The 144179-nt window shown below is 38.8% G+C and overlaps 3 protein-coding genes and 1 long non-coding RNA gene across 10 annotated transcripts; 2 read left to right on the forward strand and 2 right to left on the reverse strand.

Annotated features, from left to right (window-relative positions):
- The first annotated feature begins 6562 nt into the window (after positions 1-6562).
- On the forward strand, positions 6563-54190 carry LOC131230337 (ubiquitin-conjugating enzyme E2-23 kDa-like). The gene is made up of 6 exons (XM_058226207.1): positions 6563-6762; positions 6848-6927; positions 23730-23844; positions 24022-24074; positions 24218-24346; positions 53900-54190. Exons 1-6 carry the CDS (start codon positions 6719-6721, stop codon positions 54028-54030), a joined length of 552 nt encoding a protein of 183 aa, XP_058082190.1. The 5' UTR covers positions 6563-6718; the 3' UTR covers positions 54031-54190.
- Positions 12732-17383, forward strand: LOC131230338 (uncharacterized). Its single transcript, XR_009163986.1, has 2 exons — positions 12732-15603; positions 15686-17383. It is a non-coding gene; the product is annotated as an uncharacterized LOC131230338 (long non-coding RNA).
- Positions 54191-56214: 2024 nt separating the features above from the next.
- LOC131230672 (uncharacterized) lies at positions 56215-63639 on the reverse strand. 6 transcript variants are annotated; one of them, XM_058226573.1, is made up of 3 exons: positions 63474-63639; positions 57825-60910; positions 56215-56410 (listed from the first exon to the last, which is right to left on the reverse strand). In XM_058226573.1, exons 2-3 carry the CDS (start codon positions 60835-60837, stop codon positions 56364-56366), a joined length of 3060 nt encoding a protein of 1019 aa, XP_058082556.1. In that variant the 5' UTR covers positions 60838-60910; positions 63474-63639; the 3' UTR covers positions 56215-56363. The 6 variants fall into 6 exon arrangements, with proteins under 6 accessions (XP_058082556.1, XP_058082558.1, XP_058082559.1 ...); XM_058226575.1 differs by lacking the exon at positions 56215-56410 and adding an exon at positions 56479-56721; XM_058226576.1 differs by lacking the exon at positions 56215-56410 and adding an exon at positions 56926-56954.
- Positions 63640-93743: 30104 nt separating this feature from the next.
- On the reverse strand, positions 93744-128240 carry LOC131230206 (ATP-dependent helicase BRM). 2 transcript variants are annotated; one of them, XM_058226022.1, is made up of 14 exons: positions 127691-128238; positions 123157-124497; positions 121688-123010; positions 121471-121583; positions 121084-121171; positions 120896-120982; positions 110317-110409; positions 110156-110239; positions 109153-109356; positions 99301-99543; positions 97638-99221; positions 96570-97115; positions 95415-95657; positions 93744-94610 (listed from the first exon to the last, which is right to left on the reverse strand). In XM_058226022.1, the coding sequence occupies exons 1-14, from the start codon at positions 127838-127840 to the stop codon at positions 93972-93974; spliced, it is 6738 nt and encodes a 2245-aa protein (XP_058082005.1). In that variant the 5' UTR covers positions 127841-128238; the 3' UTR covers positions 93744-93971. The 2 variants fall into 2 exon arrangements, with proteins under 2 accessions (XP_058082005.1, XP_058082006.1); XM_058226023.1 differs by lacking the exon at positions 93744-94610 and having other exon boundaries at positions 95611-95748; positions 127691-128240.
- Positions 128241-144179: the final 15939 nt, after the last annotated feature.

A 144179-nucleotide genomic window follows, 5' to 3' on the forward strand; every position in this document is an offset into this window, starting at 1 on the left:
CCCAATAGTATGATTGTATATAGTGGCACACATATTACACCCACAACTATTCAAATGATTTTAGATGTAATCTAAGCTCTCACCATAGATTTCAAACCCTCTCAAGGAGGGGATTTGAAACCCCCTAGATTTGAAACCCCCAATTATATTATGCTGCCAAATAACCAGGGGATTTGAACCCTCTAGATTTGAAACCCCCAATTACATTATGCTGCCAAATAATTAGGAGATTTAAAACCCCTATATTTGAAACCCCCAATTATATTATGCTGCCAAACAACTAGGGGATTTGAAACCCTCTAGATTTGAAACCCCCAATTACATTATGCTGCCAAACAACTAGGGGATTTGAAACCCTCTCAAATCCCCTCCAATCCACGGTGCCAAATGACTCCTAAAAATAAGCCCTGGTCAATATCTTAGGTGGGCCAAGTCATAAGGATAATTGGAGAGTGGACACCAACCGTAGGCATGCATGTGCACCCCACCATGATGTTTATATTTTATTCATCATGGTCATTGGATTTCGATGCAAATTAGCTACTTATAGGTTGGGTAGACAAACTCACTACTTAAGTGACATCACTGAGTTCTGTATGCCCCATCGCGATGTATGTATTGTATCCACATTGTTCATTCAACTGGAGATATCATTTTAAGGTATGAGCTAAAGAACGAGATAGATCCAAAGCTGAAGTGGACCCACAACAGTAAACTGTGGGGCGAGTGACACCCACAGTTGAAACCTCACAAAGGTCCACCGTGATGTTTATTTTAGATCAAACCTTTTCATAAGTTAATATAAACATAAAAGAAATGAAAACACAAATATTAGCCCAGCTTTAGATTGACTTCATTCTTTGGCTTATATTCTAAAATGATCTTTCAATGGATGAAAGATACCGATATAAAATATAAATTATGGTAAAGCACACAGAACTGGTGAGGTAACTCCAATAGCTCGTGTGCTATTCAATCTGTCATTAGCTAATCCTTGATCCATCATATTCCGCGCCATGTGGAACAATTGAAAATTGTGCTTTATTTTATTTTATTTTTTTTACACACGCACACACACCCCCGCACACTCATGCTGTAATGGAATTTCACCACCTATGGATACTCGAACCCTTGACCCTACCACCGGTGCAAGAGTAGGGATCTGGCTGAATTTTAAACGTGCGGTGAAAAATGAAACTTCAAAACTGATTAACGGAGCTGATGGCACAGTCACAACACGATGGGTCCCACAGAACTTGGGTGTTTTATCACACAACAGATGCTGTTGTGGATTCCAATCCAACGTAGTCAGGTCTTACACGGAATTATATTCAATGTATCTTAAGATTCCGAATTTCGTGCCATTTGGCCAGCACACATGTGATAATTAGCGTTAAAAAAAGAACTTTAGTACTCTGGCAGAGTGTGATGGGTGATACACAGGCGATTCAGTATTTCATACGTAACATATAATTAAGTGAAATCAAATGTCCAATTTGCAGTTGCAGAAAATTAATATTATTTAATTATCTGATTATTAGATTGTAAGCATTTATTGGACCATGAAATTTTAAAAAATCTAATGGTTCTGTTTCAAGCAACATGTGTCCATTTATCAGGGATTATAACTTCTCAACCAATGTTGTTTTGAGATAGTAACTTAGAGACCGTTATTTCTAGGATTTTAGTCGATTAATTAAGTTAATATATGCTACCTATAAATTTTCTAAGTGCCTGTGTATCAAGAGTTAGACGATGCCGGAGTATCTTATTACTCTCTAGATTGGACCTGTCGTCACGTGAGCATGCGTGGTCATGTCAATGGGCCCGGCACGGGCCTGATAAATCTGAAATTTTCAATAAGACCGGTCAAAAGGCCCGGCCCGAAACAGTTCAAATCGGGCCGAGACCTACCTAGGCCCGTCCCTTTGACAGCTGGCTCTTTGTGAACCAGAGTCCACTGCAACAGCACCTAAGCTCTATGGGCCCACGGTGTTCTATAGGTTAAATCTACTCCGTTCATCATATGATATCTTTGATGTATGGTCATGGGGTAAAATATTTTCCAGAGCAGAAACTCATGTAAGCCACACGATGGAGAGTAATGGAGATGAGATGCTAACCATAGGTTGTGTGTGGGGCTAACGTGATGTGGGTATTTCATCAGATCCGTTCATCAGGGGTAATTCATTGGGCCCACATGGCGTGAGCTTAACTTGACAAAACTATCTCATCTTGCAATCGGACAAATCTCAAACATGCTTTGTGTTATCTATGTTAATAATACCTACTTTTAAATGCACCGAAAGTAATTGATACCGATTTGTTGTCCACTTAAATCTCATCCGTCCCTTTTTCATGTACCTTGAAAATAAGGGCCTTTGATTGCCCAACGAGCTTGGGTGTTTTGCGTGTTCTTAAAGCAGGTGTCGTGGGTGATTCTCGTCCATCCATCATACACCTCTAGTAATGAATAGGACAGACTGTTGTTTGTCATCCAAACCGTTGATCTAATGGGCTTGATGATGATGTCGGGCCCCTAAAATTAAAGAATGGGATAGCCTGTTCATCATCCAAACCGTTGATTTAATGGGCTTGACGATGATGTCTGAGCCCCTGAAATCTCTCAGTCCAGATAAGCAATGGCAAGAAACGTTAGCTGGGACTTTGTGGGACCCATCCATAGAAGGGGCCATCAGATCAAACGGTCCAGATAAGCAAACCATAGGCCGATCCGGGACGAGTCTATAACAATACTTTAGCAGACGATGAAAGAAAGTCTACTCGCATGCAAGATGGATGGGGACTGGGGAGGTCCAGGCACACGTGTCAATATCAAACTCGTGTGAGAAATGTGGGCCGTTCTTGGAAAAGGAGCATGCCGAGGAAAATAAACGGTTCGCGGAGATAGGCAATGCTCCACAACAAGCGCACGCGTGATTGTTAGAGTACTCACCTCACACGAGGAAAAGGAAGCACACGTGTGACATTTTGAGAGGCGATCCCAGCCATGTAGCTGCCATGTCTGAAAAACAAGGCCCACGCAATCATCAGTATGCTGCGCCAGTACAAGAAAAAGCCAACGGTTGAGATAAATGACCAGTAAACCTTACGAACGGTCGAAATCACACGCAGTTTGACACGTGTGCGATTCATCTCGGACGCGGATTAGCTATTGAACCAGACAGCAGCAAGACTCGCTACTGAAGTGACGTCACCAAATTATGTAGGCCCCACCATGATGTATGTGTTGTATCCACACCGTCCATCCATTTGCAGAGAGAATTTTAGGGCATGAACGAACGAAAGATCCAAATATCAAGTGGACCCCACCACAGAAAACAGTGGGGACAGTGACACCTACCGTTGAAACCTTCCAGGGCCCGCCATGATTCTTATTTGAGATCCAACCTTTTCATGAGCTAACACACACATGGAAGTAGGGAAAACACAAATTTCAGATTGATTGAAAATTTCTGTGGCCCTTTAGGAAGTTTTTAACGGTAGGCGTTTAATCCCCACTATTTTCTGTGGTGGGTCCACTTGAGCTTTGTATCTGCCTATTTTTTGTTTCATGCCCTATAATGATATCTCCAAATGGATGGACAGTGTGGATACAACATCATACATCATAGTGGGGCCCACAGAACCTAGTGACGTCACTTCAGTAGCCAGTCCAGGTACTGTCGGGTTCAGTCGCTAATCCGCGTCCATTCATCTCGTTTGAGCAATTAGCATTCCTATTTGCGGACGGCGCGACAAACCACAGGTGTGCATCGCCCACTATAAATGCATAGATAAACTTCAATCCGAACCGTCCAAACAGTAGGCCTTGTTGTAGATTGATTACTACCCAACAATCACACTGGCAGCACGATCCTGATTCTCTGATCAGTGGCCATTAAATGGACAATCACAAAGTAAGATAGCGAACGGTCCAGATTCAACTAACGGTTGTTGGCTATGATCTTCTAGTCAACCTGGTTTTGGGACTCAGGATAGAAAGTAGGGCCCACATTCAGAACGAAGGTTTCTCTTGCCCCGTCGTCACTCACGTCAGCACCCTTATCCTTACCCCTACACGCGGATAGGCGTCAGCACGGCATGCGTGTAGGACATCCGTCCCGTGTATCATGTGGGTCGGTTTTGATTTTCATGTGGTTCACACGTGTATGGAAGCAAGGGATCATCATTCTTGTTTCCGCACGTGTGTGTCCACCTGATATTAGAGCAGCTTAAATTTTTGAGAGAGTCATCTAAAATGTGGGTCCTACCTGATTCACGGCTCTGATGCCTTAAAACGTCTCACTTTGGCACACGTGACTGCATGTAGATGGTTAATACATAGTAATGTATTTCGATATGATGCATCGGGACTTTATTCTTCGAATCTGATCAATTCCTATGATCCGAGCCGTTCATATGATGAATCTCACTCAAATAGAAAGCTTTCTTTTGGATTATTTCAAGATCCAATCCCTGATAATTTAGCTCCTTTGCTTGAAACATGAACGGTTAGCATAACTTTCTCATGATCAAAGGGTTGAAATTGGAGACTTGTTTTCTGGGCTTCTCTATCAAGAGAAACCGTATCAATTAAACGGTTGGAATCATTTAATAAAACCCCAATCCAACGGCTTGAGTCCCGAGATGTATTCGAGCAAACCTACTGACAGATCACAAAAATGGAATTACTTGCGCAATTCAATTCCCATTTTCAAACCATATCTTTCAAAAGAGAAATGAAATAAACAAAAGTGGGAGGTTTGCTCGAGTGCATCCCAGAGTATAAAAATAAGAAACGTCGGGACCCTAACCGTTGGATCTAGGTGTTTTCCAATGATACAGACCGTCTATTTGGTAGGGATCTAGTTGGATGGGGGACCCCGATAATAATCCTGACAATAAATATTTTAATCCTTTGATTATATAAAAAATACGATGACCGTTCATGTTCAAAGCAAAAGATCCCGATTTTAAAACGGTGGAAATAATCTATTCGAGATCTTTTTCTGAGTCTTTCCACCATAAAAATGGAGAGTTTCCATATAAACGGTTTGGATCATTGGAAGATGGCTCAGATTGAAAGGCTAAAGTCCGAACGTATAGTAATGTAATCCGTCGCGATGTATTCGAGAAAACCTCAGAAAAAATGATTTCAGATGAAGAACTCCACACGTATCCATCTCTTTCCTACACGCACCATACGTGCCAACTGTCTAGTACACAAGAATTCCGAGCAGTGCATAATGTAGGGCCCACCATTGGAATGAAGAAACAAAAAGATCAGGACGGTAGAATCATCAGACAGGCAAACCATGCACGTTGGTGTGGTCTACTTGAGCGTTGGATCTGCCTCATTTTTGTGCTCCTACCTTAAAATGATATGAGAAAAGGGATGGACGGCTCGGATAAAAAGATACATCACGGTGGGGCCGCCCACAGAACTGCCCGTTGGTGGCTAGAGACAGGCGGGGGTAGGACGCAATCCGCGTCCATCCGTACACACTTGAAAGTATCGCACGTGTCGTGCGTGTACGAGTGCCGGTTGAAAATTGCGTGTGGGAGAGCAAACCTCATTTCGGAGGAGGAATCTGGAAAACGTACACGTAGCTACTTCTGACAGCACAGGGGCAAAGTAGTATTTTGCGAGCAGCCCTGGTGGAGCCACTTGGTGGAGCTTTCATATGATCCACACCGTTCATCAGGTATCCTTCCTCATTTTATTTTACATTGACAAATCTGGACCGTCAAGAACTCATGCGGGCCACAATCTAGAAAAAGGTTGGGATGGAACACCCACCATTAGTTTTATGTAGGGCTCACCGTAGTTTATACATGCTATCCAATCCGTTCATACGATTTTTCTCATCATAATGAAATGAATAACGAAAAATCACAGTATTCCAAAACCCAAGTGGACCTTACCAGCCAAATTTAGAGGTTTCTAGGTATAATTTCGAGTTATAGAACACATGACTGTTGGATCGTTCTGATTTTTGATATATACGACATAAAGTGATTGATTTATCTGATGGACGGTGTGGATTTATTCATTGTAAGTCATGTTCCCCAATCTAGATAAAGTGGCAGTACCTACGGTGGTACGCAAGCGTCTACGTATTTTAGAGTTTAGACAGCGTAGGGGCAGAACTGTCAATAAATGCTTTCTTCAAGGAAACCTAAAGATATTCTCGCGAGTAGAGATCGAAAAGATGAACCGCGGTACAATCACGACCTAGATCTTTTGTGATAGATCTGATCCATTCAACCGGTGAGATTTTACGTGAATGTACCAAAACCTAGTTAATTCACTTATAAGATGGGCCAGACGTTGGAAATTGTCTTACTAACTATCCAATACGGTAGACCATCTGATTAGTGTGTTATCCTAATCAATGAGTCAGCAATCGATATAGTATTATATTCGGCCCTACCATTGTATTGTTCTACACACGTATATGGAGATGGCACGTGTGCTGCGATCGATCTTTTCAACGACTATTCGCGCGAATCTCGGCATTATTACCAATCTCCCTCTTGTCTTTTTTCTCTCCTTCTTTCTCTCATTCCTGTCTGCACAAAGAACTCATCTTTTTCTAACTCTCTTTCTTTCCTCAGAATCTCTCATTGAAAAATCTTCCCTGTTTTTACTGTTTCTATCTCAAGAAACCCATACAAAAATCCAACAAAAAATTAAAAGAAAAATCCAAGAATCATGTCTTCTCCAAGCAAACGCCGAGAAATGGATTTGATGAAGCTGTAATTCTCTCTCTTCTCGAAATTCCATTTTTTTTTTTTTTCCGTTTTTTGATTTTTTTTTTTTTTTTTTTGTATTTTTTAATAGGATGATGAGTGATTACAAGGTGGAGATGATTAATGACGGCATGCAAGAGTTCTATGTTGAATTCCATGGGCCCAAAGACAGTAAATCTTCAATACCCGAATCCCTACTTATTTATTTAAATTTTCTTGGCGTTGTATTTTTTCCCCTGGTGTTTATTTGATTTAGATGCTTCTGAAGCTGCAGAATCTATATTGGCTTTGATGAGAAGATGACAATGATCAATACCCAGAAATTTATTTTCTTGATTTTCATGTTTTGGTCTGTAATTTTGCTTGTTGTTTTTCTAGGAAAAAAATCATTTGGGCCTTTTATTTTCAGCAAAAGATTGATTTTCTTCTTGATTTTGTGTCTGATAGAAGAATGAAAAGAAAAGAATGATTTTCTTGATTTTGTATGTCTGATAAAAGAATGAGAAGAAAATAATTGATTTTCTTGATTTTTTTTTTGTCTGATAAAAGAATGATTTGTGTTAATCGTTGGATGGTGCCGGTCTGAATTAATGTTTGGGATGATTGGAACTGTACATCTATGGGGCATTGCCATGGGTGGGCCGCTGTTGAAAGGTTGAGACAATCGGATGGTCGTTAGTAAATGGACTTTTTACTGTTGACAGTGGATCATTGACTATTTACTTTCAACTGCCCGTTTGAGTGATTGCAGCTGACAGTCAGGATCATCCAGTTGTTCTCGTTTTTTTTTTTTCTGGACTATAGGCCATGCATGATTGTGTCCGCCAGATATATACTGAGGACAGGCTATTGGTTTTGGTTGAAATCGTGGTTCTTCCAAAGAAAAATCATGTGGGTCTGGCCAAAGTGCATTGGAGCTGTCCATCTGTTACAATTCCATGAGTGGGCTACTGTTGAAAACTCGAGCCCACTGTATACTGTTGACTGCTGGTGGACGGCCTTTTTCCCTGTTGCCTGTGGACCATTGACTATTTTGTTTCCAAATGCCCGTTCGAATGATGGCAATTGGCGGTTAGGATTATCTACTCGTTGTGTTTTTTTTTTGGACTATGTCCCATCCACGGTAGTGCCGTCAGATGGATTGCTACAAGCATTTGGCAATGGCTTTAGGTGGGCCTGTCCATTGTCGAGTGGTTGATGCTGGGGAACTCTGCACTATGGTGGGTGCAAATTGCAAGCAAAATACTCTTTTCTTATCGCTACCTGCATCCCTATTTTCTTCATCTTTGTATCTTCTTGTAATTTTATACAAAATTGGAGTTTCTTTTGTAAAATAATTCATGCGGATCTTTGACTTTTCAGTATATAGAACTTAGATTTGATCATCGCTAGCTGCTGAATTTTTTTTTACCCCTTTCGTCAGCTGACATGCTTCTAAAGCTACATGTTTGGTATGTATGAAAAGAGAATAATCAGTACCCATGTATCCGTTTCTTCATCTTCATACCTTCCTGCAATTTAACATGAAATTCCGGTTTCTTCTTTAGAAAATTTCTTGGTAGTTTTTGATTCTTTACCATCTCGATCATCATTTTCCACTCAAAGCTTGTTTTTCTCTGTTTCTTTATGAGAATTCGATGCAATCTAGATACCCCTTTTATAATCTAACGATTTCTGCCCTAGATAACAAGGGCATAGCACTTTTTTGGAGCTGTGCTGTGGCATGGTTGACACTCTTGGACACTACTCGCGTAAAATTCCTCTTTTTTTTTTTTTTTTTTTTCCATATTCAATTATTATTTTGTTTTCAGAAACAATTGTTTTTTAGTTTTATTATTGGTAGACAATTGCAGTTTAGAATTGAAATATGTTATTCATTATCACATCCTGATGACCTTGTTCTAGCCATTTGGGGTCAGTTTTATGAACTTGTTTCTCCGATGTATCCTATTTAGGGTGCTATCCTTGGCAGTGTTTTAAATAGCGAATAGTGTGTACCATAGCATTCATTGTTAGCAACATCTTTAAGTGGGCACTCGAGGCACTCTTGTCCAGGTAATGATTTTGATAGTTCAAATCATCAAGATGAGCATATGGCGGGCCCCATTCTAAAGTGGTCATACACATGAATTATAGGGCCTTGGTGTACCTTATTTCTCAAGTCATGTGGAGAGAGAATGATGTTGGATGGACTTCTTGCCCAAAACACAAGTGTGTGGACATAGGGCTTTAAGAGTCCTGTGATGAGAAGGATCCAGTAGGGCAATTCTATAAGCAGCTCTCAACTTACATTTTAGGGCATCAAAGGTCCCATTGAATAGTACTCATAAGGGTGAGAAGGAGGCAGAACTATCGAGTATATATTAGTGTTGTATTTGAGCTCTGTCTATGACAGGAATACCAGGTATATATATATATTTTTTCGTGCATCTTCATGGTCAGTGTACGGTGGTTCTGGCACAAGAAACAGTAACATATAGTATCAAAGCTGGCACCACACGCAGTTCATGGAGAGATATTTCTTTACGATGGATTTTGGAAATGGTGACCCTCATGGAGAGTTGGGTTCAGCTCTTTGTGCTGTCGTGATTGCAACATTGGTTTTTTTTTTTTTTTTCATCATAAAGTTTCTTTAATGGATGAAAACAATATCTTTTCACATAGTTTAGAAGTTGTTGTCTGATGTTCAATCACACAGTTCATTGCTGAGATTCATTGTGTCAGTTTGAATCCATTAGCATTCATGACCTTGAGTCGAGTGGTTGACATTATGCCTAATCTCGATGTGCCATTGGTCATTGCTATTTATCGATTCAACCTTATTTAGGATTCCGTTAATTCTTGAATGCGTCAGTCGTGAAGCCTTTCTTGGGCATCATGTCCAGGCCTACCTTTGGGCTTTACATGACACTCACATTGATTTATTTGCATAGACCATATCATGCGGCTAACACTGTATTGGGTCTTATCTTGTTTAACAATGTATGATGCCACATTAGCATGGCCTTTGAAAAAATACAATTATTGTGCCCAATTACATAATTCCAAAGTTAATCACGAGTGGGCAGAATTTTGTGGATTGGGTTTAGATGTTGTCCACGTTAATGTCGTCATTGCCTGGTGTGTCCTTAGCCCCACCTTGGACAATGGATCAAGTTTAGTTCCGCTGCATAGTTTGAACCATGGATTTTGAGTAACTGTTTTGAGCTTCTTTTCCCTTGTGGTGACGGTTGATCTTAGTTGTGTATTGATCACCCAGGCAAACTTAAGACAATGATTGATTTGTTAAATGCTGTTTGGTATGAAAACCTTGATGATGACATTCAATTGTGTTATTATGTTTTGATTAGAAGGTGTGCATGGTACATGTGATTACAATTCATGAATGGAATAAAAACAAGATTGTCATTGGTTGACTAGTCAACACTAGAGTATGGATCAATTGGTGGTATTGATTACTTCGGCTAAATTAACCCATCCTAGTCTAGGCCTTGGAATTTCCTGGGCATCATGCTCGTTCAGATTATGAGGGTCCATGGTCCGCCAAAGTGACTAGATAGATTAAAGTGTAGTGACTAAGGTGATCCGATTTACCCATGTCTTTGTCTACAGACATTTAGAGCATCCATTCGGGGCAATGGATTGGATAGGATCTTAGTTTTCAGGGATTGGAGGGTTGAATCAGTTATATGTTCCACCAAAGTGTCAGTAACTGAGGACACTTTCCTATTATTAGATTCAAAGAGCACAACATCTTGTGATGGCATTATGCTTTAAGGATAAATAAGGTGGCATTTGTCTCCAAATGGGTGGTATTCAACCTAAAGGAATTTGCTGTAGTGAGAGCCAAATGAGATGGTGTGGATAGTGTTGACAATATGAGATCGAAGGGCCTTTCTTGCTGCAAAGGCGTTGGCTCTTTTGGGCTTGCGTTGTTGGCATTCAACTAGCCTCTTGTTGTGAGAATCACTCTTAAGTTGTGATCTTGGCTCAAAGGAAGGGATTTTAACGATGCACTAGGTTTGATGTTTAGGCCTGCCATCCTGGGCAATCTAATTGATTGCTCCATCGTTTAGACAAGAATTAGCATGCATTTTTAATGTAAGGTCTTTTATTCATGCTTAAGATAGTGAGATACTTTCCTAATGTGAGCTTTTAACCTTTTACACAAATATGCTTGTTGCGTCCATAATCTCCGATATTAAACACATAATATATATATATATATATATATATATATATATATATATATATATATATATATATATATATATATATATATATATTACTTCCAAAAGTGGAAGGAGACCATTGTGATTATGGTGCATTCCATTCCTAAAGGTAAGTGTAGACTAGGATGGGTTAGTTTATTCGAAGTAACCTATACCATGCACATCCATCTATAGGGTCCCCCCCTTTTTTTAAGGGTAAGTATCTATGTCCATGAAAGGGAACCAGTAGCGAATATAAGGATAATGCTGCACATCCATCTATAGGATCCCCCTTTTTTTTTTGAAAGGTGGGTATCTATAGGGTGATATCCATGAAAGGGAACCACTAATGAAGTATAAGGATAACGCGCTTGCCTGTTTTAAATTGAATCTAATTGATGCCCTTGAAAATTCAGGGTGGATCAATTCAAGAGCCACCATTCATGTTTCAAGTTCCATTTAACAGTTTGTAAGGAGCCGACAGTCCACTGATACAGAGTGCTGCGTCATGATGAGCAATGGCACTCAGATAAATATTAAGGCTAAAGGGGTTTATAGGTCAAAGTTACAGTCAGAATTTTATTCGGACCTTGATAACACCCTTTATGTACCTTTCATCAGCTGTATTTTGGTTTCTATATTGCGTTTGTATGCTAAAGGGTATTTATTTTCCTTTGGAAATGGAAAGTTTGTGTTTTCACGTGGTTTGGATATAATCGATTTTGGCTTGTTAGTAGATACCTTATATCAATTGGACCTTGATGGGCCAGGGGGTAAATCTAAGCCTAAGTGGAGGGTTGCTATGTCGGTGGTCATTTGGTCACTTAGGAGCAAGAGGAACAACCGCTGCTTCTAGAGTAGGCATCGTTAGGCTTCAAAGGTTGTTAGTTAAGTCCACCAATTCCTTTTGGATTGGGTGCCTTTTTTTGGCTTGGTTGTATCTTTTTCTTTTTTTCTTTTTGTTTGCTTTTTGGCTCGAATAAAATCAGTACCTTCAAAAAACATCAATTGGACCTTGATAACTCAAATATCTCTAATCAATTAACTCTACGCATGTACATGAGAATAAGAACGTTGGTGTTAAGAGAGATGCTTAGTTAAGGAAAATTTCTCTATGTTATGGCACAGGTGTCTTGGTCACATCTCTTGTGAGAGGGTGAGGATGGGAAGACTTGTGAAAGAAGGAATTCTAAGCCCATCAGACTTTACAAACTTCATGAATTCACATATGAGACAGGGTGGATAGTGTTAACAATATGAGATCAATGGGTCCTCGCTACAAAGGTGTTGGCTCTTTTGGGCGTGTGTTGTTGGCATTCAACTAGTCATTTGTTGTGAGAACCATTTGCAAGTTGTGCTCCTGGCCCAAAGGAAGGGAGTTTAATGATGCACTAGGTTTCACAGTAAGTTTGACGTTTAGGCTTCTCATCATGGGCAATCTAATTGATTGCCCCATCGATTAGATAAGAAGTAGCATGCCTTTATAACATAAAGTCTTTTATATTTCCTAATGTGAGCATTTAACCTATTTATCGCAAATTCATAGTTATACTTGTCTCGTCCGTAATCTCCGATACTAAACACATTCTACTTTTTTATTTTGGTTCTACTTCCAAAAGTGGAAGGAGACCATTGAGATTATGGTACATTCCATTCGTAAAGGTAAGTATACTATAGACCAGGATGGGTTAATTTATCCGAAGTAACTAATACCATGCAAATCCATCTATAAGGTCTCTCTCTCTCTCTCTCTCTCTATAATTATTTAAAAGGTCAGTATCTATAGGGTCATATCCATGAAAGGGAACCATTAGTGAAATATTAGGATAATGTGCTTGCCTATTTTAAATCAAATCTAATTGATGTACTTGAAAATTCAGGGTGGATCAATTCAAGAGCCACCATTCACGTTTCAAGTTTCATTCAAGGGTTTATCAAGAGCTGGTAGCCCATTGATCCGGAGCTTTGCGTCATGATGAGCATTGTTTGAAGTATCCCGGATATTATCAAAATATCCCTGTTATTATTCGTATCTCTAGCTCGACGATACCAATAACATCGGTAGCGATACTAATAATACTGGTAGTATTAGAAATTTAGGTGTATCACTCTCTAATGTCTCGATATTGCCAATATTTTCGACCGTGTAAATTCCAAGTGTTGCTTGTATTGCCAATTTATTGATATCATCACCAATATTTTCAATAGTGTACATTTCAGTTGTCGTTGGTATTGCTAGTGTAACGACAATATTTCGATAACATGTCACGGGTTTGGGTAAATGGCGTTGGTCGTGGGTTTGCTCCCTACAAAAACGAGTTCGATTCCCCTCCCCGTGGATTACCCGATGTACGTGGTTGGCGGGTGATTGCGTGCATTTGCAGGGAATAGTCTTGCCTTAAAGAGGCAGAGACACCATGTCGTCATAAAAAAGAAGGAAAAAACGACAATATTTCGATAATATCATCAAAAGATTGTTTATTTAAAAAATTTCATTTCAATTTTTTATGGGCGCACAATTGTATGCAATGTTCAATTTTGTCGACAATAATATCACGATATTATCATTATCATAACACGGGCTATATCGAGACCACAATCTTTTGCCTCCTTTCCAATTGTCGACGATTTCTCGATGAAATGTCGTGTGTTGTCGATATTCTGAAATATCAATGGATGTTTGGATGGAAGGTTGGATGGATAGATGGGATAGTTGGATGGATAGATGGGATGGTTAGACTGATTTCTTACGAGTGCCAATGTTTTTAGGACTCCATTAAATGAAAACTTGTTATGTATGCATTCTTTTTACAATTTTTTGATACCTAATATGAAAATTTGTATATTTTGGCTTCTCCTGGAGTTTTAGTGAAAACTTCCATTGTTTTCCCAATGTTTTCCCACATTTCCAGTTATCAGCGATATCGATATTGTTTCTGTATTCCCAACCAGCGAAACTTGTAGTGATACAGATATTTCGAACACTGATGATGAACAATGACACTTAGATAAAGATTAAGGCTATAGGGGTTATAGGTCAAAGTTACAATTAGAAGTTTATTTGGACCTTGATAACGTTCTTTATGTACCTTCCATTAGGTGCATTTCCATTTCCAAAGGAATCAAGGTTATTTATTTTCCTTTGGAAATGGAAAGTTTGTGTTGTCATGTGGTTTAGATATAATCAGTCTTGTGGCTCGTTAGTAGATACCTTATATTAATTGGACCTTGATGGGTCAAGGGGTAAGGCTAAGCCTAAATGGAGGGTTGCTCTGTTGGCGGTTAGTTGGTCACTTTGGAGTGAGAGGAATGCCGCTGCTTTTGGAATTGGCGTTGTTTGGCTTTGGAGGTTGTTAGTCAAGTCTATTAGTTCCTTTTGGATTGGGTGCCTTTGTTGGCTTGGTTGCATCTTTTCCAAGGTATTTTGTAACGGTAACGGTGGCCATAACGGCGACCACCGTTACCTTTATGATACGCGGTGTAACGGCTGTTATGGGCTGTTACGACCTTTTAAAAATAAATAAATCCAAAAAACCTGTATTGGCCCCGTAACGGTCCATTACGGGGCGGTATGACCTTTACAGAATGCATAACGGGCTACGAGTTATTTTTTTCGTAACGATTGTTACAGCCTTTACGACCTCGTAACGTTAATGGTTACTGTTACCTTTACATAATGGCCTTTATGGCCCCGTAACGGCCTTTATGACACACCATGGTCTTTTCATTGATGGGTAGGGGAGTTGTTTTATGAATGGTACAAAGCATACGATTACAACTTCATCCACAAAGGAAGTGGAGTTTATTGCCAGCTACATGGCCACATTTCAGGTATTGTGGGTGTAGAATTTCATCTTAGGGCTTTAGATTATGGATTTAGTTCCATCACCGCCGATGATCTATTGTGATAATACTGCTGCAATGTTCTTTCTAACAACAACAAAAGTTCATCTAGGTCGTTTCTGGTCGTGAAGGAGGAGATTCAGGATGGTTAAGTATCTTTGGAACACATTAGCATGAAGCTGATGGTTGTGGACCCACTAATAAAGGGCTTACCTCCTAAGTCTTTTAAAGAGTCCGTGAGCTGTATGGGAGTGATTAGCACTCATGATGTATTTCATTAGTGGGAGTTTACGGGATACAAACATTTCAATTTTGATCACACTCTAATTCATTCAATTCGATTGACGATTCTAGTTTATGGCATCATATTTTTTATGCTTATTATCATAATATCGTTTCATGGGCTTGTTTAAATCGAATGAACAAAATAGTTTGGCACTTTGAGGCATAAGGCATCTCTTAGTAGAGATGGTAGGACTACCTTGCAATTTCTATACCACATGTTCATTTTAAGGTGATTTGTGTTGCTAAGAGTGCTTATATCTATGATCATGCCTAATCCCACTTCGATAAATGTATTGACAAATGCCTTGGTCCCTTATCATTAGTTTTAATGGACTAGATTATTTAGGGTAGTACTTGGGATATGTAATAAGTATATGTTAAAGGTTTGAGCTCATAAAGTATGTTCTAGATATATCTTATCCATTGTATATCACCGTCTTGCAAGTGTCACAAGTGAGAGAATGTTAGCAATGTCTTCAATGGGGCCACTCGAGGCACTTGTATCTAGGTAAGGATTTGGATGGTTCGGATTTTCAAGATTGAGCTGACAATGGGCCCTGTTCTAAAGTGGTTATATGCATGAATTGTAGGGCTTTGGTGTACCTTATCTCTCAAGTCATGTGGGGAGAGAATGAAGTTAAATGGATTTCTTACACAAAACACGTGTGGAGATGGAGGGCTTTAAGAGTCCTATGATGGAAAAGACTTGAATGAGCAATTTTATAGCAACTCTTGGTCCCCTAATCCACTCACATTCCAGAGCATCAAAGGCTCCATTGAATACTGCTTAAAAGGGTGAGGAGGTGGAAGTATCCAGTGCATTGGCATGGTAATCAAACTGTCTATGATTGGAATGCCAGGCAAGTGTTTTTTTCCTGTTTATCTTCATGATTGATGCATGGTAGTTATGACTAAAGAAACCAGTGATTACAGTACCGATAATATCGGCTAATATTATTGGTATCACACATGGGCCATACGAAACTAGGCTGGAATGTCTCAATTCCTTGGTATCAGTCAATGTATCACATTGTATCATCAATGTATTGCTGATATCGCAATGTATCGTGACATATCGACGAACTTCTCTTTGAAAAAATCCTCGTTATCTACGATATCGATAGATATTGTCGACACCTGACAGGAGCTGTACCTACTTTGTCTAAAAATCCATTATAAGTCATTTTTCCACTTTTTCCTTCAATCTTCTCTTTCAAATAGATCACAAGTGGATTTTGGTCCATCCTTTGCAATCTTTTGGGAGAAAAATGTAGATTTCAAAGCCAAATAAAATTTTTTCTGGATTTGGGGCCGATTCTCATTCAGTAAGTGTTTTTTGCATTTTGATCCATTTTCGGTGTATAAATCATACAAAATCAGTGTCAAAAGGTTAGAAATTCCTGATTCTTCATGTTTTGCATGAAAAATCAAGAATTTGAACCATCGATTTCGAGATTTGAGGGTAGGTGGTCCAATTTTGGGAAATTGGGGAAAATTTGAAATTTGCCCAATTTCTCCTAAATTGGTTGCAATCTTACACTCCAAATACAAATTAAATTAAACACATATGAGGTCTAATCTACTAATTCACGAAGTTTTTGTAATTTTTGAAAAATAATAATTTATAATTAAAGAATAATAAAAATTTATTAAAATATGATTTTTTAAAATTTTTTTTTTTTTTTCAAAATTTCACTTCTAGCAGCGTTCAATTGAGTCTATTTTCATAGTATTTAGGAGTGTTTGATGAAATCATCATCACATACATTTTCACAGTAGGTTGTGTTTCCATAAATGTCTTCTTACATTTATAACTATTATGAATTCACTTTGATTATAGTTACATCAAGTTCAGTCAGATAACGCATAGCTTAGGACCCTATACAAAGGAAACCTATTATGTGCACTTTTGTTGTGATGTGATGATTTAAAATTGTGTATTAAGGTCTTTTTTAACAATCCCTAAAGTTTCATTAAAAAATTTGACCAATTTCCCAATGTTTTCCCATATTTCCGAAAAAGTACGATACATTACCCAATATAAACGATATATTTCATGCCATAACTGATACATGTGCATTCCAAGGGTGCGATACATAACGCGACATCGATACGGTAAACAATGAGAGAAATAATAACATTCACCCCTTGAAAATTCATAGCATAAGCCTTAACCTGCACATTACTTCTAGGCTTTTAGTTAAAATAATAGGAAAATAGTAAAAATAAAGATAAAAATAGCAACCAAAAAAAAAAGAAAAAAAGAAAAAAAAAAGAAAAAAGAACAAGAGATCTAGAAAAAGTATGCTTGAAAAATAACAACACATAATAAATATCATAAATCATCAAAAAGACTAACAAGTATCACTAGACAAACACAAATAATTATTTTTGTAAGTTTTAGTGAAAAAAAAAAATCACAACAAGTGTCCTAAGTGGCTAAGGGCCTACTTGGAATTGGGCAAAGTTGTGTTATAACTAGTAATCCATAGCTTGTTGTCAAGACTCGCAATGTTGTCAATTTTTTTATTTTTATTTTTGAAAAATAAAAAATGAAAAAGGGAAAATTTGGGAAAAAAAATCTGAAAAATTAGGGAAATTTTGCCTAATTAGTCAAAGTGATTGGATAGCTTATTTTACTTATTTCATTGTAATTTGAGTATTTCAAGTTATATAGTTTATTAATATTTACATAAATTTTAATAAAACAATTGACAAGATACATTTATAGATGATTAATTATTAAAAACTTCAAAGATAAAGAGATGAGAGAGAGAGAGAGAGAGAGAGAGAGAGAGAGAGAGAGAGGAAAATGTGGGATTTGAGTGCCTATTTATAGGCAAAAGTAACTGAAATTGCAAAAAAAAAAGTAAAAAAAGGGTCCCGTTGGGCAATATGTGATTGCACATTCATCGCATAGTAAAATATGCCATGGCATAAATGCTAGGATTGCATATGCCATCATGGCATATGTGATCTCTTCACATATATGCGCATATGCAATCACATTTGACAACGTTGAATGCTCGGTAGTCATGGTCATGCTGTTGTTGATTAGTTGTTCCGTTCCTTGTTTGTCGAACACCTTGGATCATAGGTCGGGTAGACCGTGGCACATGTGGGAACATTAAAATTTGGTTCGGGGCACACTAACACATGTACATGTGCACATTTGACACATTAGTGCTCAAAGATTGATGGTGGCACATATGCACATGTGGGATGCTTGAGCTCGTACAGGTAAACATGTGGCACATTGAAACATGTTCATGTGCATGGATAAAAATGATCCTTATGTGCATTGAAACTATAAAGTGTCATTGTCAAGTAGATCTACTTCTCACCAGAGACACCCAATCCATAATCAAACGGTCATGTATCCATGACTACTCGTCAAAAAGTGCATTGGTTCCCATGCACAAGGAGGTTGACAAACCATGTGCATCTATACTTGTCCATGAGTACTAGTTGGGACACAACTTTACCCAAATTCAAACAGCCACTAAATGTGAAAAAGTTATGCAACTCCTAGTGTGTTGTGTGTATGCCATCCAACCCATGCATCAAGTGAGCCTAACTGTAATAATGGGATGCGCTTGGCCTATTCAGGTAGGTGGTCCACTCCATAGAAAACAATGGGCTACTGCCCAAAACCCTCCAAATTCATATGGTGCCCCACATGATGGTTGGATCGACCTTGATGGGTTGGACAGGTTGGATGTCTTGCCGTACACACACCACAACAAGCCCCACACAAAAAGCGTTGTAGAACAAGCTTATTCTACAATATTGCGTAGGAAGTTTTCTCCAGGCAAGAACATACCTCTCTTGAGCTTTAAAAGAGATCTAATCAAACTAAAGAGAAATGAAAACTTCAAGCTCCATAGCCTTACAAATGTGAAAAGGGGGAAACTCAATCTTCTCCCTTGTTTTGGCTCTAATGCCCTTGAAAATTTAGCTAAATGATCTTCTCCAAAGGCCAAATTATCGGATAAATCATCTTGAATGTATGTGTTGACTGAGAGAATCAAAAGGCCAAAATGTTGGGATGGCACTGATGTGCGGTTGAAGTATTAGGGCTTTTGATGCATTATTTCAAAAACCTTATGTTTTGTCGAGGATAGACTTGTGTGTTAGTTTCACACAATTTAAAAATGGTTGTAGCTCTACAACCTTGGACTTGGCATAGTTGTTCAGATGGTTGGGATTGCTTGATAGGTATAGTTCTAGAGATATACTCAATCCACCGAGGGAACCATAGTTTGGATGGTCGAGATAGTTAGGCATCTGTGCCACAAGTGAGGAGGATGGGTCGCCACCATCTTAAAATTGGTGCTAAACGTAAAATTTGTGCACTTATAACCTAAGCCTTTTAAGCTATAAAACTGAAGTACCATGTAGCACATGCTACCTATGCTATATGCCACTTAGCGTATAGTGTACGCAACACCCAAAACAGTGTACACTACAGAGGGTTTGGCTCTATTTTTATGCGTTACGTAGCAAAAAAGCTTCGCCATGCTCTATAGAATACATTTTTTTAAAGCACTGATCCTTTTAAGCTATAAAACTGAAGTACCATGTAGCACGTGCTACCTATGCTCTATGCCACTTAGCGTATAGTGTACGCAACACCCAAAACAGTGTACACTACAGAGGGTTTGGCTCTATTTTTATGCGTTACGTAGCAAAAAAGCTTCGCCATGCTATATAGAATACATTTTTTTAAAGCACTGATCCTTGGTAAGGGATGAAATGCTCAAAACTTGTCAGATTATTAATAAAATCAATTTTTCGCTTCAGATGGTGAGTAATGATTGGTTGTTTGCTTCTTCTGCTTCCTCTTATGATCAAATGTGTATGCGATTTTTAGGAACTAGTGCTATAGTAGCGCAACCCCATAGTGTGTTGATTGTTCGTTGGATTCCTCCATCGGGGCAGCTTAAATTAAACATTGATAGTGCATCTAGAGGGAACCCTAATCTTGTAGGAGGTGGAGGCATTCCGCATGATGTGTTTGGTCGATGTATCTTTGCTTGTATGTCCTTTGGTATGTGTATAAACTTTGAGACAAAAATTAGATCACTCCTTTACGGGCTACAAAGACGTTTTCAACATGGTCATGTTGAGCTTATGGTAGAATCTGACTCTAATAATCATGGTAGATTACTGGTTGAATGGTAACCTCCCAAGCAGTTGTGGGACTAGTGGGCAATTATAAAGGCTCTCTGGTCGTTATGAATCTCCATAATCATCACATTTTTCGAGAGGGGAACTCTAAAGCCTATTTACTAGCAAAACGATGCTTGCGACACTCTTTGATCATTGGTTTTCTTTTCGAGTGAGCAACTTCCTTTGATCGTTTGGCAGAATGTTTTTGGGGATTAGATTGGCCTCCGTTCCTCCTGTATTTGATGATTTTGGTTTATGTTTTTTTGCATGGGGTTTTTCATTGTGGTTTTGTTGTATTTATTGATGGGTGTACAAGCCTATATCCCCTCCCTTTCTGTCTTTTTTTTTTTTTCTCAATTCCATATTTCTAGTAAAGATTTTTTTTTTTTTTTTTGGTTTAAAAGTAGCGTTCTGATCTCTCTGATCCCTTCTCACAATCTCAATCCAAGTCCACTAAGGTCTTCCTTTCATCCTCTTGTTAGGTCCTTCAATCCGAGTGTGGATTGGGTATTGCCCCACCCGTCATGAGTTTTGAATGGGCAAGGGCTCTGAGGAGTCACCGTGATGTATGGGTTTTATCCAGATCGTCCATCCATTTTTCCATATCATTTTGGGGTATAAGCCCAAAAATGAGGTAGATCCAGTGCTCAAGTGGAACACACCATAGGAATCACAAGTGATAACACCCATCGTAGAAACCTTCATAAAGTCACATGGACTTCGATGAAGTGAAAACACAAATATAAGCTTGATCCAAAACTTTTGTGGCCCCCAAGGAGTTTTTAGTTGTAAGTGATAACACCCATCGTAGAAACCTTCATAAAGTCACATGGACTTCGATGAAGTGAAAACACAAATATAAGCTTGATCCAAAACTTCTGTGGCCCCCAAGGAGTTTTCAATTGTAAGTGTTTAATCCCCACTGTGTGGTCAACTTGAGCCTTGTATTTGCCTCATTTTTGTGCTTATACCCCAAAATGATATGGCAAAATTGATGGATGGTGTGGATAAAACCCATACATCATGGTGGCACTTTGGAGCCCCTGCTTGTTCCGATCTCGGAACGGGTGGGGTTAGTAATCAATCTGTATTCTTTCAATCTTAATCAATATTCCATCTTTATCGGAGCCATTTATGATTTTCATTGCATATGACCGAACTATCTCAATTCGCTCTCTGTTATTGTCTCTCTCCTTAGGACGACTAATAGGTTGCCTCTGATGACCTAATTTTTAACTGTTTTTATACATCCATCTCAACATCCTTACTGGTTTGGTTGGTTTTGTTAGACTTTGTCCGGCCCATTAGACCATTATTGGTGCGTGTACATATTTATTCATCGGATTGTATTGAGATTTTGCAATGTTTGAGTTCATATGCATGGATGTATTCTTTCATGATAATGTATGCACACATATATTCACATTGGCCTCTATGATGAGGTGTGCCAACAATCATTGATTAAGGCTTGGTCCGCCTCTTGAACGGCGTAGACCATTGTGTAGGTATGCACAGATGCAAGATACATATGAGAAGTACCTCCACCCTGATTTATGAGATGATTAGGATGACAACTCATAGAGATCGGCACGTTGGTTCCTTAACCAATCAAATCATGTAATCCGATATGTTATAGCGGAGATGGATCATTGTCGATCGGTTGGATCCCACGTGATGATCGTGTAGACGACGATTGCTTGATCATTCACGATGTGTAAATTGAGCTACACGTGTTGTGAGATCACATTATTATCATTAAACCATTCTCTACTTGGTATCAGAGCGGAAGGTCCTATGTTCGAATCTTAAGAGCAGCAAATATGCCTCGCTAATATATTATTCTCTCATGGGGGGTCCTGAAAATCAGGTCCGGCCCAGGGTCCAGGAAATTAAGCTCGGCCTATTTATGGTGTGAGTGTCCCTCCACCCTTGTTAGTATGTTTCCGTGCAAAGTTCCCATCCCAAATGTGTAGGGGGGTGTTGGAATGATAAAGTCCCTTGATATATATTGATACACCACACTCTGACAGCTTAAGCTTTTAGAGTAAATGGTTGTTTTACACTTGTGTCCTTAATTATCTATGCTACTTGGCTTGAGATGAAGTGATTCTACTTTGGTATGCATTCTCGAGGCTAGGCGCACAAATTTGATTGGGTTATAAGCAAACTAGGAAAGCTGTCAAATCATGATTAGGTCATGGAGATGGGTGAGAAGAAGATCATAGATGATCATGCAATGGTGATGATGGACAGTGTCAAAGGCACCGGATCTTAAAAGTAGATAAACATGCATCATGATCGGAGCATTGGAATTTGTGTGCATGTACAGATAGAATCAAACATGCTCGATTAAGTGTGACCAAGTCAAGTTTTTGAAGATAGAATCTGTTCAATCTCGAAACTAGATAAGTACGTGTCATGATTGAAGCATTAGGATTTGTGCACATGCACAAATGGAATCAAACGTGCCTAATTGAGTGTGATTAGATCAATGATCTATGACAAACGGTTGGAGATTGGGACGAATCGTTTTTGGTCCACTTATGGATTTGATGTGATATCCCCTAGGAAGGATTATAGTCTCAGAGGTCACATACTGGATTTACTTGATTGGAGGGTGTATATTGGGTTTGCTTATTAGGACGGAGTGTGGTAATTCATTACACTTCATTGTCACCATGAGATACTGAAGTTGGTCTTTAATTGGGATTTCTCTAGGATGGCAGTCAATAAATATATGTGTAGGGCTTTGGTTTAAGACATTTCTCTTTGTCTACCTCTAGCCCTTGAGAAATCCCCTCCCTCCTAGAAATCCTAGTCCATCAAATTAGAAGATTCTATAGCGTTTATGATGTTCCCTTCCCTCCCGTGGTTGAGAATCAACATTTCTTGTGGGCTTTCCTTTGTCTCTGTGCGTGTTTCTGTATGACAAAGAAGACAATAATGGTTATGCAATGCAAGTAGTTCTGTTCTAGGAAATTTTAAAGATGGTGTATTTTTTTGGTGTTTCTACTTTCAGGTTCGATGACCTCATTTTTAATTAGATACTTTCTAGTCTTCCCATACGGGCATGTCAACATCCTTACCTCTGCAATACTCATTCTATTGTCATGCTACCTTCTGTCCAACACTCCACACCATATAGCATAGCTGATCGAATATCTGTCTTATGAAAACACTCATAGGCATGTGGTGATCATACAACACTCCATAGACACATCTCCACTATATTATTTAACTATTTTTAGGGACATGTTGGCAAATCTAAACTTCATAATCTTGATGTTTGACACAGACAATGTGTAAAGCTTTTTGTGATCCGTTGCAATTATTCCTCAGTTAAAAATATAGGAACATTGATTACTTATTTATTTCCAGATGCATTTGTGAAGTTTACTGGTAGATTGTAAGTGGGTACTTTCAATCTCTTGCTAAATGAGTTTCTCTGATGCATTATAATAGGTCCTTATCTTGGAGGCATGTGGAGGATAAGGGTGGAGTTGCCAGATGCTTATCCTTATAAATCTCCATCCATAGGCTTTGTTAATAAGATCTATCATCCAAACGTTGATGAAATGTGAGTTTTTAGATGTTAAGATGTTTCAGTGCCAGCTGTTTTAGTTTGGGTGGGCCAAATTTTTTTCTTCCTGTACTTACATAAGGTCTTGTAGGTGGGGTAGCTTATAGAAGGCTTTATTCTACCTAGGAAATGATTTTGCAACTTTCTAATTGTCTTGGTTGGTTTAAATTTCAGGTCAGGATCGGTGTGTTTGGATGTTATCAATCAGACATGGAGTCCCATGTTTGGTAAAGAAGATTTATTTATTTATCACTTCCACCCATCCATATAAATGTTATACTTATACGACCTATATAGAACTGCAAACTTGTTTGCCATTGCCATGGCTTAGTATGACTGTTGTTGGGTTTTGATGCATCTGTTTTTTCAGATCTTGTGAATGTTTTTGAGGTGTTCCTTCCGCAGCTTCTTTTGTATCCCAATCCATCAGACCCGTTGAATGGAGAGGCTGCAGCTTTAATGATGCGCGATCGAAACACTTATGAACAAAGAGTAAAAGGTGCTAATCTAATTTGAAGTCCTATATATATCCTTTATTTTATACAGCATGCACTCTGGTATTTCTGTGATAAAAACTCACACGTTGGTTCCAATCTTTACACAATAGATATTTCTGATCTATTGTCTTCTAATCTTGAGTAAGGATTTTATCTGGTAGTTATTTAAGTTATTTAGGTCATATATATATATGAGGAAACAACATTGTGTTAAAAAAAAACCCGCAAAGCAGAAAAGAATAGTAGGCAACAAGAAGAGAAGGACAGCTACAGCGCAGCAATAGCTGCTCCCACATGAGGAACCCAGCCCAACATTAGATTAATGATCTTCCAAATCATGGCGTCGACGGAAGAGTGTCTATCCTGAAAGCATCAGTTGTTCTGTTCCTTCCAAATGATCCAAAAAACGGCCAAAATGAGCAGCCGCCAAGCTAATTTCCCCTCTCTTGATCCTACACCATGCCAGGCCCACAGGAGAGCAACCAGCCAACCACCGACTCTGGCATTACCCAGGCCACATGCATAGCAGAGAAAAAGAACTCCTAAACTGTCTGAGCAACGAGGCAGTGAATAAACAAATGGTCAATAGACCTTGCATCCTTCATGCACATCAAACATATATTTAGCAAAATTAAGGATCTGCGTTGCAAATTATCTATCGTTAAGATTCTTTTTCTCCCAACTAGCCAAACAAAAACTGCTACTCTTGGATGAGCCCTATAGAACCAGTGGTGGAAAGGGTGAGATGGCGTTGTGGAACATATTGCATAAAATTGCGAGCAGACTATGAATCTCTTGGAAGGGTGGGCTCTCCAATTCAAGCAATCATCGTTCGACGATGGGACCAAGAACTTCAACAAATCTAGCAGAGTGATAAAATTAGCTATCCCAACATCATTCATGTTCTTGCGACAAGGGGTGCTCCACACAACCGCATTACCCTCGAAAGAGTAACAACTGGCCATTGAAATAAAGCGGTCCAGGCAAGAAGAGCCAATATGGGAAAGAGCTCCTGAAAAGCTGTATCGCCGCACCAAATGTTCACCCAGAAGCGGATGCAAGAACCATTCCCAAACGCAAAGGCAACCCTGCTTTAAACTAGATGTTCAGTCGTCGCGACCCCCTTCCATATATCTAATGCTCGATATAACGACGACCGTTTGACATACCAACCGCCCTCAACCACTCCATATTTGGAGGCAATAACTTCCCTCCACATCCTCCCCTCTTTGGTGTCAAATCTCCAATGCCATTTTCCGAGAAGAGTGAGATTCATATCGCGCAAACTTTTAATCCCCGTACTCCCTCAGACACAGGTTTGCAAACCTCTCCCCAGTCGAGAAGAAGGAACTTCTTCCCCACATTGGTCCATTTCCAGAAGAAGTCCTATCTCAGCCTTTCTAGTCTATCGACCGCCTTGACCGGGCATTTGAAGAGCGACATGAAGCATATCGGCATGTTCGATACAACAACTTTAATAAGAGTAAGTCTTCCCTTATAGGAAATATATCTGCACTGCCATGTCGAAAGCTTCCTCTCGATCCTTTCAATAACCTTGTACCATAGATGAATCAATGTCTTCCCAATACACAAGGGCATGCCTAGATATGTAGGAGGAAAGGTGCCCATCTTACAACTGAAGACCCTAGCAAAGCATAGAAGATCCTCTTGCGGGACATGAACCCCTAGCATCTCACTCTTGTCGATGTTAACCATTAATCTTGACACTGCTTCAAAACAAATAATGACCTTTCGAAGATTGTCAACTAATGTTGTATCCGCATCACAAAATAACAAGGTGTCATCGGCATACTGCAAGGTACTAAAAGTCTGACCATCATCCGCCACAATGAAGTCGTTGACAAAATTGACTGCCTCTGCTTTGTACATCATTTTGCTAAATGCCTCCCCAATAACCACAGAGAGATAAGGAGAGAGGGGATCCCCTTGTTTAAGGTCGTGAGAAGCCTTGAAGAAACCGTGGGGAGAACCGTTGACCATAACAAAAAATGAAGCAATCTGAATATAGGATCTAATCCAACTCCACCTGTCTCCAAAGTCCAAATGATGCAACATATAATCCAAAAAGCCCCAATAGACGTGATCGTTCACCTTCTCCAGATTCAACTTGTACACCAATCTAGGCTTTCGCTATCTATGTTTGGACAAACACCCCTTTGTTCTTTGATATCACCTTAGATAAGGCTCTATGGAAATGCAACGCAGGTAATCTAGCAAGGATCTTATAGGGCCCCCCTATAAGACTGATTGGTTGAAAGTCTTTTAAGTTGCTCTGCGCAATCGGTCTTGGGAATAAGAACAATGAATGATGCTCCTAACTCCATAGACAATCTACTGCGCTCGTGGAATTTGACCACGAAGTCCATGATGTCAGAGCGAAGAGCGTGCCAGAATAATTGGAAGAAGGCCATAGGAAAACCATTTGATTCGGGAACCTTTTCCCCAAACATGGAGTCTAATGCCGCTTTGACTTGACCGAAAAAAAGCTTCAAGGGATGCAGCTTTTGCTTCCGATATAGAATCAAACTCTAAATTATCGAGCCGCGGTCTATGCTAGTTTTCCGCAGAGAGCAAAGATTTATAGAAGGAGACGATAGAGCCACAAATTTTCGCCGTATCAGTAATTTTGTCACCGTTTATAACCAAGCTGGAAATTCGGTTATATCACGCCTGAGCACTAGCAATGTTATGAAAGTAACGTGTGTTTTTATCCCCCTCCTTGAGCCACACTTGCCTAGACCTTTGCCTCCACTTGATTTCATCTTCCTTTGCTTTACTAGCATAGGACTGAGACATGGTAGTCCTTTTAATCCTTCCTCCGAGAGGCTACCTGCTTCTTCTAACAAATCTAACTCATGGATTTCTTTGGCCATCTCCTCAAACTCAGCCTCCCGAGCCCTAAGAACCTCCTTTTTCCATAATCTGAGCTATTCTTTCATCATTCTTAGCTTCTCGAAAAGGCGAAAACCAACAAATCCTTCTAACTTAAAATACTTCCACCAATCGACAATTAGACCCTCAATCTCCATCCACGCCAACTCAAATCTAAGAGGTCTTGGGCCTCAATTCTCTTGAGGGACTTACAAAATAATAGGCCGATGATCTGAGACCGTGCGAGGCAACCCCCATTGAGTGACCAATGGAAATTTATCAACCCAATCTGCATAAACTAAAAATTTGTCCAAACGGGTGAGGATAGCATTTTGCTGGCCATTTGTCCCCGTGAAATTAGCCCCCCTGAAGAGGAAGGTCGACGAGCTCATGCTTAGAAACCTAGTCTGCAAAGGTCTTCATACTGTGAGTGACGTGGCCCCCAATCGATTTCTTGTGAAGAAAGCGGACCACATTGAAATCCCCACCAATGCACCATAGTTCGTCCCATCTGCTCCCGACGACATCCAGCTCGAGCCAAAGACAATCCCTATCAGTGGGAGTATAAGGACCATAGACCCCTGTAAATACCCATTGAAAACCTGTGGCAACCTCGCTGAACATAAGAGATAAAGAAAAACTCCGCTGCAAGAAATCTAATTTCTTCCACAGATCTATGTTCCAGGCAACAAGGATACTTCCTCCTGTTCCATCTGCATGAACCGAAATCCAATCTTTATTTGATATGCCCCACAAAGAATCTAAGGTACCTCTATCAATGTGAAGCAGCTTTGTTGCTCGCAAGGTGACAATATTGACATTAGTCTTCTTACATAACCTTTTCACCTGAGCTCGCTTCTCACTTCATCTCAAACCCCTGATATTCCAAGATAGAATGATCATTGATAACTGGTCTTACCCAATCTTGCCAGCATGTAGAACTCACCAATAACTTTCCAACGACTTATTATACGCGCGAAACGGACAATCAGTCACAAAGTTATGGCATCGGAAGCTATAGTGTGTGCTAGACCCTTGGATCAAACTTTCTAGCCCGAATATTTTTCAATCTTGACCATCCATGAGATCGACCTTAACTTTGTCCTACATCATACCCCTCCATTTGAAAAATTGGACTCGTTTTCATATTTAGAAGACCTGGCTTTTTAACGTATCTTCTTTTGCTTTGATACTAACTCATGCTAAAGGTCTACACGTCAAATCAATTTTTTCTTCATATATTAAACTTTACAAAATGAAATCTTACCTTCGTTTTCTTTGCATTCCTTCTCATCCGGTGCATTGATCTCCACCTCGTTTGTAATAATGAATTTGTGACCATAGATCGCTAGAGTGTTGATTGTATCTTCCTTTGCCACTCAACGTTCATTGACCATATTATTGTCGTCGTTACTATTGACTTTCGATATACACACTTTGTTTGTTGTTGAGAAGGTAAATGGTGTCAATCATCATGGAGTGTGACACAATGATCATAAAAGCATCCATCACCTTGGCCATCGTGTTATCCATATGTGTCGATCCGTCGCTTCCTTTTGTTGATCCATCCATCAATGGATGTTTTGATTCAATTGGAACCTTTTATTTGCCAATTACGAATCCATTAGTTGATCCATTCATGGACCATCAAGTCAATGGTGGATTCATCAAAGGCACCCCTTCATCTGCATGGGTGCACTCTTCTTTGTTATCTTTAAGAGGCACTCCATCTGCATAAGTCCACTCTTTTTGCTCGTCTTCTAATTGGTCGAACGACATTTGGCTGCCAAGTTAACCTCGCCTGCATAGGGTTGCAGGCTATAATTTGCCATGGGTGTTATGCTTTTTGGATGTCAAACTAGTTGACTGTGAGCCTCTTCGATGATCATGGTTTGTTTGTTGTCACAAATATGCTTGCAATCCATGGCCTCAATCAAACAATCAATCCCTGCTCGTATCTCTTGATTCGTACAATAGAATTCTTGATAAAAGGCCATGAACTCCACACTAATCAATGTTCGATTCCTTGAAGCATCATCCACAGGATTGTTGTTGCCCGATTCGCTATTGGATACCATGACCTAAGGAAAGCCCTCTCTCTAATACCAATTGGCACAACGACTCTGACATCAACCGGTGTAGCGACTTTGATACCAAATAACATAGCGGGGCGTGGAGAAAGAGGAGATTACAGTCTTCTTCTCAAAACAAGCCCTTGAATCCACAAGGAGAGAAATCTCTAAAAAATGAGAAATAAAAGTGATATTATTGATGCAAAGTCTGTTTACAAAATCCTTTCATCTGACTTAAATAAGCCCTAAATCCTAAATTCATAATTTTCTCGAAATAGTTAAAGTTTCCTAAAATAGTAAATTTACTAAAAATGCTAAATGACTTCTAAATTGATTCAAACTCTTTGTCACGATTGAAACAAGTACTTTAAGCATAACTGGACTTTCCTAAAAATAACAAAAACCGTAATTGACTAAAAACAGTTAAATTTTACTTAAAACTCAAAATTAACTCTTAAAACAACCTGATTTTACAAAATTGTTCAAGGGCCAATGGCCTTTGGAATTTGGTAGCATGTAGAACTCATCGATAGCTTTCCTGTGGCGTATTATATGCGTGAAACGATAACCGGTTGCAAAGTTATGGCCGCTGACAGCTATAGCACGCATTGGACCCTTAGATTTGAACTTTCTAGCCCAAATTCTTTCAATCATGACCATCCATGAGATTGACCTTGACTTTGTCCTACATCGCTTCACCCTCTACTTTATAATGTGGCAATCAGGCTGCAGTTCATATTGACACTAATTCGGTCTTTCAGGATAGGATCAAACCTATTGAGGATGATTAACACTTCATTTGATGGAACGTTGCCTCCAAGTTATTGTGTACTCTACATTCACTTGGATAATCTACTCATTGACATTCCTATCAAGGCTTCACTTATTGCCTGTAGTCCTGCGGTGTAATGTATGGTGATTAGGATTAAGTTAATATAGATAAGAGCTATGGGTGAGTGGGGGGGAACTCACAACCCATCATTTTTTTCCCCCCTTCTTCTTTCTCTTTTCTTCCTTTCCCTTTCCCTCTTTCTATTCTTTTTTCTTATTGGTAAACAGATGCCAGATAGTTAGATATTATGGGTTAATAACAACCCGTTGGGCTCCCAAGCTTGGCCCACAACTTTGGTGGGCTTCTGAAGTTGAGCCCAAGCCCAGTCCATGGGTTTAACGTAAAGCCCAAAGAGGCCCAACATGGGATGGGCCTTCAAAGCCCCTTAGTTTACCATCCCATTGACAACCCTACTTTTGTGGTCTTAGACTAGGTTTCTCGGCCACTTAATGCTACTGAAGCGGATTTACCAATTCTACAAGATCCCATGTTCTTGTTGAAGGAGTCCATTGAGGAAGCTATACCCAAGACGTGCCAAACGATCGCTGTATACCTGTTTGTAAAGATTTAGGGGCTTGTCAGGTGCGGTAGTTGCCATAAAATCTGATAGGAGAGCCCTATCCTTTTCATTTCTAGCTGTAGATGAAGGAAGGCAATTTGGAAACAATGCCTATCCTTTTCCCTGCTTATGTTGGACACTTCGATGAAACCAAATGGCCAACTTTTTGTATTTCATTTCTTCAAAGATTTTTTTATTTTTATTTTTAAAAGGAGAAAAGATACGTATTTTGGACTTGCATATACAACAAACCAATAGCTACACATTGTAATTGAATGATTCCTTCTAATGCATACTTGGAAATGATAATATGATGAAGACGTCTCTATCATAACATGCTAGAGTGCCCTCACACTGTACACATGGTTGCAGGGTTGTGACTGTCCAGTAGTAGGTCCTAACCATGGCTAAGAAACCACATTGGAATGATGATCCTATATATGAGTGGTGTATTTTGAGTCGAGAAAAGGAAAACATAGTTAATGGCTTAAAAGACAACCTGAATGAGTGGGCTCACAAAATCTGACAATCTACACGATCTTGGGACCTTCGCACATCTGAAGATGGACGGTGAATCAACGAGAGGCCCACCTAACCACTACGGGAGTGGAGAGGTCTAATCACCCCTCTAATTCTACGGTTAAAATGGCCCTGGAATATGATCAATGATTTAGATTGTATATGGGATGGGCCAGATATACAGAATCTGTGTGCATTAACTCTTTTCCTCCTTTTCTCTTTAGGATACCTCTCAGATGCAATGCCTTTATAAGGGATTTCCCTGTCTTTATAGAATGAGGGATCAAGAGATGAGGGATGAGTTGGATGGGATAAGGCTTATCCATATTTGATCTAACCTCTCCTGTATCTCTCCCTCATCCAAATTCGAAGTTCAAATTTATTTTGAATTTGAAAATATGAAACAAAGTCTTGAGTGAGAGAAATAGCGGGAAATATGTCTGGGACCTACCCACTAGTGATTGCCCACAAGTGGGCCCCATGGGCCCATATCTAACATGACTAACATCCAAGAAGGAAAAGCGAGGGATGTAATGGCTAGGATTGTCAAACCAGTTTAATTTTTGTACCATGGGACATCCCTATTAGAGTTGATTGAGTGGGTGGTTGAGAGCTGTTGTGGTTATCTCCTACAAGTTGAAAACAAAGGAAAAGGCCTTTTCTTCAAAATTTAGGTCCATGAGTTTCTTGTAAAATAGCTTCTTTCCCTTAAGGGAAAGGCCTTTTCTTCAAAATTTAGGTCCATAACTTTTTTGTAAAATAGCCTCTTTCCCTTAAGGGAAAGTTGTCTCCATGAAACTTTTATTTCCCTGTTAATCTTCTCACGTTGGATAGATATGGTAAGTTACATAGGCTTATCAAGGGCTTCTCGACCTAGATGTCTCTTTACTTGTGCGAAAGACTTGACATGACGTGCCAAGAGATTCTTCGCACCTTATCATCGAGCATGCACACTCGCACATGCAAGGGCATAGGGCACAAGGGCACTTGAGGTGCATTTTGCATTATGTATCCTTGCCTGGAAATTATTGTGAAGTAAATAGTAGATGATGGAAGAGACGAAAAATGCTAGCTTGAGTTGTTGATCACACCTGTTTTAGGGATTTTTTTATATGGCTGCCTATATTTTGGTCTATGAATCGAAAAATGCTTACTTTTCAACTATTTTCAAAAAACTTTTAAAGTTTTCACCATTAGACAACAAACCGCCTATCGCTAGAAAGGCATACAGAAAGTCAGAAACCCTTTGGTATTTTTGTTTTAATGAAAATGCCCGAGGTTAAACTCCCCACCTACGATGGTAAAATAGCATTTACCATGAAGGTGCAGCCAAAGTCATGGCCAAGAACATGCCAACAGGTGTAATGACCTAAATGAACTGCTTGGTGGGCCCATTGGGCATCCCTTGGGGCTGCTGGTATCCTCTCTATGCCAGTTCAGCCCGGCTTGAGCTTCCGTTGCACTTGGGCATTGCTATTGTAGTAGCAACCGTAACCAAGCTTCTGAGCCCAAAGGATCTTCTTCTCCTCCTGGTGACGAATTTCACATATGGTGGGCGGAGGAAAGTCCTTTGTGGTGTGGATAGTACGAGTACTTTGTTTCATAATCCAAATTGAAAGGCATAAGTGAAGCACAAGGAGGCATCATGCAATGTTGGGCCTATGACTGGGGTCCATGATTTAGTCATCCAAACGGTTAATATTATAGGCCACACTAAAGATACCCACTAGATGGGAGAAGCACAACCCTTGTGGCAATCAAATAGATGGTAATTAAAAAAGAAATGAAGCATGATCATTCAACAAAAAAAGGGGACTGAATATTCTATGGTCAAGATTTCCCAGTTTGGGGACTTTTAGGTGCAGGGAGCATCCACAACGGTGTCAATCGTACCAATAGTTTGGATGATAAAAAAGTAGGCCCCACTTGTACAAAATAGCAAGAAGTGGGAAGAATACCTTGGGATGATGACTAGATAAGATGGTGGAAGCCATGGATGCATGTGTGGTGTTGGTGGCGGTGGTTCTTATCTCATGCACTTTGTAGATTGCCTTGTTTGTTTTGGAGTTGTAGAGAGGAGAGGAGGATGCTCTGCTATTTATTAGTTGCTTTAGAACAGTGGGAGATGAAATCGTCCACTGTTGGCACTTTCATGGGGCCCACTAGGATGCCTTTGTGACATCCACTCCATCCATTAGATTCGTGAGGTCATGGAAGGGTGGCAGCCCAAAAAATGGGTAGATCCAAAACTGAGATGGTCCACTTCATAAGAAACAGTGGGAAATGGAATCACCCACTGTTGATGCCTTCGTGAGGCCCCCGTGATGCCTTTGTGACATCTACTCCATCCATTAGATTCGCTAGCTCATGGAAGGGTGGGAACCCAAAAAATAGGCAGATCCAAAACTCAGGTGGACCATCCCATCGGGAATGGTGGGAATATAATCGCCCACTGTTTATACCTTCGTGGGGTTCCGAATGATGCCTTTGTTACATCCACTCTATCCATTAGATTTGCGAGCTCATGAAAGGACTCAACTCCAAAAACTAGTTACATACAACACTTAGGTAGGTCACCCCGCAAGAAATGGTGTGGGATGCAAATGCCCCCCATTGATACGTTCATGGGACCCACCATCTTTATGTTCCCTCCAACCTGTTCATAAGGCGATGCCCACAAGAACGAAGTCAAAAAATAAATATCATCCTCATCCAAAACTTGTGGGTTATATACTAAAGTTTCAATGGTATGTATTCAGTTCCACTGTTTCATGTGATATGGCCCACGCAAGTTTTGGATATGGCTAGTTTTTGCGCTCACATCCTTCTATAAGCTCGCGAAAATGATGGATGGAATGGATGTTACAAGGACATTACCATAGGTCACACCAAACTTTCACTTACCCGATTTAATGTGTGTTACATGCAATGGGATAAAACAATGAAAACAATGGTTAAAGAGAAGTAAGATTGTCTTTTTAGCTGCTAATGATTCTTTTTGTTAATGATCTGTTAATTAAAGTCAATGTAGGTGGCTTTTGTTCATATATGAAAAAAGGTTAGCGGTTTTTTGGAAATAGTTTAAAAGTATGCGTTTTTCGGTCTATGAACCAAAATATAGGCAGCCATATGGACAAATCTCATTTTAATTTTTTTAAATTTTTTTTTTTTAAATTGTCACACTTTCCTTGGGGCACGTTTGGATACATGGAATCCATGGGAGAAATAAGGGAGGGGGGGAACCAATAACTATCCAATGTTGATTTCCATGAGAACTATCGAAACATGGATTTCAATTTTGAGGATTGTTGGGTGGAGTCCAACCTTTCTTTACTATCTAGACAACATAAATCGTCACATCAAAGAAACACCATTTACCTTTTTAGTCATGGAATCCATGGTCCAAACATGGGCTTAGATTGTAAATGCTCCCATATTGGAATCCCCCCCAAATAATAATAATAATTAATTTAAAAAAATGCTAGCCTTAGTTGCCCTCACATCAGACTTAACTATAGTTTCGAACGGGTTACCACCAAATTTGCCTCTCAGTTAAATCAGGCACCAAGGACACAGCCCGGGGCCCTGAACACTTCCATACAAGCAACACAAAAAAGGTTAAGCTTTTGGTTCTACAATGTAAGAAATATAAACACCAAGGTAGGCATGTGTTGATCGGAAATCACAGGGTATTGAGGCATAGAAATGGATGTTTGGGTAAAATCTCCAACTCAGGCCCTACATTTATGAATTTTGAGTGGGTGTTGTTAGGTGACTATTTAGATGCTTTGAATGGGTGCAGTCTGTTTGTAGGTATGGTAAGGTGTCTTTTCATCCAAATCAGGGAATGTTGATCGTTTGAAACTTGAAGCGTAATGTTAAACACGGAGGGGTCAGCCATGCTCAACTCTCAACCTATGATCGGCATGTTTACTTGGTGTGAAGTGGTTCCGAAGTCATTGACTCGGTCTTTAAATTGAATCAACTTGGCCACAATCATGTAGTCTAGTAAGAAAGGCTCCTCAAGTTCCTGCGATGATGTGTGCATGCAAAGTGCACCTCAAGTGCCATTGCATCTATGTTCTGGCACCTGCATGGGTGTGCACATTCATGATCTCGGGGTGCAGAGCACCCTTAGCTCATGCTAAGCCTTCTACACATGCAAACCAAAAGGAAAACATGAAGAAGACCTTTGTAAGCCTATAGAACTTCTCATATATGTCCAGCATAGGACTAAATATTGTGAGGGAAATGAAAGTTTCAAAGAGACCTATTCATATAAAGATAAAAAGGCATTGAGAGAGGTGCAAATGGAAGAAGGGGAACATTGGAATGTCAAGGAAATTTTTGGTGAAGTCGAATGATTGGCAAAATTTTATTTTGACCTAACAAAGTTAATATTAACTATGCTATATACATATGATTGTCTAAAATAGTTGTGCCTGAGCACTGCAGTCTCTATGTCTACATTTCCTCTTTTAAGTTCAACCATAGACCTATGAAAATGTTGCTTCACTATTACAAAGCAAAGATATAGCAAGCATTGCTTAGGTGATAAAGGAATCTCTAATGACAAGTTTCTTTTGTAGCGGCTTCTCTTCTTTTGTATTTTTTGTCTTGTTTTGTTTTTTTTTTTTTCGTCTCTCTTCTTTTGTATAGTTTGTTTGTCTTTCTTTTCTTTGGCCTTTGGTCTTAATAAATTGCATCATCTTTTAAAAAAAAAAGTTTCTTGGTCTACTTTTGGCTTGCCAGCAAGAAAATAATATGCGATTTTAGGATTTCTAGTCATGGTAGAATTTCCAAAAATCATGTACTGACACTCATGTGGATATAAGAGCTATAAGTTTCTGATGCAATGAAAAGGAGCCCTATTTCATGATTTTTGGAATTCTCCTAATAGTAGAAATTCCAAAATTTTTTTCTTCACTCTTGAAATGGCCATGAGCCAAATGTAACCCTAGTTAGTTTGCTTCTTTGTGAACCATAACTAATTGATGTAGAACGTGTCATAGAGACATTCCTAGCATGGTTGGGCCAAAAGAAGGTGGACCGTAAATTGATCATAACTTTTGATCTGGGTATCATTACGGGACGCGTAACCTATCAATCTTTACTGAAACGGGCCATCCGAGGTGAACCGACCCACAAAGTGGGCCGCATCTGTCCATTTCGTTGGAAAACGCGCGCTCTCAGCTCAAAAACGAACTTTTAGAGAAAAATTACAATTTTTAGTAATTCCGAATTTTTTAATATTTTCTTATTTTTAGAGCTTCTTCTTTTCAGGAATAACTTGTAATCATGTTAGGACTCTTCTTGCAAAAGTTTATTTGAATTTTTATTTTTAGAAATTAGGTTTTAGAAGAGTTTTATTAGAACTAGAATTTTTTATTAGAGTTAGGATTTTGCTATTTTTGGTAATTACGATTTTATTTTATTTTATTTTTTAAATGGTGTAACATGGACACATGGAGATCAAACATCAATCAATTTATTACTAATTTTCTATAATTAATCTATTTTCTTATTTTTCCTTGTGGATTTGAGGCATCTCTGTGAGGAGTCTAGAGAAATTTCGTGGATTCGGAATAGTTATCCCCCCTGAGGAAGACGGTGCTCGACCTCACGTCCTTCCTTGCATCACTAATTTAATAAACTTTCATGGGGAATGAGTTGTGTATGTTTATTGCTCAAATGTCTGAGATACCTCAACTCCACCGGATGTAAACACCGACACACTAGTGGACTTAGATTAATTAGAATCATTATCCAACTTTCATTGATATACCCTTGTATGTAATGCCATCCATAATCCATTGAGTTCTTTAAATATCTTATTACCTTAGACATATCATTCCAATGTTCATGATTGGGTACTAGTAAACATGCTTAATCCTCTCACATCAAATGCAATATCGAGCCCAGCATGGTTCTTTGCATGCATGAAAGTGCCAATTAGACCAGCATATTGCAATTGAGATACTCATTTTTTATTAGTTTGATTCTTGGATCAAAAGATGTAGAAATAGGTTCTATTGTCTAAGCATCCAAACTTTTTCTTATTATCTTTTTATGTAGTAAAATTATGTCAAGGCCAACTCATTCGCATTTCTCACTATTTTATATTGAGGATTACATCCGTCTTAGCTGTATCTTTCATATCAAAGAATGATGATAGAAGTTTTTGTGTTCCTAAAGTATGTTAGTATTACAGATAAGACACCTAATTAACAAATATACATATTATAAAACATCTACTACTTGAAATTTTAGAGTCTTAACACAATTTTGTGTCATTAACTCTAAATCCATAAAGAATTAATACATAGTCAAATTCCTCATTGTTGGTCTCAAATATGGCCATGCGGAACACATGAGAGGCTTGCAGGTGTGCCAGAACCGATTGGGTCCAATTCAAACCATCACCACCGACCCCTGGCGTCTATGTAGAGCGATGCTCGGCCGTGGCTCGACTGTTCGTCTACTTAGCCAACCATCGCGCACTCATTTCATTTAGGCGACTGGTGGAGGTTAGGGCTCTTCCTCTAAATGTGCTCTTTTCTGCCTTGTAAATCCAATGACTTTCGAAGGTGCAACAGTTGAACGGAAAAGAGTGTGGAAGATGGGATGACAAAAAAAAAAAGGGTGTGACATACCACCACAACGGAATCACTAGCCTGGCTGAGAGTAGCGTGTTGATGAGCGAGGCAAGGGCAATGCCGGGGGTTGCAAATACGCTCGGTCCATCGTATGAGCATAGGCGGACGGATTCCTAAGCTAAGGTCCTCCTTCAGATTTGGCTTGCAGGCACAGATGGAATGGAATTATAGCTACTGGCTACAACTAAGAGTCATCCGGCGTACGCGCAGGGACGAAATGTAACTACGCCTACCCCAAGGGTCTGCTGTTGATTAATAGTGGACATCTAAACCTAGATACACAACATTGTGCTAGATAAAGACTTTGACAGTCCGGTTTTTTATTTAGGTGTTGGAGTTGTTCGAGCGGCTTCTTCGTACTTGCTTCTGCTATTTATAGTTATCCAGGGATGACAGGAGAACAACCGTTTGTCCCCATGGCGTCTTCGCGTGCAACCAGTTGGGAAAAGAGCGGTTACATTTCATCGACCATGATCTTATCTTTGTTGTATACTTAGAACGTACTTTAGGGCCGACGTGGCTAGAACAGTTGCTTGCCTTTATCCGGAGAAAACTAAAATGCCGAAAACACCCTAAGAAAGATGAGTTGATCTCTGAATCCCTGAAGCATGCTTCTCAATCTTCTGCCACGTCACTAAATCTGCACTGTTTATTTCATCCGTATGGAATTTGGTACAAACACTCATGCCATTCTTTAGCTACTTGTCTTTATCCATAAAGTGATTTATATTAAAACGTTGGATCTGCAAAGGGATAATCCAATCCATGATTATCAAAATGTGGGATTATCCCCAAGATTGTGGAACAACCAAAATTTTAATAGTTGTCGTAAGTTGTAACAAGATCATTCAAATATAGGGAATTAGTTAAGCACATCTATACAAAAGATTGTAAACCCTATCACTATATGCACTCATCCTTTCTCAAACAATGTTAGAGTAGATATTCTCCAAAGTCCAAACACTAATTTTTTTTTTTATCGTTGACCAGGGTATCCCAAATCGGTTACGTTTCGGCCGTAACGGTAACGGTGGGACCCGTTACGCGATACGGGGTCGAAACGGCCGTTATGGAATTCTGTGACCGTAACGGCCGTTACGGGGACGTTACGGGCCATAACGGAAAAAAACAAAAAAAAAAAAAAAAAAAAAAACCTTACCTTTTTTTTTTTCCTTTTTTTTCTTCTTCTTCTTCTCTTTCTTCTTCTTCTTCTTCTTCTTCTTCTTCTTCTCGAGCAGCTGCGGCTGCGGCTGCGGCTGCTTCCTTTCTTCTTCTTCTTCTTCCTCTCTCTCTCACTCTCTCTCTATCTCTCACTCTCTCTCTGTCTCTCTCCCAATCTCTTCTTTCCCGTTTCCCTCTTTTTTTCTTTTCTTTCTTTCCCTCTTTTTTTTCTTTTTGTTTCCCCCTCTCCGTTTTTTTTTTTATTTGCCACGGCTGACTGCGGTACGTGTCACGCAAAGACGAGCGCTAACACTCCTCGAGCTCCGAGTTGTACGAACGGTTCAAAGGAGATCAAAGTTATATGGGCTCCACGGTGATGTATTTATTACATCTACACCGTTCACCTATTTTCAGAGATCATTTTAGAGCACCAGCCAAAAAATGAATTATATCCAGAGATCATCTGGACCACACCAAAAATAGCAGCAGGGATAATGATTTTCACGGTTAAATAATTTAGGGCGCACGTAACGTTTATTTTCCATCCAATCATATCAGACCCAAGTGGGCCTCACCATAATGTATATATTTTATCCATATCGTCCATCCATTTTGCAACGTCATTTTAAGTCAGGATTCAAAAAATTAGTAATATCCAAATCTCAGGTGGACCACACCATAGGAAATAGTGGTTATAGAATGTAAAAATTTCCTAAAGTCCACTGTAATGTTTATTTTCAATCTAACCTGTTAATTGGGTCACATTGACGTGGATGAAAGGAAAACACCCATGTCAGCTTGATCTAAAACTTTTCTAGCCCTCAATAAATTTTTAATGGTAAACGTTTAATTATTATTGTTTCTTACGGTGCAATCCACCCGAGCTTTGGATGTGCCTCATTTTTGGGCTCATGCCCTAAAATTATTTGGCAAAATGGATGAATGGTGTAGATATAACACATTCATCACGGGTGAGGCCCAAAAAACTTTGACACGTGTGCTGCACTTTACATCCGAGTCCCTCCTAATTCAAACCTTAAAAAATTGTACACGAGACATATATTAACTTGAAATTTGACAATTAAATTATGGACTGCAATTGCTAACTCACAATGCCAAAATCAAATTATTTGAATAGTTTTAATTGTTAATTTGTGAACTTTTGTTTTTTAAAATAGGGCCTTTTGATTTTTATTTTTTTTTTATAATTCACTATCCAATAAATGTCCACCAATTTATAAGTGGGATAATGACAATAAATGGCATGAATTTGAGGCTGATTTGGAGAATAAATTGGTCCTCCAAGTCAGCCCCAAATTGGCAACGCCATCTACCTGAGTTTAATTTTATTTTTTTAAAGAACTATTGGGAGAAATGATATCAAGATGTTAAGTATATAAATTACATATTTAAAAAATTAAATATATGAATTTTGTAATCAAATTCAAGTTACCTGGTTAAAAAATTAATCAGACAGTCCGATACAACTTCTCACCAAAGAGTGGACCGTTACACCACCATAAACATGTTCCAATTTATAAATGAATGCATATTTGGAATGCTTAGAATATTCTGGATTTAATCCATATTTTTTCATATTTTTTTGGCAAAAAAAAAAATTGCGCCGTTACGGCCCCGTATCGCCGTTACGCCCCCGTATCCGTATTGGTTTCGGAGGGCACCGTTACGCCAACCGATACCAATACGGGACACCTTGTCGTTGACTGGATTATACCTTTAGGGGCATTCTTACCATATCGGAGCTACCCAGTGCACAAGGTGCTACATCGTCATAAACTGAGATATTAGACCAGATGACTTATGCTCCTTACATCCATTAAGTGATTTAATTGTTAATAAAAATCCAAAATAATAATCACAAAGAGAGAAATATGTTCATGCTAAATGGTTGGGGCGCTTTTACCATATCAGAGCTCCTAGGTGCACAAGGTGCTACATTTTTATCAACTCAGATATTGGACTAGATGATCCACAAGTCCTTTACATAGAAGCTATCCGATGTCGAACCATACCTGTTTGGCAATGGCATGATAATAATTCTTCACATGAACATTATACTAGAGGTCAGGAATATATTAAATCATATTCTCAATACCCCTTAAAACTCAACATGGTTGGATTTTAGTTCTTGAATTGCAACTTGACTCATAAGTCTTCTCTAGACAGATTAGGCCTTTAATAGAACTTGACAACCATCAAGCTATTAGGGCGTCACTCATGTGCAAAGTCCTCCCAAAGACAATGGACTAGAGTTGCCACTAACTTGCGTAGATAAAAGTGCAATGCTGCATAACAGATGGGCAAACCATACCCATAACAAATAACATAGACCTTGATAATTTGAGAAAATATACACAGAAAAAAAGATCCAATGCTGAAATCCTCCATTTTTGGTTTGTGATGAAATGCTTCATAGTAACGGTCTGTTGGATTGACCATATGCTGTCCACGGGTTGGCATGCACTGTGCAAAATATAGCTGGGTTGGCTGATGACCACTCGGGCATAAGATCAAACGCTTAGCAAATGAGTCGTAGAAGGGAGCTAAATCAACGAAAGTTGATAGCCCCAAGAAAACTCAATACTGAAGCAGTAAAACACACACACACACACACACACACACACACACACACACACATCGGTGCTTTAAATAGCTATGCTAGCTCATGCTACATGGTGTAGCTTGGCCTTGACACTATTTAGCTCACATTAGAAGGGTTTTCTTCTTCTTCTTTTTTTTTTTCTCTTTTTTTGTTTTTGTTTTTTTTTTTTTGTTTTTGTTTTTGTTTTTTGTTTTGTTTTAAAGCTCACATTAGAAGTTAATTTTCACCATAACATTAAAATCAATTAATGTTTTCAATAATTTGTTACAATTTTTCTATTTTCAATATAAGTTAATCTTTTCAATGCTTTTAGTAAAATAATATTAGTTACAATATTAAATCAATTTCTTTGCTCTTTTTTTTTTTTCACTTAATCATTGCCCTTTCCTATTACTTCATGTTGCATTTGGTTTCACCAAATATCATGAAATTTTGTTAAGTTTCATTATTAATCAGTCTAATTTGGTGTTGAATATCATGAAATTGGTGCGACCAAGCGCAACCTTAATTAAAAATCTAGAAGTAGCGTGTAGCATACGCTGCGCTGCATGCTCTGTGTGTGTGTGTGTTAAGAATGCACACAGTTGGTATTCTGAACATTAATGAGCTTACAAACCTTGTGTTCTTGTTTAGGCATGTTGAAACCTTTGGGTTTTTTGTTATAGAATTCCTAAGTTAAATCATCATTTAAGAATGGCGTTTTTAACAACCGAAAGACAAGCAGCCAAGCACTCTAACCCTTTATTTTTGCTTTATCCTTTGGATGTATCTAGCCTTAAACTTCTCATTGGTATAATCTGTTTTGCTTCTCTTTTAAATCTCTATTTATATGGAATTGGTTTAGTCCTTGGTGATAAATTGACTAATTTTCATGTATTATTAGCAATGGTAGAGTCCATCTCATCATTAATTGCTTCCTTAAAAAAGCAGCTTTATGTGTTCTCATTTCATCTTATCATTAAAATTTTTGGGGTATCTTTTTTAATGTTTAATGTCACTATAGGATCTATATATTTCACTCTCTCCTATTAGAAATGTATAGATGTTATGTATATATTTGCTTTCTATTTACTTCTAGGTTACATATCTCATCTGTTTTTAGACTTGTTTGTTTCCTATAATTTGAGTACTATCTTCTTTGGATCCAATGACTTCCTATTTCCTTTCTACTGAGTAGTTGTTTTTATAGAAATCAATATCCCCCTATATTTTTATAATCATATTCTTTTCTATGGTTCCTTTTGATTCTAAGATTAGAAATTTACACGCTCATGCTATTTTGACCACATCCTATAGGTGCATATTCAATAATCTTGTCACCTATTTAGGTATTTTGGAGTCAAGCTTGGCACCTTGTAAATCAAAATTTGCAATGTTCTTTCATATGTTGTAGGATCCTTTTAACTAAGTGTTGCTCTCGCTTCAAAAAAAAAAAAAGAAGCTCCGGCCCCTACTTCCTACCTATGTATACTTGTTTATGTTTTGAAAGAGAAGCTTTCCTAATCCACTGGCCCAATCCATGTGATAGGGTCAATCTTAGCCGTCGATCTTGATAACCATGGGTCCTTTGGGAGAATGTAATATACTTTAATTAATATTTAGTGTCACTTAGACTTATCATGAATATATGTTATGTGAGGAGTGATTCCTTTACATTCCTTGGGCTCTTGAGAAACGATGTGGTGGTCATCGATCAAGGAATGTTGTGGTCCATGGATCTCAGTATCCTGATGTGCAATGATTGTTCTAAATACTTATTTGTGGATACCATATTATGACATGTCTTATCATCCTATGTAAGGGGACTGACTTGGATAAAGATGGATGGTTTCCACCATTGGGGACCGACTTAGTGTCAGTTATGCCTTCGCCCTTAACCCTACACGTGAGTGTGCAATGGACATAGGATCCTGACATTAGTCATTTCGACACTTGCATTGGAGAATCAAGTTCAAGTTAATAGTATAAGGACCCATTAGTCCAGACTATGATTTATGTAACCAAGGACTTGATGTTGCGTGAAAGATAATCAATCCTTAAACATGGGGACGTGTAAGGGTTATCAACTTGACTAGGTGGCTTTGGCTCACGTTATAATGTTGCATAGAGGCCATCGAAAGTGAGTGATGCTGGGTATGTTCATTAGGGCTCATTGGTTCTTACTAGAGCCAGCATGGGATCCACAGGTTTTACTTGTTAATGGCTGGATCTGATTGGATAAGGAACTCATCAAATGGTTTTACAAATGGGCCCAACACAAAATGTTTTAATTGACTTGTGAAGGTTTTCAACTGTTAAAACCATCTTGATTGCTCTTGATGATGACTTGATGGCCTAAATCTGATGGTCCAGTACTTTGTCAGCATTGGATCTAGATATATGATGGATGACCTAGATAGTGGAAGGATTAGATCGTGAGTATGTGCATGGATGTGGTAGTTTAATAGACTTCCCTCACAGTAGGGTATAAGAAGTTCGTAGGGTAGTGGTGCACTATACGTATATACACCCTTGAAACCCCAACTTCTTCTTATATATTAGATCCTATCTCAAAGGAGGGGAAATTCCTACCCCTAGCATCTTTTGGAGGAAAAGAGAGTGCATCTCATCCATCTTTAAATATTCTCCTCCACCACATGTGGATATGGGCGGTTCACCTCGTGGATGGCGTGCATCTCCCTCGGCTCCTACCAGAGGAGCAAATGATGACTTTCTCACCTCTCCCATCAGGGATAGATTGGAGAGAGACCTCTTAGTGTAGATGATTTGCATCGATAAAATTAAAATCTCTATTAGAAAATAAATTTTCACATTTTGATCATGCCAAGGTAAGATCTAAACCATTATATTTTGGTTTGTAATCGTGAGATATTTGGCATTAGCACGACAGGTTCCCAGGAGATTAATATATGAGAATTGAATTTTCAGAAATACAAGTTTATGTTGCTTTAGACTCGAAATTTCAATAAGTGGTATAAGAGTGGTCCCATTCTGCGGTAATCATCAGTTTTTTAATTTTTCTAGCGATGTTGTCGATGCCCATTTGGCGCCTGGACTGACCAAATGATAGTACTCTGAATGAGGATCAATCGGAAAAAAAGAAAAAGAAAAAGAAAAAAAGAGCACAATCATATCCATTGAATGTGATTGATTTATGGGTATGTGATGGGTAGTAGGTGATGATTTGATTTATGGCTTATATTTATTATTGTTTCAAAATTCATTTATACATGTGATTGAATGGAGACGTCTGGTTTAAAATTGTTCTCAAGTTGTAATTATGTGGATTTTTTATTATCTCAACTTGTGTAGTGTTTTAAGACTGTTCGAATTAGCCGGGATCTTAATGTAAGTTGTAGATCTAGGAGATGGAATTCGAGCAATTGAAGATCATATTCTACACCATGGGGAGATCACATATACAATGATGATGCATTGTAAAGAGCTTTGCAAAAAGGAGAGATTGGATTGTTTATATCATTCGGACCATGACTTAGGTGGGCCCATGGAGTAAAAATTATGGCACCCACTTGGGCTTTGATATTGTTGATGCAATTCCTTTACACTAAGAGGTCTTTTCCTAATCTATCTCAAGTGGGAGGTTAGAGAACCGTCGTTTACTCCTTTGATAACGGTCGAGGGAGACGCTTGTCGTCCACGAGGTAGACTTCACACATCCACACGTGTGGTGGAGAAGAAAAGGTAGAAGGATGGATGTATAAGATACACACACTCTTTCTTTTTCCAAGTGATGCCCAAGGGTGGGGACATCTACAACTTTCTCCAGATTGATTCCTCCCTTTTGAGATATGATCTAATATATAAGGAGGGGTTAGGATTTCAGGAGTGTACACAGGTATGGTGCACCAGCACCCTACGAATTTCTTTGTACCCTACTACGAGGGAAATCCATCAAACTGTTTTATCAATGCATACTCATGATCTAATCTTTTCATCGTCTAGGCCATCCATTATAGATCTAAATCCCATGTTGATCAAGTAGCAGGCCATTAGATCTGTGCCATCAGGTAATCATCAAGTGCGATAAGAACAATTTTAATGATTAAAGCAAAATTTTAATGGTTACAAACCTTTGTAAAGACAATTAAAACCTTTTAAGAGTTAGCCTTAGAGATAAAGCCTCTTAATGAATTCCTTATCTAATCAGGTCAAGTTATAAACAAATCTCTATGTAAAATCCAATAAATCTTATGTTGGCCTTGATGGACACACCTAGTGTCACCCACTTTCATTGGCCTCTAGGCAGCCTCATAAAGTGGGCCGAAGCCGCCCAGTCAAGGTCACGACCCTTACATGTCCTTAGGTTTACAGATTCATCACCTTTTATGCAACATCAATTCATTGATTATATAGATTATAGACTAGGCTAATGGGTCCCTAGACTATTGACTTGAACTTAATCCTCCAATGTAAGTGTCCAAAGGTCCACTACTAGGATCCTAAGTCTATGGCAGACTTACACTCCCATGTAGGGTAAAGACGAAGACATAAGTAACGCCAGGTCAACTCCCAATGGTGGAAACTATCTATCTTGACCCAAGCCAATCCCCTCGCACAGGATGACCATACATATCATAGTATGATGTCCACAGATGTGTCCTAAGTATCTATGATAGCCATGAGACATCAGGGTATTGAAATCCATGGACCACAACTCTCCCCGATCAATGGTCATTGTGACCAATTTCAAGTTCTCAAGGACTACAGAGAAATTACTCCTTACATAATCCGTATTCACGATAAGTTTAAGTGACGCTAGATATTAGTTAAAGTACATTACATTGTCCCAAAATGACCCATGGTCATTAAGATCAACGGTTGAAATTGACCCTATAACATTCACAGGGCCAGTGGCACACATTGGTTTTCCAGGCACAACTCCAACACTTATGGTCTACCAAATGAATCATTTACAAAGAGGAAACCAACTCTAGAGGGGGAGTGTTGATTATGGGGACAATTCCATTAGAGACCATAACATGCCACAAGTCACAAAGATGTCTTGGAAGGACTCTTGATTAAAAGGGAAAACCAAAGTGTATAGTGTGTGGACATTGCCGATCATGCAAGTATGGGGAGGAACCAAGTAGTTGTATCCCATGCAGAATCAGGAGTGGGTGACGGTTGATGTTTTGGAAGGTTATATTGCAATTCAGCAATGTGGAGTCCTTGTGGAGGAAGGTTATAGTTAGCAAGTATGGGGAGGAACCAAGTGGTGTATCCTATGTAGAATCAGGAGTGGGTGACGGTTGATGGTTTGGAAGGTTATGTTGCAATTCAGCAATGTGGAGGTGGGTATGGCAAAAGCTTTGTGGAGGGGGTCAGATTTAAAATTGGAGCTGGTAATAGCATCAGATTTTGGGAGGATCATTGGGCAGGAGACTCCCCACCTGAAGTGTCTTTTTCTGACGTTATTCTAGATCTCTTATGGTGACATTCTTATTCGCGAGTGCTACGAGCGTGTGGGAAGCAGGGTAGAGGTGGAGCATTCCCTCAAGGCAGAATATAACACATTGGGAGATTCTCTTCCTTGTGGACCTCCTACGCATCCTGGAGGATGCCTTCCTCCCTGTCAATGAGCCCAACGAGAGTATTTGAAGCCCTTCTCCTTCTGGTGTGTTCACATTAAAAGGTTCTTCAGAGCTACTGTTTGGACCTCACTTTCTAGTGCTCCTTGTGCGAAGGTTTGGAGCTCATTGGCTCCTCCAAAGGTAGGTGGAGGCATTTTGTTGGACAATAGTTGCTAACAAAGTTCTCACAGTTTAAAGAAATGGAATTGGGTTTCACCCAACAAATGCTATCTTTGTTGGGAAGATGATGAGTCCGTGGATCAGCACTTTTTGGACTGCAATTATGCAAGGAACTTATGGACTTCTTTCCTTGTCTATTTTAGATGGTTTGGGTCACCCCTAGTTCGTTGGAAACTCTTATTGCAAGCTTGTCAGCTGGTCCTCTTTGCCATAAAGGGAGAAGTCTTTGGTGTATGTTACCTCATGCCATTCTGAGGGGGATACGGAGAGAATGCCATGCAAGAATTTAAAAAATGTATGTCGGTTGAGGGAATGGCTGTTCAAGTCAATCAAATGCAATTTCATTTCTTGGGATCTTGTGGCAAAAGAGTTTAGCGGTGTCTCACTAATCGAGGAAATGGCTGGAAACTGTCACCAATATAAGTGTGAAATCGTATGTGAGGGCCATGTGGTAATCGCCTCCAGGTAACTGGTGGAAACTAAATATTGCGGATGTAACTGGTTAGATCATTGCGTAAGGGTAGCGCTGCTCCCCTGTTTTGGGTTATCCCTGGAGTGGCTAATGATATAGTCGATAGCTTGGCCAAGGAGGGAGTATCTAAATCCTCTCTTGTAATTGCTTGTTGTTGTACACTGCATTGGTGGATTTTAGCTTGTGCAAGTCTCAGGATTGAAACCTGGATAACATTTTTGCTCACCGAATATACAGTCGGATAAGTGAATTTAAAATATGGGTGATGAAACACTAAATTCTTGTGTTGGTGCAACCTGGTTATAGAGTCAATAAGATCTTGATATCCTTCTTCTCTTACACAAGAACAATGGAGCAGAGAGGGAGAGAACTTTATTATATTAACCTTCTTCTCTTACACAAGAACAATGGAGCTGAGAGGGAGGGAACTTTATTATATCAAGGTTCTTCTCTTACAAAAACAAGAAAACTCACACTTAGAAAAATAGTCGAATGTCTAACTCCTACACCAGCACCCATTTTTATGGATCCTAATTGAATCTTTAATTGAAATCCTCCTCAATTAAGAGAATCAATTACAATTTATTAAAAACCAATCTAATCTTCCTTAATATGATAAAAGCCGAATAAAAAACAAACATGGAAAGTATTTATATCTATAAAACCAACCAATATCTTCAATCATATCAATTACACCCTCGCCACATCTTTAAATCAATCCCTCTATTTCCCCTAAAAATAGTTAATTCTGATCCTTGATTTAGGCTCCTAAATCTGTAAATAATCAGCCCAAGATCAGCATGTGTTGGGCCTATGGTGGGCAATGGGTTTGTCTTCCTAAGGCATATAGTGGGCTTATATGGGCCTAAGTGGGTTGGGCCCTATAGTGGGTTTGGATGGGCATAAGTGGGCCCTGGGCCTAAATCAATTCTCCTTGTCTTCGAAATAACTCGTCCTCAAGTTGGAAACCAATCTCAATTTTTAGACTTGTAATAAATCTACGATGAATCGTGTTCTTCTTTGGTAGAAGTTGATGGGGTAACCCTAAGCCTCGGCTCAACACAACCTTTGTTGGACTCCACTATAGATGATGTCTTTTTTGCCTATGCTTTTGTGGGTGCCAACTTGTTTGTGGATCCTGAAACATTTGTCCTATTTTTGGTGCCACAATCATCTTTTGCAAAGGTGTCTCAATTTAAGTATAGAGACCCACTTGCATGTCTATCATTGTGACTGCCATTGCCATTGGATCCATCAGTTAATCCATTGGTGAATTCAAGTGTAGGTCCAACATTAATGCATCAATCACTTCGTATATCAACTTTTCCTTTGACTACGTGGATCTCTTCGTCGTTTCGAGAATTTCTATTTTAATTTTGGGTTATCTATCACATTCCAACAATCGAACGATTCGATTATTGGTGTCTTCATAAGCCGGGGCCATCAATTGTTGGTTAGAACTTTGGTATGGACCTTCCCCTATGTGTCCACATGCTCCAACTTTGGTCTTCGGATTCTTTCTGTGCCGAAGCTCGCCACGTGACTAACAAGGTTACCTATGGCATGCATGAGTTGATCTACTCACTTTGTGAGTGTGCAAATCAATTGAGCTATTTGCGCGAAATCTTCCTTTGCCACCTCATTCAATGCCATTAAGAGATAATGTAGACAACCCACTTTGATATCAAAATGGTTCATCCTGGTTATCGAGTCAATGAGATCTCGATACCCAAATTGCAAAAAATTAAAAAATTGTACTCACAAGAACAATGGAGTATAGAAAGAGAACTTTATTGATGTCAACCTTCTTTTCTTACAAAGACTTTAAGAATACTCACACTTACAAAAATATTCAAATGTCTAGCTCTTACACCACCACTCCCTTTTATAGATACTAAATGAGTCCCCCCTCCCGCCCCGCAGAAGCGGATAGCGTACTGAGTAACTCAGTACCCTAAGCGTACTGAGTAAATTCTGTGGGGTCCACCGTGATTTATGTATTTTTTCTACTCCATCCATCCATTTTACCAGATAATTTTAGGGCTTCAGAATAAAAATTAAGTATATATAAACCTCAAGTGGACCCACCACAGGAAACAGTGTGAGTTGAATATCCACCGTTGAAAATTTCTTGGGGACAACAGAAGTGTTGGATCAAGCTTGTATTTGTTTTTTTCCCTTCATCCATGTCTGTGTGATTGTGTGAATAGGTTTGACGAAAAATGAACATCACTGTGGGCCCTAAAAAGGTTTCAATGGTGGAAATCATTATTCCAAATGTTTCCTATGGTATGGTCCATTTGATCTTTGGGTATGATTAAATTTCAGGCTCAACCGCTAAAATAAAATGAAAAAACGGATGGACGGCGTGGATAGATTATATACATTCATGGTGGGCCCAACAAAGTTTACTCAGTATGATAAGAGCATACTGAGTAACTTAGTACGCAATCCCCCCCCCCCCAATCACAATTTAGTACAAAATAATCTAATCTTCGTAAAAACAATGGAGTAGAGAGGGTTGCAAAAGATTTAAAAAATGTACTTACAAAAACAATGGAGTAGAGAGGGAGAGAAATTTATTGATATCAACTTTCGTGTCTTACAAAGACTTTAAGAACCTCACTCTTAGAAAAATATTCAAATGTCTAACTTATACACTACCACCCTCTTTTATAAATCCTAAATGAATCTTCACTTAAAATCTCTTCAATTAAGAGAATCAATCACAATTTATTACAAACTAATCTAATCTTCCTCAATATGGTAAAAGCCTAATAAAAAACAAATATGGAAAGTAATTATATCTCTAAAACTGGCCCATATTTTCAATCATATCAATTATATCATTATCACATCTTTAAATCAACCCCTCATATCTCCTAAAAATAGTAAATTATAATCCTTAATTTAGGCCCCCAAATTTGTAAATAATTAACCCCAAAATCAGCACATGTTAGGCTTACGTCTTGTTGGGCTATATAGTGAGCTTATATGGGCCTAAGTGGTTTGGGCTCTATAGTGGGCCTGCTCCATGCTCCCGCTCAAATCAGCCATGAGAGTTAAGACGGGCCTTTTCACTCCCTCGATCCGACAATCTCACTCCCTTGATCCGACAAGAAGGATGGTTTATGGTGTGTATGTACAATCAATGACAATGGCTTCTGAACTTGTTTCTTCTCATTTCTTCATCTTCTTCTTCCTCCCTCGTGGAAAAGGGCAATCTAGACCAGAGTGAAAGCTGCCACAACATGGGAAGTGCTACCTTGATAGCTAGAGTGCAACTATCTTATTAAAGGTGGAAAGGGCTACCTGGAGATCCAGAGTGCAGCCGTCATGCCCTCTCCAAGCAGAAAAGGGCTAGTGGAAAGGACTACCTGGAGAATAGGTCGGAATGAGCGCTACCATAGAGTCGGCCACCACGGAGCGTGGTGGATGTTACGATCCCCAGTGATTTAAGAGCCGAGCTTGACATGTTCAAAGGGTCCTAACCTCCTAGGGCATTTAGTGTATTTAGTTAAGTTCTTAACATCTCTGCTCTCTTCTCCTCTTTTCTCTTCTTCTTTCTCTATTGTTGAGAGAGAGAGAGAGAGAGAGAGAGAGAGAGAGAGAGAGAGAATGGGGTGTTGCCCTATGTAGAGAGAGGAGAGGAGAGAAGTTAGTGGGGTTAGGTGGGACCCCTCGTGGAAGGAGGAGGAGAGGAGAGAAGTTAGTGGGGTTAGGTGGGACCCCTCGTGGAAGGAGGAGAAGAGAGGAGAGAGTAGTGGGGTTAGGTGGGACCCCTCGTGGAAGGAGGAGAAGAGAGGAGAGAGTAGTGGGGGTAGGTGGGAACCATCATGCAACAACTTGTCATCATACAACAGCCACAACATTCTCAAATTGGTTGAGAGTAAAACCTTGGTTTGATCAACAACATATCCGTAATATTTTCAACCAGCAGTATGTCATCTACATAGTGACAAGATTAATAGATGTTCTCCTAACCACTCCACACATACACAATGGTCCTCATCATAGATGCAAAAGCCAAATGGAGTAATGACTTTGTGGACCTCATGTACCATTTTTGTGAACATTGTTATAACCCATAGATAAGTGGAATTGAACTTGATAAGTAGATAAGTATATTAGGGCTAAATGATTCGATCTCGAGGTTCATCTCCCTCGGCATGGTCATGTGAGTCTAGAGCAGACCTAGGAGAGTTTGGGAGGTAGTGTACTGGTGTAGTGGTTATTTGGCATACAGTCGACTGTGAACCCCAGTTGTTTCCACTACCTCAATCCTCTATGCATTCAGTATGGCCTTGATAAATTGGAATTTTTCTTCCCCACCTTGAGTGGGAGATGCTGATGTTGTGGGATGGTGACCTGGGTGGGGCTTGTGTCCATGTCTTTGCGACCTACACCAACTATTCTCGTTCCCTCTCTTCTCCTTCTTCAATGAAGGGACCCACCTAACCCCACCCACCTCCATCTCTCTCCCCTCTCTCATATTAACCAGGTAGGTCCCACCATCCCCATTCGTTCTCTCCCTTCTCTCATATTAACCTGTTAATCAGCATATACAATTAAGTCAATAATAAAGGGGAAAAGAAAACACAAGAGGAAGGAAAAGAAAAGAGAACATGAGAAGAAGTGGAGGAGAAGTGTCGGTGCTAACATGTGACAGGAGGTCGTCTTGCGTGAATCTCAAGTCACATCAAACCAACATTCGTTACAGATGGGGCCGACATGGCTGCACGTTCAGATGATCTGAATGGTCCATCTAGTCCCCCTATTGTTGATAGGTGATGGTCCAAAGATTAGATATCTTGATTCAGCTATTTTTTCAGTGTGGACTGCCGACTGGGTGTGTTTTTAACTGTTGCCACTAATGAGATGGCTGCTACTCCGGTTAACCCTAATCGAAATGGTGTTTGTAAAATAAGATATTGGATTCAGGTCGTTGAGCCTTAACCAAGTTGTTCTGATTTAAGGGAAATGCCTAACAAGATCATATGATCTGAGATGCTAGAATATGCACAGTTACCAGATTTTTCAGTATATACATGTGCAGCCCATGTTTCCTTCATCCTTTGGGACCCACTGTGGACGTGCTGCACCTCAATAATGTCCTAGATTATCATATCCACCAATCTTGGCTGCTTCCTCAGTTGGTTGTGGACCTTTGTATCTTCGCTATCTATTTGCAAGCCAGAAATTGTAGGGTTGAAATTGTCCTGTCATTTAGTTTGCTGGGCATGATCCATCATCGGTGGGAACCAACAGACAGATGGGCTGGATCAGCGAGCCATGGGTGAAACCCCGGATTTAGTGTGCAAACCCTCAAAATATTTAAATAATAATAATGATGATGATGATGATAATGATAATCCCCTCTTTGAGAGTCATGCCAGGTGTTGAATCATAGTTTCAAAAACTTGAAAACTCAAAAATTCGACTCAATTTCCACCTGTCCGGTTGACTTGAAGACTAGATCAAATATTTACATGACTCGATATTTAATGATTAAATACAAATACTACCTCTAGTAATAAATAATTACTATCATAAAAGTGATAAAATAGCAAATGCAAATAGCATCAACAAGTATAGCCCATCTGGTTAAAGGCCTTGAATCACAGCCACTGAATTTTGAGTTTTGCTAAAAAGGTTTGATGGGGCGAGTGACTCGGTTTGAGTCACCGTGAATCATGTTGAGTCGACTCATCTAGAGTGAATATCTCACTGGCTCAAGCTCAAAATCTCGTCGAGTTGAGTCAGCAAAATTTAGAAGCATGGTTAAAATGTTACAATTGCCTATCCATTGCTATCTCCAGCCTTTATTTATTTATTTATTTATTATTATTATTAATTTTTCCTTTTTAAATAAATACAGACACAGCCGATACGATCACATAAATCCTTGATTTTGTCTTTTTTACAGATTGTGTTGGTTTTGGTTGATGCTTTTATCATCATGTTCTAGCAATATCCTCATTGTCCTTTTGTAATCCAGAATATTGTGAAAAATTTGCCAAGCCCGAAGACGCAGGGGCAGCCCCTGAGGAGAAATCGAGCGACGAAGAGCTGAGCGAGGATGACTATGATTCCAGTGACGAGGCGGTGGCGGGCCGCGCCGATCCTTGATGTTGGCATATGCCTATTGTTCAAAGTGTCTGTAGTTGTGTACCTGTACATGGTATTATTATATACCTCCAAACCCCAACTCTCTACAGAAGGCCCATCTGTGTTATTGATCTCAACCCTCTGTTACTTTGTAAATAAAATCTGACTCTTGGGCTCTTAATGTGGTTTGGACGACTCCAATTGAAAACTCATGCACTCACATACACCCATTTGCATACAACCATACATAGATGAAATGAGATCCAGCCTACTTGGGAGGATGAACCATGCCACGTGTACGGGGTAGAAAGTGGGGGATGGCCGAAATTTCTTTTTAGGTGGGGCTGGATCAGCCCTTCCCACATGCATGGGCCACCGGTGGGCCTGGCAAAAAAAAAAAAATTGGCGTGTTACCCAAACCGTTTAGATGCCAAATGACAGTTGTGTAGGACATCTAGGCCATGCAAACAGTGATCTGACCGTTCATCTTGTGGGCCCAAATCAGTCACCAGATTGAACGTTCTGTATTGCTGAAAATGGGTCTAACTTGTACCAGGTGGAGTGACAAATGAAAGAGCACTGTACACTACCCTGTCTGCAGGCATTATATGATGCTTGATCAAAAACTGGGGGCCAGGATGGTGACCATAGGCCTACGGCTTTGATTATTGGGCTACTATGGCCCAGCTAATCAACAGTGCAGATAAATTTGCTAACCTTACCTTCGCCGGTCCGTCGTCCAAGTGGAACTTGGTGTACAAGATCTGCTACATTGATCAGGTTGACCATGCTGATTATAAACAACAGTCCAGCCATCGAATGGGTCACCTCTACCAACAATCCACATTCGCATGGATGATGGGTCGTGCATGAGAGGTAGGGTGTTGGAGTTGTTCCCTAGAAAACCAATGTGAGCCCCAATTCAGGTCTCGATGACTATATGTTCTTGTTGGACAAAATGACATACCTTAATCATCATGTAGTGTCACTTTATTTATTTATTTATTTTTATTTTTTTATATACACACGCGCACACACCCCACACACTCACGCTGGTGGAATTTCACCACCTATGGGTACCCGAACCCTTGACCGGGAGTTGAAACTCATGTAGTGTCACTTTAAACCTACATGAATATAGGCTAGGAGATAGTAACTCTTCAAGATGTCCTTGGGACTTTTTTTTAAAAATTTTTTGGTCAGCTTGTTAGTACACTTCACTGTCAGGTCACACTTCACGGTTAGCCACCCCCACTAGGGAACGGATACCAAGACCTCAGTGTTGAAACGAGGTTATCTTTCACTCAATCTACCGCTTGAGCTATGGATCAAGGTGTATGTCCTTGGGACTTTGAGATTTGACACAACAGTCGTTGACCCGAGAGAATTGTGGTCTATAGATCTCAGTAAGTTATTATATCATGACCATCAATAGTCCTAAGAGAAATTTGTGGTCATTAATACGATGAGCTAAGTAGTTATTAAGAGACTAACTTGGGTCAAAATGGAGTCTTTATCATTTAGGGCCAAATTGGTGTTAGTATGCCTTCATCCTTACTGACAAAATGATCTTATTAACCTTTGGACACTTATATTAATGGATCAAGTCTCAGTTGTTAGTTTGGGAGTCATTAGCTTAGATTACAATCAAACTTAATATTGCATTGAAAGATAATTAATCCTTTTAGGAAGAGCATGTAAAGATGAGGATCTTGATTTGAAGACTTTAGATGAACTAATAAAGAATCCAATAACTTTATCTATTATGGCTAGATATAGTAAATCAATGACCCATTAGGTGATTTTTTACTTTCTCGACTAGCAGTTAAAAAGTTTTAAATGGCTTCACAAAGATTTTCAACCGTTAGAGTGTTGTTTTAATCATTAGAATTATTTTGTTCTCACTTGATGGTGATTTGATGACCTAGATCTGGTTGTACATTATTTGATTAACATGAAATATAGACCTTTGATGGATGACCATAATAGTAGAAGTATTTGACCATGAATACATGTATGGACAGTGTAGATTAACAAACTTTTTTCACAATAGGATACAAATTTCTATACGGTATTGGAGCACTATACTAACATGCACCTTCCTTTTTACAAATAAGATCTTATTTCAAAATGGAGAAAATTGAGAGAGAGAGAGAGAGAGAGAGAGAGAGAGAGAGAGAGAGCTCTAAAGGCCTCCCCCTATTATGCATTACCCTAAGAGAGAGAGAGAGACCTAGAGTTCTCCCCCTATTAGGCATGACCCTAGTTGAGAGAGAGAGAAATCATTCTCTTTTCCTTTTCTTCCCTGTCTCTCTCATCCACATGTGTGGGGTCCACCTTGTGGATGACATAGGTCAACCCTTGACCCCTACTAGAGAATCTAACATAGCTTTCCACTTTCCTTCACATGAGATAATTACAAAGAAGATCTCTTTAGTTAGAGGGTCTGCATCCACATTACAATAAATAGTAAAACCTACATCACAATTCCATTGCAACTAAAGACATATGATCTAAACTACTCTTCCTAGTTTTAGAAATATGATATTAACACAATGGGAAATCTTAGGCTTTAATTAATCTAAATGAATTTTGAAAAATCATTAATGTTTAGGGTCCACCAGGTGGCTCATCATGCTAACAAGCGAATCGCTAATCAAACACCAAATCCACTCCACTGATTGAATGGACAGCATCATTGTAAACAGTAGCCTGAAAATCACGACAGTCCAGCCATCAGATGGGCCACGAAACAGATTCACCAACAATCCACATCCAATGGGCATTTGCAGAACCACCTGATAACGGGACCAGCCGGATTCGAGGCCGGCTTGGGCGTGGGGGCGAGGCCTACCTGGTGGTTCATTGTGCCAACAAGCAAAACAATAATCAAACAAAAGATCCAATCCATTGATCAGATGGACCACTTCATTACAAACAGCAGCCTGAAAATCACAACGGTCCAGTCATATGGGTCATGAAGGAGACTACCAATAATCCACATTCCATGAACACTTGTGGAACCACATTATAATCCGACTCGCCAGATTCTTGGCTGGGCCATGGACAGGTGGGGCCCACCTGACAGCGCATGGTACCAACATGCGAAATGATAATCAAACACAAGATCCAGTCCAATGATCAGATGGGGCCACACCAATATACACAGCAAACTGAAAATCAGGACAGTCCAGCCATCATATGGGTCCCAAAACAGACTACCAGCAATCCACATTCAAAAGGGACTTGTGGAACCACCTGATAAACAGACCGCCCGATTCGAAGCTGCGCAGCGCATGGACAGCAGGGCCCACCTAATGGTGCATCGTGCTAACCATTGAAACAGTAATCAAACACAAGATCTATTCCATTGATCAGATGGGCCACATCATTATACACAGCGGCCTGACTGCCTGAGAACCAGATCACCCAGATTCGAGGCTGGACCACACATGGACAGCAGGGCCCACCTGATGACTGGGCAATCAGGTCAACAAGCGAAACCAGTAATCAAAATACAAGATCAAGGCGAAAATGCTGCATTCATGGAATGGAAAAAAAATAAAATAAAAAAGAGGAGGAAATTGGCACTTCTACAAATGAATGCACAATCTAAAATCAAAATTCAGATAAAACATTTTTTTCTCCGAATACGATTGACGGGCAGTTTATTTCATGCCGTTTCGTGTTATTTTTTTTGAAACTATAAGACCATTTTTTCTCTTTTGATTCCAAATTGAAAAATGACACATGAAAGAATGTTACTATGGTTGATGGAAAATCTACGTCGTCAGCAGCAAAAAAAATCGACTAACCTTGGACGCTCGTAAGAAGCCTGGTGAGCTTGCTCAGCGTCTCCTGTGCAGCAATCGTGTCAGGGTGGTCCACTCCACAAATAGACGTCCGAATGTAGACTGCCTTCCTGATGAGATCGTCTCCGGCATCATACTCTCCTCCTCTCAGCATCAGCTTCACCCGCGTCTCCAACACCGTCGCCTTCAGCAGCGCCAGCTCCTGCCAAAGGTATGGATTCAGCTGGGCATTCGACCGCGTGGGCTGCCTCCAGCATAGAGATCGTTTGAGCCACTTCTCTACTGGCGAGACCAACGTCTCCTCAGCCGACTCCAACGCTCCAGTGCACAGCCGGAGCAGCTCCAATGCTGCTGTGCACCGCGAATAGGTGATGAATGTGTGGATCGCGAGTGGCAGGACAATCCGCTTCACGAAGAATAACAGCTCCGATACCCTCAGCTCGACGATCACTGGGTCGGTCCCGAATCCAAATAGCAAGAAGCACGCAGCCCAGATGTGTTCGGAGTGGTGGGAGATAGACCCTCTGATGGTGATGGAGTGGACCATGGCCTGTGCAACTCCAGCCACCCTTCTCTTCCGTGCGTATAGCTTGATCAGCTCATGGAAATGGATGCACCCAGGCTTAGTGGTACTTCTGGCAATTGCGAACCGGATCAACATGGCAGCTGCTTCCGCTTCAGACCGCTTGATGTGGGATGTTGTGAAGCTACAGGTCATGGCCCGAACACATGTCTTCCATAGCTTAGCCCCTTGGTGCTTCTCAGGAACCTTGTGTGCAGCCAACGCCAAGTGCGGGATTGGAATTGGGGCGGGTGCAAACCAGCCACTGACCTGAACCATCCGAGTCGCCAGACTCCGGGGCCCATCTGCATGATCGAATATTGAAAAACAAACGTCTAGAAGCTGCATGAGAAATGTGTGCCGTCTCAGCGTCGGGGCTTCTCTACTGCTCCACACTAAATCCCTTAATGGCATTCTGTTGATTGTATCCAGCAGCCTGCTTGGACCTATGGGAAGCTCGGAGAGGATGGCCCCCACTATCGCGAGGCCTAGTGTTAGCCTCCCGAGCTTCTCTTCAATGGCTCTGAGAGCGTCCATTTCGATGATTGGATAGTCCTTGAAACTTCCCTTCATCAATGACATGGCCTCCACGCCTGACAAGTAGGAGAGCTTTAGAGGCTCGAGATTCATCACCCGAGGGAGGCGAGTGGCGATGATGAAGTGGGTCTCTCCACCGAACCGCGGCAACAGATCCATCACAAGTTTCTGGTCCCACCAATCCTTCTCGCTATCCAAGTTATCGATCACTACCAAAAATGGGATGTCTCGCATCAGCTCTCGCCGCACTCTCAAGACCGCTTCTTCTTCCTGTTCTTCAAAGCTCTTTGTCCGACCCTTCTCTGCACATGGGTTTTCAAGGCTCACGTCGACTTCCAAAAATGACCATAGATTCAGGTAGTTCTGCCGGATATACCGCGTCTCTCCTCCTACCCACAAAACCATCTTGTATCTTTGAGAGAATCGGTATGCAAATTCCAGTAACAGTTCCGTCTTCCCGATGCCTGAGTCGCCGGAAACACAAGCAATGCCTTTCCCATACAATATCTTCGAAGATCGCTTCCGCCTACCACTCCGTCCTCCATGTTTCGCTCTCAAAGGATGGTATTGCCACTGCGGTGGACTCCCAACCCTCTGCATTTCGATCTCCTTCTCAGACTCCTTCCATATGACTGGCTCTTTCCCCTTGCTGCTGCTTTCTGCTTCTCTTTCTTCCAGTCTAGTGTTTTCGCTCCGACCAATGACCAAATTCCTCCGCCGGTGTCTGGTCTTGAGCTCAAAATACTCCCTCTCCCCATCTCCACTCACATCGCCAAACAAGATGAGCTCAAGCTCGGAAAGCTCCTTCTTCCTGCCAATGAAATTCTCATTCCGAGGGAAGGGGAATTCCTCCTTCGCCACCCTTTCCACCCATCTATTCACCCTCTCAACAACGCTCCTCCTCCCGAGCTTTGTCGCCAAGAGAATCACAGCCTTCAATATGCAGTCCCGCCAATTCCCATCGCATGCCTCCAATTTCCAATCATCGACCCGCGAGAGGCCATTCACAGCCTCCCTCCATTCCTTCTCCAATCCACCGTACAACATCCACAGCTCGCCCCCGTGCTTCTCCCATAGCTCCCCCCGCCTCTCGATTATATCTCTGGCGAGGCAGTCACCCGTACCCAAATCGAAGAAAATTGGGACGAGGTTCTTCTTCCCAAGGAAATACCTCAGCTCTTCGATGCTATATGGATTCCCAAACGACTTCTTGGTGAGGATCACCACCCCAAAAGTAGAAGAATCCATTGCTCTCTCAACTGCTTCATGGCTGCGAGCATTTCTACACCGAGCTCTATCAGAGGAAAAGCAGCTGACGCCTTGAACTTCTAGCTCCACATGGAGCCAATTTGCGAATCTCAACAAAGCATGCTTGCGGCCGTGAAAGCCAATGAAGACGTCGCAGCTCCTCAGCCTGTTGGAGGAAAGAGGAGCGGAACTCCGAGCAAATGAGAGCTTCCCGTGGTTTCTCCCCCACCTTTTAGCCCTCTCTCTATTCCCCAAATAGCAATTGCTAGTCGCTTGGCTGTAAGTAGACAAATTGCTATTGCAAATGCCGTTTGGGGATGAACCCAGATCGGGGATTTTATTCTCAGCTGTTGGTTCCCGGGAGTTGTTTGAAGTACAGATAGCCGAGGCAGGCAAAGCATTGAGCCTGGCGAAATCGATGCAGGATAGAGGTTGGGGTTTTGAGAGGAGAGAAACTGAAGTGAGGGGATCACAGTCAGCTAGAAGTAAGGTGTTGGAGGAGTTTGGAGAGTTGAACCTGGTTGATTCGGGCTCGCGGGATTTCGGCGATCTTGGAGAGAAGAAGGGCGACTGACTTGCAGAGACGAATGCTGAGGAGGAAGATGAGAGATTACGTGAAGTTGCAGCGGATAGTGCCCCGAGTTTGGAGCTTTCTTGTCGAAGCTCCATATATCCATCTTCATAAGACAGCCTGCTCTCAAAAACTGTGACTTTCCATGCATTCTAGATCTAAGAAGTCCCTCTGCAATAAGGAGAGGATGTTAGTCAAAGACCCAAAAAAGTATAAAAACTAAGATTTTTTTTTTTGAATGGATTTTTTTTCTTGCCATTTTCTGTAAGTCGCTGAAATGGATTGAATGAAGAAAACCAATATGCAAAAAAAAAAAAAAAAATGGAAGAAAAGGATATAAAACAAGGTCTGAGAACTCAAAAGATTTGAACTTAACTGTATTTAGATCTGGAATCTAGAAAACCATTTTGTAAATTAGGAAAACGATCGATATTTCTGGCTGATTTAGATCTGAAAGAATTCAATGAGATCCTGGAAATGGTTATGAAAATCTCATTTTTATGTTTTTAAATGGAGATACACAGTTCCTGAAATGGAAGGAGAAGCTCAGAAAACTAATATATATATATATATATATATATACACACACACACACACCCCTCACGATAAGCTCCCATGAGGTCAAGCTGTGTACGCCCCACCGTGATGCGTGTCGACCATCAACACCGTGCATTTGATGGGTCCCCTTTAAATTATGGGCTATCCCAAAAATCAGCCGTATACGGAACTCAGGTGGGCCATACCATCTAAAATCATGTGAAGACATGCCAAAAACATATAAAAGTACCTGGTGGGGCCCACCTGAAATTTGCATGCGTCTGAAACTTGGTCTGAATCCTCATCCAAGTGGGACACACATAATGGATGGGCTGGATTTGCAAACCACATCTTGGTGGGCCCAAAAAATGATTATGAATGTTTTAATGGTGCACGGCCCCTCTCAACTTCTGTATGTGGTGTGGCCCAAACAAGTCACGGATTGACTTGATTTTTGAGACCTAGGCCCACGATGGAATGTTGCGTCTGACTGATGGGGTAGATGTTCGAAAAGCATCACGGTGGGGCCCACACAGCTCGACCTCATGGGACGTTCCCATCAGCTCGAGCGCATAGTACCTTTTCCCATATATATATATATATATATATATTGGAATTTTCAAACTTGGTGGGTATGAGAGAAGTACAATTACTCAGGAACTAAAAAGGGAAAAGAAGGTCTCTGAACAAGAGACTACTTTCTAAAAAGAGAGATTTCTTGATGTTCTAGATCTGAGGGATTTTCTCAGAAAATGATTTTTGAAAATTCAAATCTTTTATCTTTCAACAGAGAACCGGTTCTTGAAATGGAAAGAAAAACTTAGAAAACTCAAAAAGATTGGATTTTTTTTTTAAAATTTATTGAGCAATGAAGATATTGAAAATGAATGAAATGAATTCCAGCAAATGGACCACTTCCTAAATTCTATTTGAGATCTGAAAGACTTCTTTGAATTCTGGAGACGGATTTGAAATTTCCAATATTGTGAGAAAAATCCGGTTCCTAAATTGAAAATAAAACCTCCGAAAACTCAAAAGGAAAGAATTTCCAAGCAATCCGGTAAAAAATCCCACTTCACAAATTAGAAAAGAGAGAAATTTCTTGCTATTTTGGATCTGAAAACTTCTCAGAAATCCAGGAAAAAAAAAGAAGAAGAAGAATAAAAACTGCCTTGAAATTTCAAAGTTTTAGTTATCAGGGAAAACCCAATTCCTGAAATAAAAGGAAAAAGCTTAGAAAATTCAAAAAGATTGAAATTTTCAAGCACTCCAGTAAAAACCCACTTCACAAATCAGGAGAGAGAGAGAGAGAGAGAGAGAGAGAGAGAGAGAGAGAGAGAGAGAGAATTCGTACTATTTTGTATCTGAAATACTTCTCTGAAAATTTCAATATTTTTAGCTTTCAGAGAAAACCCAATTCTCGAAATGGGAAACGACCAAAACCTCAAAAACATTGGATTTTTCTTGTATCCCAGATCTTAAAAACTTTGAACAAGCAATGGAATGGATTCAATAACAAAACCCATTTCCCAAAATGATAGAAAAAGGGGTTGTGGAAGGCAGGAATTTAGAAATATCTAAAAAAAACAGAGAAAATGGGTTCCCCTGTTTTGTGGAATTTCCCTTTTTTCGTTGAAATTTCATAAGTTGAGAGCAACCCATGTTTGTAAAATTAGGGGGGGAAAAAAGAAAAAAAAATGTTTTTGGATGAAAGACAGTAAGAAGAAAGGCGGAAAAAACAAATCTTACCTTTTTGTTGAAAATCCAAAGGAAATTTCCAGAATTCATCTGAAGTCCAATCAACAGCCTAGAAATTTCGATATTTGAGCTTTCAGAGAAAACCCAATTCTTCAAATGGAAATAAAAGCTCAGAAAACTCAAAAAAAAAAAGAAAAAAAAAAGAAGGATTTTTCATGCATCCCAGATCTTGAAAACTCTGTACAAGCAATGAAGTGGATTCAATAAAAAGAACCCATTTCTCAAAATGATAGAGAAAAGGGTTTTGAAAGGTAGAAACTTGAAAATCCGTGAAGAGAGAGAGAGAGAGAGAGAGAGAGAGAGAGAGAGAACAGGTGATCCTGTTTTCTCAAAACTTCCTGTTTTTCATTGAAATTTCATGACTAAAGAAAAAAAAAATTTTGTTGGATGAGACAGAGAGAAGAAGAAAAGGAAAATAAAAAAATAAAAAAATTCTAACCTTTGTTGAAAATCCAAAGGAGTTTCCAGAATTCCTCTACAACCTGTCTCCGATGAGAGCAAATACAGCTCTCTCTCTCTCTCTCTCTCTCTCTCTCTCTCCCCTAATCTCTCTTTTCAGATTTTTATTGAAAAATAAGATTTCTAATCTCTCACTCGCTTCAGATTTTTATCCCAAAAATAGAAATTTTAAGTTTTACATGGTTAAACTAGTACTGTTGAGATGTGCATGAGTTTGATAGTCCTCAGGATCTCTGAAACTGTTTTCCTTCACGCTTCATCGGGTGGAGGCGAAATCCGATTGATGCGTGGTTTATCCACTCCCCCTCGTGTTAAGGGTTGAGCCCAAAATTAAAGCATATCCAAAGCTCGAGATTACACCACAAGGACCATGGAGAATAATGATTTCCACTATCGAAACTTTGTTTGGGCCTCCAGTAATGTTTATTTGCCATCTAATTTACTCATAAGATCATGTAAACATAAATGAAAGAAAAATATAAATATTAGTTTCATCCAAATCTTACGTGGCCCCAAGACTTTTTTTAATGATAGATGTTTAATTCATACCTTTTTTTTTTTTTTTTTTTTTTTGTGATATAGTTTAATTCTGCTTTTGATATGTTTTATTTTTAAGACCCATCCCTATAATTATTTGGTAAAATGGGTGGATAAAGTGGATACAATGCTTAAATCACAGCAGACCACAGAGGAAGTGAATTACATATTAAGTAAACTACATGGGTTTATCATAATTTATGTGCTTTATCGACTCCGTTCCTTTCTTTTACAGATAAACTTAAGACATGGACAAAAAAATAAAGCAAACCCAAAGCTCAAGTAGACCACACCTCATGGGGTTGTATGAATTAAACATTTACTTTTGAAAAATTCCTAGGGGCGCATTAATTTTGGATCAAGCTGATATTTGCTCAACCCCTTATAATGAGCTGGGAAAATAGATGTGCCGGGTAAATAACATACATTCATATCATGCAATCTAATTCCGTACTTTACTCAATGCCAAAAAAAGTGTCCTGAGTAACTCAGCATGAAATCTAATTCCGTACTGGGCTTAACCATCCATTTAGTGATCCACATGTTGTGATGACCAAGCTAGAGACACATGACACACATTGGATGATTTGGTGGGCCCAACAAATAAAACATGGAGAAGTAAGAAAATAAACCTTGAATATTCTAGAGGTTCAACAAATGGTTGGTTGGGAAATATGATCTAATAGACCATCTGTATTAGTTCCCACAGATGAGTGGTTCAGATCATCCAGGATGGTGACATTATTGGGACTGATAGGAAGATGAGTATTATAACTTAAAGTGCTCCCTGGGACTACCAAACCTCTCCTGCAGCTCCATTCCTCGACCCCCCCCGACTCCCCTTGCTTTGTTTTTAACTTGAATAAATTCTCAGTTTGGTAGTCAGCGGGAGTATTAAAATCAATAGCCTTCGGGACTCTCTGACCTATATGGGCCCACATCGTGGCCATCAGAACCTTTCATCCAACTATACTAATTAAAACGTATGAACCAATCAAGAAATATTAATTTCCAATTTGATGAGACCCACAGATTACACTTTGAATCTCAGCCGTTTAATGGTCAACTGAGAGTTTGCAGGTCACAGCGGGAACTACTGGGTCATCAAGTCCAATCAGTAGAATATATAAAGCGTAATCAGTCAAAGATGGGGCCCACTGGGCCATCGAGTCGAATCGGTAGAAAGTCTAGACCGTCAACGGTCAAAAATGGGGCCCACTGATTGGACAGTATCTGTTGACAAGGGTGTGGGGCGTTATTTGATACTCGGGCTACGTATGACGCTTGATACGCATGCTCTCATAAATTGTACAGCAATCACTGTCACGTTACAGTCCGAATATCAGATTTTCCGAGCAATTCTAACCTCTGATTGGTGGACACTTGTTCGTTGAAATAGGATCGTTGAATATTTTCATTTTCAACCGTCCAATAAATGTCCACTAGTCTTACAGTCAGCTAATCAAATGAGAGTAATTTTTTGTCCATGATACATTTAAACTGTGGTCCACACAATTTGGACAGCTCAATTTGAATTAATCATATTCTATGAATGCAATTTTTAAGTAATTTATTAGGACCTGCGTATCATCCATCACACGGCCAGAGTATCAAAGTTTTTCTTTATTTAAATGACCACTGTAAACCCCACCTTTTATCCAGCGTCCTTTACGAAGATCCAAAACTTACCTTCCCAACTTAGACCTTTTACGTACGGACAGAGCATTTGAGGACGAAAATACCCCCTGCTTCTTAAAGTAATTTTCGTTATGTATACCTATGGCTACGAATAATAACCGTAGCCATAGGTAGCGTAGCACGGGTGTTTTCGTCCTTAAATGCTCTGTCCGTACGTGAAAGGTCTAATTTGAGAAGGAAAGTTTTGGATTTTCATAAAAGACGCTGTATAAATGGTGAGGTCTACAATGGTAATATTCTCTTTTGTGCGATGCTGTATATATTTTGAAGCGAACTCGCGCGTGTGCACTTTGTAAGGGTACAGACCTCACCAGACGCATGGAACTGAGGCAAACGTGTGAGAGATCACAGCCGCTTGCCACCTGATCCTCGCCGTGTAGATCCTATGCCTCGGGTGATTGGGTGCCCGATGGTGTCTATAAATGATGAACGGTTAGGAAAACCTGGTCAACGTTAAAATTTTTCATTCACGTGTCACACGCGTGATTTCTGAAATGTGGAATATATGCATTGGGGACGCATGATGAACGGCTCTGATCAGCCGCACGTTTGCTTTATTTCCTTTTTTGGTGATCAATACTTAGAAAGTGCCTCCAAGCACTGGCGCAAGTACCTGCCTTCTGACCCTGAATTCAATGGTTATAGGAGAATTCCCAGCACACACGTGCGTACATGATCCGAGCATTCATCATGTGGGGCCCACCGTGAAGGGGCCCTGTCCCAAAAATGATGTCGATATGCTCATCACCTGGGACACGTGTGTGATAAATATGAAATGTCAGTCTTTCTCCCAACCGTCTATATATCGTACACATGTGGAGCCCACCTGACGAAACAGCCGATCTGATTTTTGGGCGAGCGTGCATTCCCTGTGCAGTGTATCTGATGAATGGCCAAGATCTTGCACTGGCCCACCACGTGAGCATATTTGGGTAGAGTAATATTTCAGACGGAGCTACTCACGCAAGAATCCATAGCAAATACATGCTCTTGCAGGAGTGCACACTGGTCGGTTCGGTGGGCCATGGGGTGAAACCAAAACTGAATCAGTTACTAGAAGTTCTAGGATATTCGGACCGAAACCGGACCGTTAGCACCTGGAACTGAACTGGAATCGTACCATTAAAACCATTTCAGTTTCACGGTTCTAGGCTTTTTATAATCCAACCTAATTGCACGTTTTATTTTATCATCCAGCAAATGTTCATTTATGTTGTGATCCATTTGATGAATGATTTAGATATTGTAAAAGGTGTGTAAAAATATATTTATGGAAACAATTAAATGATGTATTGTAAACCATAAATTATGAGTCAAATATGAAAACAACCAAAGAGTTCCTGGTTTGGTTCCAAGTTTGATTTCACGCTTTGGGTCCGCAATTCAGATTCATAGACCAGTTCTATGGATCGGTTCACGGTTTGGTTTGGCTCTATATATCCCAAACCGAGAACCAAATTGAAGTAATCGGTTCTTTGAATTTTAGAACCAAAACAGATGCACTTTAGAACCGGACCAAACCAGACCACTTGGTTCCGATCCAGTTCCACGGTTCTACTAGGTCGATGTGCATCCCTAGGATCTTGCACACGCATGGCTATAGTTGCGTGATCCAAATTGTTGATCGATGATGCATAGATAGTGGATGACCCCGAAACTTTTCGATGTTGGAGGATCCCAACCCTTCAATCTACTGTGTGGACAATCAGATTGAAGGATTGAGATCTTCCAATAGAAAGTTTTGGGTTCATCTACTACCCTATATGGGCTATTTCTGGACCATCCCTTATCGACAGTGTGGACCATCAGATCAACGGTTTGGATCAGTGTCACATGGGTCCTATCAGTTCAAGGCAGAAATCAAATCAAAGTTCATTTGAATCAAACATTCGATACCGTTAGCTCCATAGCTCAACTGGCAGACTGAGTGGAGATACCTCGTTTCAACACTTGCGGTCTTTGGTATCCATCCGTAGCCGGAGTGGCTAACACGGAGTGTGTGTACTGACATGGGTGTGTACCAACAAGCTCCCCCCTAAAATATTTTTTTTTAAAAAAACGTCGATACCCGTTGGGCATTGAACGGCTGGATTCAATTTCAGTTCGAGGAAAGCTTTGATACTATGGTAGAGTGTGATGGATGATATGCAGGGACTAAGAAAATGTATAATTCATAAGTAATTAATCCAAATTAAACTGGTCAAATCATGGGTCCCATCTTAGATCTTTCCTAAACCAAAATTATAGAAATTTATTGGACGGTTAAAATGAAAAGCACCAACAGCTCTGTTTCAGTAAACATATCAGATGTTACGAATATTTAAATAATCTGATTTTGGGATCCTGTCTTAATTAAAGTGGGTTCCACAGTTTAGCCGGTTTAGTTTGTCTTGATGTATGCGAATTTACAATTTTCTGAGAACCTGTGTATGAAGCATCGCCAGAGTATTAAATAACTCCTTAGCTTTTATTTTTTATTTTTAATTTTTTAAGGAGTATTAACCGTAAAAGGGCAGAATGATACGGCACATCCGTTTCCATCGGAATATACCGGAGGTGGCGGCTTCGGTGGTTCCCTAACTGCGGGGCCCACCTTGATGTATGTTCCTTTTATCTAAGCCGTCCATCCGTTTGATATTTATGTGGTCTCTTCATCCAGGTTTTTGTGTCTTTATTACCAAGTTGGATCATCAAATAAACACTTCCCATTATGTTTTTAACGGTGGGGATTCAATCACAACTGTCTCCTATGATGTGGTCCACCTAAGATCTGGATCTGTTTAATTTTTGGGCTCATGTCCTAAAATGACATTGAAAAATGTATGAATACATATATCAAGGTGGGGCCCATAGGTTTCTTGGATACCTAGCTGCGAGGCCCAAAATTAAAGCAGATCCAAATCTCAGCTGGACCATATTATGGGAAATGGTGATGATTGAACACCCACCAGTAAAATTTCTTAGGACCCATTATAATATTTTCATCATGTTTATTTGCCATCCAGTCAGTTGATAAGGGCAAAATATGAGATTTGAATCTGCTTTATTTTTGGGCTTACATAAAATAAAACAGATGAAGACAACGAGAATACGAAATGTATGCGTTTAAGGTATACGCTAGGTAAGGACACACCGTCTGTGTGGCAAGGCTAACAACAGTGGATTGCGCGACCATAAATCTGGGTTACTTGATCATTGATGGCCCATGGTCGAAAAATCCAGCCAGCTAAAACCCATGTTCGTAGTGACTTCAAATAGACACTAAAACCTGAAATGGAGATTAGCGGTTATAGTTAATGGATGAGGAAAATGCATGTATACTATCCGAAGAAATTTAGTTAATCTTTCCATTAGCAGTGAGAGAAATCATGCAATGATTCAAAGTCAATTCAAAAGAGGCAACCTGACCTGTCACTACCAAATTCGATGAATAAGAATTCATTGCATGTGAAGAAAAATCACAAGGATCTAATAGATAGTTTACCACATGATAAGTGCTATAGTATTAAAGACGTATACATGACTAAATCCCTAAAAGTGATCATTCTGAAAGTGCCTTAGTATGTCAATTAGCGTGTATGTTGAGTTGTCTAGACAGAGAAACTCTATAGGAAGATCAATCAACAGTCTACCTTAACTGGATGTGCGCCTGAACTCACCACAGGTAAATCTAAGCTTCACATCCCATGTCCCAAAACATTAAGTAATTAAAACCCTTAAAATTGATTAGAATATCTTAGGGTTTTTGGGTTAGAAAACTTTTTTAAATTTTCAAAATATCTTTAAGTTTTCTACCTATGTCAATTTATCAATAAACTGATCGATGTAATCAACAAGTGCTGTCGATGTCCTCGAAGATTACTCGATAGTATCGAATGAGGAGATTAGTTGTTTAGCAACCGCATATACTTCTGGACGAAATTATCGATGTATCGATAGTGTATCGATATCATCGAATTTTGAATCTCGAGTCTATCGAAGTTGACTCGATAAAATCGACAGTAGAGATATTATGTCCCTGTTTTTTTTTAAAAGGAAAATTATAAAATCTTCGATATATCGAAGTTCTCCTCGATATCTTCAGAATTCAAATACCGATGATATCGGAAGGACTTCGATGATATCGGTCTTGGACACACAGTCAATCAACAATATCTTCAGGTGGTTTTAATCTTGGATCGAGGGTCACTCGATAGAATCGATATTCAAATATCGATGATATCCAGTCTGGATCGATTGCATCGAGAATGGACATAAACCATCCAGCAAGCTTAATTGGAAAATCCTTGGGATTTATCGATGTATCGACGTGACTACTAATATCATCGACATTCAAATTTCGATGATATTGAGTGTACCTCGATCATATCCTTGTCCTGAAATATTTCCAAGGCAAGTTGTAACATCCCGTCCAACCAGCACAGTGTCCTGGGGCATCCACATTAGATTTTTCGTAGGACCATTCGTTTAAACCACTCGCGGTGGGGTACCACAAGTTAATTGACCTAGGATTAGCCTATTAGAATAGACCAGACGGGTCATGACAGGACCCGGTGCGGGCCGTCAAGCCAGTTGGCTTGTCTGCACTTAGCAACAGCCCGTATGGGCTATACCGCGACACAGGAAGGTCAGAAAATTACAAAAATTTAAGGAAACATAGATCTCACTGGGCTTGGGGACCATCGCGGACCACGGAACCGGTGGTCGCCCAGAAGTGGGATCTGACACTGACTAAATGCACCCCACCAATGCCAGAATCGGAATCTGGCACTTACAAATGAAACCAAGATACCAAGCTATCCAGCGGTCGGATCTCTTCTACATTTTCGGTGAAGGTCTAATGAATTTTCCTACACCCGTCCACAAACTCTGGGACCCGATCGAGGAGCGGTGACTGTTGATCGCAAATCGGACCCGTACGACCAAACCCCAAATCCAATCGTCCCTAAATTTTGCATGGCCCTTCATCGGGCCATGGAGCAACTATCTTATTAATTTCATGGCCAGAGGGCCACCAGAAACGCTCCAATCACCAGAATGGCCCCCACAGGACCATTTAAAAATCGGAACCGTTGACTCAAACCCCATAACCATTCATCCGTTTGTTTCCAAATTTTATATGGCCCCTCATTGGGCCATAGGGCACCTACCCACCAAATTTGGTGACCGGAGGGATGTTAGGGTCGCCTCTAGACCAATATGGAGTCCTAGAGGGCCACTGTGGCCATTTAAAGAAACTTAAGGCCAAAGGGCCCAAGTCTATGAAATAAAGCCCTGGCTCTCTCATAACTCCCTCCTTTACTACAACCACCAAGGAGTAAAGAGAGAGAAAGAGAGAGAGAGAGAGAGAGAGCAAAGGAGTAAAGGAGAGAGAAGAGTGTGAAGGAGAGCTAGGAGGACCCTAAATCAAGGTGGGGCCCAACAAAATCAAACCCCGCAACTCCCTACATCTTTCCAAGAAGAACCCCTCATCCGTGAGCGCCCTTTTCACTCCGTTAATCATCTAGGTAAGATCCATCACCCATTTTCGTTGAAACCCATGTGATTGAGAAGGGATTTGCTTGGGTTCTAACATACAAATGTTGTTGTATGGATTCCGGTCGATCAACCCCCGAAATCCACCCTCCTAGATCGATCCCATGCCTTCTACAAATCCAAAAGTGAGGACTATTGTTCTTAGGTGGCCTAGCACCAATTTTAGTGCGCGCTTAATGATTTTGATTGCTTGGATGTTATATTTGAAAGTGTAGGAAAACCCTAGGAATTGTATGTTTGTTGGAATTGTATGGATTTGCATGTTTGGCTCTCTCTCATAATGTTGTTCGTGTTTCTCACATGATTTGTGTGTGGATGATTACATGCTCATGCCGTGTTGATTTTTTTCATATATTGTTGCTTCATATTATGTATGATTTCATTACTCTTGTGTATATGATTTCCTAAGATGGAGGAAGTGCTTAACTTCCTCACACACACCCACATCTCACATGCACTTATTTTATGATATCGTTAGCCTTACTTGCTATGAGAATTTGAATTGTATGTGAGAAGTATGAGGTCATGATGTTGTTTATGCTAGATGATACATTGGTAGTCGGCATGTTATGAATCACTATTTGTACCTTTGGGTTGGTCAGGAACAGGAGGAGAGCGAAGGTGGTTCTATTGGAAGAACCGCCTCAAGGCTAAACCCATAGGTTCGGGCAAGTGCGCGTGGGCGACAATAGTTAGACTACATGGGTTAGTTGCACCCGATGTCATTCTGTCACGTACTTGCATGGACTCGTGAGGTCTAGTCTACAGGCTGAACAACCTTGTTTGTTAACACTGTTTGCTCACCTATGTATGGAACCTGATCCACCCTACAACCGTTGTAGCCCATCAATAACCCACTTGAAACTGGTCCATAGCCTCGTGAGTCGGGCATGGTGGAATGGGACACTGTGTCCGAGCTGTCGGCCTATACTGGGGTACCACGCCTCCCTGTAGTGACCACGAGCGATCCCTTTCTCTCTGCACTCCTCATGTGCTTGAAGTCAGGGATGAGAAACCCGACGGGATCACGGACCGCGGGGTCTCGGCCTCACGCGTTGAGGGGTCTTGGCCTCGCAACCAGTTTAGGGCATTGATACGTGGGGTGTACCAGATTTTTCAACCTGCTGAATGAATGGACTTAACTAATAACTCGACTAACACGATTGCATCGCATCGCATTCGTTAGGGTGGCGACTCGGCAGTCGAGGTCGTTTTGAGAGAGTGTTGTCATACGCGATCGTTAAATGGAGTCGCTCAAGGAAGCGTTGTGAAGAGGGCACGCATCATATCATTTATCATGCATGCGCATTAATAAGATTGGCTAGGTGTTTATGATTGACTGTTTTTCATTAAGTTCATATTATAATTGATGCCTGTTATAACTTGAGACTAATAGCACCCACTAAGTTGATCACTCACTCCCACTCTAGGACGGTGTTTTAAAACACCAACCAGACACGTTCATAGATGCAGATTACTAAGGGCTGGAGGAGCCTGGAGAGGCGAGTTTCGATGAGGAGGACGAGTTGTCCTACTTCCAGTTGATGGACGGTTCACCGCCAGCTTGAAAGGCTGGATTGGATCGCTGAGCAGGGAGCTTAGTTCTATTCTTCTGAACTCACTATTCTTTTTTTGTGATTTAGTTGGGTGGCACCATGTGCGACCCTTTTATTCTTTTGGACATGTATATAGATATATGTTTTATCTTTTTCATTTCAGTAGACTTGTGTAATTATACTTCATGTTCCAGGGAATTCCAGGCTGTGCAACTAAACCGGATTAAATGCACATTAATGAAAATCGGTTATAAGTGACTCACAGGAACTCGAGAGTTAAGCGTATGCGCGACCCTTGATTTTCAGGGCGTTACACAAGTCTCTCTTATTTTCAAATGTCGAGGAATCGATCCCCCTGTCGATGAAATCGGAGTTTGAAATATGATGACATCGACGCAGGTTCGATTCCCTCGACCTGCTGGCAAAATGCTTCAAAAGCGTTTGACATTTGAATTTGTGTCAACGAGCGGCCATTCGATGCAATCGAGAGTATACGCTCGATGATATCAAACTTTGTCATAAATGTGACCATTTTATATCCGTTGGAACCTTTTGCCTATTTATAGAGAGCTTGTCCTTAGTTACTGATAGAGAAAGAAGAGAGTGCTTTTAAGTTTTTAACCTTAGATCATATACCCAAAGCCCTTTCTCTCATGGAAGTTCATCCTCCAATCCACTCTCATCATTGATATTCAATAGAGTGGATTGAGAAATGAACTTCCGTATTTAAGGATCCTCTAGCTACCATCTTAATGGCAAATCATTAAGTTGGGATGCCTTGAATGTATAAATGATTGGAATCGCTCTATTTCCCTTATAGGAAAACTTTCAATAGAGTAGGATTCTATTACAACCTTGACCTAACCCGTCGTCATGTATTGGTACATCTTCTGAGTTACGGTTCAAGGAAGCAGAAGATTCTTCATCAATAATGGAGGAGATCTTCGACAACGCACTGAATGGGGCTCATCTACTTATCTGTAAGTCAATAGAGTCCAGAGGACCCTTGTGATCATTCCTTTATAGGATTGGGTCTAAGGTGTTTCTCACCCTTTGCAAGTCCTCTAAAAGGCCTCCGGCGAGAGTGTACGCAGTGGGTGCTTTGTGTTGACCCTTGCTCTGTGGAGAGCATAAAAATTTAGGGCCTTGTAGGAGGTCCTTGGCTAGTTTGCCTAAAAGTGTGTGCGTTGTATTGACCCTTGCTTGTAGGAGCATAAACAGTGAGGTTCCTTATGTGGATCCTTAGCTAATGTGCCTAAAATCGGGTGCTATATGTTGACCCTTACTTGTAGGAGCATAAACTGTCAGCTTAGGTGTAGGTTGTACTGGTTAAAGGTGAACCTAATTTAAAACCTTAGGTTTGAGTTGAACCATGTGAAACCTCCTTAGTAAAATCTAGTACACTCAAGGATTGAGTGCAGTTGCTAGGAGTGGAGTAGACAAGTAGTCGAACCACTATAAAAATGACTGTGTTTGAGATTACTATTGTCTTCCATTATTTATGTGATTTCCTTAAGCATTTTCATATTTGATTATTTGATATCACACCTCACATACACAGTCATATCCATCATAAACTAATTTACACGTTGTTTATTTCTCAAATAGTTTGTGATTGGATCCTCTACCGGGCTTGGAAGCCAGTAGAGTTACCTTTGAGTAATCTTAATGTATGCTTGTTGTTAGGATTAAAGTGATAGGATTTTAAATTGTTATAAAATTTTATAAAAGTCCTATTTACCCCCCTCTAGGACATATTAGCATATTCTTACTTTAACTAAAGCGATCATTACCGCAATTTCATTTGGTATCAGAGCGGGTCTCTCTTAAGGGCTTCACTACCTAGAGAGTGATCTTAACTGAAGTTGGAATCATGATCAAAAGTGTCTCAGATGATGTGACAGATCAGAACAATTGCCCTGTAATCCATACTCCTTTGAAAGTTAACAATAGTTCAAAATGGTACCTTAATATAGTGGATGCTCCAGACACATGACTGGTGATCAAACTCACTTTTGTGAGTATTCAGACTTTGATGGAGGATCAGTCACATTTGGAAATGGTAGCTTAGCCAAATTTGTTGGACAAGGAACAATAGTTGTACCAAGCTTTCCAAAAATCAAACATGTTCTTTGTGTAGAAGGTCTGAAACATAATCTCCTTAGTATCTCCCAAATTTGTGACAAAGAACATCTGGTCACTTTCTTAAAAGATGTATGTAGGATTTTAGATTATACAGAAAAATCTCTCATAAAAGGATTACACACTAGTAATAATTGTTATGTTATTGAGAGTACAAATGAGAGTGGGTTATCCACAAAGTGTAATATGGCTGCAAGGGATGAATCCAAACTATGACACCAAAGGTTGGGACATGTTCACTACCGAAATTTAGCTAAACTCAGTTCAAGAAATTTGGTTAGAGGACTTCCTAAGATTAGAAAAGAGGAAAAAGCTGTTTATGGAAAATGTCTAAAAGGAAAATAAATAAAAGTCAACCACAAAAATACAACCATCATATCAATAACAAAACCTTTGGATCTACTGCATATGGATTTGGATGGTCCAACTAAAGTGGAAAGCCATGGTAAGAAAAGATACTTCCTAGTAGTAGTAGTAGATGACTACACCAGATTTACTTGGGTTGCATTTCTTCGAGAGAAATCAGAGCCTTTGAGGAATTTGTGATCTTGGCAAAGCAGCTTCAAAATGAAAAATGATATTGCATAAATCGCATCAGAAGTGATCATGGTGGGGAATTTTAAAATGAAATATTTGAAAAATATTGCAATAAGAAAGGAATTCGTCATGAATTCTCAGCTCCAAAAACCCCACAGCAAAATGGAATCGTTGAAAGGAAAAATCGAGTATTGCAAGAAATGGGATCAGTTATGTTAAATGGGAAAGATATGACAAAAATTTTCTGGGCAGAAGCTGTCAATACCGCTTGCTACATTATAAATAAAGTATACCTTAGAGCAGGCTTGAACAAAACTCCATACGAACTATGGTATGAGAAACTACCTAGTGTGAAATATTTTCGGGTTTTTGATAGTAAATGCTATATCTTAAGAGACAGAGATCACCTTAGGAAATTTGAATCTAAAAGTGATAAAGGTATTTTTCTAGGGTATGCCATGAATAGTCGTGCTTATAGAGTGTACAATCTAAGAACCCTCACTATTCAAGAGTCAGTCAATGTGGTAATCGATGATCAACCTTATGAAGGAGATACCCCTGTGAATGAATTAGAAGATGATGTAGATTCATGCATACTAGATAAATCAGACAACAAATCTCCATCATCCAATGAACCCCAACCATCATCCAACATACCCATCATTAAGGATCACCCTCGAGAATAAATTATTGGAGATCCTAATGATGGTGTAAGAACTCGACAGCAGATAGAAAATATCTATAGTCATTTCTGCTTTACCTCAAATATTGAACCCAAGAATATTGTAGAAACTCTTCAAGATATGAACACTGGATAAATGCTATGCAAGAAGAACTTCAACAATTTCAGAGAAATGAGGTATGACAATTGGTTTCCAGACCACTCGATACAAATGTCATTGGAACAAAATGGGTCTTCAAGAATAAATCCAATGAATCAGGAAATGTCATCGGGAACAAAGCAAGGCTTGTAGCTCAAGGGTACTCACAGATAGAAAGCATTGATTTTGATGAGACATTTGCTCATGTAGCTCGCCTAAGTTTATTAGAATTCTTATGTCTGTTGCATGAGCATTAAAATTTAAATTATTTCAAATGGACGTAAAAAGTGTTTTTCTTAATGAGGATCTTGCTGAAGAAGTTTATGTAGAACAACCAAAGGGATTTTCAGATCCTATGTATCCCCATTATGTTTATCGTCTAAACAAAGCCCTCTATGGTCTTAAACAAGCACCACGTGCTTGGTATAAATGATTGATAAAATTTCTTTTGGACCATAAATTCTGCAGAGGAAGTGTAGATAAAACATTGTTTACTCAAACAATAAAGGATTCACTGCTTATTGCACAAATTTATGTGGATGATATAGTCTTTGGTTCAACATGTGAAGATGCTACTCTCAAATTTGTCAACCTCATGAAATTAGAATTTGAAATAAGTATGTTTGGTGAATTAAACTTCTTCCTAGGATTACAGGTCAAGCAGGTAAATGATGGAATCGTCATTTGTCAAACTAAGTATGCAAACGATTTGGTGAAAAGGTTTGGTCTCGAATCTGGTCGTACTTATCATACTCCTATGAGCACCATACTCAAACTCTCCAAAGATGTTAATGGCAAGAGTGTAGATCAAAATCTTTACCGAAGTATGATAGGAAGCCTACTATATCTCACGGCCAGTTGTCCTAACATATCTTTTAGTGTGGGAGTGTGTGCTCGGTATTAGGCAGATCCTAAGGAATCTCACCTGACGGCTGTTAAAAGGATCATTAAATACATAGCAAGAACTACCTATTTCGGACTGTGGTATCCATTTGAAACATCCACCATCATCGCTGGATACTTTGATGCTGATTGTGCTGGAAATTTGGATGATCGAAAATCAACAAGTGGAGGTTGCTTTTATGTTAGAAGTTGTCTGGTCTCCTGGCAGAGTAAAAAGTAAAACTCAATATCATTATCTACCGCCGAGGCTGAATACATTGCCATTGGAAGTTGTTGTGCAAAACTCCTTTGGATGAAACAGATGTTGCTGGACTACGAGATTGAACAACCCACAATGAGTCTTTTCTGTAATAACACAAGTGCTATCAACATTTCAAAAAATCATGTTCAACATTCTTGGACCAAGCATATTGACATCCGTCATCATTTTATCCAAGAACTTGTTCAAGACAAGATTATTGTGTTAGATTATGTATCCACAGAAAGGCAACTCGCAGACATCCTCACTAAACTTCTTGATTCAAATAGGTTTAGTAATCTTCAAAAATCCATTGGAGTATGCACTCATTGATGGTATCCCAGTGACCATGATCCTCATAGGTAAATCTTCACACTAGGACATTCATGGCTAAGTATCAGCCACAAATCTGAACCTCATGAATTAACCATGATTGTTTTTTTCAGATTATGACATTCTCGATGATAAATAAACTGTGTCGATATCATCGATATTTACAGTTCAATGATATCGATATTCACCATCGATGAAATCAAAGAATCTCAGGAATGTAAGGTTATAACCAGCGGTCCTTCCCAACAGTTGGACTTCCACAATTTTCACTGGATATTAGCAATGGTCATCAACACAGTCTGTAATGTCATTATGAGCGAGAGATCGATGCCATCGATGAGGGATCGATATGATCGACAACTCTGCTATAATAACGAAGGATGTATTTAATTTCAAATCCTCATATCCCCTCTCTTCTCTAGTTACTTCTTCTTACCTTTACCTGTCTCTCACACTGAAAAATCATAATCAAAGGGAAAGGTGAGTCTCTTCCTCATTCTTGAAAATCAAAGACCAAGTAACATAGTATGCATTAACTCATTCCAACGGAAAGACATCCAGCTACTGTTGTTGAACGTCTAGTTCTTAACAGTGTCATCGAGCCTTTTGGTGTGGACCTCCTCCTAGAAGTGATAAGATGGCAGAATATTCTGAATCTTGGGGGTTCTTATCAACTTGGGTTGATCAATGAATTCTTCAGTAAATGTCATGTCATTCGTGATGATCCCCTGTGCATTTAAATTGAATTCTTGCATTACTCAAAACTCATCACTCCCATCACTGTGGGTCATCTTCTAGATCTCGAGGTCACTCGAATTCCAGTAACCAATAGGAATCTCAATGGTTTGGGTGTTTGGGGAGAGGTAACTCACGCACTATGTCAAGGGACCACTATTCCTCGATATGATGACAATTTGCTTCACATTAATCATCTTGGACCCACCTTTAAAATCCTCCATAGCATTTTTGGGTCCAATGTATATCCACGTGACGTGAAAGGTAATCATTTCCCTCTCTTTATGTTGAATGTGCTTTATGATATATATTAAGAAATTTAAGTGTGCCTCCCAATGGTTCTTCTCAAGCAGTTAATTCGTATCATCCAAGGCGACCATCGGAATACACTAGCCTTTCCTGTGCTCATCTGTAAACTCGCTTATCATATTGGCCTCCCTGCCACATTTAATACCATTCATCCAGAAGCATGGTTTGATAGTGACGCAGCCCAGGTGGCTCAACAGTTATGTCTCACTTCATCTCTTCTCGAGAGTAGTGCTCCCATGCTGTCGGCTGCTCAACCTGCTCAACCTTCATGTCCTCCTACTCCTTGGGGATCCAATCGAACACCATTGCTAAGTCCAGAGTCTATTACGAATCGACAACGCATCACCTCGAACGTCATGTACTGAACAGGATGGCTGGTATGGAGGAGCGCCTTTACAATTGTGATTGAAGAGAAAATCGACGTTCTCCAACAAACCAGCCAGCAAGTGGTAGACTTGCTCACACATGGTGATCCTCGGGGACATTAGGAGCTGACTGGGAAAGTTCTATGTTGCTGCGGTTTTTTTTGCATAACATTTTGTTTTAGGTGTGTTTTTTTTTGGGCTAAAATTGGATGGGGTTCTTATTTACACTAACTGACTGTTATAATACTGCCAAATTGGAGCAGTATATACATTTTAGATTTTTTATTATTTATCTTTTTGTATGATTGGCTATAATTCATATCTGCATTAATGCCATCTTTTGAGATATGATAACTGTTACACTACTGCCAAGAGTGTGTGATGCATGTGATGTTTTGATCATTATTCTATCTGCTCTCCCGATGCATACGTGGTCTCTGTACAGGAGGTGTTTGTTTAATCAACTGTTTTAATCATTATACATGTATCCTTTATATATATATGCTCTTTAAATATTGGTTTTCCCAAAGTACTTCAATTTCAGTTAATATCAGTTGTTACACTTTGAAGGGTTGATACCAAATTTGAAGCATATCTAGATATAAGGTGGGCCCTAGATTGATGATTTATGGGCTGATCTACCCGTTGAGCTACTTCCACAAGGATCCAATGGCTGAAATTCGACGTGTAGTGTTAATTTATAGTCCTCAAGCCAAATATAAAGATTTGAGCCGAACGGATGGTAGGAACTCTGTGATCTTGCATTCTGGATGACTTTCAGGTTCCTTTAACGTCAATTTCTAGATTTTCTCGAATATCTGACATGTAAATCCTTCGATCTTAATCCCCTGGGGTCCGTCCCTTGCCTTGGTGATTTATAAGTGTTAAATACATGCTTTTAATACCCTTTTTCAGTCCAGGCTCCTAAATACACCTTGCAACACAAATACGATTAAAATAGGTCATTAAACAGTATCATGTTCATAAATTCAAGTAATAACTAGGATCTAATATGCAATATTTGACCCTCAACAATGTGCCACCAACCATCTTCAAGTACTTACATTTCCAAATGTCCCACACATGCCAATGTGTCACCTGTACCACCTATCTATCTTAAAACAAGAAATTGATCATTTCCTCTCATTTCCTTCTATTTATTTGGAATGACATTTTTTAAGCATACGAAGGGAAATGAAAATGGGTATTTGTCGAGAAATGACAATCAACCCCTTTCACTCATCAATTAAGCAACATTGTATTTTTTATATATAAAGATAAATGGCTACGAGATATTGTTTTAGCAATCCTTTTGTTTTATAAAATATAAATTATGGCCCACCTCTAAGGAGTTAAACGGCCAACTTTAGATCTATTCATCATGGCTCGCTTGATCGAAAGTTAGGATCTAACACACATGTGGTATTGATACTATGCTTGCACAGATACAACTTCATCATAAGGAACTACGTGCGCTAGCCAAGCTACCGACTCAAGGCGTGGAGAACTCAACCCTAGAACAAGTTGAGATGGTTCAGATTAGGTTGACTCGGGTTAGGAAGTATTGAATAGTCAACCTTTTCACAATTTAAACTAAGTTGGAATGAGTTGGGTTAAATTCGATTAACACCTGCATCTAATAAACAAAAAAAAAAAAAAAAGTTAATTTACTAATATAACTTTTATTAACTTAAAAGATTATTTCCTCACAATCATGATTCATCATAACTCTTAACTTTTGATCTTTCAACTTAAACGTAAGCCATGGAAAATTTTCTTTCAAATGTTTAAAATTTATCAAAAGATAGAGATTATTGAAATCATAACTCGACTTTTACCAAGGCATGCATAGCATAAAGCATGGCGTGGATGGTTACTTCCAATCAAGAACTTTATTTTTCATGCATAGATGGCTTTCCAAATCCATAGAAGCCTTCGATCAGGGATATATTTTTACATGTGGGCCATAATTTTATGATTTTCCATGTATATCACTTGTTATATTATTGGTCATAACTCATATATATATATATATATATATATATATATATATATATATATGAATTAATCGGGTCGACTCAATCCAACTTAGCTGGGATGAGATAAGCACGTACCATGTTTTGGACGTGTGATGAAAAATGTTGGAGTGGTGGAAGATAAGCCAACATGATCATGTGATCCTCCAGATCATGATGCATTTTATACTAAGTCTCAAGTTTGGAAAAATGGGTCCCGCAGATCAGAGATCCGAGCTGTTAATTTGATGGGTTTCAACTTGGATAGGCCGTACTCCAAATATCTTGGAGATCAGATGCTCCTGTCCGTCCAATCTTTGTTTTCTTTCGTTCAGTGCTGGCCATTCTTGTATTCTCTTCTTAACCATTTATTGGTGGGTTAGGGTTAGAAGAAGGGTTGGGATTGTTCAATCAACATGATTTTGTAGGGAATCCAAAAAGATGGTGGGCCCAATCATGTCAACAGTACGGATCACGGACCCATGGGCTCTGCTAGACAGCCAGCTAGCTGTTCTCAAAGCTCTGTGGGGCCCACCATGATGTACTTGTTTTATCTACGCCATCCATCCATTTTGCCATCCAAACTGTTTATAACTTCACACAGACCTGGATGAAGGGAAAAGAAAATTTTCAGCTTGATCCAAAACTTCCGTGGCTCCCAAAAAGTTTGCAATGGTGACCATTCAATCCTCACTGTTTCCTGTGGTGTGGTCCACATAAGATTTGGATCTGCCTCATTTTTTGGACATATGCCCTAAAATGATCTGAAACAATGGATGGACGGCCTGGATAAAACACATACATAATGATGGGGCCCATAGAGCTTTGACAGCAGCTAGGGCTGGTGCTGGGGTCACTAGCCAAACCGCGTCCGGCTCTGCTGATCCATACTTCATGATTGACGATGGTGTGCCCATCCTCGCGGGGCGGATTAGGTGTTATTCGGGTAACACCTCAGTGGGTGTTACTCTTACGGCGTGGGGCCCACCTTGACAAATATTTTGTATATCCACTCCGTCCATCCTTTTGATAATATAATTTTATGATGTGATGAAAAATAATAAGAATATATAAATCTCAGGTGGACCACACCATTAGAACAGTATTTAATGACCATTAAAAGCTTCTTATGGGCCACAAAAGTTTTGTATTAAGTTGATATTTATATTTTCCCTTTATCCAGGTCTTCTTGACCTTATAAACGGGTTGGATGTAAAAGAAACATTACAGTTATCAGTTTTTAACGGTGGATGTCTGGTCACCACTGTTGCGTTCGATGTGGTCCACCTGAGATTTGTATTTTCTTAATTTTTAGGAAAACGTAATAAAATGGACTGGAAAAATGGATGGACGGCGTGGATATACAACACTATCCTGTAAAAGTCTAAACGCGTCCTTTGAGGCCGGATCCTCTGCAGCGTTTGTAAAATAAGCTAATTCTATAACTCTATCTCATGAGGCCAAAAGTGATAATTTTTTCCATCCAGTCCGTTCATAATGGTGGGCCCACCATAATTTTGAAACCATTTATAAACATTTCCGATCCAACCATCATTTGGGCCACCCCAAGAACTTGAGGTTTTTGGGCGGTTGGCCATTGTTTCATTCCACCACACAAAAACCTCCAAATTCATGTGGTGGCCCAAATGATGATATGGTTGTTGGATTGATCTGATTTATGTGGGTCCCACTTTCATGGCTGGGCGACCATTCTGGACGGTTCGATGCCCTACATAATCCATGGTGGGTCCCACACACAACGTTTGTAGAATAAGCTTAATCGGTGCAGAGGAACCAGTATGGAATCCTTGAGTCGTTACAGCCATGCGTGGTCAGGACGCGAACAGTGTCCTGCGGCACCGTCCATACAAGATGGCCGGTCTACCACTATCCACATCCGTTGATCTGATGGGACCCACCATGGATGGATGGGATCCAAAAAATCCCAAGATCAGAAGCTTCTCAGCCCTTCCATCTATCTCCTTCAGATTGACGGTTCAAAAAAGTACCATAGTGGTCTGGTAAAGGACCAAAGATCCGATGCCTGTGATCTTCAAATCTAGAAGGTATCTGAACCATCCTCTACCCTTGTGGGGTCCATCCAGTCTAGATCAGGACCCTATAAATCAGGACAGCATGATCCTGATGCATCAGGACCCTATAAATCCACAGGAGAATTTGTGTCTTCTTCCATCAAGACAAAGACCCACAAATAGAGATTCTTGTAGACAACCCACACCATCCAAGTGTGGCCCACCACAGGATCTTGATTTTAGAGGGCTTATAATAAATACAAAATTCCATTTCACATGTGCCAAAGTGGCTACAGCCCTCTTCTTTCAGTGTTCCAAAAAAAGAAAATATTACACAACATTTATGGTGATTCTCCGCGCGTGTATGAATCAAAATGGTGATTCGCAGTACGGATATGAATCTGTAACACATATGTAAGATCTGATCCATTCATCAGGTGAGAGCCACCATGATCATATCCTGAAGAAAAAATAACACCCAATTATACTTTTCAAATGGACCATACGAGTCTCATAAAAAAAATGGACAGTTAGCACCCGTTTGATGAATTAACCGGCTTTATTTTGGATAGGGGTATGTTAAAGAGGTACCAACATGATGAATGGTCTGGATCTCACACCCATGGGCCACATTGGCACATTTATAAGTATTCATCCTCTTTGATCTCTTCCCTTGCAAGAATTTTATCAATTTTCAAATAATTAACTATATGGGGGCATATAGAGTTACTCTTCCCCCTTTACATCTCAAGTAGGCCCCACCTATAAAATGACATTTAACATCTTTTGAGGATTATTCTCCTTTAGTAATAATTCGAATATATTAAGTGTCGAGAATCGAATAGACTTCTATGATTTGATCCCAACATATCATATCACATGAAACCAAGGAATTTTCCCGACGAAAAATCGATCGAACACTTATGGGCCCGACGGCCAATTAGATAAGGATGGCACAAACGAAAATTAACCCAACACATGGCGGCCCGCATGCCGATCACCCGAAAAAAGGTGGTCAATTATGTCAACGATGGAGCACGATTTTCATTAAATCATAATGAAGGCCTAAAACCCTCGAAATTTATTAGGGTTTTCTCAAAAACATCAATGCTAGCAACCTAATTAAACAAAATTATTAGAGCTAATCTCTCTAAAAGTGAGGGATAAAAGACTAGTGAGGTGTACTTCTTACTTGTACAAATGATGCATGTATGTGGTTCCAATATTTTTTGTGGAATTATTTGATACTCTTGTGGAGTGTGATAGTTGATACACGTGTACTTAATAAGAGTTGTGTGGGTGGCATACACTGTCTTAAATTAAAGTATCCAAATTGTGGGGTCCATCATAGCTATCTAATCATCCCATCCTGAGCTCTAATTAGTGAAGTGCATAAATTTCAACCAATCATCCAATTTGGAATATCAAGTTATTTTCACTTAGATCTATGATCCATCTAAATTCAGGCTCACGATCTGGACCGTTCAATTCGAGTAACTTGGATGCCACGTGTATAATATCTTAGTGCCTGTCTATGAACCACCACACTCTGCCAGAGTATTATTCTCTTTTTTATGTTCAATGTTGCTTGGTTTCCTGGACAAGGGTTAAAAAATGGTTTGTGGCTGGCCGACCTCAGTGCGCACAAGGGCTCACCGAGATCTGTGCGCCCGTTATTTCTCACAGTTTAAAAGATGGGTGGCGGGAATCTAATAGCATTTTCAATTGTGATTTTTCAAAAGTCCATTTGGAATGAATTTTAAGATTTCCACCCACCATTCGTGGATGTTGTGTGATATGTGTGTACACCGACACTCGGTACGCACTGGGCGTAGACAGGCTTTTCCATTTTAATATTGGGAAAGTTGGACTTGTCCACGTGGACTCAAGGGAGTTCATGAGTGCATATATGTTTAGTCTATCCACCATAACAATAGGTCTTATCCCTTTAATTATTTAATTAAGGAATTACATGATAGTGTGGGGAGTATGGTGGATCTTGTACATGCATCTCATCGACCGTACATTTGGAATCCGCGTTCATTGATCTAGACCGTCCAATTTGTCGGTCCCACCGCTGATATGATCTAGCCCAAAAATCAAACTAACCCAAAAATCCCAACCTGCTTATCTTTTGTCATCGACCCAAATATGGACGATTGGGATTATCCAATTAGTCCGATTTATGGGTCAATTAAGTGGGATCCACCGTTCAAAATATATGGATCGAAGCAAAGGCATGATATGTGTTGGATGAATGTCCGCGTGAATATGATCCACCGTTGACCGTTGGAGTATCATATGATCCATCTATTTAATCTATTACTAGGAGGAAAGGATTAAAAATGTGGATCTTTGGGAGGAACAACATGAAGACTTTTGGCATATGCTGGTTTCAAATTCAAAGAACTAAGGCTCATGCATGGGGCCCACCATGCAATTTTTCTAGTAGATTTCCTCATATGATGCATGTGCACATAGGGATCTATGTACCTCCGTCACCTACCTTGAGTATGAAATAGAAAGAAAATGACCCACCAAGAAAAGAAAATGTACGGTCCACATCACACCTACGGCAATAAACACTGATCCATGTCAGTTTGGCACTAGTAAACAGTACTAGGGCTGTCAGCTATAGGTGGCCATGGACCTAATGAGCTGCAGACCCATTGAGACAAGCATAGCTTTGGATAGGCTTGGACCTAAGATAAGCTTGGCCTTACCATTCATGGCCACATCATTTTAGAGCTGAGTTATGCATAGCTTGGCTAGTCAAGTCATATATCCTATAAATATATTATTCTAATTTAAATATGTTATTCTAATTTCACGAATTGTGACTTGATTCGAATTTCAATTTATTTTTATTTTTAAAAAAAAAAAAAAAAGAATACTCCAAAACTCAAGTGGTCTACACCACCAAATGCAGCTAGGATACATGGTCATAGTTGAAACCTTCTTAGGTTCCACGACGGTTTTTATCTGTCATCCAACTTGTTTATAAACTTTGGATGAAGAGAATAAAAATATGAAGTTGGTCCTAAACTTCTTGGACTTTAAGAGGTTATAAATGGTGGGCATTCAATCTCCACTTTGTGGTCCACTTAAGCTTTAGATTTATTAGACACACACGGATTGCCTACCGGGCTAGTAGTGAGGTGGCTGTTGGACGGTGCTCTGCACAGCCCACCATGATGTATGTGTTTTATTCATGCCGTCTATCTATTTTCCAAATCATTTTAAGGCATGAGTAGAAATATGAGGTAGATCCAAATCTCAAGTGAACCAGACCATTAAAAAACAATGGCGGTTAAACCCCATCATTAAAAGCTTGAGAAATTTATGACTGTGAACCCTACCTTTTACCCACCGTCGTTTTTCAAACGCTCCCAAGCGTTACATTCCCGAACTGTACGACACATTATTTTGAAAATAGAATGTCTTATTGCGGTAGCAATAGCTACGGTTATAATCCGTAGCTATTGATCCACAGAATCAATGACCCAACCAATTGACTGCAAGGGTATTTTCGTTTGAAGATACTGTCTGTGCAGAATGGCTTAGTGTGGGAGGGTTTGGAAAATACAGTGGGTAAAAGTTGGGGTCTGCAGTCGGAAATTTCTCTAAAAACTTCCTGGCCCACTGTAATTGCCATCCAACCTCTTGATTAGATCACAGAGACTTGGATGAAGCAAAAACAAAAATAAAAGTGTCATTCGAATGGTGGCCCATGAGTTGTTAACGGTGGGCGTTCAATCACTATTTCTTGAGATGTGGTCACATGACATTTGGATTTTCATATTTGGGCTCATGCCCTGAAAAGATCCGTAAAAATGGATGGACAACATAGATAAAATACAGACATCATGGTGGGGCCATGGAGTTTTTCTAATACTTACCTTGGTAATTAAAGGGTTGCTTTCCAATTTCATCCGAAGGGTCGCTTCAATAAAAGCTACTTTAATAAGCTCTTTTTATCATAGCTCTTATTTTAAATAAACTTGTTTAGTAAAATTACTTTTTGAACACAAAAGAAAATAAAAATGATCCTTTAAAATAAGTGTATTTGGCAAAGTATTTAAATAAGTTCTTTTTTCAGGAATAGGAGTCATTTTTAAAATTTTCAAATTATAACAACAATTCAAGCAGTTGTTTTGATAGATCTCATCATATATAGGCCATGCCCCAAATGGTAGAAGATTAGATGGCTACATATAATCTTCATGTTTTAAGATATTTGGGTCATCCATTATATCAGCTATTAAATGTGGGTTGTCCATTACATGGAGCTCACCTTTGATGTGGACCACTCATCGTGTGAGCCAAACCTTTAAAGTGTGTTGTCCATCACGAAAGGCCCATCTTTGATGTGGATCATTCATCATTAGGGGCCCACCTTGATATATTACATCCATCATGTGGAGCCCACCATCAATGCTAATCGTCCGTTATTTGATGCCTCTCAATGTCCATTACCCATCACCCATCACGTGAAATCCACATTTGATGTGTCCATAGTGTGGGCCCTACCTTTAAAGTGGATTATCCATCATGTGGGGCTTACTTTTGATATCCATCATTCATCGTGTGGGGAGTGCCTTCTATGTGGATCATCCATCATGTGGCCCACTTTGAATATAGGTTATCATGTGAGACCCTGGATGTGGATCGTCCATTAGGTGGGGCCCACTTGATTTGGACCATCCATTACAAGTCACACTTTGATGTGGGTCATCCATCATGTGAAGTCTATTTCATCCATTATATGGGCCCACATTGATGTGAACCATTTATTATGCAGGCCCCACCTTCAATATGACTCATTCATCATGTGGGCCCATCTTTGATGTCAACCAACCATCATCCATCACATGGGTCCTACCTTTGATGTAGACCGCCCATCAATAAGGCCCACTTGATGTAGATGTTCCGGCATGCTAGGCCACGCTTTGATGCGGGTTATTGATAATGTAGGGCTCACCTTTGATGTCAACCGTTCACTATGTAAGCCCACCTTGATGTGGACCATACATCATGTGGGGCCAAGTTCAACATGGGTCATTCATCAGGAGGGACCCACCTTTGACGTCCACCATTAGTCATGTGGGTCTCACTTTTATTGTGGACCATCTATCATATAGGGCCCACTTGATGTGGATAGTCCATCATGCGGGGCCACATTTTGATTCGAGTCATTCATCATGTGGGATCCACTTTTGATGTCCACCATCCATCATATAGGTCCCACGTTTGTCATGGATCGCCCATCATGTGGGGCCCAACCTTCAATATGAGTCATTCATCCATCATATGATCCCACATTTAACACCCATTAACCACTTAGCCCAATAAACTCTTTTTTTTTTTCTTCTTTAATACGCTCTCCAACTTCTAAAATCAAAGCTTATTTTACTGCTTTCTAAATAAATAAAATCCATAATTAAACATTTACCAAATAATCTAAAATCTTATTAATTTTTAGAAATAATCCAATAAACTATTATTTGTAAAAATGCCAAATGTCCCCAAAGAGACCACTTATTCGGCACACATGTTAAGGATACCAACTTATACAGAGGGACTCTTTATACCGTACACGTGTCAAGGGTGCGGTGGCTAGTGGTGGATTCGATGTGGGCCCACCATGATTTATGTGTTTTATCCACACCGTTCATTTATTTTTACATATTATTTTAATAATTTATCCCATAAATGATGGAGATCAAAATCTCAGCTGGACCACACCATGAGAAAACAGTAGTGATTGAACGTCTACCATTAAAAATCTCCTAGGGCCCACTGTAATGTCTATTTGACATCCAACCTTTAGATCAGGTCATACGGACCTGGATGAAGTCAAAAAACAAATATCAGCTTGATCCAAAACTTTTGTAGCCTTAAGAAGTTTTTAATGGTGAGAGTTCAATCAACACTGTGTGGCCCACTTGAAATTTTGATCTACCTCAGTTTTGGGTTCATACCATAAAATTACCTGAAAAAAAATGGATGGACGGCATGGATGAGACACATACATCATTTTGCGGTCCACAGAGCACCAATTGTTATGGTGGGCCCACATAGCTCCGAAGCTCCAGAATAAATAACATACCATCTGTACCGTACACGTGTCAATGGTATGAACGTCGACGTTGAAAAATCTCTCTGGGCTGATCATGATGTATGTATGAATAAAACAAAATACATTATGGTGGGCCCACATAGCTCCGGCGTTGGCAGCGGAGTAGTTACAACGGCATTCGCGTCAAAGTAATTCGGTCCGGCTCGTTGAACCAGCATAAACAAGAGACCCGATGTACTGTACACGTGTCAAGGATAGCAGAGAATCAGAACCATCCATATATATTAAAATATCTTGGATGGATTATATTTTGAAAAACGACAGAATCGGATGATCCTGTCCGCTTATTTTATGGTGTCCAATCCGACGGTGGAAAACACAAGTGGTTAAGAAGCGGACATTCCTTGTTTGGAAGTACAGATAAGTGATGGCAGGACAGTGTCATTTTTCAAACACCGGACATCCAACAGTGCGGCCTATAGTTAGGACAGTCTTGTGTTCACACATACCCTGCCACGTGTACGGTAGAGATGGTCCCTATCATATTCAGTCCTAACCAACTTTTCCACTTTCTTATATTTCAACGATGTACCTACATACAGTACATCACTACAGGGCGCGGCTTCGGTGGGGTGAATCCCTGACTGTGGGGCCCACCTTGATGTATACGTCATATATCCAGGCCGTCCATTTGTTTTCCAGATCATTTTAGGTTAAATGCCCAAAAGTTAAGTAGATCCGAATCTCAGGTGGATCACACCACAGTAAACAGTGGTGATTCAACGGCCACCATTAAAAACTTCTTGGGGGCCATGAAAGTTTTGGATCATGCCGATATTCGTGTGATCCCTTCATCCAGGTCTATGTGACGCTATCAACAGCTTGGATCGGAAATAAACATTAGGGTGGGCCGCAAGAAGTTTTCAATGGTGGGTATTCAATCGCCACTGTTTACTGTGGTGTGGTCCACCTGAGATTTGGATCTGCTTCATTTTTGGGCCCATGCCCTAAAATGATCTGGCAAAACGGATGGACGGCTTGTATATAAGACACATACATCACAGTGGGCCCCACAGGCAGCGTCCTCTACATACCCGCTAGTGTGGTCCTTATCTGATGGGCCAGGGCTTCTGAGGTGATGAAACAGATGAACGGCTAAGGAGAATACAACAAGAGTCCACATTCAATCTGAATATTTCCAATCTCGGGGAACTTTGGAACATCTGTCATGACCCATCCATGATGGGGACGATGAGATCGACGGTCTGGATCACCGAACTGAGGGGCCTAAATGCATGTTGGTTGGTCTTTGATGAAGCATTGCCCTGATGAGTAAATCTCAACGGTAGAAAACATGAGCGAGACAGCACACTTGAATTTGTGCACATGTGCAGAGTCCAGGTCGCTCATCAGTGGGTCCCACCATGAAAAAACATGGATCAAAAATCAGTAAGGTCCACTTATCAGGTGGGCCACAAGTGTATGATGAATATATAATACTCGTCCCTTTTTTCTAGACGTCCATTTTTCTTATACATATGTGGTGAAGTCCCCATGCAGTGGACATGAAGATGCACCGTTTATGTACAAATTGGGCCCATAGTTCGATAATCCAGACCGTTGATATTATTGTATTTACTGTGGATGGGGTATTCCTCAAAAATCTCCACCAATGATTCTTCCTACTCTCTGATCAGTGGATCAAAACAGACATCAACCGTCCATAAAAAAAATGCGTGCATCCGTATAAACTGATATCTCATCCGTGAATAAGGTGGGGCCCACCTTGTAGGTGATCCGGCACAAAACCAATCTGCTGCACTGAAAACAATGAATGGCTTAGAAAGCTTGTATGGCCCACTGGATAAGCGACCTTTTCTGATTTAAAAAGCCAGCTAACCTTTACGTTGAGGCCCACCTATTGCATGGCTCAGATGTCCCACAAACATCTCAGGCTGGCACGTGCACGCTGTCGGTCAGAAATCAATTCCACCCAACCACGATTTTGAGGACACCCAAACGCTGCCTTAGCTGATCAGATGATGTATTCCATAATGTCTCAAATGGCAACTAACGATCCTAACCGTTCATTCTCTTACAACATTTTCACAAAGAAAGGAAAATGTCCGAGCTCTTTGGGGCCCACCATGTTGTATATGTGAAATCAATTCCATCCATCAGGTGTTAAACCTTATTTTCAGCAAACATTCAAAACATCAGACCCATTAAAAACTCACATGGGCCACATCAATGGGAGCAATGTAAGGTTGCAACTAAAATCTCCTAGTTCACGTTTTGTGGCCTGCTTAAGATCTGGGTCAGGCAGATTTTCGGATATTCGCTTCATCCTCGTGAGTCATACCTGATGGACGGTTTTGATGAAAGATATACAATTTGGTGGGCCACAAACAAACTTATGGTTGGCTGTTGGCATCCCATCCCCATTGTACCTTGTCGTCATGATGGATGGCATGGATTTCACATACATAACATGATAGGCCCCACAAGTTTTGGGTGTTCCTAGGTGCAGCCTAACTTAGGCGTCGTAAAGGATTCCGGTGGGCCATTCATGGCTTAGTGATCCAGACCATTGATTTGACAAGCTCTGGAAATGTTTAATACCACCAAGCCATAAACCTCTGATCTTTTTCATCTATTATCATAAAACCCCTCTTTTATTATCACATCTAAATAAGCCCCAATCTTTTGATTTGACTGGATTTTGGGGTGTTCAATGCTGCTGCCGAAATGACTAATTGTGATATAAACCTCTATATTTTCATCCATTATCATAAAACCTCCCTTTTAGTAGTATGGGAACGGATTGGGTGCGGCCCTTACCGCGGAATCCACTTTGATGTATATGCATTCTATATCCATGTGATGTAGGACGTGTATCTTAGCATGGGCAGATCAAAAGAAAGTAAAATGGAAGTGAAAGTAATTTGTCACATTTGGGCCTGGTCATATTTAGGGCATGGTGTAATTGGACCCAGGCGCATCATATTCAAAGAAATTTACATTTGAAGTGTGAATCCTAAATTGATTATAACTTTTGATTCATGTATCGTTACAGGACGTGGACATAAGACCTATCAATCTTTATTGTAACAGGATCAATCGACCCACTTAATGAGTTGCATTTGTCCGTTTCGTGAGAAAATGCGTACTTTCATAAAATTTTATTTTACAATTTTTGGTAATTTCATTTTTTGTCATATTTTGTTATTTTTAAAAGTTTTAGATTTTCATCTTTTAAAAAAATTTCTTATAGTTATACTAGGACTCTTCCAATGACATTTATCTAGACTTTTTATTTTCGGCTAATCAGGCTTTATATGAGTTTCACTATATCGGGTGACTTTCAATTAGGTTGGATTTTTGCTTTTTTTCAATAATTACGAATTAAGGTTTTATTTTTTCTTTATTACTGGTATGGGTGTCAATGGGTTGGATCGAGCCTGCAAAATCTGAATTTTGAGTAAGGGCCAACCCAACAGCCCAGCCTGAAATAGTTCAAAATCCGGTCCAAGATTAACCTTAGGCCGCCGGTTTACAACCCTAAGTGGTGTAATTGAGAAATCATACACATGAGACATTATTCAATAAAAAAAAATATTCATTTTTTATCTAGTTTTCTAGTGGATTCAAAACTTTTACAACTTGAAAAAGACAGTAATCCTTCTTTCATTATTTCACTCTTCCCTGCGTCACCATGCCATTCATTTTTATTTTTATCTTTGTTAGATCATTTTAGGGCATGATCCAAAAAGAATAAAGATCCAAATCTACATCCCTACTCCATCATTAATGCATAGACGACCCATATATTCCGTTATTTAAATTACATTAAGCATTAGAGCTTAATAAAATGCAAGAGAATCAAAGTACATGAATAAAACACCTTGTAGTCACTGGAGCTCTCAAACTATCATTCTTGATTTGATTACAAACGACAACAACTCACTCCTTCACGCTGGAATGGTTCGGGCAAGAGCACTTGCCCAACTGCATAAATCTCCACAATTTTTTTGAAATGTTTCACTTTTCTACTGGACTCCACTAAAATTCTCAAAACTTTTCTAAAAATTTCTATAAATCATTAGACCATTTTCTGCACCTCTAGAAATCTCCACAGTTATATAGATATCATTCTCTACCACTTTCCAATCGCTTTTTTAGACTATTCTAGAATAGACTACACTTATGTAAAAAACCTCCCCAAAAGCATATCCTCATTCTTCCAATAGACTTGTTTCTTTCTTGGTAATCCTTCTTAGAACAATAGCAGGGAACCAGTTTGTGATCTTAGACCGTCGATCAACTGATCAAATGATTCAGTCTACCAGTATAAATTCCTACTCAAAACCATACAGACCATTCAGTCTACCAGTATTCAGTCTACCAGTATAAATTCCTACTCAAAATGGATTTTCTTTTCTTTTTCATTTCTGTTTTTTCTACCATATTGATTGAAAGTTATATGGTAGTGACAAAAAACAAAAAAAAGGGTAATAAAGGATACAAATGGAGATGGCCGACTTAATTGTACAGGCAGGATGGCCCACTACACTTACACCTGAAATCAATAGGGAAGAAAAATTGGCCGATCACATTGTATATATGTACACTGTGAGATCTCTCATAAATGGCTTGGCCTCCTTTTACCTGCATCTGTTCTCATCCTCTTTACAGGTTTAGCCCACTGGGCCTCTTTTAGACCCCCTGACCTGCCACCATCATTGCCCTGCTGGGCCGGCCACTTGTGCGGATGTGCCACCTGATGGGGTGGTTGATAGGTCCTCACTGGGCCGACCTTGACACTGCGAGGCATGCTGACAGGAGACATTGGGCCACTCCTTGAATTGACAACAAGGGCCTTGTCCCGGTCTTTCCTCTTCTTCTTGCAGATGACCAGATCTCCTGGGTGGGTCAGCCACGGGGCCTCATCTGGTGGACCATGATCCCGGCTGCTGCTACTGCTGGCCAGCCTGGATTCCTTGTGGGGCTTGGATGGGTGACCCTGGGTCCTGGCGTCCATACCAGTGGGGCTGGGCCCACGTTGCAATTGCCTCATGGGACCCTGCTCTGGTTCAACCTCATTGATCAGCTTGTGCCGCTTGGTGTGGCTGGCCACGGCCTGCCTCGGGGAACGGGCGACTGTGGCTCCAGGGCTCGAAAATGTGAGGGCACTTCTTGCTTCCCGGAAATCTGTGTCCGGGAATGCAATCTTCATTACGTCAAAGAAAAGATCATGTAGCTTTCTCGCTTCCGATCTCACCTGCACCAATATTTACACAGCTTCAGATCCCTAGGGGCATGCATGCCATTCTCCAATCAAGCAGTTACTTTTTAGTGAACTGAATATGCAGAGTCCCATCTTTAATTCAGCCAGATGGTTCACATGCTGGGCCCCATGGTGGAAGAGAGAAAAACCCCAAAAACCTCCACCAACGGACTTTGCCCCGCATTAAATAAGGTCCATTGGTTATAAATGTCCCAATGTAATAGACTATTAGACATCGTTTGATTGTAATCAATCTATGTAATATTCTATTACATTGCACCTGTGAGAGTTGGGTGCTTTCATTGTTGAACCCCAGCCCAGATAAAGGAGGGTGGTTGTGTGCTTCGCAGCTGGCGTCAGGAACAATACCACATTCAAAACTCATGCTAGAGCGTCTGAAGATATGGCCCTTGATAGCCAACCCCAATTAGATGGGATAAGGCTTATATGATGATGATGGTTATAAATGTCCCATGTTCAACAATTGGCTACAATGAATCATCTGATGTGGGAGATCTTACTGAAGGGCCCCATCTTAATGCACAGAGAGAGAGAGAGAGAGAGAGAGAGAGAGAGAGATGATCATCTACAAGTGACTGTACTTGCGGTGCAGGACATTTTCAGCCAGAAGATGCAAAAGAGGGGAGAAAATCATTATTATTTTTTTCATCTTGTGACTAAAGAAAGTGGTATAGGCACCTGCAGGTGATCAGGTCTAAAAAGGAACCAGGAAGGAAAAGTGAGGCAGTCTTGCAATACAATATTCAACATGAGATATTATCGACACGTCCAACATACCTCGTGAGAGTATCCGCAATACTGAGCTGCACTCTTCAACATCAACTGCACGTCCGACACATAGTCCATCACCCCATTATACTCTAACCTCTCCACGCGTTGATCAATCCTCCGTAGATCTAAGAGATTATTCGCAGCCATGTAACTTGGGTGTTCACTCTTCCAAAACTCCGTTAAGATTGGCGCAATCTGATGACCATCTTTATTTACTCTTCTTTGGAACTTGCTAGTCACATTCTTGCACTGCGAAAGAATGAGAGCAGACTTAGCTACTTCCACATGAGCACAAGGATCTTCATAATCACGCATGGCATGGAAATCATCTTCTGAACACCTTTGTAACAAATATTGCCCAGATTTTTAAAAATCTCATAACATTCTTGCGAAATTTAGATCAAACAATATAATAGCGATAGCATTGCGAGATTTTCAAAATCTTAGCAATTTTATTCTCGTGATTTTAAAGCAAAATGTGTTCAACACAGTTTAGAGAAACCATTTTATACATATATTTTGCATGCAATTATTAATTTATAATAAATATTAATTAACTATTTTATTTTCGGCAATATCTTCCCGATAATATTGCGAGGAAAAAAAATAGAATTCTGGAAATCTCCTGAGAAATTCCCCGGCCAAGAAATTGCCGAAAACAAGATTTGTCACTATGCAACCACCATGTTACCATGCCCACCGACAAAAATGCACGCATACATACAGATCACATGCAGCTAAACACATAAACGGCACCATGCCTTCCATTTTGCATTCAAGTAGGGTACACTTCCATTCAAGATTGTGTTACATTCGGATGATTTGACAATGCGGTTCTTAATATTGGAGCTATCATCAAACAACGTAAACATCGAGTTAAATTCCATTTCATAAGTTGCAGTTTCCTAATCTTTAAACTACTCAAAATCCGTATCATGTCTTTTGAGATGATTAGAAGATTAGCTTTTTTATGATGAATGTAACCGTGATGAGGGTTCGATTCCCCTCCCAAGGATTACCTGATGCACGTGGTTTGCGGGTGATTGCGTGCATCCGTAGGGAATAGTCTCGCCTCAAAATGGGGCGGGGACACCCTGACATGATTCAAAAAAAAAAAAAAAAAAATTTGATGAATGTAACCGCTAATTCAAAGATGCATACCTTTCTTTGAACAATGTCCGACATCTTTGTGCCAGAAAATACAGGCCCACCTGTGTTCATAGCTTTACTGTTCCAGCATTCTCTAGAGTGTTCTGATGAATCCACAGCAGGGACTCGCAAACTATTCGACTTGCAGGGTTTTGGCATAACATGCAATTTCGAAGAACCGGGAACCTTTCGTGATGTCAAGTTGTGCCTCTGTTTTGAAACTGAGTCAACTGGATCATGCCTATCAGCAACAGGGTCGCTGAATCCCTCGAGTTCGGGATTGATCCTTAATTGTGCTTCATAGTTATGGTCCATTGATGAGGGCAGTTCAGAAGCACTCCCACGCTGAGGGAAAAGCTTTTCACCATTAGATTTCTCTTCAAGCCTTTCTAAATTAGACCTAGGACGAACGCGAATGCTACGCTTCCGCTTTATTTTTGGTTGCAACACCTGTTCATCCTCGCCATCATCTCGTTCATGAATCCAACTTCCAGATTGTTGGAGTTCCATGTGAGAATCACCTGACCCTGCAATTTCTCCTTCCTCTAGATCATCACCCTGGCAAGAATTTGGCAGAATAAAATGAGCGAACAGGAAAAAGTACTCAACCATGTAATGAATAACAGTTACAAAGAATAGATATTTGAAGAGGTAGTCCACAAAACACAGGCCGGGAAATGTGAGCCGTTCAGGTTTCAGTTTTTACAAGGGAGCTCGTGGTTTAGTGATCCAAACCGTTGAGATGATGGGCTCCAATGTGGATAACAAATGCAACAAAACTCTCCAACCTAGAAAATCCTAAACCTCCAACTGGTTGCTAGCAAATAGATGTTTAAGAAAGAAAATACTGCAAGTCCATATTCAACCAAAAGATATTCAAATATTTGAAGGCAGCATCTTTCAATCTGGGACTTTTGGTCCATGGGACGTTGAAAACTTCCTACACTAGGACCAATCAGCCATAGACTGAGTCTGATCAACGGTTTGAATCACAGCATCATAGGCCACCTGTACCAACTGACAACCACAAAACTCTAGCTCACGCATTGCAAAGTATCTCTTTGAGGAAAGGAGACATACCGTCCTTCTTGTGAGAGAGCCAGGCCGAGCATCTAGTGCAGAAAGAGATCCAAACTTCTGGGAAGATATGGAAGGGGTTGCAGTCTGAGCCAGTCTTCGACTTCCAGATGAAGATCCTGACGAACCTGCTTCATACATATGATTGCTTCTAGCACCCTCTAATTCTCGAGGAAATTCATAGGGGCCAGCGGCTGGATCCTCATCTTCCGACTGATCCGTATTATTGGGTGGTGCACCAACTGCCACACTAAGTTCTTCATCTTCACACTCTCCAATTTCTCCCTCTTCTTCATGCAAAGAATACCCATTCTTCTCGTCTGTACTTGCTTCAGAATCTTCTACATTTTCATCGTCTATCTCCAAGTACATGGAATACTTTTTTATTCTGGAGGAACCCCTTGGCCGCCCCCTCTTTCTCTCGGTTTTGGTAGGAGATACATCACCAGGAGTTTCACTTGGTTCTATGCCAAAATCAACAACTAAACCGTCCTTTGGTGGCTTCTTAGATAGATTAGCTATAACAGCATTTACTTCTCTCGTTCCAGCTCGAAGCCATTTCGGAACTTGATTGTACTTGATCATCTCCTCCGTCCAATCAAACTCTTCATCCATCTGATTGAAGAGCTCTCTCTCTTCTTCACTCCGAGCTATCATGCGATTCACCTCCTGTAGTGAGGGAACATCATGAACATTTTCTTGACACCTCTCCTCGTCATGCAACAATGTTTCTAAAGTCAAACGCCTCTCTTCATGTGTAGTGCGCTGATCAAAGCGCCCAGCATTTATGACCTCATCTGCCATATCTATCTTATATTGTTGAATATTATTGCGGATAAGGCTCTCAATGGATCCCATGTATCGACCCTTACCCACAAGATCATCCTCTAAATCAACTGAACCACTGTTCCTCAATTCATCTTCTTTCTGATAACTAGAGATTTTGTCAACAACTGCTTCCATGTATATGACTTTGACCTCTCTCTTCTGTCCAATGCGATGAGCCCTGGCAACTGCTTGTTCTTCATTTTGGGGATTTGGATCAGGATCATAGATGATAACAGTGTCTGCAGTCTGAAGATTCAGGCCTCTTCCGGCAGCACGAATACTGAGCAAGAAGATAAAGCAATTGGAATCAGGGGCATTGAAGTCCACAATAGCTGATTCACGATCTTCTAAGCTAGTTGTTCCATCAATTCTTCTGTAGACGAGCCGTCGCCATTGCAAGTACTCCTCTAATATATCAAGAAGCTTTGTCATGGTACTAAAGAGAAGCACGCGGTGTCCAGTTCTTTGAAGTTTTATGAGAATCCTATCTAGGATCCAAAGCTTTCCACAAGATCTCACAAGGAAGTCTTTGGACAGGTCACTGAAATAAGGGTAATTAAGCAAAGGATGATTGCAAGCTTTACGCAGCTCCATGCATCTGTTGTTAAGATTCTTATACTTCTTGACCTGGTACATTGGATTCTTCTCGACCCTCCTTTGCTCATCCTCAGGATCAACTCTGATAGTACCAGTAGATTTGATCCAATCATATATGGTACCTTGGATTGCAGACATTTTACACCTCAAAACAATGGAGACCTGTCCAGCAGCCCCGAATCAATACAATTATCAACCATAGACAGACCTTAACCAGGTATGACTAGGGAAGAAAACATACCTTGGGAGGAAGTGAACCTTCGACATCTTCAACGCGTCGTCTGAGCATAAACGGCTCCAGAATTTGATGAAGACGGTGTATGATGATGACTTTCTTCTCGGTCTCAAGCCAGTCATCCTCTGCACTTTCTGAAGAGCCATCCTTTTGAAAGGGCTTCGAGAACCAATCTTGGAATGCCTTGCGATTATCAAATACTTCTGGGAGGAGTAAATTTAGAAGGGACCAAAGCTCCTTCAGATCATTCTGGAAAGACATGATCAACTCAATCAATAAAAACAATAAATTCCATTTGGTCAACAACCTAAACCATAGCAAAATAAATAATAATAATAATAATAAAAGAAAGATGAAAAGAAAAGAACCACAGTTGTAATAGGGACAAAAAGAATCTTTTCCCTGAAAATTTGAAGATTAGCCATTGTTTCCAAGTGTGACATCTCCGACTAGATACTTCCATTTTACCCTAAAAAGGTACCTACTTAGAAGAAATGGATGACTAGATATTCCCTGGGAAACTTCACATTTCCTAACCTTTATGTACAAGAACAACCTCACTCCCAGGTCTTCTTTGGAGAATTTCCATTTTCCAAGCCTATGTACTTGCATGTTAATATGCCCATTACATTAATAGCGTGACTGGAGAACACTCAACTATGAACACAAGATGAGATGATCAGTAAATCCACTAATCAGACTTTACATGAACCTTAAATCTCTTTTTAAGTTTCTCCTCTTCAAAACAACTTAGAAGCAACAGATCCTTTCGGAGACCAGCCAGACCTTCAGTAAGAAGATCATATAAACCTGTGTAATTTAGTGCATTATTCAGATTTCATGGCGTGCCTCAACTACTCAGGCCCATACTAACCTTTGACATTCTTCAACATTCTGAAAGGTTCTGACTCTTTAATTAATTTGAATATGGATTTCTTTGAATTCCCATCATGCTTGGTAGAAACTTCTCTGTTAACAAAAGAAATTTACAAACAGGTGTCACTTGTAATTTTATCTTCAAACTTGCTCCACACTAGCTCTAATAAGAAGGTAGGAATTGGGAAAAGGTGCAGGTAGGGCTTCCAAGAGATACAAAGCCAACCTACAGTTCCGCAACACATTTAAGATTCAGATTTGGATTTGAAGAATGAAGAGTGGCTTCTGCAGTTTTGTTTATCAGTAACGACAATTTAATCGAAGAACAAGGATACACAGCAATCCAAGGCAATGAATATGGGAACCCACACAAAGGGTTTGCCTATCCCCGACTTCCGCTGAGTTATCAGCTAGATCATTGGCCTCCCTAGGACCAAGGATAAAAGAGATCGGAGGGACTTCACCGCATCTTGTTGTGACCAACAATGTACTCTTTTCCAAGGTGCAGGGCAATAGCCAAAGGCACAGGCCCAAGCCCGCTAGTCCAAATTAGACATAATCCAGTTCTATGGCCTTAAACCCCACATGGTTTGAATCCACCAAGGTTGGTGGTCCTTAAACCATGAGGGCAAGTGTCATGGGACTGATCTACGATAATAACCAAACCGTTCGGCCTAAGGTTCATGGACCCTAGTAAAGCCAATTGCCAAGAAGTAGAAGTTAAGGGAACAAGGGAACAAAACAACATAGACAGTACAGTCGTCTGTGGCTTCTCTACAATGCTAAGGGGTTGTCTTTAAAAAGAGTGAGATGTGGTTACAATGTAATTACATCCAGCTACAACTGCTGCCATGTGTCGAGGGTCCTTTACCAATATGTGTGCCAACCCAATGACTGAGCGCCAACTCTCATAAGTCATAACCAGTGTTCGAAATATCGATACTATCGGTCGATATTATTGGTATCGCACCACTGCGAGACGATACACCCCCGATAACCACCGGAAGATACCAAAAAATTCAAAATCCCAATATCGGCCGATATATCGTCGATATCGCACAATATATCAATGATATGGCGAGATTTCCTCTCCATTATCGTCGGAGACAAATGCACGGACAGAAAATCGGATCCGGCTTGTGGAGAATAAAAAAAAATTGAATTAGAAAAAAAAAAAGAAGAAATCGGAGCACACCTGGCTGGAGTAAGTAGGATTTTCTGCAAATTTTCTTCAACTTCCCCCTTTCTTGGAGATTCCGGCGAGGAATCAGGCCGTGGTCGACATTTCCGGGTCACAGGAGAGAAATCTATCGACGTCCGAAGAAATCCAAGCGAAATCCGGAGAAATCATCTCCGAAATGTCGAGAAATCATCGTGAGACCTGAAATTTCCTAGATTTGGGCGAGATTTTAGGGTTCCGGCCTTCCGGAACCCTCTTTGCGTCGAAACACAAGAGCGTCCGAGCCCTCTTTAGTGATTTTGGGTTGGGTGGTGTACCGCACACCACCGAGTGTTGACGTCATCAAGTGTTGTGGGTCCGATCATAAGGCATGCGTTATATCCAAACCGTTCTTCCATTTTGCGAGCTCGTCGTAAGGCTTGAGCCGAAAAATAAGACAGATCCAGAGAACAAGTGGACCACACTGCAAGCAACAGACAATAGAAGGAGATTGAACGTCTACCATTGAAACCCTTTTGAGGTCAGAGAAGTTTTGGATAAATATGATATTTATTTTTCCTCTTCGTCCAGGTCTGTGTGACCTCGTGACCAGATTGGATGGAAAATAAAAGTCATGGTGGGCCCTACGAATGTTTTAACAGTGAGAATCACTGTCCCACTGCTATTTGTGGTGTGGTCCACTTGAGCTTTGGACATTAATTACTTTTTGGCTCATGATCTAAAATAATCTCTCCGAATGGCTATATAACATTAAATCTGGTCCAAAAGGAAGCGGATTGGCTGGTGTACCACACAAGGACGTGGATTGCATACTACCCCCGCCCGTCCCTAGCTCCGAACAGGCAGGTCTGTGGTCGGGCCCACCGTGATGTATCTGTACATCCAAACCGTCAATCCCTTTTCTCATATTATTTTAAGGTATGAGTACGAAAATGAGGCATATCCAACGCTCAAGTGGACCACACCAAATAATAAGCTTGGTTGCATTAAAATGCACTAAGCATTAAATGTCAGTGGGATTAGATGCAAGAGCATTTTGTAGGGCCCACCATAACGTTTATTTCCCATCCAATCTATTCATAAAGTCACAAAGACATGAATTAAGAGGAAAAACAAATTTTATATTGATCCAAAACTTCCGTGAACCCCTTGAGGGTTTCAATGGCAGACGTTTAATACCCCCATTACCTTTTTTAGTGTGGTCGACTTGATCGTTAGATCTTTCTTATTTTTCGTCTCAAGCGGACTATACTCAAGGAAACAATGGTGGTTGAACACAATACAATTAAAAACTTTTTAGGGTGCACCTTGATTTTCCCTATATTTTTTATTAGGCACTTAATTTATTGATAACTTCACAGAAGTTTGAATGAAGAGAAAAAACAATTATCAGCTTGATCTAACCTTTTGTGGCCCACTAATAGTCAATCATCATTGTTTCCTATGGTATGGTCCACTTGATTATTGGATCTGCTTCATTTTTTTTAATAATGTCCTAAAATGATATGAAAAAACAGATGGATGGGGTGGATACTGAATATAGTTGTCATAGTTCAATCGCACACCGCATATCTTAGTACAATATACAAAGGAAACCTATTATGTCCATTTCTTTTTTGAGATTTTATGATTTAAAAGTGTGTATTAGGGTCTTTTTAAATAATCCCTGAAGTTTCATTGAAAAAATCAACAATTATCTTAATGTTTCCCCATGTTTCCCAAAAGTGCGATAAATTATGCGATACAAACGATATATCCCATGCGATAACCGATACGTATCTGTATCCCAAGGGTGCGATACATTGTGCGATACCGATATTTCGAACACTGGTCATAACAGCCCTTCCTGCCATAAATAACTTCCCATTTCCCCATCCGATTGATTGCCCGCATGGCTGCTGGATTCCAAGCATGTGCTCCCAACTCCCAAGACTTGCATCATGTTTTTGCACTTGCATTGCAATAGTCTGACTGTGCAACTGTCTGCATGCCACACTTCACATGTGCCAACCCAAAACATCTGTCCACCAGCAATTGGGAAGTCCCTTCTTAGTTCTTTCCACTAGTGGTCACATTTGTTACTGCTCGCTCATACGTATCCTTAATCGTGTCAATATATCCTCTTGAAACTCCATTCTTTCCCAACACCCACCGGATTAACTCTCTAGGGACCCTGTCATAAGCTTTCTCTGCGTCAATAAAAACTATGTGCAGAATGGAGATCCTTCCTCCTCTCCCTATATTTCTCCATTGATTAACTACATAAAAGATAGCTTTAGTGGTAAACCTCCCTAGCATGAAAGTAAACCGATTTTTTGATCCATTCGTCCCATATTTCTCAATCACTCTCCCTATATTTCTCTAATTCATTCCTCCTCTCCCTATATTTCTCAATCACTCTTTTCCAAAGTTTTGATAATATAGCTCATAAGTTCAATCCCACAATAGTTGGTGCAGCTCTGTCTCCTGCCATAAATAACTTCCATTTCCCCAACTGATTGATTGCCCGCATGGTTGTTGGATTCCAAGCATGTGCTCCCAACCCCCAGCACTTGCATCATATTGTTGCACTTGCACTAGTATGCCTGTGCAGCTGTCTGCATGCAACACTTGGCCATGTATGCCAACCCAAAACATCTGTCCACCAATAATTGGGAAGTCACTTCTCTACACTAGTGGTCACAATTGTTATTGTTCCCTCATACATATCCTTATTCATGTCAATATATCCTCTTGAAACTTCATTTGTTCCCAACACCCACCAGATTAACTCTCTAGGGACCCTATCATAAGCTTTCTCTACGTTAATAAAAACCATGTGAAGATCCAAGGGTCCCCACTCATGACTCAGTGGTAGACCCCATGGGTTTCAACACTAGGGTCATGGGTTCGAATAACCATGTGGTGTGTGTGGATGTGAGGGTGTGTGTAAAATATACAATAAATAAATAAAAATTAAGAAAATTAAAAACCTCCCTAGTATGGAACTAAACCAATTTTCTTATACATTCGTCCCATGCCTTGGTCTTTGCTCAATCACTCTTTTCCAAAGTTTTGATAGTATAGCTCATAAGTTCAATCCCACAATAGTTGGTGCAACTTTGTGTCTCATTTATTCTTATAAATAGGTACCATGATACTTTTCCTCCATCTGGCATTTTCTTTGATCTTCCAAACTCGTGAATTTTTTTAAAGGTGAGAAACACACACTACCACCCACGCACGCATGGGTTCTCGAACCCTTGACCTCATGAGACACAATGTCTACCACTGAACTCGATGAACAACATTGTCAACCAAAATAACCCAATATCTCCCAGACACTTCCAAAGCTTTATTGATATACGGATACCATCTAATCCGAGGGCCTTTCCTGTTTTCATCTTTCTCAAAACTTCTTTCACTGAGATTAGTGTTTTAAATAGCAAATAGTGTTCACCCCTCTAAAGCATGAAGCTTGAGCTACATAGCGTGCACCGTAAGCTACACGCTACTTTCAGACTTTTCAGTTAAAGTTGTGCTTGGCTGTGCCATATATATATATATATATATATATATATCATGATATTTTGCACCAAAGTTGAATAATGATGAAATTTAATGATATTTTGTGCAACTAAACATAGCCTAAAATAATAGGGAAAAAACAAAGGCAAAGATTGAAGTATAGAGGGAAAGAAAGATAAACCTAACTGATTTAATATTATTACTTATATTATTTTACTAAAATTATTGAAAAGATTAACTATTTTTTATTTTTAAAAAAAAATGAAAATGCAACAAATCACTGAAAACATTAACTAATTTTAATTTTTTAGTGAAAAATAACTTGTAGTGTAAACTATGTAGTGTGTACCATAGGCTATGTAGCGTGTCGCGTATACAAAATTAGCATATAGCATAGGCTACACGTGACTTGAACTATTTACACGAGCTATGTAGCATTAAGGCTAAGCTATGCTACGTAGCATAAGCTACACGCTATACAATGAAGCTATTTAAAATACGGCATCAGATATCCTAATACTACGAAAGTATTTATAGGCTCTGACATCATTTGAGTTCATGGTTCCTTCTATCCCTGTGCTAATAGTGTTATTGTCATTTAAGGTTCCAACCTTTCATTGATCTCATTGCACTTGATTAATACCCTCTGGTCATCACTCTTAATGCATTTAATACCATCTAGGTCCTACTCTTCCTCTCTCTCATTTTTGTAAGTTTCAAGACATCTTTCTCACGTTCACTCATCAACAACTATTCTAAAGATCATCATAAGCCTTAAGTTTAGCTTCACTTAATACTTTCCTAACAATCTTTTAGGCATTTCTATATTGTTAGGAAACCAATCTCAAAATCACTTCCAAGTCATCAGGATACAACATCAAACTGCATTTTCCAACCCACTCCCACAAGTAGTGACACATCCTTGGCTACACCAACAATTGGTCTCGCCTCTAAGACTACTACTTTATTTGATACGACCTTGGCCTTTAACAACTATAAAGCCCAATTGTGTGACATTCTTATTAGCAACAAAGTTGTGAGTGGCACCAATACCTAACATCGCACGAACAATATGCCATTGGATACTATCTCAAATACCAACAATTGCAAAGTATTCACCCCATTGGCCTGTTTGGGAGCCTTGTATTTGGAATGCAATGGAATCCGAATCACAATTACACTAGAATCAAGGATATTCTAAATCATCAGTTGTGTTTGGCAGGAAGGCATTGGAACTGTTTGGAAGCTTGTAGTTTGAGTGTATTGAAAATCTTTAGTATATTCACAAGACCCGAATTTGATTAATTAAATCAACTTTAATATCCCAAATTAGTATAAATGTGTGATATTTGATAGAATGATTGTAATAGGCCCATTGAAATATATACTTTGGCCAAAGATGAGGAAATTTTGAGCCTCAAGTGGACCACAAACGCAAGGATAACAAACAAGCAACTTGCCAACGTTTTGTAACCGTCAATTTAGATGGCCAACGTTTGGACAGTTGGATCATTCTATTGATGTGATTTTCGTGTTGCAACCAATCGTCGTATTGTTTTAGGGTATCATCAACATGCCACGTGTACAACAGATTAGTAGCCTATTGACACCTTTGTTACACGTGCGACTCTCCTATCTTTAAAAGGAAGCCAAAAAAGGCATTTCACTCGGATTACACTCGAATCATAGCAAAAAGTGAGATTTCAAAACACCAAAATTGTGTATTTCAAATACCTCTGATTCCATTTACCACCGAATACTTGGCTGCCAAACAAAAAAAGGCGACTTTTGGATTTGAAAGACACCTATTTACTCTCAAATCCGGGCTTCCAAACAACAACGCATTGAATTTCTCCTTCTTTGGACAAAATCCCATGCCCGATGAGCGCCCTGACAAATGAAACAACCAGAGTTTGCCTTGAACACTTCCCCTGCTGTCCATCCATAAGAGATGAGTATTTTTTCTCATGGCATGATTTATTCCTAACCTTGGAGGATTTGTCCTTATTCTTTTCTGATCCAGTGGCATTTTACTTTGTAGTCCACCAGACTATCAGCCACAGATATCGGCGACGCAAGATCTTTCACACCCCGCCATCGTATTTCCCTTGCGAACATGGTTGGAACCAGACATGAAATTGAACAGTTAGTCATCCTCTGACACTTCTTGACATCCCACGTCAAAGACTGGAATTGCTCTCTCTCTCTCAAAAAAAAAAAAGACTGGAATTGCTTGACAAATTCACAAACCATATCCAAATGTTGCAATTTTCACAAAGAACCCTGAGCCACATTGCATTGAAGGAACAGCTCCTTCAGGTCACTCTTCAAGACGGTCCAAGTAGCAATTCTTAAATGGATCGCATCATCAACATGAATTCTCCACAACTTTGCATTCCCCTGAAACATACATGTGATGGTAACCATTTCACTTTCAGGTGTATGGGGATCCTTGAAATACCGTTTCATCCCCCCACAGAAAGTTTTCCAACTCCTCAGCACTCTGCATTCTACTGTAGGGAGTCAGTTCAGGCACTCTCACCCTGTACGCTTCGCCACTAACAAAAGACCCAAGAACCACACACTTCACAATAGCCAACTCATTGGCCAGATCTTCCAAGCCTTGCTTGAACTGAGCAACCAAAGACTTTTCTAGCAGTTCAAGCCTTTTCCATGAACATGACCAATCGTGACTCATATGCCAACGATCCTTCTACAGTGGCCACCAGCGACATGACTTGCTCCTTGAGATGAGTCAAACGATTCTTTAATTGTTCCATCGTGCTCCCACCAACCATCAACAAGAGCCAGTCCCGTGTCCATCAACAGGGCTCTGATACCGAAATGTTAGGGGGCTGGCCTACGATAATAGCCAAACGGTGCAGCCTAGGTTTACAGACCTTAGTAAAGTCAAAGGAAACAAAAGTTACACAGGCAACAAGATCTTACGGACTCTGGCCCAACCATTCGATACTTCACTAAGGGAAAATGGCGTATATAGTAAACTTGCCCATAGTTTTTCTACAATGCACAAGGGGTTGTCTTAAAAAGACATGTTTACAAAGTAGCTACATCTAGTTGGAATTGGTGCCATGTGTCTAGGGTCATTGCCATGTGTGCCAAAGCCAATGACTGAGTGCCAACTGTGATAACAGCCCTCCCTGCAATACCTGACCATAAATAAATGCCTTCCATTTCTCCATGTGACTGATTGCCCACATGAGTACTGGAGTCCAAGCATGTACTCACAACTCCTGGCATTTGCATCCTACTGTTGCACTGGTCCACCAGTGCAGCTCTGTCCATGTGCCACAGGCCATATTTGCGAACCCACAACATCTGTCCACCAGACCTGTCTACGGTAAGTCAAAGACATGCCCAACTTGTCACTACTGACCACAGGGGTTACAAGAAGCCCTTACAATCATGAATAACACCACCTAACCCGGATTGTCCAAAGCACTCCCATCTACATTTAACTTCCGAGTATCCAGAGAGACCCAATCTACCTACTATAGTTTCCATTGTACATTTCCAAATTAATCCGACTGCAATGGTGTCTACAACCATGAGTTTGAAACCACATCCAAGAACACAGTTGTTCTCACAATATCCAATAAATAAATAAGCAAAAGCAAATTTACATGAGGACTTTACAATGCAGAATATATGCTATGTAGAAACACTGGCAAAGCTTACAGTAACCACTGTGATGATAGCTCTCTACAAAAATCAATAGTTTCAATGCCTTTATAGCATGCAACCACTGAATTAGAAGCCGCCAGTCAACTACAAGCTATTGTACTGTTAATAAATCCATCGATAGCAGGGTCTGTGAACTTCAATAGTAGTGATATTGCATTTCATTATTGCGATTAATTTAGTCTCTGCCCCAAAGTCAGCATCTCACGATTGTCTGTGTTTACATCAACCAATGAAAGCAATCAAATGAGAATCCAGAAAAGGCTACAAAGGAGTAAGAGAGCTACAAGACAGATCGTACAATAGACTACAAAGTTTTCTATAATTGCAACATTAACTTTTACACGTACTTACTCCTAGGTTACAAGCTGTAATAGATGAAAAATGGTAAAAGGTCAATGTACCTCGGAATTAGTCCGGGTCTTCTTTTTTTTCTTTTTTTTGAGAAATAAGACAGGTTCAAAATTGATAATACGGTTATAAGAATTTTATTATATAACATAACCATCTCAAGAAGTTCTATTTCTTCCTCTTTTTCAGTTTGATAACCTCCTAAGACAGTATAAAAAAGAGTTAAAGGCTACTGAGCAAACCTGTAAGGGAGTCCCAGTCAGAAGCAACCGTCTCTGGCAACGATACCTATCAAGGTCACGTGCCAGAACTGATTCCCTATCTTTCATACGCTGAGCTTCATCAATTATAATATACTTCCAGTCAACTCTCGATAGCTTTGCACGATCATACATCACAAACTCGTAAGTTGTAACGAGTACATTAAACTTCATGGCACTAACCACCTAGAGAACACATATCAAGAAAATAAGGTTCAGCAAAATAACTAAATGGGCTAATATGTATTTTGAGATGTAAGAATCTGAAAATGAGAACCTCAGAAGGGTGTGTGTGTGTGTGTGTGTGTGTGTGTGTGTGTGTGTGTGTGTGTGTGTAAAAGATTTCTGTAAAAGTGAGAATCCCTTCCAAGAAATCATGCACTGTGGAGCTCCATGGGACATGATTAATACCAATTTGGCTACAAAAGGAGCAAAATAGATGCTTCAGGAATCTCATCTAACAGAAAATTCAATAGGTAAAGGCTGTTCAGCTGAATAAAAAACCTCATCACGATCAGTGCAGCAAATCCGCAGATTTGGTAAATGAATCAAAGAAAATGGCATCACAAAGACCACAATAAAAATACGGATGCACCAATCAAGAACAGATTCGAGAATATTAGCAATGAGAAACATATCAAGCTGAATTAATAGCCTCATTTATAACAAATGGCATTTATTTTATGAATGGGAAAATCTTTATTATAACAAACAACATTGTTAAAGTTGCAGGGCTTCTCGAGTCCAAAGGAAAATCTTAGGATTAAGATTGGTTCTTCAGATGGATATGCATTGTTGCCACCTATCAAGAAGAATGCCATTTGACACCATCATAGCTGCTGCAGAATCAAAATAAAGCTGCAAAAAAAAAACATACTGATGCATCCATGACTGCTTGTATACAACCATATGAACATGTTGTAGGTGATTGGTCAAAAAATATAGAACTGCCCATGAAAAACAAGGGAAAATTTGTGGATCCTACCTGAGAAAACAACTTTGAGCGTTGATCCTTTCCACCAACGTAAAAAATGCATGATGCAGAAGGCAGCCAACTGTGTAGCTCACTCTGAAAAGACAAAAGATGTTAGCCAGCAGAATAATGAAAGTCATGCCAATTAATAAACTTGAAAAGAAGAATTTGACCTTCCAATTAACCAATACAGCATTTGGAACAATTATAAGATGAGGCCCATAGTTCCCTTTGAATTCCATCAAATAAGCCATCAATGCCATGACCTGTTCATAGAAGGTACATTACTTTTATCTCAACTCAACTCATTTAAAATAATAGATGGATATCAAAGCGCCTAAAGAAGCAACCACTCACAATTAACCCACCAATTAAATGCACAGAATAGGCAACTCAAACTGGACGTGTTATAATGAGTCGAAGATATTAATAGTGGTATCCACCAGCATAATTGCCTGCCATTCAACCATTACCCATAACGACTGCTATGGCCACACAACGGCCTACTTCTTTTTTGAAAAAGAAAAACTGAAAACAATTAGAAAATTTCCAAAAAATAAAAATGAGAAGATTCCAATTTTTTTTCTGGCTTTGAACATGTTTATGATCGTGCAACGACTCGTTCTTTAGTAAGAATGTTATCTCAGGCTACCTGATGATTTTATTAATTTGAGAGGCTAGACTTAATTCAAAACTCCTACGTTTAATTTTATCAATGATTCAATATGAATAAGTTTATCTGAGCATGAATCTAGTGATGAGAAATTATATTTTAAAATTAAATTCGGATGAATAGTTTTGGGCCACTTTGAGACTGAATGCCCCCAAAATGGCCCAAAATTCATGTAATATGTAGAACTCATCCCATTAATGCACATCTCTAAGGGCCTGTTTGGTTCCTTGAAATACCACGGTTATGTGGTGTAAAACTCACATCATTACTCCCTGTCCCCGATTGGATAAACCAAGCTGTCAAATCATAGTTATCCGTCGGAATAACCACCAACTTGGATGGGCGGAGGCGCATTGATGTGGCATAGTTTTGTGGGCCCCACCATGATGTATATGTTATGTCCACACTATCCATCCAACCTGTCAGATCATTTTACGGAAAGAGACAAAAAATGATGCACATCCAAAGCGGAAATTGACCACACCACAGAAAGGAGTCAGGATTGAACGCATGCCATTGAAAACTTCCTGCGGCTGATAGAAGTGTTGAATGAAGCTGATATTTGGGGTCATGCCCAAAATGATATTGCAAAATGGATGGACAGTGTGGATATAACACATATTAGGCAAATTTTATCCATGTGTATCTAATCATGGTGAGTACTTTACATGCATATCAAAAATTAAAGCTGCGAGAGTGGTACTGGTATTGCATACGGCTTTACTTTGGACTACCATGGAAGTGATAATCATTACCCATTTACATTACAATACAGCACATTATTGTAGTAATCTTTGAAACAAACAGGCCCTAACCATTTGATACTATTTCCCTTAAGAAATTTGTGGGGAAATCAATTATTAAATTCGGATGAATAGTGTCAAGACAATTTAGGACCACTCGAATGCCTCCAAAACAACCCTAAATTCATGCAATGTGGAATTCATCCCACTAATACATATCCCTAACCATTTGACACCATCTCCCTCAACAAATTTGTGGAGAAATAAAAATTAAATTCGGACGAATAGTGTTGGACCGATTTGGGACTACTCGAATGCCCTCAAAACGGGCCGAAAATCATGCAATCCGTGGGATTCATTTGTTCTTTTCTTTTGAAGAGAAATCCATGGAATTCATCATTTGCAATTCTCTAAGCATTTGACATCAGATAAAAAAATAATAAATAAATAACTAAATAAATAAATCCGGCAGTCTTCACTCAAAAAATGACCCGAAATTACAAAAATACTAAAAATTTTGAAAACGAGCTGAAAAACAATGCATGTGCAGTTCTAAACTCCATATATGTATTTAAACAATTTACACTCCAAGTATTTTACAAGAAAAAATTAAAAATAAAAATTGAAAATTGCTGAAAATTATATAAAAACCAACAAATTATACAAAAATAAAAATAAAAATTCATACAAACATAGCCAAATCAATCACAAATCTAGCAAAATTTAGTTGATTTGGAGCCTTTTGTAAGATATTGGGCGATTTGGTGCTATAATGTGTTAAATCAATAAATTTTCAGCAAGAAAAAAAAATGTTTACCTATTTTTTCATTATTTATTTTTTTTCCGAATTTAGCTCTGTGAACTTCAATTTTTTCGAGAACTTATATCTTGTATTTAATCTTCAAAGATTTCGCAAATCTAGTTGGAATTGGGTTAAAACTAGTCCTAAGAAGCAAAAATGTCAAAAAAATGTTAGAGAAATGGAGGAAATGGCAAAACAGCCACCAGAAGGAGTCATAAGATTCATAACAGACCATTACGGTCCAATTTTTTTGGAACTGTCTGTTACACCCCCTTAACGCATAATGGCCCAAGCCGTTTCTGTTACGTAACAACCGGTACATAACCGTTTATTAATACCTTGCAATGAACAGTCAGCAGGAACAAAGCTATGTTGATGATGATAACAATAAAAAACAGTGGGTAACTCTGGGGAATCCTAGTCATTGGAATTCTGTCAAGAAATTAGCTTCAAACCTTAGTTTATGGTCCTAATGACCTAAGTTTGCATCCAGACTTTTGGGAGGATAGGTAGAGTCAGGGGAGTTTGGGACACCATGGTGTATTGGGGGGGAATTTTAATGTGGTTAGGTTTCGCCATGCAAAGTCAGAAAGGTCTCGGGTCACGACGAGTATGAGGGGTTTCATTCAGTTTATGAATCAATGGGAGTTTGTAGATTGGCCGCTATATGGGACTAGGTTCACGTGGTCCAGTAAGCAGCCATCGCTGGGATTATGTAGGCTTGAACACTTAATGATTTTAGATGCTTGGGAAGTGGAATTCCCAAATCTGGACCAAAAGGCTCTCACTAATAGGATGTCAGACCAAAAAGCAATACTTTTATACGCTAAATTCAAGTCATGGGGACCAAAGCCTCTCTATTTTGAGTGTATATGGCTAGATTTCCCAGGGTTCTCGATGCTGGTGCAAGAGTGGTAATCCTCTTTCTCGTTCTCGTGTGTCAATCATTGCATTAGCATTAAGCTAAAGAGGCTTAAGGAGAAGCTTAAAGTTTGGAATAGGGAAGTGTCTGAGAACATTAAGAAGTCGAAGCAGATTCTTCAAGAAGAACTATTGGCAATTGGGAGGAAGGCAGGTGGCTTAGAGATGGGGACAACAACTCAACGTACTTCCATAAAATTGCACGTGCCAGAGGAAGAGCTAGCCGCATCCCCGCCGTCAATGTCTCAAATTCTTCTCAAAAAGGAGGCTATTTGAGATTCTCTTATCAACTCTTTCTTTCTTTTTTAAAGGCGATGATTTTATCGTATGAGGCCAAAGCTTGAAAGAATACAATTTACAAAAGATAAAAGAAAAAGAACCCAAAACTATATCTTCAAAAAGCCTAACCCCATTCCAATACATAAATTTTAGCCCTTTTGTAAACCTCCCCTACCCACTGACTTCGGTTCTTAAAACATCTATTGTTCCTTTCTTCCAATAGGGACCATATTCCAGCTGACATAGATCTTTGCCATCTTGCCTTTCCTTCCCTATTCCTCCGCCATGCCAAGACCAAAAAAAATACTTCAATGGAACCTGGCATTACCCAAGAGGCACCAAAAGCTTCGAAGAAACTAACCTAAATCTAATGAGCAATTAAGTAATGGTCCTAATGGATGAAGAGACGATCTACTGACTCTTCATTTTGCAAACACATTAGCAAATATTCAGCAACACCATCCTTCTCTTCTAAAGATTATCTATGGTTAATGATGGGGGCATCACGCGCACACACGCCGCCCCCCCACGCACATATGCAAGGAAAAGGAGGGCCCCACCGTCAATCTGGCTCGATGACAACGTCCAGGGAGGGCCTCCTAATTAGAAGACGGATTTTTGGTTCAAGAGAGTGGGCCCGATAATCAAGTAAAGCCCATCATGGGATCTCATGATCGTGGCCCACCAGTCAGATTAAATTCATATTTTAGGTTTTGCTTATGTATATTATTTAGAACATCATTAACGCTTTAGATTTCTTTGATTGGTTTTTATTTTAGTTTACTTCATCACCAAGTAATAGGTTGCGCACATGGCGCGAGTTTTGGGGTATAGGGTTTTCTCTATAAATAGAGACCCCTAGTAGTTCTTTTGATTCAATGAAGATGAATAAAAATTGTTACGTTTTCCTGCTCCTTTCCGAGTTATGGAAACTTAATTGGGTGCGATATCCTCCCTTCTTCGAAGGGCTAACTATCATGGTGCGAAGCCAAATCTATCCCGATTCGCCCCCACCTTCTTTCATCCATATTTATTTTCTCCTACAAGCATTCCATCTACAAATCCATCAATAGTTGCAATCATTTCTATCTACAGCAGATTTCCAGAATCTAGTCATGCAGGAGGGCTGAAACTTCGGCGGAGCACCACGCACAAACCGTGCATCGGATCGAGCTGAGATTTGGGAGTTTTGGAGTCCATCCCTGGCCGACCAGGGCCAAGGTGGTATTTTTTTGAATAGTGGGCCCCACACGTGTGGCCTTGATTACACGCACGTGCGTCTAGGGTATTGTTGCTGTCCGCGGGCGGAAACTGTCTTCCAGTTCAAGTTTTCTTCTTATTTTACCCTCTCATACCAGTTTTTCATAAACCCTAACCCTAGATTGCATTATCCTTAATTTGTTTGCCCATTTTCTCACCCTAGGGTTCCTTGAATTGAAATTGGTGAATCCCTTGGATTAGGGACTGATTGTTGTGCATGTGTGGATGATTACTGCTTATCTTTGAGCATCATTTAGTTTATAATTTTAACAGATCCAGCCCTAACCTGTGTAGGCTTAGACCCGTGCAGATTCCCCTTTAATTGAATGTCTGAGCTTTTGTGTAGGATGTGGAATTAATATGGATTGTTTTGAATTAGTATGATCTAAAGCCTGAGATCTTGCATATCATATTTAATTTTCCATGTCCTACATCAGTTAACACCTTTTTTCCTACCCATTAGCCACGCCGAAGCAATCACTTTAGGGGGGACCTTATAATGCAACACACAAGTTGTGCTGAGAAAGTGATAACTCGATGAAGCCCCAAACATAAATGAGTACAAGGATTTAACTGAAATTTTACCTGATTTTGCTTTAATCCATACTATTGAATCCTTCTCTTCCATAATTGGCGAAACCTTTTGAAGCAATCCTAGCAGATTAAGCATTCTCTTCTTCTTCTTCCAATAGGTTCCTTCTACATAATGGAGTCCAACTAACCACATTCCTACTTATAGAAAAACAAAGAGTGACAGGGATGTTTCGCTCCACCAATAATTTAGCCAATCGAGGAAGTCTCTTTAAGTGGTTTATTTCCCAAACAAGTATCCTCCCAAAACCGAATACCTTGCCCATCTCCAAACAGAAATTGGAATATTCTAAGCATTCTAAATATGCATTCATTTATAAATTGGAACATGTTTATGTTGGTGTAACGGTCCACTCTTTGGTGAGAAGCTGTATCGGACTGTCTGATGAATTTATGAACCAGACAACCTGGTATTGGCTATAGATATTTTATATTTAATTATCTAACTATATAATATCAATATGAATTAATTAGAATGAATCAAATACCAAAATATCTCATATTTGTAGGTATTGGTGTATTACATACCTTGTGACTTGTGTACATTTTATTTCAACATACAATCTAGGGACTTTTATGTCCAATTATATAATTCATATATCTAACAAATTAATATAATTTTTCCCAATAAATCTTAAGAAAAAATTTGAAATTATATTCAAGTAAATAGTGTTGTCGATTTAGAGCTGATTTGGTGGACCATTTGATGCCCCAAATCAACGTTCAATTCATACAATCTATTGGCACTCATCTCACTAATGGATTGGTGGATATTTATTGAACAATGATGAATGAAAAATATCAAACGATCCTATTTCAGAAAAACAAGTGTTTGCAAATTAACAGTGAAAATCATTTAAATAATTTAATTTTGGAATTGTGACATGGCAACAATAGTGCCATAATTTAATTTATTAATTTCGAGTTCATGTATGCCTCATGGACAATTTTTATGGCCATGTACATAGGGCCCACCACGATGTATGTATTGTATATCAATGACATCCATCCGTTTTATCAAATCATTTTAAGGCATGGTCCAAAAATGAGGTAGATCCATATCTAAGGTGGACCACTAGTGGGTGAAGCATTCAAATTGGGGTCCACCTTAATGTATTTGTATATCCGTGTCGTCGATCTATTTTGCCAGCTCACCTTAAAGCATGATCCAAAAAAACAGGCAGATTTAAACCTTAGGTGGACCGTTAGTGAATGACGCCCTCAACATAGGACCCACCTTGAATTCTTGATGCATTTGTTGTATATCCATGCTGTCCATCCTTTTTGCCAACTCATTTTAGGGCATGGTCCAACAAATGAAGCAAATCCAAATCTTTGGTGGACCATACAGTAGGGATTGAATTCCCACGATTAAAACTTTTATTATTATTATTATTTTATTTTATTTTTTTATTTTTTTTTATTTTTAAGCTGCGACTTTTGTTTTCCTTGATCCAAGTCCATGCAACCTTATAAGTAGTTTCGATGTTAAACAAACATTAGAGTGGGCCATAATAAGTTCTTTACAGTGGGCATTCAATCCTACTGTGCAGTCCACTTGAGATCTGGATCTGCATTATTTTAGGGACCATGCCTTGAAATGATCATAAAAAGCTGATGGGTAGCACGGATACATAATACAACACATAAATCAAGGTGGGTTGCATGCACTAAAACAATGCTACTACACAATGGACATTCGATCCTATTGTGCGGTCCACTTGAGATCTGGATCTGCTTCATTTTAGGGACCATGCCTTGAAATGATCAGGAAAAACTAATGGGTGGCATGGATATATAATACAACACATAAATCAAGGTGGGCCACATGCACTAAAACAATGCAAATGCACAGTGGGCATTCAATCCTACCATGCGGTCCACTTGAGTTCTAGATCTGCTTCATTTTAGGGACCATACCTTGAAATGATCAAGAAAAACTGATGGGTGGCATGGATATATAATACAATACATAAATCAAGGTGGGCCGCATGCACTAAAACAGTGCAAGTGCACTAAGCGGCGTGCGCCGCAGACCACTTAAACAAATAAGGTGCATGGGTGTAAAACAGCCACACCCATTCATTTTTTCCCAGACCGAGAGAGAGGGAGAGAGAAATGAGAGGGAAAAAAGAAAAAATGAGAGGGAAAGAAAGGGAAAATGAGAGGAAGAAAACGAGAGGGAAAGAAAGAGAAAACGAGAGAGAAGGAGAAAACGAGAGTTGCAGCTGCAGCAGGGCTGCAACCGCAGCCCGAGGAGGAGGAGGAGGAGGAGGAGGAGGAGGAGAAGAAGGAGAAAACAAGAGGGGGGGCCGCAGCCACCGCAGCCCAAGAAGAAGAAGAAGGAGAAGGAGAAGAAGAAGGAAAGAAAGGAAAAAAAAAAAAAAGGTATGGTTTTTTTTTTCTTTTTTCTTTTCCTAGAGGCTTCGCCCGCACATGACAACACTGCCATTACCATTACGTATTGGCCGATACGGCAATATCGTAACGGATACGGGACACCCTGGCATTACCGTGAGTATGAGATTTGAGCTTTGAGCGTTTATCGTCTAAGCAAGCACAGGGATTGGAAGTTTTCCCTGAGGGAGAGACTGAAGCCGTGGTCTTCGAGGACGACGACGATGGGGCTCCGAGGTCTTTTAAAAGTGCTAGCCAGAGGTCAAGCAAGATGTGCTAGAAGTCTTTAATGATTTCCATAGTCATGCTCTTGTTTGTAAGGAACCGAGAGCCTCTTTCATCTCTTATTCTGGGGGGGAAAAAAGTGCCAAGTTTGTTTCTAAGTTTGGAACCATCATGCTCATCTCTAGTGTTTATAAGTGAAGGTGCTTGCAACAAGTTTGACGAAGGCAATTACCTCTATGGTTCATGAAATCAAAATACTTTTATTCCATGGAGATCACTGCTTGATGGTCAGTCCATTGCTGATGAGGTTATTGATGATTATGGTAGAAAGAGGCTAACATGCTTCATCCTCAAGATCAACCTAGCAAAGGCTTATGACGGCATGAACTAGAGGTTTCTTCTTTACCTTCTCTGTTGCATCTTGGTTTTCACTTCTTATCGAATAGCTAAAGGCTTCATCGAGGGGAAAGAGAGCTCTGCTTTCCCTATTGTTGTTCTCCATTGTTGGAGATGCAATGTCTAGAATGTTGAAGATGGATCCCAAGCCCAGCTTATCAGAGTGAACGTAACCAGGGCATCAACATCTCTCGTGCACAGTATGTAGATGAAATTGCTCTCTTTCGTGACGGAACTCCAAGGTATGCCTCCAATTTTAAGGACCTTCTCATTTTCAAAATTGTTCCAGGTTTGAAAGTGAAATGAGTCATAATGTGAGTAGAGGTAGTGTCTCTAGGATTAATGTGGAGAGCAGCACATTTAACTCCATAGCTCAGGTTATCAATTGTATTGTTAATGATTCCTCGTTGGAGATCATGGGGATCCCTATTTACATAGGGAGGCCAGTGGTTGTGGTGTGGGAGGGGTGACTGAAAAATATCAAAGACAACTAGCATCTTGGAAAAGTAGTTTATCTTTGGGTGGAAGAACTGAGGATTAAATCAATTCTCTCCCCTTCGATCTTCCCGCCATCTATCTTGAGAAGTCTAGTCAACAGCAAATAAGATCAAAGCCATCTAGAGGCAATTCTTACGAATGATTGGGATAATGCTCGTAAATTCCACCTCATCGCTTGGGAGCAGGTAAGTCAACTAGAAATGGTGGTTTGGGGTATCAAAGATATTCACTCGAGCAACATTAATCCGCTAGCCAAGTGGGCATGGAGATGGGTAATGGCACTTCCTCTCTGTTGAGGTCCATTCTAGCCATTAAGTATGGCCCTATTGAAAATAGGTGGGACAATTAATAAGCTAATGGCATATCTGGATCTCGTATCTAGCACATGATTTCCTTGGGTAGACGTTTTGTTCTTTGTGTGGGCGATGGATTGAACATGCAGTTTGGGAAGACCCCTGGTGCCTGGAGATTCCTCTAGCAAATAAATACAAATCATTGTATTATGTTGCATCTAACAAAGGCTACAGTTAGTCAGCGTTTCAAGTGCCTCGAAGGGACCTTAAAGACTCTGAGGCAGCAGAAGACATGTGCTTGTTCAAAGTTTTAACCTCAGCTTAGATTCCCATCCGTGGCAGGGATTAAAGATCATGTGCGTTAGATACTGAGGTGCGTTCTCAAGTCTCTAGTGGATTTCATCACTAAAGATTGTAATTATGGGGCTTCCAATTTCTCTAGAGTGTGGTCAGCTCCAATAATACCATTGAAGAAAAGCATTTGAGTGGATTGCCAATCTCAACAAGATGCTCACCTGGACCACCAAAAATCCAGGGGGTGGTCGTTGTCAAGCAGATGACCCTTATGCTGTTAGTTCGAAGAAAATGTTGATCACCCCATGTTTCACTGCAACTTCTCCAAATAAGTATGGTCAACAACTTTGTCTAAATTTAGGATTCTTTGGTTCTCCCTAAATCAGTTTTGAAGGCAGACTCCAGTTGGGTTGGTTTGGGTTGGGGACCTTTCAGTTGCAAATTATGGCATATGGCGACGCAAGATACCTTGTAGTCATTGTGGATTGATAGAAATAATCGCATATTCAAAGTTAAGGGGCTATATGCTCTCCACGAGGTCAGTGATCAAAGAAGATATTTTCATTAACATGGGGTTGACTCGAGTTGATCAGGCTTTTAAGGGTTGTTCCGTCACAATGATGCAGTGCAAGTGGGCCAAGTTCTCCAATGTTATCATCCTCAAAAGAAAGATGATGCCAGATGGATTGCTCTCCCATCTAAACTTCAAAGCAAACTTAAATGCATGCATGTTCCTTGAGTAACCCTGGCCTGACGGGAATTGGAGGTCTAGTGCACAATGATGGGGGGGGTTAACCAGGTTGTCAAGGTGCCATTGGAATTCAGGACTCAAATTTCAAGCAGCAGCACTGTTGAAGACGGTAAAGATCGCTGCAAACATGCAAATTAGTCCAGTGATGGTCGAAGGCTACTCAAAGAACGCAATATCTTGGACCTCAAGGTGGACGCTACCCTTGGGGGCTTGCGGACATGGCGGAGGAGGCTTACGATGTGAGTTATGAAAATCAGATTTGGTTTCGTCATGTGTATGATAAAGAGGCGAATGTGGGGCAAATCAGCTGGCAAAGGAGGGCACCATTGCTCTAAGTTTTGTGTTTGGGGATTGTAGATCATCAGCTTAGCTAGCCTGTGTCTTGTGGGTGTGTTTTGCACCAGGCGGGGATGTGCTTGTGTGTCTTATTGGTGTCCGTGGCTGCAGCCCACTGTACTAAGATGTTCCATTTTCAATTCTTTAATAAATTGATGGCCAAAAAAGTAAACAAACAGTGCAGCTGCTAAGCGGCTGCTTCCTAATTGGTTTTCTTTAATCAAAATTACATAGAAGAGAGTGAAAAAAGCATCAAGGCATTTACTCAACATGCTGACAGAGCAGAGAGTTACCTGTACAGTCTTTCCCAGACCCATTTCATCCGCCAAAATCCCATTTAACTTGTTGTTATACAATGATAGCATCCATTGTAGCCCAACCTACACAATGTGAACTAAAAATTTAACACATAATAATTATTCACACAAGTACATAGCAAAGAAAAGGCCAAAAAGGAAACATCTGAGAAGTTGCAACCTACAAGCTGATAGTCTCGTAAAGTTCCGGCCCGCAGCATTGAGGGTTGCCTTACAACTCTTTCACTCACAGCATGTGCAAGATTATAATACCTAGCACAACCGAGCGCATGAGGCCTCATTTGATAGCAAATGTGCAGCTTGTCAATGCAAATGTAACATAAAGCATGACAAAAGAACCATGGTTCAAAGGGTTTAAAAAGATAACTTTCTAGAAGAGGCTGCAGGTAAGATCAATAGAGCACATGCGAACTAGTCATCCAACAAGAGAACTTTTGAAATATGACAAGTAGCTGTACATATATACAGCCAATAACTTTCCAAGAAGTCTATACACCACAGGTTCTCCACGATGACCAAATCTATGGTTAGGAGAGTCATAACAAACTTACTTGTTTACAGAGGAGTTTTCCCTTGGTGCATTCATTTCAGAGAACCGATTTCTAATCATTACTTCCTCCCTTGCACAAGCTGCTGCTGCCTTAACTTCTTCTTCTGAAAGACCCTGTTGAAAAGAAATAAACCACCTACAGTTAACAACGAATGAAAGGGAAATAAATGAATTAAACCCAAAAACAAAAAAAAATCGAAATCAAGAAAGAAGCATGCCTGAGACCGGGCAGCTGCTGCTGCTGCATTTGCTGCCTCTTCCACCTCTTGATGATTCTTTGCAGATGTTATTTTCCCTCCAAGTTTATGGAGGTATTCTTCTGTCTGAGACAAAAACGATGAGAGAACATTGTATCTCTGAGCTGCATCACCTGGAATGTTGGTCTGCTGCTCCAGTAACATTTCACGGTACCTATCAACATCATTATTTTTCAATGCCTCCATTCTTTTGTTCCTATCTTCATCCTTTCTTTTAGAGAACTCTCTCAACATTTTTTCATGATATTTGGCAACTCCCCTGTTTCGGGTAGTACGTGCATCACGAATAACCCAATGGGCTTCAAGAAGCTTCTTGCGCCACTGAAAGATGGATTTTAGTTGCCTTTCTCTCATGGCCTTTTGAGAGAGCTGCACTTGCCTCGCAAGCTCCATGCGCTGGCGTTCACATAGCCTAACAAACTTCCGATACGGCCTGTCAGGCATTGCCATAATGTCTTGCTGCTGCTGGTCAACTTCATCTCTTAAATGTGCCTGAAAATCTAATAGTCGAAGCTTTTTCTGTTCAATTTGTAGCCGCAAAACAAGATCAGGTTTGATCCTTTTCCGCTCCAAGTTCACTGCAAGTAGACCACCAATCTTTTTCAAATTCTCCACCTTTTTCTTGTTAAGCACTTCCACGCCTTCCTCAAATAGCAAATCCTTCACATTGTATGCTAGTGTTAAGTTATTTGTGTTATTAACAATTGTTGATGAGCCAAAGGAGTCATGTCTCCGAGTAAAATAAGGAAAATCGAAAAGAGGGCCATAATACTTTCTTGTGCCATTAGCATCTTTTGGAGGTGGAGTACTTGTGTGAGTTTGTTTCTTAGCTTGCACAGCATCCAATGCAGCACCCTGCAGTGGAATAGCCTTTCCCTTATCTGCACTAGCATCAAACTTAATAGAACTTTTCTGATTCCCCCGTTCAACTTCCTGCTCGGACTTAATAGAAGCTATGGTGTTGTGATCTTCCTTTCCAGCAGATCCTGACTGCATATGTTCCTTCACTGCACCTGTCGCTCCCTGTGGGAGAGTGGACACAGTTGCTTTATCGTCTCCTGTGGAGGATTCCTCTTTTAGCAGATCTTGTCCTTTGCTTGAAGGCGTGAGCTGCGGAGCCTTGTCATTGGACTCTAAATATCTCGCATGCTCTTCAACATTCTTCCCAGCATTCTTATCCTGGTTAACCATTCCTGGAGAAGGAAGAACCTGTGGTGGATCTGACTCAAGGGGTGGTGGAACAATGGCCTGAAGAACTTCCTGTGGAAGAGTACCTTCACCTCGCTGTAAAGCAAAACCTTGACACAATTAGCAGCAGTTGTCCTAGACGCAGACATGGGACAATCTTTCAGGATATATCAAGCAAACACAATGAAAATTGGATCATTTGGATTAAGCAAATGACTGGGAAAATTTGTTAGTTTCCATACCTTCAAACGCCTGAATGCTAATATTTGTGCCTTAAGAACATGAAGTTGCTGTTTAGTAAACCCAAAACGTTGCTGTGGCACCTGGGCTACAGGTGCAACCTGAGACGGAATGTTATTGCTCGAGTTCGAGCCCTCACCGGAAGGAACTGCGGGCTGTGAAGTAGGTCGGTTCAACTGTTGCACCTGCCTGAAGTATTGCATTTGCAATGTTTCAGCATTCTTTCTAATCGAAGGATCAATGCTCTGGTTCATGCTTGCAGGTGCCTGAGGTGGATGCATTGACGGCATCCCATTTCCAGTCATGATTTGATGTCTAGGAATCCTCTCGGTCTGGTTTTCCCGCCCTTGCATTCCGAGTTGCTGCATCTGAATGTTATTGGAATTGACCATGGTAACATTCCCAGCATTTGGAAAAGGCCCGGAAGGATGTGCCTGTCTGGTTTTTGACAAGCCAGGGCTGGACACATCACTCAATGAATTCCCATGGATCGAGTTTTCATTGGCAACTGGTGAAGAAGAAGTAATCTGTTGCTTTGATGGAGGGAGCCGTGACGGATGCATAACTGCGTTGTTTTCATTTGGTTTCTGCATCGCTGCCATTTTAGATTGCCAAAGGGGAAGAATTTGAGCAACCAAACCAGCATTGGCAGGAAGGGAAAGATCTACATTATGCTCCAATGCCCAAGCCTGCATCGCTTGCAACTGAGCCATCGCATACTGGTTGTTTGCAATGCTTTGCATGTTTGGTTGAGCCTGTTGCGGTTGCGCAGGTCTTATCATGTTTGCTCCTGTTAACGGTCCAATCGATGCTTGGGGAGGTTTTGACTCGCTGCGTTGGTCGGCACTCGTCTGCCCTTGCTCGATTTGCTTCTCACCATGAGAAAAATGTTCACCTGACCTCTTGAACATAGCTGCCTGTGTCTGATTAGTTGCCTGAATAGACATAAGCTCCTGCATTTTAAGATTGTTCATGCGCATGTCTTGATCTTTTCCAGATGGACCAACAAATCCCATTTTAGCTTGCTGCTGTGGTTGCATATTCCCATGAGACTTCTGCTGGGCAGCCTGGAAAGCATACTGGAGGTAAGCTTGATGAATTGGGTTTAGCACATTCTGTTCCATGCCATGCCCTTTATTCTGGTTTTCCTCGCGAATCTGAGTGGCACCACCACCTTGTTGAGACAAATCTATGAACTTCCTTGATTGTTGAGGCAAAGATACAGAGGAAGAAGGTGAAGGGAAGTTGCTCCCTCCCATGACTCCATGGACACCACCTGCCTGATAAGCTAAAAGGGCTTCATCTCCTTCAGACTTCCTGAGCTGCTGCTGCTGCTGTAGAGACTACATAACAGAAGCCCAAAAATTCAAATTTAAAATTTATTTTAAAAAAAAAAAAAAAAAACAACAACAACAAGGCCAAATCAACTTCATATAAGACCATTGGTGACCACAAAAAGCACTCAATAGTCAATTGTCTACAACACCTATATAAAAGAATATGTCCAGCAGAATATGTGGAATAGACAACTTGTACTTATGACATGAAGGATTCAGCGTCACCCAATTTCTTTGTTTCGAGCCAAATGCGCTTGAAAGATCCCGTCTAATAAAAGCACATAGACCAATCTAAGCAACACTTGAAACCAATTTTACACCCCAAACAGGAGAAAAACAAACAGATACAAATGCAAAATCTTTTTTGTATAAAACCACACCAACCCTTGCTTGGATGGTATGTGATATATTTTCCCTGAGAATATATTATAAAACCATTGGTAAAAACAAAACATGTTCCTGGAGGTCACCAAAATTCCTAAAATAAATGGTGAACGAAAAACAGGTCCATCTAATAACAGCATATGCACCAATCTATGCAGCTGTTTGGATTTGGGCAAAGTTGTCTTCTCATTGACAAGTAGTTAGGAGAAAAGTACACCATATGTTTATGGTTTGTCAACTCCTTTGTATACGGAAACCTAGGCACTCTTGGACAAATAGTACAAGACTTGACCATTAAATCATTGATTGGCTTTCTCTGCTCAAGAATTGTATCTCCTTATCAATATCGCTTTATAGTTTTGGTACACATGATTGATACTCTTATCTATACGCAAGCTTGACATGTTCCAATGTGCCGCGTGAGGCTATCCAAGATCAAGCATTGCACATGTGCACATACGCCACCATCAATCTTCAAGCACCTAAAAATGTAGCGCATGCATCACATGTGCCACCATTAGAGCTTTCAACAGGTCGGTCCCGGGGTTGGTCTTGGCTCGGATTTTGAATTGTTTCGGGCAGGGCCTATTCAAAAGTATGATTTTGGCATGCCCGAGCCCGGCCCACTAACACCCCTAACCACCATCCATATTAAGCTCACCACATGCCACAATCCATCCTTACTCCCTTTTCTAGAGATTGACAAACAAGAAACAGAACAACTAAATCAAAACAGCATATCTGCGAACAACTAGCCCCGACAACATGTCCATGGATAACCTATTGCGGCACAACTTGGCCTGAATCCAAACGGCCCCCAAGTGAAACTCTGAACCAGTTTTAAAGCCCAATCCAACAAAACGAACCATACCGACGCAAAAACCCTCTCCTGTGTAAACGGTACAGCCACAGGACCGCTATCTTGGGGGTGTCTATAATTTCTGCCATGAGAGATGTCTCATAATACCATTACCAAAAACAAAACATGATCCTAGAAGTGACAAAATTGCTAAAGCATGTGGAGAATGAAAAATAGCGAACTGCAACAAAACAACAAAAACTCCACTAAGAGACTGAAAAAGAAAACAAAGATTACGTGTACCAAATACCTATTATTTTAATTAAGCTTAATTAAATAAGGCAAAATCAAAGATTATGTTATTACCAATCAAGAGATTGTGCTAAGAAACAAGCACGAATTACATAAAAATTAAGAGAAACAAACTTAGAAACTAGGGCTTGCAATGGACCAGGCCGGGCTGGGCCTGAGTCAGCAAAAATCAATATTTCGAATCAGCCCAACCTGACTAGTTCAACAAACCCCAGTCCCGCCTTTTTCGAGGCCGAACCAAAACCACCTCATACCAACAAGTGCAAACTCCATTCAGAAACATGCACAATTATATTAAAAAGAAAATACACAGTATTTTCATACGTGATAAGAAACATTATTAGAGAAATGAAAATGAAACAGTATCCAAGTTCAAAGCACTACCAACAATTCAAAAACAGAAAAAGCCCCACCACAAAATGACAACAATAGTTAGACGAAAAACAAAAATAAACTAGAATCTGACAACGTATAAACGGATCAGACTAAGATGTGGATTTGCTAAACCATTAGCACCAGTGAAACCAAAAAGATGCATCATGCATCACCACCCAGAAGGATAGATTCATATGGTTCACCACTTAAAATGGTGGTGAGTGGTGACACTTCAACATTGCACATGGCACAGCAAAATGGCAATCCAGAATTGCTAGCGGAGCATAATCCTAAAAACTACACTGAAAATATGATAGAAACCATCTCATTTCGCCCTCAATTGGACAAGTAGGGTTGCTTGATCAGTGTGGCATTAGAGATATGCTCCATCCAAAGTGTGCCCATAGTCCCAATGATCTGGATAGGATAGACGTACATGACTGCCACATTTGAGGATGTAGAGACACCACCATTTTCAAAATGGTAATGAGCTATCATAGGAGTCTGCCCCACCCAGAAAAGCAGAGCAGTAGATTAGCAACGGTAAACTAAAAGACATCACGATGGTGTAGAGAACACACAAAATAGTCACTTAAATACATCCAGACAAATCATAGTAGCACTTCTCTACCATTCAAAATTTCAAAACCGAATTGGAAAAAAGAGAATCAAAGTAAACTCAATCAGACTTTGTTACTAAAAATCCAACAACATACGAATTCAGCCAAACCCATCACAGCAACAGTGCTCAAACTTGAAATATATACAATCTTTTGAATTTCCAATCAGCTACACCAAAAATCAGTTTAAAACAGTCCCGCAATTGAAAGGAAAAAAAAAACCATTTCGGCTGCTAATCAAAGAATGCATGAAAATGCATCCACCCATCGCAGCAACAGTACTCAAAAAAATATATATAATAATAATAAATAAATAAATAAAATCTTTTGAATTTCCAATCAACTACACCAAAAATCAGTTTAAAACAGTCACACAATTGAAAGGGGAAAAAGAAACAAGAAAAAAGAAAAAAAAAAAACAACTATTTTGGTTGCTATTAAAGAATGCATGAAAATTCATCCAAAATCATCACTGTAACAGTACTCGAATCCCACCAAAATCAGCTCAAAAACTCTATTTTGAAAAAAAAAAAAAGACCCAATTTTGCTACTGAAAACCATTTCTAGTTTTGCCAAATTCAGCTCAAAACAAACACATTTTTTTTAAAATCCAGCCAATATATCAATTCATCAAAACCATTGAATTTGCGAAAGCACCCCTCCCAAACCTCAATTTTCCAAACCGAAGTAAAAATGGCGGGAAATTAACCTGTCTGAAAGCAATCTGCTGCTGCATTGAATCAAATCCAGAAGACGAAGACGATGGCGATGCCGCCGCGGAAGAACCCGACCGCCCAGGCGGTGCCACCGCCGGATTCCGCCCAGGCCCGCCACCGCCACCCTGCGAGCCAGCCTGCATGAAAAAATGCAAAATGGCCCTGCAAAAACTTTGGAATTACAGAAACACCCCCACAGACACAAAAACCCGCTTTTCACGAAACCGCTGACAAAAACCACTCTCCTGCAATTCCAGCCCACAAAAACCGCCTCCCTCTCTTCCCCCGCATTTCCGCCCCGCCCGAAAAGCGGTTTTAAGGTTCCGGACGCGTTTTCCGACGATTTCGCAGCCGTTTCTATGCCGTTTTCCGGTTTTCGAAAACCAGGCTGCAGATCGAGACGTGGGATCGTCGCAATACCGCCGATCTTGCCGGAATCTGGCAATTTAAGGCCTGAGATTGGATTTTTTCGCTCGAGTCAAACCCTAACCCTAGTTTTCTTCTTTTTTTTCTTTTTCTTGCTTCCACGCCTCTTCAAGAATCGCCCGATAAAACGGGTTTTATATATGAGGGCCGTTACGGTAGTCCGCGGGAGCTGTAGCTCGCGGGGAAATAGCCAATGGAAATTGAAATAGAAATAATCCTGCGGAGTACGGTGCTTTTCTGTTTAACCATGGTTAGAAGAGAGCCGAAAAGATGGGAGGGATTGGCGGGGGGTTAGGTTAGAAACGGGTTGGAAAAGGGGCTTCGATCTGGGTTTAATTACGAAAATAGCACTGTTTTTTTAGTGCAGGAGGAAAACGTCCTTTTCCGCGCGGAGAAGTGGTTTTAGTAAATTACGAAATTGCCCTTTCATTTTCGGATGCGGAAAAGGACGTAGATTGCGGGGCACAGGGTAGTTCCTGTACTAGTAAGCTTTGTGGGGCCCACGGAGATGTAGTAAAAATCCACTCCCTCCATCAGTTTTGAAAGATTACGATATGAAGTACTCTGAATATCAGGCAGATAAAAGACTGAAATGAGCAACACCAAATGAAAATACAGGGACCGATGGCCCACCATCAGGAGCTTTATGGAGCCACAGGAATTTTTTTATTAGGATAATATATTTTCTTACAGTTTATCTGAGTGTTATTAACCCTATGAACGGTTTGGATATCATATAAACATCATGCTCGGCTTAGGTTTCAACTATCCACGTCGTTGTTCCTAATATTTCTTATGGTGTGGTATACATGAGGTTTGGATATTCCTTATTTTTATTTTTAAGTCCTATTGTTTTCTTTTAAATCTGATGGACGGATTGGATTTGACATAGAAATCTTTGTGGACCCCACACAGCTTCTGGCCACCGGAACTTGAGGCAAAAGCAATCTACCCGCCTGAAGGCGAGATTCGGTGAATACCCTTTTTATTTCAGCAGAATCTCCATGCAAGTTGCTGCATGCTTTTTGACAACCTGCAACGTGTGTGGAGCATCAGCACCGTGGAAACTACATGTCCCGCTACGAAGATCACTTGAAAGAAAAATCATTTTGGTCCGCTCATTAAGGGGCCACCACGTTAGAATTAATTGATAACCGAAGGTTGCGAATCAATATAGAAATGTGGCCGACGTAGTACGAATATTAGTCAACGGACAATCTTCATTTGTCAGACCTGCTCTCGTGATATTGATGTGGGTGATTTTGCAAGGGAAAGATGATTGGATATCGCAGGTTGAGGTACGGTTGTATATATATGAGATCAATTCTCTTTATTTGGTGGTAAATTCACAGAACTGGTCAGGTGGATTTGATTTTATTGTGATAAGAACCCATTCGATTCGTTTGCAGTTTTCTACAATGCTTGTCAATTTCATGTAGTGAGATTGAGTCACGTCATCACAGATGCAGCCGTTATTATAATGTTAATCACGATACGAAAGCAAGAACCTGAGGTTGTTGGGCGGTGCATGGAGGGTTGGAATGAAATTAGAGTCACATGGTTCATGGCCCGACAATGATGTTTTTATTATATACTTTTCGTTCATTCATTTGGCTAAAATATTTTAGAGAATAAACTAAAATAATCGGTCATGTCTAAAGCTTAAGTAGGCCATACCACAAATAGTAGTAAAGATGATGATTCTCACCGTTAAAGCATTCGAAGGGCTCACCATGATGTTTATTTTCCCTCTAATCTATTCATAAGGTCAGATGAACATAGATAAATGAAAAAAACAAATATCACATTGATTTAAAACTTATGTGACCCATGAAGGTTTCAACGGTAGACATTCAATCTCTTATTGCTTTCTGCAGCGTAGTCCACTTGATCTTTGGATCGGTCTTATTTTTAAGCTCAAGCTTTACAACGATCTAACTAAATGGACAAACGATTTGGTTTGGATATAACACACATCTCATGATGGGGCCCATAAAACTTGGTGACATCAACCTACTGCCGAAGTTGGTGGTGTGTGGTACACCAACCAATTTGCTTCCTGTTAGAGATGACTAGTGGAGTAATTAAGTTTCAGACATGCTGTAGGTGGACTCATCTTCAACAATATCATGCCGTCCAATCAAATCTTATCACATTCTATTATACTAATCTAAGTAGGTATAAGATCAAGCCTATCTTTACAAACTATAGTTTGTCTCAATAAAATCTATATATTTCGTTTGATGGGCTTCATCATAGAATGTGGGTCATCAAAAAAAATCTCTTACGCTGGATGATCATTACCATCTAATTAGGAGTTTAATAATAGGTTGTGGAAGCTCTACATTTAAGATGATCATAGCCTCTGAGTAAGAGGTATTTCAGTCCATTGATTATATGTAATAGAGCTTACTAGATTAAGATAATGTAGGAAAATGATATATGAGAGTATGCACTACCAAAAACTATAGTAGGGCACCAATCAAAGTATCCCATCCTATTATTGAAAAGTGATTTTATACTTCACTTGTTATTACTGTTCTGCATCATTCTATCAATAAATAAATAAATAAATAAATTTCTTGTTAACTTGTCAATACACCCAGTGTCAATTCACACTTCATTGTTAGCCACCCCCACTAGGGAATCGATACCAAGACCTCAATGTTGAGATGAGGTATCTTTCACTCAGTCTACCACTTGAGCTATGGATCAGTGTGTATGTATCATTCTACCGATTGGATTAGAAGTTACAATCCACACATATGATAGCTTTTAAGTTATTAAATGCATGTGAAATCCAATCCTCCTAATATGTTGGTCCCACTATGAAGATTGCCTAGTGAAAAATCACTTTATCTACTCATCAAGTGGGCCACATCATATAAAACAATATTTATCCATTGATAGATAATAAAATGTTAGTATAGTCTGCTCAATAAGTGATTGCTACTTGATCTTTTAAAGGCGACCCTCGTGATGGGGCCAACTTATTGGATGGGTTGGGTGTTGTATACACATGAAAGCTAGAAGTTATTTAATAGTTTGACTATAACTCATAAATTATATACTTTTTTACTTTTTTTAAAATAAAATTATTTATAAGAAAAAGTTGGTTTCGTCGTCCACAGACTCACTCCGTCAATTATAATGTTATTTTTAGATTATGGTGCCTCAAATATCATTTTCTGACAAGCTAACCTCGTCCGTGCCGCCCAACGGCTAAAAAAATCAAAATGTAATTGGCTTCATAAATGAATAAAATCTCACTTTAACATTTTTGGCATGTAGAAAATATATGTGTGTGAAATATATAACAAATATTATTGAAAAAATCTTACTAAAATTAAAAATATTCAGGATAAATAATTATCAAGCAAATTGGTTTAACATTTGTTTTTTAATTGAAGTCGTGACAATTTTATGACAAGATCATGAAAATTTGAACTTTGCCTATTGTCACTCTCATAAATTAGGTAATTATTAAAATAACCAGTTTCACTGTGAATTAGATACTGATTGAGCTCTACAAATATTGAATACTACAAGAGCAGTAAAAAAATAGGGTCATAGGAAGGTTGGTGGAAATCAATAATTTAGCCTTCATAATCAACACAGATGAAGCAATTATTATTTGATGGTAAATATAGAGAGGTGGATTAGACTTTATAGTGACCAAAAGCCATCCGATTCGTGTGTAGTTTTTAGCAATAATCAAGATACCATGCTTGCCATAGACAGTAAAAAAGCCTGCTTGTTGCGGTGTGATTGGGCCACATCATCATAAATGCAACAGTTATTATAATGTTAGTGCCGAAGTGGACCAATCACAATACGAAAAACAAAAATATGAGGTTGTTGAGCAATGTACTAAGGGTTGAAATGAAATTAGAGTTATCGGGGCCCAACAATGGTGTATTTATTATATACATATTGTTCATTCGTTCGGCTAGATTATTTTAAAGGATGAACCAAAAAAATCAGTCATATCCATAGCTTAGGTATACCACACCACAAATAATAGTGAAGATAATGATTCACACCGTTAAAGCATTTGTAGGGCCCACCATGATGTTTATTTTCCATCCAATCTATTCATAAGGTCACATGGACATGGATAAATGGGGAAAAAAAAATCACATTGATCCAAAACTTATGTGACCCACGAAGGTTTCAATGGTAGACATTCAATCTCATATTGCTTTTTATAGTATGGTCCACTTGACCGTTGGATCAGTCTTATTTTTAAGCTCAGGCCTTACGATGATCTCACCAAATGGATAGACGGTTCGGTCTAGATATAACACATATCTCATGGTGGGGCTCATAAAACTTGGTGACATCAATATACTATAGAGGTTAGTGGTGTGGTACACCAGCCAATTTGCTTCATGTTAGAGATGACCAATAGAACAATTTACAGACACGCTGTGGGTGGACCCATCTTTGACAACATTGTGTCATCCAATCAAATCATATCACATCATATTCTACGATTTAAAACAAGCCCCTCAATGTACCATCGAATGTTGGGCCAAAAAGATTGGTTTGATGGCTCAAGCCTATTTTTACAAACTATAGTTTATCTCAATAAATCTATATATTTCATTTGATGGGCTTCATCATAAAATGTGGGTCATCAACAAAAATCTCTTACATTAGATAATCCTTACCATCCAATTAGGAGTTTAAGAATTGGATATGGAAGCTCTGCATTTAAGATGACCACGACCTTTAAAAAAAAATATTTCAGTCCATCCATCATGTGTGATAGAGCTTGCTAGATTAAGACAATCTAGGGAAATGATACAAGAGAGTATACACTGCCAAAATGTAGAGTAGAGCACCAATCAAAGTATCATATTTTATTATTTAAAACATTTTTAAGGGACAAGATCCATAGGAAATTTTTGAAGAGTAGTTTTAGACTTTACTTGTTAATATTATTCGTGTCATTTTGTCGATTTGACTAGAAGTTATAATCCACACATGATAACTTTTAAGCTAATCATTCTAATATGTTGGTCCCACCATGAAGATTGCCTAGTGAAAAAATCACTTTATACACTCATCAAATGGGTCATATCATATAAAACAATATTCAGGCATTGATAAATAATAAAATGTAAACGTAGTCTACTCAATGAGTGGTTGTTAGAGTTTTTAAAAGGCGATCCTCATGATGGACCTACATATTGGATGAGTTGTGTGTCTTATATACATGAAAGGTTAGAAGTTTATTCAATAGTTTGACCATAAATCATGGTTTACTCGATTTTATTTGGGACCTCGACAAAAAATAGCTTATTTTCATCTTTGAATGATAAAAATTATATATTTTCTCTGTAATGACCCAGAATTTTGGTACACGTGCGTACACATACATGTATGTATAATTGCCTTCATTGGAGTATACACACATAGACCCATGCATACATCCACGCACCCATGCACATATGCATCTATCGGCTCATATAAATTGTGACCGTTGATGTGTGATCGTTTTGCTTAGTGTGAATTATGAATTAATGTCATTAATGATTACATGATTTTGGTAGAATATATTTAAGTTTATTTATAATGCACTCTTTCAATTCATATACTTAAGACCACGTGTTTAATTATTAACTAATCCAAATCTAGCCAACATCAACTATTGACTGTGCACTGAGATTAATATGATCTTAACCACTAGATTGTTGTTAAAAAATAAAATAAAAATCGAGAACAACCCATTTTTTTGTGGGAACCAACCCCACCGTCCGCTTGTGTGTGGCCCACCTGAGTTTCAGATCAGCCTCATTTTTTTGCTTTATATCTTCTCTTGGCCAAGCCGAGATGATGGACAGATTAGATTTAAATTATTGTTAATGGGACCCACTATATCTTAAAAAATAAAAATAAAATAAAAAAATAAAAGTTACATCTTCCGCACGACTAAACCACCTTCTCCACTTTCCTTCCGTTTTGTACGGTAATGGCCGCCGAACCTCCCACTAAATGAAACCGTCTCAAAATTCTCAATCCTCCATTCCATTACGCATCCTTTTATAAAAAAAAGAGAGAGAAAGAATTGAAAGAATCAATCAAATAAAAAAAATTTGAGTAAGGGAGAGAGAAAGAGCTCTGTAAATCAAGAAAGAGAGAGATTAAAGCGGGGCCGGATCATTAAACTTCAAGGTAGGTGATCTTAATCTGAAATTTATTATTTTCAATTATTATTATGTTTATTTAATCCAAATTTTCGTAGAAATATTATTGTCAGTTGAACTTTTTTTTTTTTTAAGAAATCTACTCATTTAGGAATTTCTATTTTATTCTTTTTAAAATATTTAATACTGAAATAATTTATGGATAAATAAAATAAATAAAATTACAAAATAAAATAAATAGTTTATTTAAGATTATTTTATTAATTCTTAAATGTTTTGTTAAGAAATTTTTTTTATTAAATTAAATTTCAAATAAATTATAATATCCTACAATATTTTACAGTACAAACAGAATATATAATTAATTATTTAAAATATTTATGATTCATTATGCAGAATTGTAAATATAAGTGATGTAAGATTGATAAGTATATATAAGCAAATATGATTATAAAAATAAAATAAAAATATATATTAATAATAACAAATTATAAATTATATAATTGTAATATGTAATCAGTATTAATATGATATATAATAAAATAAAATAAAATAAAAAGGTTTATAAGATCATTAAGGTATGGTAAAATATAAATATTACGTTTCATAATAATATAGTAGTAATACAATATAACTGTAGGTTATATAAAAAAATAATAATAATGACAAAATATATAACATAATTAAAATAAACATATGTAAGATAACATTATATTACATAATTAATACACATGTAGTTAATATTATTTATATGATTATATTATAAGTAACAAAATAGAAAAGTTTTATTTGATAATATATAAAAGTTGTGATAAATATAATTTATTATTTAAAAAAATAAAAATAAAAATTATATAAATGATGATATTAACAATTTAACATAAAAGTAATATAATAATTATATTAAATATATTAAATAAAAGTAAATTTATTAATTTAAATAGTCAATTATAAAGCCAAGTTAATAATACTGACATAATGTTGTAAAAAAATAATTTATATAATAAAAATAGTATCCAAAGTTCAAATTAATATCTTCTTTAACCTTATTCAATTTAGATTTAAAAATAAATAATAATAAAATTCTGAATTTAGATTTAAATAATGAGATAAAAAAATATAATAATGATAATAAATTTTAAATTATCAAATAATAATTTAATTACATTATTAATGTTATATTATATAAATCAGTGTGATAATTTTTGTTCTGTAAATATTAAAATCCAAATTTTAATTCTAAAATTTAAAGAGTTAATTAAATTAAATTTAAATAAATTTAAGTTTAAGAAAATTTTTAAAATTTTGGAATTAAAACCAAATTGATTAGATTTCTATATCTTGGAATTCTAGTGATTAATGTATATTTAAAACTTTATTAAATTAAAATTTTAATAAAATATAATATTAGATTTTTAACTTAAAAAAAAAAAAAAAATCTTTTCCTTGTAGTTCAAAATTTTTGTTTAAATTAAAAGTTAAATAATTTTTCGATTAAACCTAAATATACATTCTTAATGAATTATCAAAGAGAAATTAAAAATTTGTTATAAAATAATCAAGTTATTTCAATATATCTGTGTGTGTGTGTATTTGTTAAGTTTATGTGATAAATAAAATAAAAATTTTACTTTGAGAATTTAATGAATAAAATTAATAAATATTTTTATGCTAATATTTAACATTATTTAAGTAAACAAATTAATTTAATTAAAGTTAGAATTTAAATAAAATTTCTTATACATTATTTCATTGTAATTTCTAAATTAAATAATATAAAAATAATATTTTATTTAAGTATTTGAATTATTAAAGTTTTAACAAAATGATATTTAGAATTATTAATTAGAAATAAAAAATATTTCTTTGATATTTTTGATTGTAAAACAGTGATTCATCTTACATACCATATCAGCCCAACAACACAAACAGTAGAAAACCTTGATTGGAAACAGCTATGGTTAAATAGACTAACCTGAAATCCAAACCATTCATTAAATAGACCACTTAGGTGTTATTTTCTTTTGGTAGATGGTGTCCTGAAACTCAACTTCTCACGCATCCAGCGAGTGTAGACAGCAACTTAATGCTATGTGTTGCGTCAGTGGGAGAAACTCGTTGAGAGCGTAAGCGTGGGTCAGGTCTAGCATGCGACGCTAAGTAAGTCGTGGGCGTATGGTTTAGTCCAGAAATCGACGGTCCAAATATCAGGTGGGTGATTCTCCTCCATTTATGAACTTTCTGATTTTATGTATTTTAGAAAATTTATTTATTTGACATAAAGACTTTAAATTAATATTGTCAAATTCTTTTATACATAATATCTACTTTTCTAAATTTTAACATTTACTGAATCTGATTAACCTATAGAGTTAGATTTTAATCTAACTTTTATTTATGAAATTCGATGTTGAGATTTAGACCTTAAATCTGTGTTAAAGTAATTGATTTAAATTAATTGGTTTAAAATAATATTAATTAATTTGATTTTAGCTTGATGTTTCAGTAAATTTTAGGAATTAAATTTTTACGGCATCGAATTTCTGCACATTTGTATAGAACTTGCATTGTTGTATCGAGATTTAAATAATTAAATTATTTCGCTACTGATTTTGGAATAATTCATGACATGCATTCATCTCTACTGATTACGGAATTATGGAAAAAGAAAGAAAAATGAGGAAATGATTGTGGTATTAGCAAGTAGGGCAATCGTGTCCCTTGGGTGAAAGACCCTAAAGCCAGCAAGTAGGGCAATCGTGTCCCTTGGGTGAGAGACCCTAAAGTTAGCAAGTAGGGCAATCGTGTCCCTTGGGTGAAAGACCCTAGAACCCGTTGGATCCTTCGGAGTCTCCTTTGTGTACGGCGTATGAGTACAATTGTGTGCGCGGACATACGTCAGAGGTACAACTGGAGCAGTAGTCTGACTAGCTAACGTATAAATGAGTCCCTCACCATGAGGTACTGGTGTGTGGGCGTTAATGCAACGTGGTCATACACCTAGGTACGGTGTTGTAAGATGTGGTGATTATTTAATTTTATTCTTGAATTCATGATAGTATGGCATTCAGTACATCTTTATGATTCCAGCATCGCATTCATATCATATGAAATATTTAATATTTTGATTCATGTTTTGGAATTTCAGAAAGTACTTTTATTATTTATTCGTTTGATATAAATCTAGAAATTTCATATTTGGTTGGATAAGATCCCACGAGCGGTTGTGCTCATCCCCAAAATAACAGTGTTTCAGGTCTTGGAGTTTAGTCGAGGTGAAGCAGACTGAGGATCTAACCATCGGCTTAGTGGTAGCCATATCTGTATTTGTATTTTAAAAAAAACAATAATAATAAATTGTATAGCAGGAACTTAGAAGTGAGTTTAGGCTGTAATAGTTAAAGATTGTATTTGATGAATATTGTTTATTGTAATGAGTTTTAATTAAGTGTGGTTGTGAATGTTTAAAATTGAATCATGTCCTGAGATTCGGAGTCGGGTCTGGCCAACTCGAGTACCGAATTTTGGGGCGTGACAGATTGGTATCAGAGCTTAGGGATTAGATCTATACTGAGGACCTTAGGTATGGGTTACACTTGTGCTTAAGTATGAATTTTAGAGAAATCGATATTAGCTTTTATCATTGTGCTTAAATAGAATTTAATTAAAGTTTTTATGAGTTTAAATAGAGATTGTAACCGAGCTTACGAGTGGATTTTAGAGAACCTGAAATTATATTTGTTTGCACAAACCTAAGCATACTAACGATAGGGTGCAACTTATGTTTATCCTTGTTGTATATTATTGCTTGTGATGTAAATGTTGTTTGGTCTTAACTTGTGTATGTTGTTAGTATATCCTTTTAGTTGCATATGCTTAAGCACATCAGAGTGCGTAGTGAAAGTGTGGTTATGGGTACGATCGAATCTCGGGGACGAGATTTCCGTAAGGTGGGTAGATTGTAATAACCCAAATTTGTATAGTAATTTACACACGCTTTTACTCACACAAAACTACTATACATGAAATGTAGTAAACATCTAAACACACAGCTGATTATAAAAAGTATCCTTATCAGCCCTTTTGGTGGGTGTGCTTGAATTTCGGGGACGAAATTCTTGTAAGGGTGGTAGAATGTAATGACCCAGAATTTTGGTACACGTGCGTACACATACATGTATGTATAATTGCCTTCATTGGAGTATACACACATAGACCCATGCATACATCCACGCACCCATGCACATATGCATCTATCGGCTCATATAAATTGTGACCGTTGATGTGTGATCGTTTTGCTTAGTGTGAATTATGAATTAATGTCATTAATGATTACATGATTTTGGTAGAATATATTTAAGTTTATTTATAATGCACTCTTTCAATTCATATACTTAAGACCACGTGTTTAATTATTAACTAATCCAAATCTAGCCAACATCAACTATTGACTGTGCACTGAGATTAATATGATCTTAACCACTAGATTGTTGTTAAAAAATAAAATAAAAATCGAGAACAACCCATTTTTTTTGTGGGAACCAACCCCACCGTCCGCTTGTGTGTGGCCCACCTGAGTTTTAGATCAGCCTCATTTTTTTGCTTTATATCTTCTCTTGGCCAAGCCGAGATGATGGACAGATTAGATTTAAATTATTGTTAATGGGACCCACTATATCTTAAAAAATAAAAATAAAATAAAAAATAAAAGTTACATCTTCCGCACGACTAAACCACCTTCTCCACTTTCCTTCCGTTTTGTACGGTAATGGCCGCCGAACCTCCCACTAAATGAAACCGTCTCAAAATTCTCAATCCTCCATTCCATTACGCATCCTTTTATAAAAAAAAGAGAGAGAAAGAATTGAAAGAATCAATCAAATAAAAAAAATTTGAGTAAGGGAGAGAGAAAGAGCTCTGTAAATCAAGAAAGAGAGAGATTAAAGCGGGGCCGGATCATTAAACTTCAAGGTAGGTGATCTTAATCTGAAATTTATTATTTTCAATTATTATTATGTTTATTTAATCCAAATTTTCGTAGAAATATTATTGTCAGTTGAACTTTTTTTTTTTTTAAGAAATCTACTCATTTAGGAATTTCTATTTTATTCTTTTTAAAATATTTAATACTGAAATAATTTATGGATAAATAAAATAAATAAAATTACAAAATAAAATAAATAGTTTATTTAAGATTATTTTATTAATTCTTAAATGTTTTGTTAAGAAATTTTTTTTATTAAATTAAATTTCAAATAAATTATAATATCCTACAATATTTTACAGTACAAACAGAATATATAATTAATTATTTAAAATATTTATGATTCATTATGCAGAATTGTAAATATAAGTGATGTAAGATTGATAAGTATATATAAGCAAATATGATTATAAAAATAAAATAAAAATATATATTAATAATAACAAATTATAAATTTTATAATTGTAATATGTAATCAGTATTAATATGATATATAATAAAATAAAATAAAATAAAAAGGTTTATAAGATCATTAAGGTATGGTAAAATATAAATATTATGTTTCATAATAATATAGTAGTAATACAATATAACTGTAGGTTATATAAAATAATAATAATAATGATAAAATATATAACATAATTAAAATAAACATATGTAAGATAACATTATATTACATAATTAATACACATGTAGTTAATATTATTTATATGATTATATTATAAGTAACAAAATAGAAAAGTTTTATTTGATAATATATAAAAGTTGTGATAAATATAATTTATTATTTAAAAAAAAAAAAAAAAATTATATAAATGATGATATTAACAATTTAACATAAAAGTAATATAATAATTATATTAAATATATTAAATAAAAGTAAATTTATTAATTTAAATAGTCAATTATAAAGCCAAGTTAATAATACTGACATAATGTTGTAAAAAAATAATTTATATAATAATAATAGTATCCAAAGTTCAAATTAATATCTTCTTTAACCTTATTCAATTTAGATTTAAAAATAAATAATAATAAAATTCTGAATTTAGATTTAAATAATGAGATAAAAAATAATAATAATGATAATAAATTTTAAATTATCAAATAATAATTTAATTACATTATTAATGTTATATTATATAAATCAATGTTATAATTTTGTTCTGTAAATATTAAAATTCAAATTTTAATTCTAAAATTTGAAAAGTTAATTAAATTAAATTTAAATAAACTTAAGTTTAAGAAAATTTTTAAAATTTTGGAATTTAAACCAAATTGATTAGATTTCTATATCTTGGAATTCTAGTGATTAATGTATATTTAAAACTTTATTAAATTAAAATTTTAATAAAATATAATATTAGATTTTTAACTTTAAAAAAAAAAAATCTTTTCCTTGTAGTTCAAAATTTTTGTTTAAATTAAAATTTAAATAATTTTTGGATTAAACCTAAACATACATTCTTAATGAATTATCAAAGAGAAATTAAAAATTTGTTATAAAATAATCAAGTTATTTCAATATATTTGTTTGTGTGTGTATTTGTTAAGTTTATGTGATAAATAAAATAAAAATTTTACTTTGAAGATTTAATAAATAAAATTAATAAATATTTTTATGCTAATATTTAACATTATTTAAGTAAACAAATTAATTTAATTAAAGTTAGAATTTAAATAAAATTTCTTGTACATTATTTCATTGTAAATTCTAAATTAAATAATAGTAAAAATAATATTTTATTTAAGTATTTGAATTATTAAAGTTTTAACAAAATGATATTTAGAATTATTAATTAGAAATAAAAATTTATCTTGTTGATATTTTTTATTGTTAAACAGTGATTCATCTTACATACCATATCAGCCCAACAACACGAATAGTAGAAAACCTTAATTGGAAACAGCTATGGTTAAATAGACTAACCTGAAATCCAAACCATTCATTAAATAGACCACTTAGGTGTTATTTTCTTTTGGTAGATGGTGTCCTGAAACTCAACTTCTCACGCATCCAGCGAGTGTAGACAGCAAGTTAATGCCATGTGTTGCGTCAGTGGGAGAAACTCGTTGAGAGCGTAAGCGTGGGTCAGGTCTATCATGCGACGCTAAGTAAGTCGTGGGCGTATGGTTTAGTCCAGAAATCGACGGTCCAAATATCAGGTGGGTGATTCTCCTCCATTTATGAACTTTCTGATTTTATGTATTTTTGAATATTTATTTATTTGACATAAAGACTTTAAATTAATATTGTCAAATTCTTTTATACATAATATCTACTTTTCTAAATTTTAACATTTACTGAATCTGATTAACCTATAGAGTTAGATTTTAATCTAACTTTTATTTCTGAAATTCGATGTTGAGATTTAGACCTTAAATCTGTGTTAAAGTAATTGATTTAAATTAATTGGTTTAAAATAATATTAATTAATTTGATTTTAGCTTGATGTTTCAGTAAATTTTAGGAATTAAATTTTTACGGCATCGAATTTCTGCACATTTGTATAGAACTTGCATTGTTGTATCGAGATTTAAATAATTAAATTATTTCGCTACTGATTTTGGAATAATTCATGACATGCATTCATCTCTACTGATTATGAATTATGGAAAAAGAAAGAAAAATGAGGAAATGATTGTGGTATTAGCAAGTAGGGCAATCGTGTCCCTTGGGTGAAAGACCCTAAAGCCAGTAGGGCAATCGTGTCCCTTGGGTGAGAGACCCTAAAGCCAGTACTTAAGGCAATCGTGTCTCTTAGGTGAAAGACCTTAGAACCCGTTGGATCCTTCGGAGTCTCCTTTGTGTACGGCGTATGAGTACAATTGTATATATGGGCATACGTCAGAAGTATAACTAAAGCAGTAGTCTGACCAACTAACGTATAAATGGGTCTCTCACCACGAGGTACTGGTGTGTGGGCGTTAATGCAACGTGGTCATACACCTAGGTACGGTGTTGTAAGATGTGGTGATTATTTAATTTTATTCTTGAATTCATGATAGTATGGCATTCAGTACATCTTTATGATTCCAGCATCGCATTCATATCATATGAAATATTTAATATTTTGATTCATGTTTTGGAATTTCAGAAAGTACTTTTATTATTTATTCGTTTGATATAAATCTAGAAATTTCATATTTGGTTGGATAAGATCCCACGAGCGGTTGTGCTCATCCCCAAAATAACAGTGTTTCAGGTCTTGGAGTTTAGTCGAGGTGAAGCAGACTGAGGATCTAACCATCGGCTTAGTGGTAGCCATATCTGTATTTGTATTTTAAAAAAAACAATAATAATAAATTGTATAGCAGGAACTTAGAAGTGAGTTTAGGCTGTAATAGTTAAAGATTGTATTTAATGAATATTGTTTATTGTAATGAGTTTTAATTAAGTGTGGTTGTGAATGTTTAAAATTGAATCATGTCCTGAGATTCGGAGTCGGGTCTGGCCAACTCGAGTACCGAATTTTGGGGCGTGACATTCTCACTTTTAAAAAAATATATTATTTTTAAATAAAATTATTTATAAAAATAAGCTGGTTTTGTTGTCCACAGACTCACACCGTCAGTTTTAATGTTATTTTTAGATTATGGTGTCTTAAATATAAATTTTCTGACAAGCTAACCTCATTTATGCCACCCAACGGCTAAAAAAATCAAAATGCAACTAACTTCATAAATGAATAAAATCTTACTTTAATATCTTTGGCACATAGAAAATTGATAGGTACGAAAAATCTAAACAAATATTATTGAAAAAATCTCATTGAAATTAAAAATATTTATTAGAAATTAATAACTATTTAAATTTTAAATATATAGTTATAAAACAAGTTACTTTAACATTCATTTTTTTATTGAAGTCGTGATAATTTTATGACAAAATCATGAAAAATTGAACTTAGCTAATTGCCACTCTTATAAAATAGGCAATTATCAAAATAACCATAATCATTGTGGATTGGATACAGTATATAATTCGGTGATTGAGCTCTACAAGCATTAAATACTACAAGAGTAATAAAAAATAAAGTCCATATGAAGGTTGGTGGAAATTAATGATTTAGCCTTCATGATCAACACATACCATCAATTTTGTTGGCCATTAAATGAATGGTCATGATAGTCCATTTATGTTATTATTCGATGAGAGACATGGATGAATTCTCCGAGTACGTGATGTGTTATCCAAATATGTTTTCAGACTTATTTTGCAGTAATAAATCAATAATACATTCAATGATAAATAAAGAATTCATTCAATTAGCCAATGATTAGATGATCAGGATGATTTATTAAGTGATTATCGGGAGACATGGACATTAAAGGTGGGTCCTATAATTCAAACAATCTATATATATATATATAAAAATGATTAGACATTTTATACAATCAAACATAGAATGTTCATTTTGTGGACCATTTTTTTTATAATTGATCTAATTTGCGCTTCTATCATCCACCAATAAAACACGACGTTTAACCAAATAGATTATTTAGACATGTGGGTGCATGCGATGAGATGTTCAAATCGATTCCAATGCTATTTTGTAATACTTGTTTTAGTTGGCCATTTTTCATAATAGAATGATCATATAATGGAAAAAACTCCTTAGAGCTATGAGAAATCCAAAGCGTGACTTGTATGATGGAAGAATCGTTATCAACAACTTGGTTCTGATTGATATTTTATCATTTGTTTCATGGCCATTGATCGGTCAAAGCGATTCTTGAAGGTATGTCCAATATATGAACCACACGATCGATGATTCATTGGATTAATGGACCATTTTCATTACACATGATATGTATGGTTCATTTATTGCCTAATCAATGCTGTGATAATGTTGAAAGAGATCATTTGGATGTTAATTTTATTGTAATAAACTAAACAATAAAATACACTTAAAATGA

This window comes from Magnolia sinica, chromosome 17 (assembly GCF_029962835.1).
Source record: "Magnolia sinica isolate HGM2019 chromosome 17, MsV1, whole genome shotgun sequence".
In the NCBI taxonomy this organism is placed as follows: domain Eukaryota; kingdom Viridiplantae; phylum Streptophyta; class Magnoliopsida; order Magnoliales; family Magnoliaceae; genus Magnolia; species Magnolia sinica.

What these genes read in the sequence shown, in the direction of transcription:
- LOC131230337 (XM_058226207.1), top strand. Translation starts at nt 6,719, where the DNA reads ATGTCTTCTCCAAGCAAACGCCGAGAAATGGATTTGATGAAGCT. An exon ending in CATCCAAACGTTGATGAAAT is followed by an intron (nt 23,845 to 24,021) that starts GTGAGTTTTTAG and finishes TTTAAATTTCAG; the next exon opens with GTCAGGATCGGTGTGTTTGG. An exon ending in TTATGAACAAAGAGTAAAAG is followed by an intron (nt 24,347 to 53,899) that starts GTGCTAATCTAA and finishes TTTGTAATCCAG; the next exon opens with AATATTGTGAAAAATTTGCC.
- LOC131230672 (XM_058226571.1), bottom strand. Translation starts at nt 60,837, where the DNA reads ATGGAGCTTCGACAAGAAAGCTCCAAACTCGGGGCACTATCCGCTGCA. An exon ending in GCTTCTTACGAGCGTCCAAG is followed by an intron (nt 57,487 to 57,824) that starts GTTAGTCGATTT and finishes CTGATTGCCCAG; the next exon opens with TCATCAGGTGGGCCCTGCTG.
- LOC131230206 (XM_058226022.1), bottom strand. Translation starts at nt 127,840, where the DNA reads ATGCAGGCTGGCTCGCAGGGTGGCGGTGGCGGGCCTGGGCGGAATCCG. An exon ending in AGCAGATTGCTTTCAGACAG is followed by an intron (nt 124,498 to 127,690) that starts GTTAATTTCCCG and finishes TCTGTTATGTAG; the next exon opens with TCTCTACAGCAGCAGCAGCA. An exon ending in CTTTACGAGACTATCAGCTT is followed by an intron (nt 120,983 to 121,083) that starts GTAGGTTGCAAC and finishes CACATTGTGTAG; the next exon opens with GTTGGGCTACAATGGATGCT.